This window comes from Phoxinus phoxinus (assembly GCF_949152265.1).
Source record: "Phoxinus phoxinus genome assembly, chromosome: 25".
Classification (NCBI taxonomy): Eukaryota; Metazoa; Chordata; class Actinopteri; order Cypriniformes; family Leuciscidae; genus Phoxinus; species Phoxinus phoxinus.
In genome coordinates, this window is record NC_136900.1 from 8,696,201 (window position 1) to 8,838,578 (window position 142,378).

Below are 142,378 nucleotides of genomic sequence, written 5' to 3' on the forward strand. Positions count from 1 at the left end.
GAATAATGGAAATCATTCAGGACAATGGTAGGGGGAGACTACTTGTCACACCTTTTCTCATTGAAATAGCCTATATGTTTATCATGATTTTTAAAGTTTTGACTGAATAATTAGTAAAATCCTAACCCTAACCCATTTCCTTTGAACACGTTGACTTATATACAAATCAGAAAATTGCCAAATGGAAAAGGCAATAACATATCAAAGCCTAATTTTGCTATCAGGAATAAAAAAATACATTATACAGTATGCATCTCTTGTGACAACCTACCCCAACCTGACTTTTATGATAACATGTAGTTCAACCGAGACTTTTGACAATTTGAATCAGGCTTTTGACTCAAGGCCCTTTAACTTTCCTATGTGACAACTAGCCCCGGTGTCCTCTAATAGCCTATAGTATCAAAGTACCATCACTTTATTTATCTTAAACCATCTTCTGCATTGTCTTGGATCTGTATAATATATAGTTTTGCACCTTTTTAGAGTGACGCTTTCAAATATAATTAAGTTAATGGATAAACAGACACCCCAGACAGAATTAGACTAAGTGGGTTGCTGGTTAATCCCGTTTTGACGAAAAATATGAGCTGATTATGTTGAGATTATTATCAGAGTTTGACCTTCTGGGAACAATTACATTGTTGTTATATAAAGGTACAAGGTCTCTCTCTCTCTCTCTCTCTCTCTCTCTCTCTCTCTCTCTCTCTCTCTCTCTCTCTCTCTCTCTCTCTCTCTCTCTCTCTCTCTCTCTCTCTCTCTCTCTCTCTCTCTCTCTCTCTCTCTCTCTCTCTCTATGTTGTGTTCCACATCTGTCATAATGTATCCAGCATTATCAGAGAGAACAGAATAGAGAAGAGGATATAATATTAAAATAATAACTCGGAGTGGAATAAACTGGAGACTTTAATATCAATGATAGTCAGGGCACAAAAAAAAACGTTCCAGTCCAGTCCTCTACAAACGTGTTCCTCTTTATACTGAATGTGAGGAGAAAATGTTAAGATAGATAGCATTGCTGCTACATTGAGCTAGAGTAAAAATGTGAAATATGATCATATGAAGTTTGTTAACTCTTACATGACTCTGATGTTGCTGCATTTGAGTGCATAAGCAAAGTGTGCAGCTCATATTTCCTTTCAGAGACAATGTTGTTATAGCTCAGGTGATTTAATAGAGATCTCATTTTCTTTTATTGAAGTATCAAATGCCTCCTGAATGTCTTGGGAGTCAATAGTTGACATACAGTGAGAGTATAGAGCTATACAATTAATACGGATAGCAGCACGGATCATTTGATTTTCTCTAGAGGAGACGTGAGATTTCTGGAGCCTTTTTCTCAGGAGATATATACAGAAAATTGAGCAAAAGCCTCCATTTGTTCTCATTCGTCTAAAAGCGAATCTATATATCACAGATAGACAGATATATAGATAGATATATCACAGAGATCTCATTTGTGATTTTTCTGTCCTGTGGTTTGAAACGTTCCTCATACTCTCACACAGTTGTGGAGGAGATTTGTATGGTTTTTTTTGTTGTCATTATTTTTATAATTATTTTAATATTATTATAAAAATATGAATTTTTAACTTAGCATAATGTTAAAGGAAGTATATAAAATACTACCATGATGTATACATCATTTTAAATATGTAGGCCTAAGTATTTTGATTATGCTACATTAATGATGTCACAATGCAAAAAATCTCACCAAAAGACAATTTTTTTATTTTTTTTTATTTTTTATATATATATATAGGCTATATAAGGAAGGGTATATAGCCATATCATAACTAAAACTTAAACCATAACTTAAACATATTTTATTTCTGCTAGTTGCCTGGACAACATTTTAGTTTAAGTTAAAAAAATATATGTAAATCATATAATTAAAAATGACAAAAATACACAACAAAATTACTAAAACTTTAACTAAAATTGAAGTGAAAAACAGAAAATATAAAAATTATATCTAGCCAAATTCTAAATATTAACAAAAATATGATATCACAAACATTAGCTATGTGATATAAAAGTCGACGAAACGCTATTGGCTATTTTTTAAAAGGGGAGGAGCTGTTAGATATGTTCCCGCCCTGTCTTGTTTCAAGGCACTTCAGTGTCTTTTATGTGTTTCCCTTTTGAAATATTGAAGTATGAAGTATTGAAGTATGAAGTATTGAAGTATGACGTATTGTTCTTGTCCATCACCATTGAACTTTGTTTTGTCTGATCTGACTTTTATCTCTTTTCTTTCTTTTTTATACATAATCATGTATTAACTGTTGTTATTCTGAAGACACCGATAAATAAACAATGAAAAGTGCAAAGCAACCAAAGCGTGTTTTCTACCTTGTCTGACGCTGTCGCCTCGTTGCTAAGAAACAAGGCTTCCGTTACCTGCGTGCTTGGTTACAGCTGCTCAACCAATCGTTTTTCACGGTTATTATGACTGACATGTCAAAGGGGCGGGTTCAAGATGAAGGAGGCGGGGCTAGGTGGAGGAAGACGCTCGAGCACATCAAGCAAAACAAAAGCGATCCAACGAAATATTTCGCGATTCGGTGAGTTAGCTAAAGTGGTTAAACACTTATTTATCTAATTTAAGAGCAGTTTAAACGTATTGTCTAAACGTGCAGCTGTGATTTAAACAGTTACTGAAAGTTAGTTTGTATCAGTTTAGTGCCCTTGAAACGTGCTCTTGCAAAATGTCTTCAGTCCAAAACGAAAACAACATGATATTGCTACGTTGTTTTTGAACATGGTATTGAGGTAATCGTATGTTTTTGTTATGCATCATGCACGTTGCAACGGGTTTTTCAATCTTTTAACGATTTAAATATATGATCATCCTGCCAAATGTTAAAAGGCACCTATGTATTTTTATGCATAAAGACTATATAATATATACTATACCAGTTTGAAGTATTATTTGGAAAATATTTGATATTTGCTAAGTTACATTGTTTTTTTCTGTACTCACGATAGCACTGTACTGTTAAATGTGTTCTTATTTATTTAAATAAAATGTTGTATTGTTTACTTATCTAATTTAATACCATTTGAACCTATTTATTTATTGTAATACAATTGTTTAATTATAATTTTTTATTTTTCAGATTAAGTTTGAAAACCCTTGCATTAGACTACAATAGTAGTACATAAATCGCAATGTACTTTGGTGTTACCATCGTTTGCACCATAGCACTTTCTTGTAGGGATCTCCTGGTTGCGTTCAACATGTATTTCTCTGTATCCTCAGGTTTGCTGATGATGTCGGGCTTTCCATCCTCTTCCTCCAAGAGTCTGACCTCGACGCCGCTGAAGTCCAGAGCCAGCGTCCCGCAGCGCAGCAGAAGTGTGGAGTCCACCGGAGACTCGACGTCCTCTCTGCTGTCCCCCATCTATCACGACAGCTTTGAGCTTTCAGACGAGGAACCAGAGCCAGATCAGCCTCAGCGCGTTCACAACATCACCGTCACGTTAGCTGAAGATGTCTCTCCCTCCAGGTGAGAGCTTGTTGAGTTGCACATCAAGGGAAGGAAATCCAAACCAGCACACCAGTTGTCATGTAAAATCATGTAAAATCAGACATGCTTTCAGGGATGAGGTGGACACAACAGGCCTGGGAGACAGATCTTCCAGTGGGAACTTCAGACTGAGTCCCTGGGAGCAGTGGATTGTGGAGAAAGCCAAAGAGGAGCGTGTCAGAAAACAACAGAAAGCGATGGAGGTACATGACAAAAAAACATTCTTTGTAGTTATGGGGATATTTTATGTTAGTACTACTGTTTTCAGCAGTGGTTTTTTAGTGACATGGACATTTTTATTTTATATACAGCACTGTTCAAAACTATGTGTTTGGGACGAAATTAATATGCAGGGACGCATTATATGATCCAAAGTGACACTAAAGACATTTATAATGTTACAAAACATTTATATTTCAAATAAACGCTGTTCTTTTGCAATTTCTATTTATCAAAGAATCCTGAAGAAAAAAAAAAAGTATAAAATATGAAGCAGCACAACTGTTTTTAACATTGATAATAATCAGAAATGTTTCTTGAGCAGCAAATCGTAATATTAGAGTGATTTCTGAAGGATCATGTGACATTGAAGACTGGAGTAATAATGCTGAAAATTCAGCTTTGATCACAGGAATAAATTACATTTGTACATATATTCACATAGAAAACGCTCATGTAATAATATTTCACAGTTTTTACTGTATTTTTGCAAATAAGGAACTCCCGCACACTATCGGTACTTGCAAATTAATATAAAAAAAACTTTTATTAGCATTTATTCACATCTCTGTAGGAGCAATTCAATGTCGCCCCCTCTAGGTGGCACACTCACTTTAAAAAAAACAACAACAAAAACAGCGTTGGTGAGCAGAATAGACATATTTTACGCAATTCAACTTTTTGTTGTTGTTGTATTATTCAGTTTGTGAATAGTTTTCATCAAAGCTATAGTAGTGTATGATAATAACCCTGGTCCGATAAGCATTCATTAAAGTTCATATTACAGGAGCTCACGCTGAAGGAAAAAGAGGAAGAGCAGAAGAAAGAACAGCAGAAGAAGAAAGTCGCCTGTGATTGCAAAATTCAGGAGTGGCTGCTAATGAAACGAGAGCAGGTAACGGTCTCTGTGAAACTCCAATCAGTGAGACTCAGGATCCATTTGAGTTTGTGTCATTGTGTTTCAGAATGGGGACTGGTCTCCTCCTCATGCTTTCTCTGTTTTTGTCCTCAGGAAAAGAAAGAGAGAGAGTCCAAAGAGTTTCAGAAAAGCAAAGAACAGCTTCAAGAGGAGAGAAGACGCGCTGAGATTGAAGAGAAAGCCCAGGAGAAATATAAGGAGTGGATGCGGAAGAAGAAGCAAGAAGAAACCGGGAGAAAGCTAAAAGAGAAGGTGTGATTTGTAGAAAGCATTATTCCCGTTGATCTTCACGAGGGTGTGTAGATGATGACAGGATGAACAATCTCTTTAAAAGGAAGAGGCAGCCAGAAGAGAGGCGGAAGAGAGAGAGCGCAAAGAAAAGGCGGAGGAAAGCTTTAAAGAATGGCTTGACGGCGTGAAAACGAAAGGAAAACTGAGCCGACGATCATCAGCATCCTCAGCCGGTGAGTGAACGGCACATTCGCGGTATTTTATAAGTTTGAACATGAAACATAGTCAGAAGAATATGCAAACTTTTTAAAGGAACACTCCACTTTTTTTGGAAATAGGTTGAGTTTTACCGTTTTCGAATCCATTCAGCCGATCTCCGCGTCTGGCGGTAGCACTTTTAGCATAGCTAGCATAGATCATTGAATCTGATTAGACCGTTAGCATCTCTCTCAAATAAATGACCAAAGAGTTTCGATATTTTTCCTATTTAAAACTTGACTCTTCTGTAGTTACATCGTGTACTAAGACCGACAGAAAATGAAAAGTTGTGATTTTCTAGGCCAATTTTCGGCTGAATGGATTTGAAAACGGTAAAACTGTTTTAACTCTATTTCCCAAAAAAAGTGGAGTGTTCCTTTAACTGGTACACACTGAAAAATATGTAAAAGTCCCTACATATCTAACATAAATATCCATAAAAAAGACCGAGATTCAAAGCCAAGCTTTAAAGTATTAACGTTATCACTTTCAGGAAACTATAACAATGTGAACTATCCAGCTCCGAGCTTCGTCAACCCCATTCCCTGGAAACCCATTCACGTTCCTCAGGAAGACCGAACGCCCAGGAAAAGTTCTGCGCGTAAGAGAACGGCTAAAGGCCAGTCGAGCCGCTGTCTCACACACACACCTAAAGACAAGAGACGGTGACACTGACATCTGCTGGTCTCAGTCCAGTATTAACTCTAATGAAGACTTGCTGCGTTTTTGTCTAGCAAGTGTTTTTTACATCTTTAAAAGACTCGTCCACTTTTCCTGTGATGGAATTATGAATTTGACTTGTATATTTTTGGTTGAATGTTAGCTAAATATGACCCAAATTAAAGATATTTTGGAAATACAGTAATTTTCCCAATATTATTCTGTACAAACATTTCAGCACATCCATCTGTTGAAAGAGCTCTTTGTCATTCACTAATGTTCAAAGGTTTGGGGCCAGTGAGATCTTTAATGTTTTTGGAAGATGTCTCTTCTCTATCAAAAATACAGAGAAATATTATTAAAGTAACAACAGGTAACTTTTGCTCTCGGGGTCCCCCTAGAGTTGGGAAACAGTATTGTCCTCTACTACTGTCGTAAACTCTGTCATACATGCACGTGCATTTGTTGACAACCATGATAGCCCAGAACACTGTAGGAGGAGTTCACATGCAGGTGTTCTGCTTGCGTCGCGTGTGAAATGTCTTCATCCAGGTACAGTGGCATATATTTCAGCAAGTCATATGAATATAATTTCATGGGTTTTATTTTTTTTCAAACGACAAATGATCGCGATGCTCACGTTTACAAGCCAGCGTCATTATAGTAGCCTAGTCTATTGGTTACCGTTTTACTGAATCTATATGATACTTCAATGCAATGTTTGAGTAGATATAATAACCATATATCGTCAATATTATAATATCAAGCTATCATAGATGAATCTGCAAATTTTACAAATCGATTTGCATTATAGCTTGAGGCAAGACAAATAAACAAATATCACAGACATGTTAGGTATCCTAAAATATGATTTTGTACATCTTCTATATTTACTTGCAAGAATGTAGCCCCTACCAAACTTGTACACACCCTTTAGACATAGGCTTTCATTTGATATTTGAAAGTCCGCATCGGTCGGTAGGGTTGCCACCTTTGATTTGTGAAAAACCGGGACACTCAGATTATTATTATTTTTGGGGGTCTGAGTTGTAGGTTGTAAATAGTATTTTCTTTGAGACTGGTGGCTCATCCGATTTTGTTGTGTTATCCTCCTCGTCCGTCTCTCCCCCCATTTCACACAATAGATGTAAATAGACAGTTTTTAAAAAGCTAGCTAGCAACTAAACTCATACTGCATCATCTTGGATGTGAGTTGATGCGCGCACGCGCGACCGACCTACCGACAGCTCAGGCAGTTGCTAGGCGATAAGTTGAGCTTCCAATCAAATAAAAGTAAACGCCTGGCATTGGCCAATCCACTGTTTTACCCGTTTTTACCATGGTTTTTACCCGTTTACGGACACAGGATTTGATGTACTGTACACAACTATGAAGAAAACACAGTAACAGTAGACGGAAACGGTTTAATTTGAAACCAGGAAATTCTACTTTAGAAGTAACGTTACATTTTCACAAAAAAACGTGTCCCGGGAAAGAATATGAATTTTCTGTGACTGTCGCTCAAAAAAGAGAACAATCCCTGGAAAACCGGGACGGGTGGCATCAGGCACCCCTCCTCCTCCTTCAGCTCAGGCCAGCGAGAAAACGCTATAGGCCGTGGGCCGGACCCCGAAATTGTGAATTTCACAGATCCCTGCCAAGGAACTAAGTGATTTGTTTACAGATGGCATGTAAAAATTCTTATAAGTAGTGTAATCATTGTTTCCAACGTTGATGTGTGCACATTTTATGAAGATATCGATTTAAACTCTTACATTTTTAAACGGGCAAATTTGTAGAACTACTAAATCGTAGCGCCAGAAAACGTAAACAAATCACCCGTCTCCTTGACAACCTGTCACGTCTCCCTGACAACCAACATATTTGATACAGTAACTTTGCTCTTTTTATAACGAAATCCTGCGATTTAAATAGTCTTTATATACTTTTTGTCTACACGAGCTATACTATACATTGTGCACTTACCGTCAGAAGACCTCTAACGTTATTGATCACCTGTGACATACATAGAAATTTACATAGACCGCATAACAACAAAGCGGGACGCGATTGACAGCCGGTGTGCGACAATCTGAAGTGCTGTAACGTTATACATGTTGCTTCTAGGGCAAAAAGCCCAATAACCTTATTTTCTCAAACAAGTTGGGCATCATTTGTTCAGTGTGCCCAGAAATGGGTTAACCTCAACACTGCTGAGAGTTTAATAGCTGAAAAAGCCATAGCAACATTCAATTTAACAGAAACCTGGAGAGCCCAAGATGTGCCAGTTAATGTGGGCTTCCATAGGGAATGCTACATGCTCATCACCAATAAAGAGAGAAATGGCAGCCAAAGATACTGAAGGTATGTATCAAATCCATAAATTCTGCAAATTTTCTATTAAAATAATTGTGTATTGATCGTGTAACTTTGGCTATGTGTGTATTGTAGTTAGTTTAAGAAAGTATGTTAAATAAACCTCACACTACCAGTGAATCTTAACTACACAAAGTGATTTTTTATTCATGTATATTTTTGAACACTATCTTAAAAATTGTATTGAAAAGCTGGAGATTTAACAAGGGCAAAAAGCATATTCAATATAAGATTACAGTGAATAGTGTAAGGTTGACAATGAATTGAACACAAGTCATTTTTTTAAAGGAATGTTTTATTTGAAACAAAGACATTACATGGTATTCTTACAAATCTAAACAGTGAGATTACTAGATTAAAAGTAACCACCTTTGATAAACACATTCTTTGTCATATTTGTCTACCTGACAATTCATCCTATTCATACTGGAATATATACCAAAATATTTTATATTCCTCTGTTCTACAGGAGAAGTTTGCAAAGCCTGCCAGACATACCTCCCCCAATGCAGCATGGATGGAGGATCGAGGGGGAATTCTATGCAGTTCATTGGATGACATTTCCACCAGCACCAAAAAGTGTCTTGGAGCTTGTGCATTGCCAGTGCAAAGCATTACAATGTGTGGGGGGGAACTGCACATGTAGAAAGCACCAGCTACCATGCACAGACATGTGTCTATTGGTGCTTTTCCACTGCATGGTACGGCTCGGTTCAGCTCGCTTCACTTTTCCACTGCGTGGTACGACTCGACTCGGTACGGCACGGTTCGGTTCGCTTTAGCTCGGTTGCTTTTCCACTGCAGTTAGTACCGCTTCAAAGTGGGTGGGACTGATCGTTAATCGTTGCCGCCTCTACTGGCTCGGTAGTCACTTTTTAGTTTTTTTAAAAATTTTAAGTTTGTAGGTCCGGTGGTAGCCGTGTGCGGCTAAGAGCTGTGCTACTTCTTGGAACACTTTTTCATTCCGTGTTGCCCCATCCAGCTCTCACTGGATCCACTCCTCGGCAACCAATGAGAGGAACGTCTGCACCTCGTCCACTGACCACGATTCAGCCATTTCTTGTTTGATTTTTTTTTTTACCTCTTTTGTCAAGTAAATACTCTAAAAACAGGTGCTACCGCGTTGGCTGTTGTCTGGCTATTTACATCTAGCGGGTTTAGTGTCTCGTGTCGCAAATACAATGACGCTGAAGTGACGATTTTGTCTGATCAATCAGTGATCTGCAGTGTTTTCACGTCACATTTAGTATCGGTACGGTACGCTTGGAACCTCAACAGAGGTGGTACCATTTAAAGCGAGCCGAAGCGAGCCATACCGTACCGTACCATGCAGTGGAAAAGCGCCAAAGCGTGCTGTGCCGTACCGAGCCGTACCATGCAGTGGAAAAGCACCAAAGCGTGCTGTGCCGTACCGAGCCGTACCATGCAGTGGAAAAGCACCAAAGCGTGCCGTGCCGTACCACGCAGTGGAAAAGCGCCATATGTAGGAACTGCACCAACGCTGTCTAAGGATGAAACACACAACATTGTGAACGTGCAGCCAAGGCCTGAGTACATCTTTAAATAACATGACACTAATAAAAGTTAATCTGGTTCAAGTTCGTTTTTGTCTGGTGTTGTAAATTCACTAAATAGCCCTAGTTAGCCGTTGATAATCTAACTCAGGGGTTTTCAAAGTGTGTGGCGGCCCTCCAAACAGTTTCAGGGGAGGATCAATGGAAGTGAAACTATTACATTACTTGCATTAGTTATCAAAAGGAGATCACACAGAATAGCCCACATGTGTGAGAGTTCAGATACAGTAGTTTTTGGGAACTGTTTTCCCCTCATCAGGCTGAAACTAATAAATGCCTTAGGACAGACCTTTGTTTATAACTGTTTGGTGCAGTAAGAAGTTATGTTCAGCAATATTAGGCTATTTTGGCTCAAATGTTGAGTGCCTATGGGATAAAAAATATATAATTATGATCCCAAAGGCATCCAGGAATTGAGCGAAACTTACCAAGTAAGCTAAAAATGTGGTGGGGGGCACGTCGTTTCCCACGCTTTGTTTGAAGGCACGCAGTCTCAGACTTTGAAAACCCCTTATCTAATGTTTGCCTTACTATAACATTAGCCAACTATACAAAATAAATCCAACGTGCACGTTGCCTCATGGAGATACCGTTAATACGTTGCCTACTTCACCAAAGTGAGGTGTTCCAAGAGCGTCTGCCTTCTGCCCTACAGATGTCGGCTTCACCATCAGGAGAGGAAACGCATGCAAAATATACAAAATACAATGTGCAATTAGACAGGAATCAGGAGATAACGTAAGCTAACTATATAACCGTGTGTGTTTTAGACATCTCCCTGCCCCAACATAGCTGATTCAAACTGTCAACTCATTATGAACTATGGAAGCTGTTCATCTGTGTTGGAGCAGGGAGTTGTCTAAAACAGGCAGGACAACGTGTAACTTACTCCTGGAGATGTTTGGGAAATACTCTCGCAGTACATAAGCTTCACTTCAAATAAGATAAATTCATATAACTGTTAGCTAGTTACACGGAAGGGGCTGAACGATGGAAAAAAACTTTAAAACTTTCTTCTTCTGGACGAAAAAAAAAAATAACTTCAGCGTCATAGTCAACATTTTAAGACAAATGCAAATAAGCCCTTGATAAACTCTTTACAACACACAGTTAAATAAATAATTAGCTTGCGGTATCCACAGAAAAAAAAGCTGATCCTACCATACAAAGTTACTTCAGGTGCTAACACTAGCCAACTTGCCGTATACTACATTTAAAACGACAAATAGCTTAGCATTACCCACGTGTGTAGCATTCGGCGAACATATGCCAAGACCAATGCATTCAGACTTTTTACAATGTTTCGGATAATGCTAGTGCTAATCAGTTACCTACCGTTTCCACGATGTGTGGTGCAGCCATACTGTAGCCAAAAAACGGAGGACTCGCCACTGACCGGCCGCCGCGCCCGCGAGTTCAGTTCACATCCGGGTCTTCGGGCACCGGTTCAAACAATGACGTGATTGGTCAACTCAAGTTGACAAGGTAACAACACGAGCTTTGATTGGTTCTTACTCCGGCTAACATTTTGTGGTTAGCTAGCGAGATTATATCTACGTTATATTTTTAATGTGCAACAATTGACGTTGGAAACAAGCAGTAATGTGCTCAACAACAATTTATAAAGCCAGTTATAAAAAATTAACCAGTTCCCTGGAGGAGATCTATCAAATCGAAAACTAAAGGAGAAAAACAGACTTGGCCCACTGCCTACTAGCCCAATGTTGATCCTCGTTCTGCCTTTAATGCGATCACTTTCTCGTTTCGTCTTTTTGCTTTCCTCCGACAAAACCGTTGCTTTCTTGCTTTTCTGTGCTGCTTCGGCCATGACTATAACATTTGGCAAACAAACGCTAGTTTGGCTCGCACGTCCGATTTTAAGGAAGTGGGAGTGGTGGTGGAAGTGACGTATATGCCGTAAAGCAGTCGAATTTTGTAGTTCTCTTTGTTCGCCGGTTACTACCCGAAACCCGAAGTTTAAAAGTACGATTAAAAACGCTACAGACCCCGTCAGGCTATGGCAGACGTGTCATTCAACCTATTGTAAGTCGATGTACCATCACAAGAGACTTGGAAATATATTATTAAGGTTGAAAAGTTACCTGGTGCTGCTTTAACATTTGAAATAACTGTTTTCTATGTGAATATACAGTTAAGTGTAATTTATTCCTGTGATCAAAGCTGTATTGTCAGCATCATTACTCCAGTCTTCAGTGTCACATGATCCTTCAGAAATCGTTATGATATGCTGATTTGATGCTCAATAAACTTTTCTGATTATTAATGTTAAAAATAGTTTTTCTTTGATGAATAGAAAGTTCACAACACCATTTATTTCAAATGGAAATTTTTTGTAACAATATAAATGCCTTTATTCAATTGAATGCATCCCTGATTAATTAACGCAGAACGTTTTAATTGGTATGGGGGGAAATGCCACAAACTTTTCCTTTAATAAATGTACAAAATACAATGTAAAAGTCTTTATTTTTCCACTTGATGATGTGCGTGATTTTCGAGACAATCGGCGCTTGTCCTCATGGTAGACTGCCGTGGTGTGTGATTTCACAAAAGACTTTTTCTGAGTTGAACAGGAGTCGTCATTAACTGGCTTATCTGCATTTCCCGAGTCAGCTTGTGACCAGACACAATGACCTCTGACCCCTGGACCGGGCCGAGAGCCAAACGCAGCCCTCGCACAGATGTGAGTATTGTCCAGCGCGCAGCGGTGCCTTGGAGATCTTTCAGCTAATGACGTGTGTGAGTGGGTGTGTGTGTGTGTGTGAGTGCATGTGTTCACAATACTGTAGATTTCATTCCTTCACATTCTCACAAACACGCGTTACTGGACCAGAGATACTGTAAGTACCACTAAATATTCTTTCTGTATTAAAACAAGTTGTAAGACTGATTTCCCTTTGATTAATTGCTAGATGGTCATACTAACTAAGACTATGTTTATGCAACTGACCCACATGTTGTTTGTTAGATATGGCAGGTAATTCTCAAAAGTATCACTAGCTGTGATAGTGTGCATTAGAGCAAGTGAGTTATGTGTTTATATCCTGTTCTGCTGAGCAAAGGTCACCTTTCAAGACAGCTGCGCTGCTTTGCATTTGTTTCGTTGCACTTTTTAAGACAGTCACACGTGTGTTCAAGTCAGTTTTTTTACATGGGAATCAGGTTAAGACGCTTCAGAAGAAATATTACAGGTTTTCTCGTATGCGCAGCTTGAATTATGCAGTTTCTCTCCCAATAGATTGCAATATTTGCCAGCAAACAGCAGAGATGCATTGGTGCAGGTGGGCAGGCGGCTGGACGTCTCACTTTCAGACACAGGTACACAGGGGTGTGTCTGTTTGCATTTGAGTCAGTGTTTCAAAGAAGGCAAAGGACGTGGCAGAGAACAGGAGTTAATGTTGTGTGACTGAGGTCAAAGCTGACTCGTTCGCTAACCTTGTTTTGACAGCATGGAGATTTCTTAAACATGTTATTTTCTGTGCTAGCTTAAAGAAATGTAAAAAAAAAAATATCTATGACAGACGTAGGTTAAAATTGCACTGAGCCTGTGACATTAGCACCCTGAATGAATCGTTTCAGGGGTCGGTGGGTCAAAATCCGCAAGTATTTATTGCAGAAATGCAGTCCACAGGGCAAGAGGATGAGGATCGCTGTGACTTTCTGTTCAAGATCATCCTGATCGGCGACAGCAACGTGGGGAAGACCTGCGTGATCCACAGCTTCAAGTCTGGGCTGTTCAGTGACAACCAGCACAACACTATTGGAGTGGACTTCACCGTTCGCAGCATGGACATCGACGGGAAGAAAGTAAAGGTCTGTGCACCGATTTATGATTTCAAATTTAAAAAGGGGTTTCCTTACATTCAGTATTAAGGCTGTATAGGTTGTATAGTATATCATTTAACATCAGGACAAAATCAATCAAATTGTTTAACAAGGCCAAAATCTTCTCCACCATTATACATACATACATATATATATATATATGTGTGTGTGTGTGTATATGTATATATGTATAATGGTGGAGAAGATTTATATAGACCCAGTAAATCTGTAGACTTTTACATTGTATTTTGTACATTTATTAAAGGAAAAGTTTGTGGCATTTTTCCCCCATACCAATGAAAACTTACTGATGGCGTTCTGTGTTTTTAGGTTTTTAATATATTTCTATACACTAAAAACAAACATTTTAGTAAAACCTTCATTTTAAACGGTTAATGAATTTTGTAAAAAAAAAAAAAACTTTAAAAGTTAATTTATTATTACCATTATTTTCTCATATTTTAAATATTTAAGAATGAAATATATATATATATTTTACATATTTGGAAAAAATAACTTAATTAATTGATAATTGATCACTTAATTTAAGTAGATCTACTCCATTTTGTTACTGAGAGTGCTGCGTGCTTCTCTCTCAGTAACAAAATAAACACAACTATGAAAGCTTGTTTCCGCTAATAAAACATTTTAAAAGGTAATTGCGACTTTTTATCTCACAATTGCAAGTTTAAATATTGAAATTCTGACTTTATTTTTCACAACTGCGAGATGTAAAGTCAGAATTGCATGATAAACTCACAATTGAGTGTTATAAAGTCAGAATCGTGTGATAAACTCACGATCAATCAAAACTGTTTTGATAGATTGATTATAAAGTATATTTGAGACTATAAATCTGGCTATGTGCGACTATAGTTTGAATTCATTACTTTTCTTTGCATGACACTTTGACATTACAGTACAGGATCTTTTGGCATTATCCTGAAAATTGTATAGGCATTCATATGTGTCGTAGAACGGAAGTGAGGCTCTCGGGAGCGCGTCAACGTCACGTCCTTTTGATTTTACTGGCAAAAACATCCCGATTCCTCCACATAAATATCAGGCTTTCATAGGCAACCCAGACAGCAAGATAGTGTCGGCCCAGATCCGGTACACGTGGAAATTTCCACACGCAGCAGATGTGGATCTGTTGCCTAAGCGATGTAAATTGGCACCACTACTAGTCAAAAAATACCATACCAGTACTTACATTGTTCACTAAACCAAAAATGGTTCTTCTGACATCATTTTTATTTATTTATAATTTTGCATGTCTAGGAGAGGCACTGATAAGCCATTTGTGATTGTGTCTGTCTGGAGTTCAGATGCAGGTCTGGGACACGGCGGGACAGGAGCGCTTCCGCACCATCACACAGAGTTACTACCGGAGCGCCCACGGCGCCATGATCGCGTACGACCTGACCCGACGACCCACCTTTGAGTCTCTGCCGCACTGGATACAAGGAGTGGAGCAGTACGGAGCCGCCAACGTCGTCTTCGTTCTGATAGGTCAGAAACACGGATTCACAAACTTTTTTTATCAACCAAACCCCCATATTTACTTGAGGTTTTAGAATCAATATTTCAATAATTCGACAACACATTTGCATGATCATGGTTATCTGATGTTGGTTAAAGTCGTCATGAAACTTAAAGGAGTAGTGCACTTTAAAATGAAAATCACCCCATGATTTGTTCATCCTCAAGCCATCATAGGTGTATATGACTTTCTTCTTTCAGACGAATACAATCAGAGTTATATAAAAAATAATAATGGCAGTGCATTGCAACCATCAGTTTGAAGCTCAAAAAAGTGTATCTATCCATCATAAACGGACTCCACACGGCTCCGGGGGTTAATAAAGGCCTTCTGAAGCATTTGTGTGAGAAAAATATTCATATTTAAAACTTTATAAAGTAAAATAACTTGCTTCCGGCCAAACAAACATACGGATTCCACTTAAGTCTAAGCGCAACTTATGCAAGTAATGCGACGCACTGCTGATATTTACGTTACGCCATGATGCAAGTTGCACTTTAGGTAGACTGCGTATGGCTGATAGCTAGAATTTTACTTTGTAGCGTGTTAAATATTAATATTTTTCTTACACAAACTCATCGGCCTTTATTAACCCCCCGGAGCCGTGGCGTGTGGAGTTCGTGTATGATTAATAGATGCACTTTTTTGAGCTTCAAACTGATGGTTGCAATTCACTGCCATTATAAAGCTAGGAAGCGTCAGGATATTTTTAATATAACTCTGATTGTGTTCGTCTGAAAGAATAAAGTCATATACACCTAAGATGGCTTGAGGGCGAGTAAATCATTTTAATTTTAAACTGAACTACTCCTTTAAGATGCGATAGTCTTTTCTTAGCTGTGACATTATTGTATTGATATTGTATATCCAAGTGAAACGCCTTCTCGAACAAGAACAAATGTGGGCGGGGCTTGATTTTATCCACTGGGAACTGATTGGATGGTTGTGGTTTGCTATTGGTCGATCTCATGTGAGTGACTGGTTGCCCCGCCCTCACGCCAGTGAAGAGAGAGGAAGTTATCCTGATTAAAGATTACGAGGCACATGAATTAAAGACAATTTCAGCTTGAGACATTAAACGGCAAATAAACTAGACATTCACGATGTGTTTTCCGTCCTGCAGGAAATAAGTGTGACCTGGAGGCGCAGCGTCAGGTGCTGTTTGAGGACGCGTGCACGCTGGCGGAGCGGACCGGTGCGCTGGCCGCGCTCGAGACCTCCGCAAAACAGTATCGGAACATCGAGGAAGCCTTCGAACTGATGGCCCGGGAACTCATAGTACGACACGGAGGAGTAGTCCATCAGGACAACCAATCAGATTTACCCACAGTTTTCTTGCACTTGGATTCTCATTCAATAGATGGAGAACATAAGAAGAGGTCATGTGACTGCTGACTTTATATATTAGGTGGACAAAGATGATAGATACAGTGGATATGACATAAAAAGAAATCAGACATCTCAGAAAATGTAGTTGCATTTAATGAACGAACTCTGTAAACGTATACAAGTATGATATTATGGTTTTCTTGTTCTGTGACATTTATTTAGCAGTAGGTTGTGTACGGTACAATAAAATGCAAAAACATTAAAAACAGTGAGTCAGTAAATGCATTATTTGTTCTTTCTAAACGCAAAACAATATATTTTTAAAGGACTCAATATTAATTGAGGGATTTGTGTGTTAAATGATGTGGCTTGATACCGCTCACTGCGAGCCGTTCAAAAATAACTAGACAGAACATAAAAAAAACGCCAAACACACTTTAACATGAAATGGTCAGAAAATACAGTACGACATGATGCCCAAAACGTCCAGCTCTTGTACATAAAAACAGCTGCAAAAACATCGCAAACCATGTGTGAACGGCTCTTAAGAGGTACAGTGTTACAGCCAACCAAAGTGTTCACATTTAAACAAACTAACTGAGGCGTACGTGTGTACTTATAAGGATATTTCAGAGAACACAAACTATTTACAACCTATTGGAGGAAGAAGAAAAAAACCTCCTCCTTTCAATGGCATTGTGTTGTTTTTTTCATGAACTAGTATGGCTTCACTAACAGTCTTTCCTGGCTGCAAGCGTTCAACCTCGTGCTTGTGAAAGTGCTAAAAATAAAGGTTTCACACCGATGCCATAGAAAGACATTTTTGGTTCCCCAAAAAACCTTTCAGTGAACATTCTAAAAAGAACCATTTTGATCCTCTAAAGAATCTTTTGTGGAATGGAAAGATTCCGTGGATGTTCTTCATGGAACCATCAAAGCCAATAAAGAACCTTCATTTTTAAGTGTAGCACTTCAACACTCAGTTTGAGCTCGTGACAATTATACTTGAGGATACGTCCTTTCCCAAATAGTGTCTAGATGCGAATGTCATTCAAACTTTTACTTCAGTCTTGCTTGAATTGCTGCATTTAATTCAAATTACACCAACCTTTGCTCAGCTCATGCGGCCTACAGTTTTTCTGCGGATTTTTGTGGGCGAAATCCAATATGAACATACACATGATTAGGAATTTTACGCGAGGGCGAAAGTTTTTCCCAAAGCAGATTTTGCAACAAGTTCAAACTGGTCACACGGATTCGCTGCATTGACCAACAGAAAGCTGCTTGGTTTGTCACACTTGACATATAAAGTTTCAAGTCGCAATTACGAGCAAAAGTGTAGCAATTGCAAAGTCGCAATTACCATTTTTTACTCTAAATTAAAATGCAGTTCCATAAAAAGTAAATTTTTATGCTAATAGAGTTCTGTTAAAAACCACAAACTGAGCAGTGCTTCAAACATCGCTACACTACTAGATAATTGCGACACCTTTACAATTACCTTATTTATGTTATAATGGGCTTCCATCGCAGACAGCAACATAGTGTCGGCCCAGATCCGGCCCACATCTGGGACATGTCTGGGATATTTGTTCAAAAGCAAAATATGATTTAAATTAAAGGGACAAGGCACGAAAAGAATGACATGCATAAGTATTTAACAAATAAAACTCATAGCAATCAAATAACATGATATTTGCGAATAAAATAGTCAGGCAAAATAAAATGTCTCAAATAGCATGTTAAAAATGAACACATCGCAACAGAATAAAAAAAAATTATAAGGCGCAAATAAGACTTCCTGTGTAGACAGCTTCAATGATTATAAAAGGACTGATTCTGTTCTGATGTGTCGTGACGCACCGCGTGTAGATGTGGCGGTTTACTGCAGTGGCCAACCCTCCACCTGGAAGACCAACTCCACTGCGTCCCGGACGTCATGGACGATGAAGGAAGGCTGAGTCAGGCTGGGGTCGAAGCGGAAGTCCCGGTGACCGTGGAAAATCCGCTGCTCCGTGACCGTCTGCTCGGGGTCGGAGGGCAAGTCCTGTTGGTCTCGGTTGTAGACGCCCGTGCAGACCAGGATTGAGCCGCAGCCTTCAGGAAGACGGTGCTCGAACGAGCCTCCCACCATCACCTGTCCGGAGCATTTGGCATCGTCGGACGCTTCACACGCCGGGTCTCCGGTCACCTGGCTGGCCGAGCCGCCCTGCGCCTGCACCTGGGACCGGCTGCGGTGCATCGCTTTGAGGTAGCGGTTGTACAGGTTTGCACCGTAAATATCAGCCATGGGGTTGTCACTATGAGAGAGACACATGTGCATCAAACGTTTTGACCCAATATTTCTCTGCAAGAAAACAAGACTTAAATTGACAGCAGCCTAATAAACCTGTGTCATTAATGTTAATCAAAGAAAAGCACTCACTGCTCTCGACTGAATCACTTCTGCAGCTTTAATAAGGATTCATTCATTCAATTTATAATGTGTGTTAAGGCAGCCTGGTGTGATTCACTTGCATTTGTGACTAAAAATAGATGTGTGTGAAAATGTCCTTAGGAGCACGTGTGCAAATAAAAGTCCCCACAGCTCATTTAAAAGTCTACAGAAATTCAGTTTTATGAAATGTAAGGTCATTAATATCTTAAATGGTAAAACAAATGTCTTGGTCATTTTAAGAGGTCTTACATTTGGGGATGGAAAACAATGTTTACTTTATAGTGTTTATATTGAAATATGTTGATAAATTATAATAATAATTCTTGCATTTTGCATACATTTTGTGCACACACACACACACACACACACACAGTTAATATTTTTAAATATTTACATAATTATTAAATACAGTTTGAAGCAGAAATATAAAAAAAAACTGTGTATTTTTGAATATATTTTAAATATTTTTGCTTATAAATATCTACTTGTATCCATTTTTTTTTTTAATCCATTTAAAAAATATATATAATAGCAAATATTGGATAGCACCACTAATGTTTTTACTGTGCTACAAGTATTCCTTGTGAAAAAGTGCGTGCCGCCACTGTTCAGACTGAGCGTCAGTTCAAGGTCAATGAAAAAATGTGCGCTAAAAAAATTGCTCATGCATATTAATGTGGTCCGAACTTTACCCAATGGCGTAAAGTCTCTCGACCGGCCGGGTCCAGCCCAGATTCTCGGCCTGTTGTCTAATGAGCAGTTCGGCGTAGTTGTAAGTCACGACGCTGGGCTTCCCAATCAGAGCCTCGTACTTCAGCTCACAGCCTGTTATCTTCTTATAGATGCTCTCCAGGCACACGAGGAACATGCCGTGACCGAATCTAGCAGCACATGAACACAATTTGGTTACATGATCGTTGTTAAAGTCAACATAAAATGGCATTTGCAACCCATTTTTTACTTCAGTATTCTGTTGAATTTCTGGATATTCAGGATATAACAGGATATTCGATAAAAAGGGATTGCCATTATTTTATCCATCAACAATTGATGTGATGGTGTAAAGCGGGCTGCATAAAACCGTTATTATGGCGATTGGTTAACATTACCAAAAGCCATCATGATAACATCAGTCAAAAAGGAAAGTTGTTCCAGACTTGGAGCGAGACAAATATATATATATTTATATAACATTCACTGATGAATAAAACCTGAAGCATGTGTTTAACTATGTGGATTCTACGAAATATATATATATATATATATAAGGTTGGGAATATTATTATTATTTTATTTTTTAAAGAAGTCTTTTGTGTTCACCAAGACTGCATTTATTTGATCAAAAACACAGTAAAAACAGTAACATTATGACATATTATTACAATTTAAAATAACTGTTTTCTATGTGAATATATGTTCAAATGTAATTTATTCCTGTGATCAAAGCTGAATTGTCAGCATCATTACTCCAGTCTTCAGTGTCACATGATCCTTCAGAAATCACTCTAAAATGATGATTTGCTGCTCAAGAAACATTTCTGATTATTATCAATGTTGAAAACAAGTTGTGCTGCTGCATATTTTTTATGATTTTTTCCCCCCAGGATTCTTTGAAGAATAGAAAGTTCAAAAGAACAGCATTAATTTGAAATAGAAATCTTTTGTAACATTATAAATGTATTTACTGTCACTTCTGATCCATTTAATGCCTCCTTGCTGAATAAAATCTTCCTGACACTAACCGAGGGTTTTTGGCTTCGGCCATCCACAGCAGATCCATGTTGCAGGCCAGCACAGGGATGTGTGGGTAATGCAGTGATGTCACCGCGTTTCCTGGCCTCCCATTGGTCAAGAGCACATCAACAATCAGCTGTAAGTTTGTCTCCCACCTGATAGGCTCACCGAACAGGATGACAGCTTTAAAGTGACAGTAAAAACAGAGGTGAGCGGACACGGATCTCAGCCAGAACAGAAAGTGAAACAGGTGGAATGAAACTTACCGTCTATTGGTGGCAAACCTTTAGATGGGGGAATCTTAGGAATATTAAGCACATTATACAGTCAATGCTCAATGCTTAGGATTAGGAATCTGTTCAATTAGTAAGGGTTAATGCCCGACGAGGTGTCCATTGTCAGGTTTTAATGGACGACGGCGAGGTGTGAACCGGCCGACGCGCAGCGGAGGACGGTTGCCTCCACCGAAGTCCATTAAAACCTGACAATGGACACCTCGTCGGGCATTAACCCGCTTATACCATGGTCACTTGCCAAATAACACATTTTTAAAACATTAGTTTATATTTTAATTCGTTTTACAATCGAAATCTAAAGTTACAAGTTACAAACAATAACTTGGTTTCCTTGGTTACGCCTGACGGTTTATTTAGGTGTCCTCTATCACTTTTTAACGGACACCCTGCAGCCAATCAGAATCGAGTATTCACCCAGACCATGGTATAAGTTGTAATGACACCTGCCTCACAAACACAGCTAATAGCAAATGCTAAATTCTCCTGATTTTTACATATTCAGATATTACTGCTTCTACTTACAATGTCTTTGGGTCTGCGATGGTGATCCACCATGTCCTGGAGAGGAAACGCCTCCCTTAGCATGTCAATGGTCACGACGTTCTTGAAACCTACACTGGAGTTTATTTGATCAAGGACAAATTTAGATATAAAAGCCATAACACACACACAGTTATATTTACACGTTTATACTACGGGGCTGTTGAATGCTTGATTATAAAACGGATAGTTGATTCTTGATTCTGATTGGTTGAGCCGCGTTCGAAGCCGTTGTAAATTACTCAACAAACACACACCTGTGACTGCATTAGATTAGTGTTACTGCGCAACTGCCGTTTGTGATTCTTTGCTTAGCAACTTATTTGGGACTACATTGCTTGGCGGAGGAATAAATGTGTTATAACGTTATATTTTTTGTTGCAGGTGTTTATTTTATGAATAAAATAAATATTAAAAATCTATATTTTTATGGACTAACCGTTTAAAAAAAGCTATAAGCCCCTTGAAGCCGTGTTTTACAGTGGATTTAGAACAGCTATAGAACAACTCGGCTCCGCGTCGGGCCTAACAACGCCCCTTAGCTGGTCTAAATCCACTGTAAAACACGGCTTCAAGGGGCTTATTGCTTTTTTATGCACTAACGAGGTAATAGCGGCGCTGTTCTTAACAGCAGTTAAACTTACAGTTTATCTATTAGTAGAGACGCTGCTGCCGAACACTGTTGAGAGAAGCACAGACGGAGGTAATTAATACACGCTTGATAACTCTCTCTCTCTCTCTCTAGTAACTGCACTAGACTGCTATCAGTGGCTTAAGTCTCTAAAATTACATTTTGGAATTAGCAATGGAGGCTTGGGATTAGATGTGTAAGTAATATATAACATCTGAACAATTTTTTGTTAAATTATTTGTTTTAAGGTATGGTCGTAACCTTAGTATAAGTGGAATAATTAATTCCAGTCTGTTGAATTAGTAAAAAATAATGCACATCCGAGATGTAACGGCCACAATGCGAAAGGGTGTGTAAAGTAGGGGTTGCACGGACTAGTCGAGTAGTCGAGAGATCGACTACTTTAACCACTACCCGGAGCTGTCGAAAACAATCGACTACTCGAGCGTGCAATATCCATAAATGAATTGAAAATAGCGAACGTCACCAACAGACACCACACATCAGATGTGTGGAAGTATTTCATCAAGGATGACAGAAATATTGTAATTTGCCAACTCTGTAAGGGGCCGTTCACATATGCGTCTAAAAATGAGTGGAAAGCGCGGCTGTGTCACTGTCTCCTCCTTCTTGCGCCCCCGTGGCGTCTTTCGTTGCTATGCAACCACCATGAACCGCGCTCTATGAAAACAAATTAATTTAAAATGGCGAACGTCACCAATAGACATCACACATCAGATGTGTGGAAGTATTTCATAAAGAATGACAAAAATATAGTAATTTGCCAACTCTGTAACACTACTTTAAAATACAGCAGCAGTACGACATCTATGCACAACCATCTACGACTGAAACATCCAACAACGAAGGCAAATGTTAGTGAGACGCACACCGTCACAAGGCAAAGATCAAGCCTGCATCCCTCTCACGTCGATGCGCTTGTATTTCTAAATGCAAACCAGCGATCCACGAGCTCGACCAAAGACTGCGTGTGGTGGCGAGAGGACAATAGTGACGATGACTTGTGTTAGTCTATAAACTTTCAAGACAATTGAAGTAAGATACTTCTTGTTATTACTGTTGATAATTTGGTAAATATAAAATGATTAAATGAAATGTACTCTGTGATTAAATGAACCGTTTTAACTGTTTTACTAATGTTTTAAAAATGAACCGTTTAAACTGTTTTACTGAAGTTTTAATTTGTTTTATCAAACAGTTTAGAATTTTTGAATGACGCGTAATTATTGCGTTAGCCGTTACTTTCTATGGATTTTTCTTTTAACGTACATTTCTCTGTTACATGTCATAATTATAATGTTTTTGCATTACTTTATTGTTGCATTAGGCTATGAAATTAATAAAAATTTATTGATAAGAACTATTTCATGTTTTTTCATTTACAGTAGCATGAACCACGAGTAGTCGAGTAACTCGAGTATTGTTTTGATAAGAAACCGACTAGCAGAAATCAGTAGTCGTGCAACCCCTACTGTAAAGTAATAGAAAAGAATGCACACCCTTTCAATTTATATACAGATACTGTATATTATATTATCTGTATAATAATAATTATTTATAACTATTTTATAATTATAGTCATTTAAATCAAGGTAAAGGATACTTGTGTGCAACTTCCACCACGGGCCCCTGTCCGGACACCAGCACGCACAGGTCATGGAACTGAGTGAAAACCCTCAGAGGACTGTGGGACAGCACCACCTGGTCTGGTGACACCTGTTCAGAGAAAGCAAACCGCCATGTCTTACTCTCAGACACTGTAAACAAATCAAATGTTGTGTTTAAACTGTCGACAGTGCAAACGGAGCAGCCTGGAAGGATGAAATATTTGTCGTCAGGTGTTGTCACCTCAACCTCCAGAAGGTGAGACAGCTGCTCGGCTTTGGTTTGCCGGAGAGAGTTCCCCGCGTTCGTCACAAACACCACAGGAACCTTGTATTTCCCGTCGCCGTCCACCAGGTCCCTAAAACACTGTTTAGCTGCAGGGATGGGCGTCCGTCCACGTACCAGCACTCCATCAATGTCAAACAGAAGCCCAAACAAGCTGCGGTCCGGTTCATCCTCAAAACAAATATCATAATTACATGGTTTGTTAGTACTCACTTTTTATCAAGTCAAGTCACCTTTATTTATATAGCGCTTTATACAAGACAGATTGTTTCAAAACATCTTTACAGTGATAAACCAGGAAAAACTGACCAACTGTACACATAACACATTCACAAGGTTAAAGGTCGTGATTAAAGTCACACTGGTGATAGTTTGTCTTAGTTGGGGATTTGAACCTACAACCTTCAGATCAAATTGAGGCTCAAATTGAACCATGAAAGCCACACCATCCCCCAATAACAAGGTGTCTCATACCGTAGACTGTTTTCACATTTCCTGCAAAAGGAAAGTGAAACCTTGAGTATATCATCCACTCACATTTGCTGCGCTATTTAGGGGAAAACATCCCACAGTAAAGAAATCCAGGTGAAAGTTCATGTAGATCAATTGCAAAAAGTTCCATTCACTTGCTGAATATTAATTACTCTCAAAATAACTATATATATATATATATACAGCATATATGTTAACTAGTTGCTTATTAGAATATTAATAGGATACTGGCTGTTTATTAGTAGGCTACTTATTATGCACATCAATGCATTATCCTGCATGACCCTATTCTACCTAAAATTAACAACTAAGTTACCTAACCTTACTAACTATTAATAAGCAGAAATTAGAAGTTTATTGGGGCAAAAGTCGTAGTTAATAGTTATTTAATAGTGAGAATTGTACCCTAAACTAAAGTGTGACCATATACCATAATTATTGGGCCGAATGTTGTCTAGATAGGCAGCTCACTACGAATTGAAATACAGCCCAACACTGACTAGAGACTCATAACAAAACAACAACAAAAGCCTTTTAACACATAACACCACTCGGTTTGTTGTGGTCATGCGTGTTAGTTTGGTCATGATTATTACATTTTGAAAACTAATAACAATAATACTGAGCATGAACTCACTGTGCTGTAGCGACGCTGCGTCTGCGCAAAAGCAGCCGATGCATTAGTGACTTTCCTGCTCAATTTCACGCCTGTCCACCCGATCCTAAACATATTCAAGCGGGGAAACATCTCTGAGGAAAAACAAACGAGGAAACGAGACAACGTTTCTACTTTGACCTGAGCATGACTCTGCACTGCTGCTAACCACAGCCCGCATGCTATCAGCAGCTGCCAAACATGTTTAGGCCACGTATTAGATGGCCCTTATCTATATCAATGCATGTGTGTTGTGTGTCAGTAGAAACGAGTGTAGAACTGACAGGCAGTCGCCAGTGCGCGCTCGTGTTCTTGCGCAGACTCAGAACGCGTTTCATTAAACACACACTTCCGGTTTGTAAGCGGTGTGTTTTGAAAACGAGGAGTGCCAGTGAACGCTGTGAACGCACACAGAAGGTAACGTTAACGTAACTAAATAAAAAAATGTACTTATATTTATTTATTTTTACCACGAGAATATGATTATAACAAATGTTTAATAGTTTGAGCATAGGTAAATATAAGAAATGGGGTACATGTAGCCAGCTAGTTTGACCATTAACAACCGTTAACGTTATATTTTATTGTTTTTTTAATTTTATTGTACTTTACAGTAAATATTTACTTAACATCTGACAGGTTGATTAATAAATAAAGTGACCATTTAATTATGTCGTTAATCTATTGGTCCAAATAAACCTGTATAACACTGTTTGTTTGTTCAAACTTCCCACCGCAAAGCGTCTTTGTTTACATGACAACCATAACGTGCTGATCATAAGAGTTTTTATTTAGCGAATATTTTATGAATCTTGATCTGGTGCATGTTGTCTTTGTTTACCTTATTTTAAGAGTATAGTTTGACCACCTACAGCTCATTATATTCAGGTGAAATTTACTTCAAAATGTAAAATGTAGCTTATTTTTTTTCCATTTTAATGTTATTTGAGTGCACCACATTATAGTATTTTTTATTATTATTTTAGGCCATACTCACTGTGATGATGGATTCTCCTCCTACAAAAGGGCATAAAAGGTAAATATAATTTATTAACACTGATTAAGAACCTGATTAAGAAATGTATTTTCTTTTTTATGACCATTAAGACTTTCTAACAAGAAAGTTCTTTACAAGTAATTTACTATTTTCATTATTTTTTACATCCCCATGATCCCCCAAATTCTCATTATCATAATCTAATTTTACAATTTCCAGTATTCTTGCTGATTACTTCCATCACATTCTCCTGTATAATTCCTTCATTTATAATACAATGGTTGAAATAAAGGCAGAAAAATGTGAACCACCATGCAAAATTTATAGATCATTCATAGAGAGAGAGAGAGAGATACCATTGTTGACCATATGCATGTATGAAGCATGTATGAAATCCCAAACGACACATTTTGAAGTGCTGAAGCTGCTCTCCTCCTCTTCCTCTCTCAGTCAGCTCGAGTCTCCGCTGCCCTCCATCCCAGAGCGTCTGGCGTTCCTGCGGCCGTCCCGCGAGCTGCTGGACTTCTACAGGCAGAAGGTGGCTCAGTTCGACGGAGAACATGAAGACCTGCTGCAGATGCTGGAGAAGTACAGGAGCACCGCAGAGGAGCAGGTCAGCCCTCTTCACCTGGATTAGCTTTCTTTCTTTCTTTTTATGTATAATTTTATTGAGCAGATTCTTAAGTGACAATATGCATGACATATATGAAAAACATCACAACCTGCTGTTTTTCTTTTTTTTTTTAACATCCGTAGAAATAAATAAAAGAAGAAAAATTATACAAATATACAGAACACTCTTAACCCTCACCCATCCCAAATTATCCCACAAAAAGAAGAAAAAAAAAGATGTTTAATTTTTTCCAGGTGTAGAAAGGACATTAAGTCCTGCAGCCAAGAAAAATGAGAAGGCTGGGCATGAGGATTACCAATGCAGCAATATTCGTCTTCTGGCTACCATTGAAGCAAAAGCAATAATATCAGCTTGACGATTATACAAGCCATCAACAGGTGTTACTCCAAAAATGACAATTATTGGGCAGGGTTTCACAGAGACATTAAAGGGATAGTTCACCTAAAAATGAAAATTTTGTCAGTAATTACTCTCCCTCATGTTGTTCCAACCCCGTAAGACACAAATGAAGATATTTTTGAGTAAATCTGAGAGCTGTCTCACTCCTCCATAGGCTTCTATTGTAATTGTAACTTGTCGGCCCATAAAGTTAGAAAAGACGATGTTTAAAATAGTCCAAGTGACTACAGTGACTCAACCTTAAGTTTATCAAGCGACGAGAATACTTTTTGTGCACAATTTTTTATTTCAACTATTCATGTTTTGTGAGTTCATGTAGTGTAACAGCGCAGCGCTTCTGGGTTGTACGTCAGAACGGAGGCTCACTATTGGCCAGCATCACACACATGACCAGCGTCGGCCAATAGTGAGCCTCCGTTCTGACGTACAACCCAGAAGCGCTGCGCTGTTACACTACGTGAACTCACTGCTGGGGATTGGATCATGTTTCTACTCTCTCCGTCGGTGTGTGTACATGTAACGCTGTGTGTTGTCGTGCAGCACAAGTTGCAGTGGGAGGTCCGTCAGCGCGAGGAGGAGATCGTGGAGCTCCAGAACGCTCTCAGCGATATGCAGGTGTATCTGTTCCAGGAGAGAGAGCAAGCGCTGCGACTGTACGCCGAGAACGACCGCCTCAAAATCAGGTCAGATGTCTGGTAGCACTCTAGATACGATAGCACAAGCATGATCAGTGAGATGAGCACAAGTCTGAAGGCTTCGTTTGCGGTCACAGAGAGCTGGAGGACCGGAAAAAGATCCAGCATCTTTTAGCGCTGGTGGGACCGGATCCAGGCGAGATCACGTACTTCCATCGAGAGCCTCCCAATAAGGTTCAGAAGAATACAAAGCAACCTTATTTTGCTATTTTATGGCCACCTGTGAAGTATTATGCTTTATTTCGGTCTGCAAAGTACTCATGAATTTTGTTTTATTTAGGTCACAATCCCTCAGAAGAAGGTCCAGCTGAGATCACATGAGGAGTCAAAGGTGGCAAAACCAAGACCTGTGTGTGCGAAAGGTTTGACACCACCTTTGCTTTTTTAAAGTTTTAGAGGTAAAATACTGATTAAATTGTAGCAGCTGTATGGGTGGATTGGTATTATTTTGTAATTAAGGACTCATCTTGTCTATGTAAGAGGAGAATAGCGGTACTTTAACAGCATGTGGTGTTTTTCAAACCACAGGAAGCAAGAAATCGTCCAAAGAAGAAGACAGCAGAAGTTCAGAGCAATACAAGAGAGACAACCAGACGTTACTGCTGCAGGTGTGTGTGTGTGTGTATGTGTGTGTGTGTGCAAAAGCTATTTCATGCATTCTTATGCTGATATGTGCGTACTGCGTATGAAACTAACCCTGAATGTATTACTGCTGTTTTCTGTAACTATGTTCATCAGAAGTCCTACAACGTTATGGTTTAATTAGTCAATATGTGAGGATAAATAGATGTGTTTTCATCCTGAAATGCGAGGCAAATGTTGGATCACAATAATTAGGAACCAGTTTCCACAAATCCCTTCACTCGATTGGGATGTTGTCTTTAATTCTGGAAGGCAATGGCAGTGACTTTAACATCGAGCGTATTAAACACATATTTATACCGATTTCATCAGGCGCCGAAAATTCTTCAAAAAGAACACATAGAATGGCCTTCTCAGCTGCCGTAGTTGTAACTCTTGGGTCATCAGAACAGGGTGCTCAACGCACCACCGTTTCTATTTAAAAAACGTTTTGCAACTTTTTGTCTGGGTTGAACGCAGCCCAGTTCTCAGAAGTAATTTATGGTTTTAATCAGTGTTGGGGAAAGTTACTTTGTAAAGTAATGCATTACAATATTGCGTTGCTCCCTTAAAAAGTAACTCATTGTGTTACTTAGTTATTTTTTTAATGCGGATAGGTAATGCGTTACGTTACTTTTGCATTACTTTTTCTGACCTGGGCTTGGGCTAGTTTTTTTATAACTAAAAAGTTATATTTTTGTGCAAATGTAAAGGCCCTTTCAGACCAAAGTTTAAATAATAAGGCTGAAGGAAATGCAAATTCACGCGTGTACAGTGGACTGCGCAGCTCAAACAAACCTTTCAGCTGCTGCCGTTCTGGATCACAGAAGAATCGGATGCAGGAGAAGAAATTTGAAAACTTACTTAAAAAAATTAAAATAAATCTATAGTAATTTTTGCTTATGGTTTAACTGAATCATCGAAGATCAGCAACAAGTAAATTTGTCAATAAAGTGAGATTAAATGCATACAAATATTTGTTTTATTTAACATATTTAATTATTGGAGGTTTGCGTATTATTCTGATTTTATATTTAACTGATTTTATTCATTTTGAGGAATACTAAATCTTTTTTGTGCAAGTGAGATTAGTAAATGCATGCTCACATTTAGATGACAATAACCATCATGTTCACACACAGCGTCTTTGCACTTACTCACAATTTTCCTCAACATCGGGACAGGCCAGCTGTCAGTCAATAAATGTGAAAAAGTAATTTTCATTACTTATTTGATATTTTCTTATCTCCGATATTTTGCTGTAAATTTAAAAGTAATGCGTTACTTTACTAGTTACTTGAAAAAAGTAATCTGATTACGTAACTCAAGTTACTTGTAATGACTGAGTTACCCCAACACTTAAAGGAGAACTCCGGTCAATTTTAACATTGAGCTCAATTTTTAGTAAATTTGGAGTGCTGTCAATACAGAGAACAACGACAAAAATCGGTGTTGCCTACACCGTGTTATCCTCTTTTTAAAATTTGCACCCTATTGACTTGAATGGGGCAAGTTTTAAACCTGCTTTTAGCCTCTTAACATCCTTAATGTTTCATTACAAGTGCCCAGCCATGTTGAGTGATTCCTTCAGAGTGAACACGAGTGAATCTGACTGCAGTAGATGTGAAAGATATGAATAAAAAGTTCCTGTTTTCGGTCGAAGTCCAAAGTAGTCGATTGTCGAGTTCACGCGCGTGATCTAAGTAACTAAACCTATGCGCTTCAACTCGACAATCGACTACTTTGGACTTCGACCGAAAACAGGAACTAAATACAGGTATGTGCGCTGGCTGATATAACATCATTTTTATTCATGTCTTTCACATCTACTGCAGTCAGATTCACTCGTGTTCACTCTGAAGGAATCACTCAACATGGCTGGGCACTTGTAATGAAACATTAAGGATGTTAAGAGGCTAAAAGCAGGTTTAAAACTTGCCCCATTCAAGTCAATAGGGTGCAAATTTTAAAAAGAGGATAACACGGTGTAGGCAACACCGATTTTTGTCGTTGTTCTCTGTATTGACAGCACTCCAAATTTACAAAAAATTGAGCTCAATGTTAAAATTGACCGGAGTTCTCCTTTAATGCTCAGTGTGCTCATGGATGCTGTTCCTCCATTGGTCCAGGTGGAGGCGCTGCAGGCTCAGATGGAGGAGCAGACGCGGCTGGCTAAAGAGCAGGTGGAGGCGCTGCTGGAGGACAGACGCATTCACCTGGAGGAGAGACAGGTTCAGCACCAGCGGGACCAGGAGAGAATCACGGCCCTCGCCGAAAAGTAAGTCCATCCCTCCTTCTGTTTCAACAAACCCTGAACCCGGAGCATCAAACTCTCTCTCATCTGGCGTTCTCAGACTCCAGCGCACGCAGAATCTGCTGTACGAGAGCACGAGGGATTTCCTGCAGCTGAAGTTCTCCAGTCGAGCTCACGAGAAGAGCTGGATGGTGGAGAAGGACCGTCTTCTGCGAGAGCTGGACTCCTGTCAGGAGCGACTGCGCGAGGACCACAGTTTCCACGAGCAGCGTCCGTCAGCAGACCCGCTGGTCATCACACACAACCCCGAGAGCAGCCACACACACCGGGACGAGATCAGGGTCAGAAAGATCATTTTGATCTAATAGTGTGATATTATGAACATGTTATTTAAGAATTAAAAAATCGTTCTAAATGTACTAAAGCCAGAGAAAAAGTATTGTTTTCTGGAAAATATTATTGTTAAAAACATTTTTTTTAATGTCTTTATAGTTTTCATACATTTTTTAATTATTAGTTTTAATTTTGTTCATCTAGCTAAACTAAGAAATGTGTATAAATATATATGTGTGTGTGTGTATATATATATATGTATATGTGTGTGTGTGTGTATATATATATATATATATATATTATATACATGTATGTGTGTGTGTGTGTATATATATATATATATATATAAATATATATATGTGTATATATATATATATATATATATATGTGTGTTAATATATAATATTTATTTAATATCACATTTATATAATCTTTAGGTATATATATATATATATAGTTGGCTTTAATTCATAATGTCTTTGTGCTAGATAGACAAACTGGTTTACAACTGTACTCCGCAAGTCTTTATCCAGCTCTCACAAGTGATTTTGTCTTTTTTTTTCCCCAGCAGGCTTTGCAAGAGGAACTGAAACAGGCTCATAGACTGTCTGACATGTACCGAGATCAGTGTGTGAATCTGGAGACGGACCTGTCGCAGATCAGAGAAGAGGGCGACGTGGGCCGAGAGATCTTCAAAGTACGCAAACTAACTCTTAGTTCACCAGAAGAAAACTAAGAAATGATTGCTCACCCTCCTTCATGTGTGCATGCAAAGACTTTAGAGCAGCCTAAACATCACACTAAATATCTCCTTTTTATGTTCTATTAAAAAAAAAAGAGAAGTAATATCTAGAGACATGAGAGTGAGACGCCTTTGACATTAAAACATTTTATTGAAGAGTTGGTCGTTTAAATGTCAAACTAGCTTCTGAATTTTGAGTTTGTGTGTGTGTGTGTGTTCAGGAGCGCTCTGACAAGATGGCCAATCGTCTGCAGCTAATGACTCAACGTTACGAAGCTCTGGAGAAAAGACGGGTCATGGAGGTGGAGGGATTCAAGACCGACATCAAGCACCTGCGGCAGAAAGTCAAAGATGTGGAGAAACATCTCTTTAAAGTCAGTCAGCGCTCTCATTTGTCTCTTCTATACTGTTTATACGCCTCTTGAAAAACATTTGTGCAAACTGTGGCTTATTTTCAGCTACACACAAACAACGAAATTGTCTGATATCATTATATATGAAATTGGAAACTATTTGTTAGACGTTCATATTATAATTAACTGTTTTCCCGCCAGCGTTTTTGAAAAAAGTTGCGAGCCACCGCCAGTATTTTTTTATCATTTTCACAAGTTTTATGGTCCAGAATATTTTGTTGTATGGATATCTGAATATGCAATATATCAAAACAAACAAAAAAGTTTTATTCTAGCTTAATGCATTTTTTTATAAACACTTGAATGCTGGTAAGATTCCTAAAAAAGCATTATTTTAATCAAAAAGCTGAGAAAAATCTAGTTTTTGTCCGATTACATCTGGATGAGATTCAGAACGGTGATTAAAACACAGATGTAAATCGAGTTCATCAACACCCCAAGCTTCACAGTCCTACATCTCGTCCTAGGCATTCAGAAACTTTAGGCAGTTTTGATTTGTATACCGTTTATGGCATTATTTAATATATGCATGTTTACTTTACATATGTGACCATATGTCACACAAAACCAGTCACATGTCGCACAGGTATATTTGTGGCAGTCAAAATTATAGATTTTTCTTTTATGCCAAAAATCATTAGGGTATTGAGTAAAGATCATGTTGCATGAAGATATTTTGTAAATTTTCTACCGTAAATATATAAAAAAAAAAAAATTGTGAGTGAATGCAGCACAATCGTGAACATAAATGCACAACTTTAAAGGAGATTTTCTAAATATTTTTATTTTTTTGCATCCTCAGATTCCAGATTTTCAAATAGTTGCATCTCGACCAAATATTCTCAATTTCAAAAAATGTACCCATGTGACTGGTTTTGTGGTCCAGGGTCACATATGCTATCGCTTTTTTCTGCTGGAAATTTCCATCAATGGCGTGGAAAGAGTTAATAGTGCAAAATCTGCAAATCTATTTCAAATGATGCAGATAATAATGATTAATGACTGTCTCTTCCACTAGTTGACGCTCAACGTGGGCCCTAACCAAGACCTGGCGATTCTCCACGAAGTGCGTCAGACCAACAGCCGCACGGTAAAGGTCCAGGATGAGCTGAAGAACCTGAAAGCCAAAATCTACAGAATGGAGAACGATCTGAGATTCTGCTGAAGACTCGTCATGTGGATTGATTTAGGCATTTGCATATGGAAATATGAACTCTATCCGCTATTGGATCATATTGTTGGTCTCGGATTATGTTGTTCACACTATTTTTACCAAGGATTTGGAGCATGAGGAACTCCTGAGACTTAAGACTGGATGAATGATTCAGAAGAAAGTCGGACGTGTGTTTATTTGTGCTGTTGCATTTTCTATTATTAGATAAATAAAGGTTGATTTTTGTATTCAATATGAAAGTGATCACGATTTTTAACTGGTCTGAGACAATGACGAACAACACAAGGCCAATGTTCATTTTATAGCTTTTAAACATATTTCTTAAGACAAAAACAATACTGAAATGCTTGGAAGAGACAAAAAACTAAAACATACAGATGACTGATGAAAAGAAAAAAAAAAAAAAAAACCTATTACTATATATATATATATATATATATATATATATATATTTACCCACATATACATGTTTTATAAATGTATGTGTGTGTAAAAAATGAATGAAAATATATATAACCGTAATGAGAATTTTAAATTTGAAGATAAAATAAATAGAAGTTTAGGGGTAAATATCACAATGCAAAAAAACTAAAACAAATTACGCATATTTTATTAACATGCAACATCTGAAATATGACCCCGTACATTAATTTGTGAGATTCGCTCGTACATTGAAACGATCCACACCTGAGCACAGACACCGTCACACTCCAGATCATTGTCTAGTTGCATCTCATTCAAGTATAGCATTCATTTCCCAAAAAACATCTCCAACTGAGAGTTTCGTCATTTGATATTAAAACGAGTATATTGCACGATAGTGTAGAACGTACCATTGTCATCACTTGGCAATAATATTAACGGTACAAATACTTTTTTAAGATATGCATCGACTTTAAAAACAGCCAAAGTATATACATAGTCAACAAAAACCCACATATGAAAAATATGAAAGCAACAAAGGTCTTCGTAAGGGGGACGCAACACTGAAAGCTGCACTTCACACGTACCTCGAGATCTCAGTGACGCCCATATGGCTTCAACAATGACAGAACGACTTAAACACAGTTTATTTGCTCCTGAGGCACAAAAGTGCGTTGTCACTTCACACTCGATTAAAGATCACAATCTGGTTGTAGTGTTGAAACTTTGGCCCTTTCAGTGGTTGTATTGTTTTTGCAGCACTAATGCACAAGTCTGAAAAAGGTTTCATTTTTACTTTAAAAATAGTGACGTATCTCAAGGCTGCATTATTCCCGACCAGCAGGAACCAGCCTGAGGACTGGGATTTTACAGGAATAAACATATTCTACTTTGATGAGCCATATAAGAGCATTTCCGATTATTAATGTTCATAACCGCCGTCAAACACCAGCTTTAGTAAACAAATGAATGTTTTGGCCTTTTAGGGAGGCATGTGGTTGTCCACCCTCATTAGTTTGTGTCTAGAGTGGGGGTCGCGACTGTGAGAGTTGATTGTGTTCACAGTGTGTCAGATCATGTAGTTTTTCTTGAGCACCTCCAGATATTGTTGAGTGGCCCTGCTCACGGGGTCCGTCTGCTCCTGGGTCACGTTCAGGTTCAGGTTTTGAGAGCCGGAGGCCGAACCTACGGGAGACAAGCGGGCAGAACCTCCTCCCAGCTCTCCTGTCACTGAGAGAGACAAAGAAGGACAGTTGAGTCGCTTTTGAGTCCACATCAAATGAATACAGAATAAATTTGCAGCTCATCTCTTCTCTGATGACGAGGGCGGGCGGAGCAACCTGTCACTCACATGAAATCCACCAATAGCAAACCACAACCATCCAATCAGTTCCTCATTAACAAAATCAAGCCCCACCCTACATTTGTTCTTGTTCCAGAAGCTGTTTAACTCGGATATACATCCCAATAGAGAAGAAAAGGCTATCGAAACGTCATGATATCACGGATATTTTGTTGTAATAATGACTCACCGTAGTCCAGCTCCTTCGATATGTTCTTCTCCAGCTCCGTCTGCATCTGTAACAGGAACAGACAAACCTGATTACACTTCTATCTTCATCTCATCCAACACACATGTCCTGAAACTAGCACTCAGCCACGTCACAGCGCTCACAATGAGGTAATCGGAATAGTCTAAGTCAAATCCAAATGCTAGTATAAGCCATTCAAAAGTTTGGGATTTTAAGCCTGCATTTATTTGACGAAAAATAATTGATGAGTAAAAACAGAAAACACTTATTTTAAATTGTAATAATATTTCTATGTGAATAAATGTTCAAATTAAATGTATTCCTGTGATCAAAGCTGAATTTTCAGCATCATTACTCCAGTGTCACATGAGCCTTCAGAAATCATTCTCATATGATTATTTTTTGTTCCATAATATAACCCCAGCTATATAATTATTATGAATTTGATTAGTATAATATTAAATAAAGAATGTAACAGATCTGATGTAAAACTGAATCATTCACATGGGTATTAGTAAAAGAATTGAGCATCAAATAAAGGGGTTCAAATTTTGACTAATACAGACCTGAGAATAGCAGAACATGTTAGGCGTCATAAACATTAGATCTAATTTAAATATTCATTAAATACAGACATATTGGATACTTCATTAGTATGAATATTGTATGCACATTATGTCAATTTTCTGTACGTACACATGATTACCTACATTTATCAAATTGTGCAGTATACAACAGAGCCCACTGCACAGAATACTGTATCCCACAATGCAACGCTCTTGACTTTACCTTCCATTCCCAGTGTGGTAAAACAACTGAAACTAATATCATCTGATCTAACCGTCAAAAGTTGCAATATTTTTACACAAAATATGTAAAATGTAAAATAAAATCCTTTTTATAACTATAATGAGGTCATTTGAAAACAATGTAGCATAAAACATTATTTTCAAAGTTGCACACTGCGAAAAAATAGTAGATAGCATACAATGTAAGCAGTGCACCAGTATTTAATTCTGAACAGTGTTATTTTCGCCCAAAAACAAGCCACAGAGAGACATTAAAGCAGGTGTGTGTGTGTGTGTGGTGTGTGTGTGTGTGTTCTGATAGTCAGAGATCTGCACACAGCTACACACCTGCTCAGGTATCAGGCTGTAGAGAGGACAGGTGAGAAACAGACTTTTGAGCTAGAAGCTGAAGATATCAGAGACACAAGAGGTCATGAGTCCAGACAGCAGGAGAAACAGGCCAGGAGGTTATTTGGTACGTTTAAGAAGGGAAAGATAGTGGAAGGAGAAAACATTGTGAATCATTGTTCGTTAGTTTTAGAATCACCACCACCATCTGATGGTTTTTGAAACGGTGGCTCATCTAAAGTTAACAGTAAGTATCAGATCATGGTTAGTGTTGAATGTTGAATCGATGACGTGTAGGATTTGGAAAACTGCTCGCAGTCTAAAGCCGGGTGCACACTGCATGATTTTGCCGTCTGAGACAAATTATGCAAATCCTAAAAGATTCCTCTGATCCTAGGCTCAAATCTGAAGTCTTTGACCGACAGCCTCGTCGATCAAATTTGACCTCAACGAAAGCCTCAACGAAATGATGTCAGTGTCAGAAGATTTGACTCGCAGTCCTGCAGTGATTCTCCTACGACCACAGCCAAAATGAACAGTGTGCACTCGGCTTAAAGGAGAATGAGATGACTTGATGAGCGCTCACCTTTGCCAGGTAGGCCTCGACGCGGTTGCTCTGGGATTCTCCTACCGTACCCAGCAGAGGGCTCCCCAGGCCCAGACTCCTGTTCAGGGGCCCCAGAGAGGCCCCATACGCCCCCATAGAGCCCAGAGACGCCACATCGAGAGCGGGGCCTCCCAGACTGCCGTTCACGATACTGCTGGTGAGCAGAGATTTACTGCGCTGCCTCTCGCTCAGGAGTTTAGTGTTGGCCTCCGCTAACCGCTCATTCGACCTGCACATTAGCATATCAAAAATACATTTAATGGCACATTATTTATTTCTGTGTTTTTATAAATCAACCGAATAAAAACAAAGAGCTGCCTATTCTAGGATTAAAAATATTTACTAGGGCTGATAAAAAATAATATAGGGTCATATTATTACTGCTTTTATTTTATTGAATTATTTGTTTTTAGTTTTAGTTTTAACTTGGTAAATGTATGATTTATGATATTTTTAACAATGTTTTATTATTTTATTAATTCATTTGTATTCATTTTTAGCTTCACTAATTATAATTTTCATAATTTTCTGCTCTTCCCTTGATATTGATATGCTTTGATATATACCGTATATATATATTTACATTTATTAATTTAGCAGACACTATATATTTAAATATATATATATACAGACAGTATATATATATATATATGTGCATTTATTATTTTAGTACTACTTTAATACAAAGTATTCTGCACCTCCCTTGATATGCTTTGAAATAATTAATATTTATTTATGCATTTGTTTGTTTATTTTTTATTTTACCGTTTATTTATTGTTTTAAGTTTTATGAGGTAAATAAAACATTTCTGAGCCTCCCTTGATATGCTTTGAAGTAATTAATTGCCATTAAACTCTTTTTTTGTGTGTGGTTAATGCAACTAAATTAAATCTTTGAATCTCACAATGTGATTGAGCTGCGATTATAATTAAGACAAACGCTTATAAATGGCAGGACAGACTCCCATCATGCCTCTCACCTCTCCAGTTTGGAGGCCAGACTCTTGCGTAGGCGCAGCTCTTCGCTGTACAGCTGTCTGTAGCGCTCCAGCTCGGTGCGACTGGAGTCTCTCTGCACCAGACTGTCCTGCTGAACGCTGCGTGTGCGGCTGAGCTCTCCCTCCAGATCCTTGATGCGCTGCTCCTGCTGAGCGCGCTGACTGGCCTCGTTCACAGCTTTCATCTGCTCCAGCGCTTCCTGGGACGCCGCCTGCGTCTGACGAGGCAAACACACAAACAGTGCCGAAAACTTTACAATAAAAATGATTCTTATTATCTTTAAAAATATATCATATTTTATATTCCAGAAATATATTAATTAATTAAATAGTAAATAATACAATTCTGCCTGCATCTGGCCTTTATAATACACTAAATTATTATAATTAACTTTATAAAATAATTAATAATAAAAAGAATATATATATAATAAATAATAAGAATTATAATAAACTAAATAAAATTCCATCTCTGTCTGAAGATTGAATTGCCATTTTAAGCTCTTTTTTTGTGGTTAATGCAACTAAATTAAATCTTTTTATTCAACATAAATCTAATTTATTAAGATTTTTCAATCTCACAAAGACAAACATTTATAAATGATAGGACAGACTCCCATCATGCCTCTCACCTCTCCGGGTTGGAGGCCAGACTACAATTATAATTAACTTTATACAATAATTAATAATAAAAACAATAAATAATATAATAAATAATAAATCTTATAATAAACTAAATAAAATTCCATTTATGTCTGAAGATTGAAAAATACAGTCTAAAACTTTTTATATTAAAGCTGCAGTCCGGCACTTTTTTGGGTTTAAAAATATAAAAAAAGACATTTTTGAAAAAAAACGTAACCAGCCAGTGTTCAAAACGATCTGCTTGCCTTACCTCGATTCAAAACGGTAAGCTTGTAATAATGATTTTAATTCCAGTGGTACTGGTGGATTTCCGCGGGAATTTCGAGCATGTCTTTGCGTCATTACGTCACTTCTGTACACATAGAGAAGGAGTCCCCGGCTAGCGTGTGTGGATGATGGAGGTGGAGGTTTAGCTTAGCACTTGGTATGGCGGATCCCGAAAGTTTAAAGCGACAATCACCAGTGACAACTGGAGATTCACTAGTTGTAAAACCCAAAGACTTAAAAAAATATATTTTTCACGTTTTGACGTGATATAAGCAATCGTTAGATTTAATCAGCATGATAGTCTACTGCAATGCTTCCCCCCACCCCCCGAATTTGGTCAGAACAAAAGTGAATGTTATTACTTGTTCAGATGACATTTTCCGATGAAAATTCTAATGTTGACACTTTCAAAAAGTATACTCTGAGATTGCTGATGACAGTAACGTTACAGTATCCACAGCGACGCGGCAGCCTCAATACATTGTGTTCATCCGCGCTGTTTCATGCCGATTTACTACCCACGCACAGTTAATAATTCCGCGAATAACTGCAATTGCAGATTTCTAACAGAGATGGCGACAAAGAGGAAAAACGACGGACTGCAGCTTTAAGATGTTTTTTTAAATACAATATATATTTTTTAAATACAATAACATTTTTTATGAACTTTTAAAATAAAACTTAAATAAAATAAAACCAAAACTTTGGACCTTGGATACAAATTGAAAGAAATGCATTATGGTGCAGATGATCATAACAAAAAGACATTTAATGGCACATTATAAAAACACCGAAATAAATAAATCAACTGAATAAAGGCAAAGAGCTGCCTATTCTATGATTGCAAATATGTATAGGCTAATAGGAAGTCCTGTAGTGTACCTGCAGGAAGAGGTTGACCTCCTCCAGCTTGTGTCGGATCTCGTGTCGGGCTCTCTCCTCGGTCTCCCTGCGGTACTGCTCGGCCTGGCTCTGGTCCATCACTCCGGCCTCCAGCTGCCTGCGCAGACCGGCCACCTCCTCCTCCAGCTGCCTCTTGCTGCGCTCCGTCTGCTCGTGGCTTCGGCTCAGGCCCTTCACAGACACCAGCTTCTCCTTCAGCTGTCGGTTCACCTCCTCCAGCCGGAAGCAGCGCGACGCCTCGCGCTCGTACTGAGACTGGAGCTCGTCCATCTGGCAGAAAAGGGAACGTAAAGGAGGAAATAAGAGACTCAATGGAGTTTGCATACTTTTGCTGTCTTAAAGGTGCAGTGTGTAATCTTTAGCGGCATCTAGTGGTGAGGTTGTGAATTGCAACCAACAGAAGTTACGGTGGCCGACAGGAAATGATGTCGTCGTCTGAGACAGCAGAGAGTAGCCAGTTCAGCAATGAGGTTTTTTTTACAGAGATAAATTAAGAAATTAGGTTTACTTAATTATTCAGTAAAGCGATATGTTATTGTGAATATTATTGTTACTTGTTCATCATTGTGTCAGTGTTTTATTCGCTGACTTTAGCTAAAGCGTCTTTGCACGAAGAACAACATAGTGACGAAACGCGTTTGTCCGTTCAGGGCCACCGTAGAAATATGTCGGCACATTTCAATGTAAGAGGACCTGCGGTGTATGTAGATAAAAATGGCTCATTCTAAGGTAATAAAGATATAACGTTTCATCAAGTAAGGTCTTTATACACCACTGAAAATATAGTTATGTATATGATATTGCATTTCTGTCAACAGATCCTCCTAAATATTACACAATGCACCTTTAAAATAACAAATAAGGCTGTAAAAGAAGCCAGAAGCTGAGACTGTACCCTAGTCTTCATTATAGTGGAGGCGCTCTCTGCATCCAGTCGGTGGCTCATGTCTCCTCTGAAGCTGACCAGAGGAGAGTCCAGCTGTGCAGAGCCCTGTTCACGCAGATGTTTCTTAGCCGTCTTCAATAGAGTCTTCAGCCTGACACATACAGTAAAATACAATGAATATCCAGACATTCTCTATCGATGTGTAAACTATTTTAAAAAAGGAGGAGTAAAAAAAAAGTTTTAGATATGCTGGCTTGGCAACTAACTGAAATAAAAAGTTGAAATTAAAAAATTATTAAAACTAAAATTAAAATAAAACTCAGTAGACATATTTTACTTTATATTTTAATATTTTATAAAATAAAAAAAACTGAAAGCTAATCATTATTATATAATAGAAAATACAAAATATGAATAAATACTATACAAATAATACTAAAATAACACTATTAAGCATTTATTGTAGTCAATAAAAGCTTGAGATGTCAGCCTAGCCATATAAATAATAATATATATATTAAAGTCAACATAAATTATTTCAATTGTTTGCTTACTTGTTTATTTATTTGTAGTTTTACGTAGTAAATTTAGCATAATTTTTTGTGCCTCCCTTGATATGCTTTGAAATAATGAAATTACCATTAAATTCTTTAATTATTATTTTTGGTTAATGCAACTAAATTCAATTTTTGAATCTCACAATGTTATTGAGTGAAGTTAAACAATTTGCTTTTTAAATGACATTACCAATTCCTTTTGCTCTTGAACTTATCTAATCCTACTATCCGCCATGTAAAGAATTTTTTTTCAAATTCCCCATGGATAATATCCCCAATTCCCCATGGATAATATGAACACTTGGAAATATGGAACCGCTGTGTGAATGTTTCAGCGCTACACATTGCTGTATATCAGTGAATTCAACAAATATAAGATGTGTCCTGGCATGTAAAAAGCATTGATCTCACACATTTGCAAGCAGGAGGATCCGCGTAGCCGGCTTCTCTATGTACTCAAACACGTCTACAGGTGTAGAGCTGCAGCGGTCGGGGTTAAAGGTTAAAGGGTCACCTGTACATTTCTTTCTGAAGGTCTGTGTTTCTCTGCATCTCCTGCTCCAAACGGGTGTCCACAGATTTCTTATGCTCAGCTAGTTTTTTGGCCTTTTTCTTCTCAAGCTCCATCTGAAAAACACAGTGTTAGACAAAGTGTGTCTAGTCCTTAAAATCTTAATAACAGGCAGAAATCTTAAATGTGGGGTCAACAATTTCAAAGCTTTTTAGTGTGTGTTCCCACAGTGTGACATGAAATACTTAATCTAATACTATTTCAAACAAGATTTTCCCAATTTATACACTCCTTTTCAAAAGTTTGGGGGTCAGTAATATCTTTTGAAAGTCTCTTCTGCTCACCAAGGCTGCATTTATTTGATCAAAAATACAGTAAAAACAGTAATATTGTGAAATATTATAAAACATTTAAAACATATAAAACATTTGAATATATGTTAAAATGTAATTTATTCCTGTGATCAGAGGTGAATTTTCAGATCCTTCAGATATCATTCTAATATGATGATTTGCTGCTCAACAAGCATTTCTGATTATTATCAATGTTGAAAACAGCTGTGCTGCTTCACATTTTTGTAGAAACATTTACTTTCAGGTTTTTTTTATGAAAAGCATTTAAATATTTTGTAACATTATAAATGTGTTTACTGTCACTTATAATCAATTCAATGCATCTTTGCTTAAAAGGTTAGTTCACCCAAAAATGAAAATAATGTCATTAATGACTCACCCTCATGTTGTTCTAAGCCCGTAAGACCTCCGTTCATCTTCGGAACACAGTTTAAGATATTTTAGATTTAGTCCGAGAGCTTTCTGTCCGTCCATTGAAACTGTATATACAGTATACTGGCCATGTCCATAAAGGTAATAAAAACATCATCAAAGTAGTCCATGTGACATCAGTGGGTTAGTTAGAAGTTTTTGAAGCATCGAAAATACTTTTTGGTCCAAAAATAACACAAAATAAGACTTTATTCAGCATTGTATTCTCTCCCGGGTCTGTTGTCAATCCTTCACAGTTACGCTGATGGCGTAAGACGCTGATGACGTGTTATCTGGTGCGCCCGAGCTTCATTTATAGACTGAGGGAAACGCACGCTGTAAAAGTGTCTCATCCGCGACATGCACATTTACGCACCATTAAAAAAATGATATCCACGCAAACAATGTAGAATAGCTTGAATATAGCGTGCGTCTTCCTCAGACTGTAAACGAAGCTCGGGCGCACCAGATAACACGTCATCAGCGTCTTACGTCAGCAGCGTCACTGTGAAGGATTGACAACAGACCCGGGAGAGAATACAATGCTGAATAAAGTCTTATTTTGTGTTATTTTTGGACCAAAAAGTATTTTCGATGCTTCAAAAACTTCTAACTAACCCACTGATGTCACATGGACTACTTTGATGATTTTTATATTACCTTTATGGACATGGACAGTAGACTGTATATACAGCTTCAATGGAGGGACAGAAATCTCTCGGACTAAATCTAAAATATCTTAAACTGTGTTCCGAAGATGAACGGAGGTCTTACGGGCTTAGAACGACATGAGGGTGAGTCATTAATGCCATTATTTTCATTTTTGGGTGAACTAACCCTTTAATATAATAAAATAAAAAAATCCTATATATATACATTTCAAACTAAAACAAACATTCAAGGGCGTGTTACATGTAAATCATCAATTTCCATGTGCTAACTGAGTCACTAAACATTAAGCAACTCGTAAACATGCAGACTTATTTGAATAAAAAATATCAGGTGTCAAGTAACACATTTTGGATGGACATTATTATGATTATTTGGATGGACCTGATTGGTCAGTTCTCCTTTCTCTCTCTCCAGCTCAGAGAGGCGGAGTCCCAGTCGCGAGCGGCCCTTTAGCTCCTCCTCCCACAGAGTTTGTGAGTCCTGGGCATTATGGGATAGCATACTCTGCTTCTGCACCTGGAGAGGAGGACCACAATTAAACAAACAGTTTTATGGTACAGGTGAAACTCGAAAAATTTGAATATCGTGCAAATGTTAATTTATTCCAGTAATTTAACTTAAAAGGTGAAACTAATATATTATATAGACTCATTACATGCAAAGTGAGATATTTCAAGCCTTTATTTGTTATAATTTTGATGATTATGGCTTACAGCTTATGAAAACCTTTTCACAATATTCTAATTTTGAATTTGGGGTTTTCATAAGCTGTAAGCCATAATCATCAAAATTATAACAAATAAAGGCTTGAAATATCTCACTTTGCATGTAATGAGTCTATATAATATATTAGTTTCACATTTTAAGTTAAATTACTGAAATAAATGAACTTTTGCACCATATTCTAATTTTTCGAGTTTCACCTGTAGCTTTGCTTTGTTCATCAAGATCAATGTGACACGTTTGTTATGAAGTGTACCTCTCGGTTGAGTTGTTCTTCTAGCGTCATCTTACTGCTCTGCAGGTTTGTGACGAGATCTTCCAAACGATTCCTGACCTGAGAACATCACAGATGTCAATACGCAACAGGATCTTACGGATTAGTTAACTACTTCATGCGGATCTAGATCTACTTTTAATCTAAGCACTTTAGATCCCAGAAACCAGAAATGGAAAAGGCAGAAAGGGAGTTTACAATCAAACGAAAGTCGAATCAAATCTGCAAAAAGACCACCACCAAAACAGAGAAAACACCCCGCTAACAACCCGACTAGATTAAAGGAATAAAGTATACAGACACTTGTTTCTTGTTCATTTCAAGTGTGTAAACAGTAAGATTTGAGGTCTAGATTAGAAGAGCTGTAATTCACAGTAGAGAAAAACAATCAATAAAGGGAATTGCTAGAATCACAGCTAGAAGTTTGATACCAACCCCTTCTCCAGGTGATGAGCCTGATAGCTGTGAAAACAGTGACTATACCATCAGTTTACATAAAATCTCCTCTCCGACTGACTCACATGTACAGTCGCCTCAGCCCTGCACTAACCAGGGTTCATCTAAAGTCAAATGTGAAGCTCAGATGACTTAAGAGGGTGAAACGAGGTTCTGACAGGATTAAAGTCTAAATCTACCATCATCAGTTAAGTCAGGACACTTGTGCTTCACAAACGACCCCTGACCTCTAACTGAGCGATATTTGAGAGAACTCACCACAGCCCCCTCCTGAACGCCCTTCTGTAGCGCTTCAATGCGGTTGCTCTGCTGTTTGGTCGTGGCCTCCAGTCTGGCATTCTCGATCTCTAACCTGAGGAGACGTCATAATCTCATCAACTATTTTCACCCATTAATGATCAGTTACATTAGCAGTTGTTTAGTTGATGAGGGGAAGATGAGGGGGAACAGAATTCTTCGTTTGAATGCATTATTACAATTCTTAATAATATGCTATACTATAAAATAATTATAAGAATATAAATATATTCATTTAATATTCTTATTTATATTTAATAACTTAATATTATGCAATTACTATTTAAATAAGTAAATATGAATATATATATATATACACACATAATCAATTTATATTAATTTCATTTACTATTCATATACAGTAACTTTATGCAATATATATATATATATATATATATATATATATATATATATATATATATATATATACACACACACACATATCTATGCATTTTATGCATATGCAATATATATAAACATTCATATAATATATAATATTTATATTATTTAATATAATATTCATATACAATAACTTCAAATTGTACAATAAATTACAATTTAAGTATGTAAATATGAACATAAATATATCCATATAATATGTATATAAATTGTATATAATATTCATAAATAATAACTTAACAGTATGATATAAATTACCTTATTGAAATACTTAAACATAAATATATTCATGTAATATCAATATTCATATCATATAATATTTATATTCCTACCTCTATTATAATGGTACTATTTTTTCCATTTATATTTTATTTGTATTATAAATATATATATATATATATATATACACACAATATTTGTTTTCTATAATAAACTGTTTGATTGTGATCCCTGACGTCACTTCCACAAGTAACATTATTTGAATTAAATGAAAATTATTAAACTTAAATCATGTATTATGTTGAAGTTCCAAATAAAGTGACAGGCTGAATCCGAAATCGCCCCCCATACCCTCAAATAAGGCACTATTTGAGGGGACAGTGTAGTGTACATTTGTAGTGGTGGTGTCCGAAACCATAGTGGACATATTGAGTGCACTCATTCTATCCCACACTGCACCGCAATAACGAGTGTACAGCCGATGTATGCTCAACGACTGTCTGAATTCGCTCACTCGTTTTCATTCACTCCTTCAAGTGAACAGTATCGGTGGACTAACGTAGGGAATAGTGAATGAGGGTTTAGGGGGTGATTTCAGCCAGAGTGTTCTTTGCAGACCCAGTTGACACTGATTAACTGCACCTCTGCACCGCCTCTTCCAGCTGTCGAATGGTTTGCTCTTTGCCTGTAGAAGCAGATAGCGCCTCCTCTAGTTTCTGAGCGGTACTGCAGGCTTCTCGCTCCTTATCGTCCAGAGAGCTCTTCAGCTGGCTGATGCGTCTTTCAGCCTGGACGTACACTTCTTCAGACTCATGCAGCTGGAATTCAACAAAGTATAAGAGCAAACGAATCAAACTAAATACATTTGAATGGCCGACTGCATGTATTTAATTAATGAATATGCATGCAGAAAATAATGAATGAGCATATATCGTTCCTGAGACTCCAGTTACATAGAGATTGTACTGTTAATGGTGACTGGACAGTTTTCAGGAAGTAATGGGTACCTTGGCCTTCAATCGGTCCATGTCCTTGAGTGTGCGCGCCTTCTCTTCCTCAAGGTCGTTGCGGTAGCGCGTGTTGACCTCCAGAGAGGCCTCACACATGGACAACTTCTTCAGACTGTCGGCCAGTTCCTGCTGCAGCTGTCGGAGAGAGGTCTGCAAAAACACAACATGGCTTCATTCTCTCATCGTTTCACATTATATCACACTGGGTCTACACCGGATGTGTGTAGTTGCTGTCTACATTTCAAGTGCCCATTCAGTTGACCAATGACATTTTATTTTGTGTCGCACTGGAGAGCTATTCTGGCCATTTTTTTTCTTTGTCTGTCTAAAATAAAACGAGTCATATGTTTCTTCTTGTAGTTTTTTTTTTAACAAAAGTTATTATTGTCTTTTATACTTTTATATACAGCGCACTACTGTTCAAAAGTTTAGGGTCAGTAGCATCTTCTGCTCACAAAGTCTGCATTTATTTGATCGAAAATACAGTAAAAACAGTGAAATATTATTACAATTTTAAATGCCTGTTTTCTATTTGAATATATTTTAAAAAAGTAATTTATTCCTGTGATGCAAAGCTGAGTTTTCAGCATCATTACTCCAGTCTTCAGTGTCACATGTTCTTGTGTTCAGTGTCACAAGCTGTTTTGCTGCTTAATAATTTTTTGGTGAATAGTAAATTCAAAAGAAGAGCATTTATTTGAAAGAGAAATCTTTTGTAACATTATACATGTTGTTCTTGTCATTTCAATTTAATGTGTCCTTGCTGAATAGAAGTATTTATTTTGAATACTTCAAATAACTTTTGAATGGTGTATATATTATATTATTAATAATTTAGAATATGTATATTTTAGTCATTTAGTTATGTGTAAAATTATTTTGCTATTGTAAATTAAACTATGCCAAATCAGTTTCAAACCAATGAATATCTGAAAATAAAGTTAATTTCAATGTTTTTTTGGTGTTTCTGTCACTCTTCATAAAGGAAATGAATATACATACTGAAATAGTATGCATATTAATTGGCTTATTTAAAAAAACAAGCCATTCTCTGTCTCTACCTCTCTCTCAGCTTTCTCCTGCTCTAGTTTGTAGTTTTGCTCTCTCAGCTCGCCGTTCGTCCTCGCTAGCTCTTTGCTTCTCTCCTCCACCAGTTGGACTCTCTCCTCTCCGTCTGCACGTAACTGGTTAAGCATTTCGGCAAAGTTTTGATGCACATCTGTTACAGCTTTGTCCTTGGCCGAGCCCTTGTTGAGTGCCTCCTCCAGCTGCTGTCGTAGCAGCGCGCCCTCGCTCTGAGCCTGGGCCAGACGCTCCTGCACGGCTTCCAGTTTGGCCCCGGCACGGCTTGCCAGCTCCCGTTCGCTCAGTACCGTGGCCTCCTGTTCTTTGAGTTTGGCCTGGGCCTGGTCTTTCTCCCGGGCCAGAGTCTCCAACAGCACGGCCTTCTCCGCGATGGTCAGAGAGTTGCGGTGACACTCGTTCTCCAGGCTGTTGGCGCGCGCCTCGGCCTTGCTGAGTTTCTGGGAGAGGGACTGGATGGTGTCCCGCTGGGTGCTGGACTCAAAGATGTGTTTTTCCTGCGTACGCTGATGCTCCTCACGGTCTCGCTGCAGTGTGCGCTCTGCGTCTGTGCGGGACGCCTGACATCTCTCGGCCTCCTGTAGCGCCGCCTGCAGTCGTGCCCTGCTCGCCTCCGCCTCGGCCTCCAGTTGCTGCCTCACCTGCCTCTCGTGCTCCAGTTTAGCTGTGATCACTGAGCATTCGGCCTTCAGCGCGCCGAGCTGCCCGTTGTACTGGAACACGGTCTGGGCCAAGGCCTCCTCGCTCAGTTTCATATCCCTGCGTGTGTCCTCCAGTCTCTCGCGTAGAGCGTCTCTCTCCTCCGCCAGTCGTGACTCTTCTTGCCGGCTGTGACACTGCGAGCGGTCCAGCTCGGCCCGAGAGCCGTTCAGCTCATCCTGAAGGGCTCGGTTTTGTTGCATCAACTCTCGCTCACGGTCCGATGCCTCTGTTAGCTGGGACATGGCCTGAGAACATCAGTAATTAACATGCGACAAACACATTTTAGCATTGCTTTAAAACGAATCCTTAAAACCGTGCGTGGCTTGATTGCACTGGAGTGATCAGCTCTATAACAGGATTAGAGCAGTTGGATTACAGAGAAGATCTGCCGAATGCTATAAATTCACTGCTTATATGTGGTAAACTTAATTCATATTAACATATTTTATTAAATAATGGAATAAGGGGTTTAGGTAGGCCTACATTGGTAATTTGTTCTCAATTATTTTCATATTCTTCATGGTTTCTTAGATGGGATGGGCTAAAAGATGCAAAGCTATGATGTCACTGCGTATTTGATTGTAAAGCTATGATGTCACTTGAGTATTTGATTGTAAAGCTATGACGTCACTACACATGTGGCTGTAAAGATATTACATCACTGCAAATGTGACTACATGCATTTGTTATTTGCAATGAATTTACTGATATTTCTAAATATTCCCTGCCAAACACAAATAAAGCTGGTAATATCTGAGGTGACAGCAGTACCTCATTGCTCTTGTTGAGGTTTCGGAGGTTCTCCTCCTCAATGTCCTGCTGCTTACGCAGGTGGTTGTTGAGCAACTCCTCGTGTAGGGCGCGAGCACTGCGCTCATGAGACAGGAGACGTTGAGACTCGTCTCTATCCTCCTCAAGCTAAACATACAAACACACAATACTGAGAAAACTGTTATGCGCTGGCCTTACCAGCAGGGGCCTGTCAAATCGAACAGTCTGCTGCTGTTGACCTGTTTGATGCTGTTCTTCAGGGCTCTGATCTCCAGTTCCAGACTCCGGACTTTCAGCTCGGCTTTGTGGCGCTCCTCGGCCTCTGCCCGTTGCTGCTCCTCTTTCCTCTGTAGCTGCTCACGGGTTTTATTATACAGCATGAGAGCGCTCTGATGTTTTTCCTGTTCCTGTCTCAAAAGGAACCTTTCATGAGAAGAGAGAGAGAGAGAGAGAGAGAGAGAGAGAGAGAGAGAGAGAGAGAGAGAGAGAGAGAGAGAGAGAGAGTCAATGGCACTGTGAGCATCTGACCTCCTTCCACATGCATGGAGTTGAGCTCACTTGAGATTGTTCATGTCCGTTTCCAGCTCCAGTCTGAGATGTTCTAGGCTGGACTTGCTGCCTCTGATCTCATCCAGCAGGATCTTGAGCTCGTTGCGTTCTTGCTCCAGTTGAGAGGTTTTATCCGCCAGACGACTGTGCCTGTCTCTCTCCCTCTGGATTGTGCGTTCATACTCATGAAACATGTTTTGTAGTTTCACTACGCTCACTGAGTCTGCAGGGTGGACATAAGACACAGGAGACTTAAGCAAACATCTTCATTTGCTGAACACCTGATTATAGGTAACTTAATAGTTTATTGGATCCGAGCGACTTACCCATATAGCTCGAGTCGAGCTGTTTGAAGAGCAGAGATGCGTTGCGGTATCCAGATACTGGAGTCTCCAGGTCTTCAGTGGCTGTGTCAGAAGACTGGGTGAGATCTTCAAAATCATCCGCCATCTCCAGCTCTCCAGTGCTCTGCATAGGAGACAATAAAAGTCAATAAAACAATGAGTATCCTGTGTTAAAGTCACCATAACACCAAATTTGTAAAAATAATTTATTATAAATGATTTATCAGTGCAAATAATTTTTTTAATTCATGTGCCCTTGTAATCTTTCATCAAAATCCCCTTCCTCTTGCAGCAACATCTCTTCTCTGATGGCATTTAATGTCAACAGGACACATGGCAACCTGTCATTCACATCAGATCGACCAATAGCAAACCACAACCATCCAATCAATTCCCCCCATGAACAAAATCAAGTCCCGCCCTACATTTGTTTTTGTCCCAGAAGTTGTTTCATTAAGATATGTAACAATAGGGAAGAAAAAACTATTGCAAATTCATGCTGACAAATATTTTCCTTCTTATTCTCAAAAGGTGCGTTTGGTAATCACTGTCAAAAACAAACACTACAGGGGTTACCTTATCAAGAAAGAAATTCACCTGCTCTTTCTTACGCCTGGAAGATGGAGACCTGTGAGAACAGAGGGGTAAGGAAGAGAAAACATGATTTTAGACACGTTTATCTTTAATCAGACAACAACAGTCCACCGGAGAGCAAGTTTGGTGCTCTAATATTAAGATATAATGCAGTATTCGTTTAAAACATTTAAATGTTATAACAAGGCCCAAATGGAATCTGAACTCTTTTGATTTGTTTTCTACACTGATTGTTGGGAAAAGTTGTGGAATTTTGTTGAACGATTTACACTTCATTTTTAGCATTAGCTAAAAAACGTATCAAATTATGGTAGAATTCTATGGGCACAGATTCTGTACAGGCCAAGTTATTCATCTAATGTTGCTGCTGTTATATTTTATAATGAAGCTGCATTAAAAAGCATGTAAATACTGCATGTATACCTCCTGTCCTCCTCCGACAGCTCACTTAAAGTACTATCATCAAAGACAGACTCGAGGTCTCCGTTATGGCGGGTCGCAGGCCGGGAGGGTTTTCCCTGCAGCGAGGGAGCTACACAGAGATTTCTCGCTTGGCTACCTACAGTTTTCTTTTCCTCCTCCTTTTCATCTTCCTCACCATGTGGTGGTGCCCTGTCAGTACTGGAGGTACACAGATCTCAACATGAAGTTGAAATTAAAGATTTAACTAAAATAAACAAATGCCAACTTCACAGCCTCCACATGGGAAACACCCAGAAAAGAAATAGAAATATCTGATGATACCAGAAGCAAATTCAGAGCGTCAGCAAAGACCTGATGGCTATTTTTGCTGCGTTTTCATTAGAATGAAACATAACAGACGGATAAATTAAAAATATAACACAATAGTTGAATACCATGGCTACAGACTTTGTTTTTGATTGCATGCATATTCATTAAAAATAGAATGAAAAAATAAATAAAAATCTATCAGGCTGTTAGCTGAAAGCTCTTTACTCTTTAAGTGTCCTAAGTAATTGTTTTTCCAGTAATGTTTGATGCTCTGTTTAAGCACACGGGATATAAGGAAAAAAATAAAATAACTTCAATAGCTATGTTTCCATCCAACTATTTTATGCAAATTTTGGGATAATGCATTTAAAAAAAACTGAATGGAAACATCAAAAAGCGAATCAATTCTAAAAATGTGCATAAAAATATATGTATGTGCTCAACAGGGGCACTTTTTTTATCTGATAAGAAGACAAAAACTACAATGGAAACACATTTACCCAATAAATCCCTCGATGCACAACAAAAAAACTCTAAGAGGTCATGATTGGATATCTGGACTAACCAGCGGACCAATCGCATCACAGCATCTCAAATGTTTGTTTGGTCATTCCGTTCCTAAACACTAGGCATCCGAACGGTCATTTATGATGTGCAAAAAAAGAGCAGCTTCCATTTTTATTACAGATATTTTCCATCCATTTCCCAGGAAGTGACTTTTTTTTTCTTGAACGCATGGGACTGAAAGGCTGCTTTATTTTATGCGATATTCCCATTTTGTGCATAAGTTAAACTTGCAACTTTGGATGATGAAAGCATAGTTTATGTGATCGGATGAAAAAAATTATTCTCCCTTCACATTAATTCCATCTACTGTAGTAATGTGACATATATACCTTCTTGGACTTCTTGACAGATGTCTCGGTGAAACACTACCCTCTCTTCCCAAAGACCTGCCGTCAGCCATCCCTTCCTGTTGAGGTTTTGGGTTCCCAGAGTTGGTGTCAGTTTTCTTCCCTTTTCCTTGGTCAAGTTCAGCTCGTCCTCTGGATCCTCCAGAATCCCATAAAGCACTGGGCTGATGTTCTCCCCTCATACCATCAGTCTGTTCCTTGCCACCCTAAACAGAAGATATTAAGGAAAGACAATTCTAGATTTAAACCCACTTCTGGGAAATGTTAATGCATTTATCGATTTAGCCAATTGATCATGCAAAACATTCATATACAGTCACATACAAGACAAAACTCAGCAAAAACACCACACAATACAGCATGTCTTCTTTTCTTATTTAAAAAGAAGCGCAAGCAACATGAAAACACTTCAAGCCAACATCAACGGAGAAGTTCCCGACCACAGAGGTTAAAAAACGGTGGTTGAAAACTCATCAGTTGAGACGCATCATAAAAACACACACTGACACTAGTATGACAGATCTTCAGGGAGATGAGGAGAGATCTTCAGACGGCTGAAGAAGGAAACCATCCTTGGCACACATGCACACGACAGATGAGGTGTGAACTGACGCCCATTTGTGGCTTCGAGTGAATCATTTGACACCAGTGCATTAAATTAACTGATAAATATTTAATAGAGTGACAGACTGAATTCAAGACAAGTGCTGGTCAGGTCACACTGACATCTTACAAACGTTAAGACCGATACAGGACAAGATGGAACAAGGGACCCCGTGAAATCAAGCTTTGTAGCCCGTGTCTTTTACCATTGTACTAACAGTTGAATCATTAATTGACTCATTTGCCAATGTAGCATCATACTACTGTCTAAAACGTTTATTGTTGCACAATGTGAACTCGAATTGTTGCACTACGTACATTACGAACACAGCCCAAATTTGCTAGGATGTGGTGTAAATTAAAAGGTGGCTTTTATAAATATAAAAAAAATGACAAAAAATGCACATAAAAAAATTACTAAAAATTAAAATAAAAAACTGAAAATAAAAATAAAAAGCCAATTCAAAATACTAACTCAACATTCAAAACACCATAAAGTTTTATTACAGATTTCATGGGGTCTTAAAATGCATGAAGAATGCAAATTATATGAAAACACTGGAATGAGTAGAAATGCTAGTATAAAAAACGCTGACAAGACAATAGGTCCGTTTCAAAAACTAGCGTGCTGCCTTCTAAAGCACAATGCTAACCATCATGAAACCTCACAAATGACTGATTTGAAGCATTTATATAGGCAGCTTGTTCAGTTCTGTATAAAATTGTGAATATTTACAAATTTACAATTACAATATTTAAATGTTTTTCTATGCGAATGCGTTAAATGCATCACGCTAAATTCAATGTATTGCAGGATTTGCACCATAATCACATATTTACAGATACAGTGTCAACTTAATGACAGATAAGCTTTTAAAATTACCCGTCTTTGGTAAAACAATGCGTCATTTCAAACAGCCATTATCTTTTTGATGCGTTAAAATGCTGTCTAGGTAGGCAGCTCACTAGATTTGGAACAGAGCTAATGATTAGCATAACCAGAGATAGGGAAGAGTTGTGTAATTTGGATGGTCAGCGTCTGGTCAGTATTATAAGATGACAGAATAGACGGTTCTGTTTTTTAAGCTGGAGCTGGAGCCGGACCTCATATTTTGAGTTTACATGAACGAAGAACAAGAAGACAGAGGCAAACCTGAAAGTCTTCATTTGTTTAAAAAAGTTTATCTGAGACTCCTCCCCGGGGTCCTACCTCAAGTCTGGACTTCCACAGGCCCTCGTCAACCTCATCGGAGTCAGAAGAAACCACTTCTCGAATTTGAGGTGGGACTTTCAGCTCATTCTCAGCAAGTAATGGGGGTCTGTAAAATTCTTCAGGTTCTTCTTCATCAATTCCAGATTCTTGTTGATAGTTTTCTTTGCTTTCACTATTAGCTCCCTCATTATCATCAGTGGGATCTGCTCGGTTCTCTGGCTGCTGGGCCTCATCCGTAAGGGATTCTGGGATGATTTGAGGGTTGTGTTGATCACTGGGAAGCTCTACATCGCTGACCTCAACACTAACCGTGCGGTGGACACTTTCGGACTGCGAGTCCTCCAGACCTGACTCTCTCTGCTCAGGGATGGGCAAAAGTATGGCACTTCTCGCCCGGGCGGCGGGCCGCACTATTGGCTCTCCATCTTCCTCACTGGAATCATCCTCATCCACTTCCTTTTCCACCTCTTTTATTTCCTCTTCATCTTTCTGTTGTGCTTGTTTCCATTCCTGCTCCAAAAGGTCACCCGGTTCCTTGTGCTCCAGTTCTCCAAACTTCTCTTTTAGTTCAGCCGCCACATTTTTGTATTGGGACTTGGTCTCCTTTTTTTCTGTCTCCACCCAGATTTTCTCATAGCGTTCCTCCCAGGGAATCTCATCAGTTTTCTCATCTTGTTCGTCCTCTCTAGGAGAGGTTGGGAGCTTCAACGGTTCATTAGATGGTTTATTTATGTTTACAGAAGACGTTTGTAATGCCTCTCTTGCCTTTATTTGCATAATTGGACAAAAGAATAGAATTAACAATGAAAAACTAAAACAAGTCTGGTTGATAAGGACTTCAGACCAAACTTAGGACACAAGCACGTGACTCGTGCCAACATTTAAAACTGTATCACTGTCACAAACACCACTTTTTAAAGACCAAATCCACAGAAGACAAACAACATATCACTGTAGTTTCCAATTATAGCTAAGGCAAAAAACTGTGCTTTCAACAATTACAGGAGAGTTTTCCAATTTTAAATAATTTATAAAAATTATAAAAATGAAAACCAGATTAAGCTTTTATTTTCATTCTTGAAAAGTGTCTGCAAAGTAACATTTATTATTATATTTTAATTTGCAGAGTACTTTGCAGACACGTTTCCCTGTGAAAATTAAAATAATTAAAAAAATATATATATATTGGCACATAGTTTGCAGACATTTTCAATAATGCAATGCTTAACCAGGTTTTCAGTTTTATTTATTCATTTATTTAAAATTGGCAGAAATTCTTCCATAGAGTTTGTTAAATGAATTACGCCCACCTGATCTGCATTTTCACTTGCGTCAGAACTGTTTTCACTCTCTTCATCTTCAGCTTTGGGTTCCTGCTGATGAACTGAAGAGAAATTCAGACACATATACAATATAAAACAGTGAACAGTGTATTGAAACCTGAATGTTAATCTTTACATTAAAGAGATTTACCTGCGTTGGGCTCAGTGACGTTTGGCAGTGAATTTGTTGTCTTGGCTGGACTGGAGGTGTCTGTATCCCAGTCTGATTCTGTGTATCAATAAACCATTTACTCAGAAATTCACCAGAAATGTTGATAATATGTTTCATTATCATAAAGATTTCTAGTTTTTCACCTTCACTCTCTGGCCTCTGGTTCGAGTCCAAGCGCAGTCGTGGCAGTGGTCGTGGCTTTGAGCTGCCGTTTGGATTGAGAGATCGTGGACTAGGAAGAGGTTGTGTGCTTGAGGTTGTGGGTTTGTTTCTCTCTGGACTGGCTTCTTCATGTTCCCTGGTGTCCACTTCCTGCTGCTGGGGTGTTATGGGTAATGCAGAAGCTGCCGGGCTTTCAAAGACCGTTTCCTCCTCCAGCTTATGAACTGGGAAGTTCTTACTGGCCTTACTGGTGGTGCTGGCGGAGTCCCAGTCTGACGCATCTATGAGAGGAAGTGAAAACAAATAAAAAATGCAAATTGCAAACCCAAAAGAGACCATCCTCACTGGCAGTGAAGACTTTTCATTGACATTCTCACTGGAGATCTTTCAAAATAAGCAGATTCACAAAAAGGTTTTTTTTTTGTATAAATTTTTTAGCAATTTTGCCATTTGACAGAAGGTGGAAAAGACCAGGGAAATGGGAAAATGGCAAGCTGAACTGAAACTTTTGCTGCCCACAGTATATGCACTAACTGCTAGGCCACGGCTCTGATATTAGCAAGCATCAGCAGAACTATAAATGTCCAACGAAGGTACATAGAGCACAAGTGCTTGAGTATCTGACCTGGAGGGCATTGGCGATTTGCTTTTGTGTAAAATAAGACAAAAACATGAACACATCAGACATACATTCAGCGCAAAGTTTAAAGATTGATTCAAGAGTGTTTTAGTGAAGCAAAAACATCAAGATTACCTTCAAGATCATCAGCATCCCCCAAACCAAGTTCTTCCATTAGGTCTGCAAGAACAGAGAATTTTATTCAAAAAGCCAAACTTGTTACAATATAGTTTATATACAATATAAAAATTAAATGATGAGATTACCTGTTTTCTTATTGGCTTCTTTTGAATCCATCAGCTTACTAAGAACAGACACTGGCTCTCGTTTGATCACTTTGGGCTGTGAAGAAAATGTTTACATTTGTTATTAAATTCAAAAGTTCAAAAAAATATTATTTACTTATATTTATACATTTACATTAACATTTATGCATTTGGCAGATGCCTTTATCCAGAGCGACTTGCATTAAGGGCATAAACATTTTTTTTTATCAATGTATTCCTGTAAATGAAATGATCTACTATTTTAACTACAGGAGTACATACATATTTTAATATAATATATTGTTTTATTACATCATATAATACAAATAATATTAACATATCAATATTAATATAACTATAATATTAATATATTTAACATTGCAGGAAAGTATTGAAATCCTTTGCATTTCCACCCTTTTTCTTAAATTAATTCAGCTGACTCTACTTAACATTGAGAATCCATTCAAACTTTGTTTTGTAGAAAATTTCAGTCTTAGGTGCGCTGTGTTGTATTCTATATTTCAAAACAAAATGTATGATTAAACTTTAAATATCCCCTACTGACTTGACAATATTTATCCTTCACAATCCAATCTTTAATGCATTTAACCCAAAAAACTGCATTGCAAACATCGGTTCTTCATTCATGAATACAAATCAACTTCAATAATTGAACTTATTTTAAAATGATGCTTACTGGTATTTCAGTTTCCTTCTCTTCTACATCATCCTCATCATTTCTTAAAACTGAAAGGCAAAAAAACAAAAAAATCAACTCCCCTAAAAACATATCAACGAACAAAGACAAGCCTACAAGTGGCGAGTGCAGGCATGCACATGCAGCGATGGAGGTCTCCCATGATGCCTGTAAACTGGGGTTTGAGTTCACAAGCATTTAAAGGAAATAATTCTGCACCATTTAGCTACAATGTTAATTTGAATGAACTCATCTTGAAAATATGAGCAACAATAATGAACCCACTTTAAGCAAATATTAGTTGAGCATCATGCCATGTCTTATCACATGCCATGAATGCACAGATGACAACAGACGCATAAGACAAGAGATCAAGATCCGAGGACAAGATGCTAATGTGACGGCTGGAGACACAGCAGGGGGTTATGGGTGATGATTAATCCAGCAGGACAACAGCAAATCATGAGGCAGATCAGAATGCCTACCCATCGGCCTGCAGCCTCCTGGCTGGCCTATACTTCTCAATAAATTAACCTCCCTCCCTCCTCTTACGAAGGAGGGAACGTATAAGAAGTCTACAAAAGAATTCAATGAGATTATGAAATGCAAATCTACAAATAACCTACATTATTTAGCATAGCATTCAAAAACATCTGTTAAGCAGAAGCAATGGAAAATGTCAATATTCTCTGCATATCTTTAAGCATGAAATGGCTGCAGAAGGCTACACAGACAAAGCTATTATGGTAGTACAATCTAAAATGCAATCATATTTTTATATAGTAAAATTTTCTTTCAAAAAATAAAAGCGACTGCCAATGCCATACATACCTTCAGTGTTCTCCTCACAAATACTGGACATGGATTTATGTGATTTGGCAGGAGTTTGTAGACCACTTGGCTGTTTTTTCCGTGGGCTCTCAGAACCAGACTGTTAAGTGAAAAAAGAGAGAATATACCAGAATGAAATGCAGTCACATGACCTTAGGACAGGGTTTTCCAACCGTTTTTTCTTAACATTAATAAAACAACTATATGTGCATCGATTAAATTAATTCCTAATTTACATATATTTAAATACTAATTATGTATTTTAAATACAATTTATCAAATAAATATAAATTCATTTTTATGTATTATGAATTACATTAATTTCATAATTAAATTAAATATACTTGTTAAATAATATAAGTAATAATTAAATATAACTACAATTTATTTAACTTATTTAATTTAAAGCCTTTTTGGCTAACTAAGTTGCATTGATATCACAAATCCACAACCCTTGCAATTCCATCACAAACCTGTAGGGGTTTTCTAACCACTGGTTGGGATGTGATGCTGTATGCATAAAATGGATTAATGTATGGAGAGTTCACCAGCTTTACTTTGTTTAAAATGCCTTGCGACTGACCTCTGAATCCCAGGGAGAGTCGTCATTTTCATCTTTTTCAAGCCCCAATTCGGAAAGGAAATCTGAAAAAACATGCACATCTAGTCAAATGTATTACTTATATATATATATATATATATATATATATAGTCACAGAATAAATGCTAAAATTCTTAAAGCAAAAATCCTTCAAACCATAAACTATGAAAATGTACCTCTTCGCTTGTCTTTGCTAGTGCCACCATTTTGAGCAACATTAGACTTTTCACACATTTCCTCCAGTTCTTCCCTCTCATCCTCCTCTTCTTCTACATCCTCCTCTTCCTCATCCTCTGTGGATGCCTCTTCCTGTTCAGAGATGAGTTGAAAGCCAACATAAACAGAGCATTTTGTACTCAAGGCACTCAATTTTTTTTACAATTCAATGAGATTAGATACATAAAAGAACAAAAGACGCAAAACAATTGGGATGAGCAAGAACAGATTTGTCAGGATTGCATCTTGAGTGCCTCCTACCCATAGCTATCACAGCTAGAAGCTATAACTACAAACGACAAGTCACCACCTCCTATCCACAAGCTACAGGTATCATCTAGAGTACCTGTAATGATCCATGCTTTGACCGTCTTTCTTCCATTACAGATTCGTTAACGGAGTTCTTCTCAAGATCTTCCTCATTACCATCTTCTCCATCAGAATCAGAAGTGAGATCAACTTCATCTATGACGGTATAGGGGATTTCTTCTTGAAGAGCTGTTTCTGGTTCTGGTTCAGTCACCTCTGTTAAACGTTCATCTGCAAACTCTACCGAAAGGTCACCCTCAAGATGAGAATTGGGGCTTGAACATTGAGATTCTGGATTCATAACTGCTTCCTGTGACTTTTGATCCAAATCCTGCGATATAAAAGGGATAAATGTTGAAGGTGAGGGACTGCAGTGTTGGGGACTTGGTGAGTGGCTTGAGAAACTTGAGTTTTGTGGACTAGTTGCAGCTGAATGTTGAAGGCTAGGACCAGCAGATTGCCTTGGACTTGACAGTTGCTTGGGACTAGGGTTCGTTGGGGATTTTGGACTTGTTAGAACTGGGCTCATTGCTTTTGAAGGATTTGGGCTACATGAATGAGATCTCATCAGGAATGTTTTTTCCAATTGTGCTGGACTAGATGTGGTGGAACAGTTTGGCCTAATGTTGGAGAGATTTGGAGACTGTGGTTGACTTGCATCATCATCATCATCATCATCATCAATACATCCATCATCATCTTCCACCATAGATTCATCGTCAGACACATCAGAGATCTGATCTATGTCAGAAGCTTTGACCAAGCCACTTGCAAAATCATACTGCATTTGCTTCACTTGGCTGTCGTCGTTTTGACTTATACTGTGGTCTTCATCACTTTGACCAACAATCATGGACACTGGTATAGTTTCACTGTCATCACTGTGTTCCATGCACTCAGGTTCTTCATGTAAACGACTCTGGGAAAGGTGCTCAACAGGTTCTAACAATGACCTTTTTGAAGTGTTGTCATCCTGAACCTGATGTTGATCTTTTTCTGCACTTGGCATCTCCATAGCATCTTTATCTGCTTCAGGTGTCCCAACACTTTTGTCTGAGCCAGACTCCCAAGAAACCTCAGGGCTCTCTGGTTCCTTCTGTCCCAGCAAGGTCAAAAATAAGTTCAGAGGCTTTTTCGTTTGGGCTTCTTCCTCCTCCCCAACATCATCCCAATCATCTTCATTATCATCTGCAGTAGTTATGGCTTTTGACTTAGGTGATGTTGAAGGAACATCCAGATTGCTGGTGTCAAGATCAGCTATTCCTTCATTTGGTCTCAGTTGAATTTCATCGGTTTCATCTTGAAATTGTGCATCTTCACATGCAAGGGTTGTCCCTTGAGAGGCCTCCACTTTTAAACTGTTCTTCCCAGTTCTCAACAGCTCCTCATCTTGATCATCATCATAATCATCATCCTCCCAATCATCATCACTATGGTTTTCATTCTTGCTCTCTATTGGATTTCTGTGTGATGTTCTGTCCACACTTGGTAAAGAAGTTGGACTTGGACTGTCATTGGGCCCCTCTTTGTCCTCCTCATCTGAGAATCTTGCCTCAACCCTGACGGCTGACACAAGACATCCATCCTCTAAATCGAGAATCCCTGGAATTGGACCTTCAAAAAGTGGCTTTTCAGGAATAGTTTCTTTCACATCCATTTTCTCTGGTGCCTCCTGTTCTTGATCTGTCCTTACCTCCAGAGGATTGTCCCCTGAGACACTGTCCTCCATCCTTTCCCGTCCAGGTTGGTTGACATTTTCAACAGCCTTATCTGATTGTTCTGCTGTACTGAGAGCAATGGTTTTCGGCAACCCAGGAATGTTTGTTGTCTCACAAGCCACAGCAGGATCCTCTTCTTCATCTTCCTCTTCATCATCTTCTTCACCATCCTCATTTTCATCTTCATCATCATCTTCTTCGTCATCATCATCATCGTCTTCTTCTTCCTCCTCCTCCTCACCTTCTTCTTCTTCTTCACCATCATCGTCATCCTCATCTTCATCATCTTCACCTTCTTCAGATTCGTCCTCTTGACTTTCGTTGCCTTCAATGTCTAGTTTACTACCAGAGGGCTGCTCTGTTAACTCGCTCTGCCCACCTGACACAGCAGGGTGGAATGGGTTGAATAAAAACAATATAGAAGGAAATAGTTAGACAGGGTACCACACAGAGACACTGTGAAGGTTACCTTATGGGTGCTGCTGAAGGGGGTGGAGCTCATCTGGGGTGTGTGGGGTAAAGAGGCAGGTGGGGTTGCTACAGGGGGTTGGAGGGAGGTGCTGCTGGAGGGGAGTGGTCTGGACAGAGGTGGGTGGTTTAAACCCTTATCCTCACTGTCCAGTTCTGACTCTGACCCACTCCAGGATTTGTCTGCATCCCGATCTGCTATGACTACAGACAGAGACAGCATATCACTGCACATTGTGGTGGCTGCTGGATAAGAAATACCACCTTTTTCTTTTACTTTTTGATAAAGACATCACCTCGTCTTATTTCTCTCAAATGCAACATGAACTATACAGTTTTTTTAGACTAAGTTGATTTTAAGCAGCAAAAAATATGATACCATTTTTGTCAGATTTAAATTGGGATATGAAATATGTTACTGAAACTAGTTTGGCCAATTTAATCTTTCCGCATTCAAATTGGATGAGATATATATATATATATATATAAATCTGCCAAGGAGCCTTGCCAAGATGGCTGCCAAGTGGTCTGTGTTGCCCTAAAATGACTTTGCTACAGGGCAGGGGCTTCAAATTACAGCACAGCCAAAATTCTTACAAAAACATTCAAAATTAAAACTTACCTTCTATTTTTTCCCTTTTCGAGGTGCTTATGAGTTTCTTTAAATTTACTTTCGGTTTCTGTAAAAAATACAGAGATTACAAGAAACTGATATAACAGTATTTTCAATCAATATCACGTTATTCAGAACTGTTTTCATGCACAGTACAACAGAGCTCAGAATACCTTAGGGCTCAAATCTAACTCGTCATCATCATCTGATGAAGGCCAGGAATCAGCAGCACCACTTTTTGATGCTCTGCAAATTAACACATTTTAGTGCTTGATAAACTTATTGAATCATTTGTAGCTGCTGTTATCACCCATTCCTGTCTGATATATCAATGACATCTCACCTGCTAATGGAGTCTGTGTGGGAAATATCCTCCGTATCTGAGGAGAGAAATATGAAAGAGTTTACCTGCACTTAGGACAAAATAGAGCCTAGTCAATAAATAATCCATAGCAGGTACAAGCATTTTCTTCCAATACAGCTATAGATCAATTTATCAAGATCAATTCACAATTATTCATTTGTGGTGAACTGATGCATTCCTAGAGACCTATTCACACCAATAAAGTATGTTTTTGTCCAGTTTCCCCCCTTTGTTTGACCAATCGCCACCTTGGAATTATAAGGTTCTATCTGCATTCTGACTGGTTTTGAGATATTGAGCTTTAAAGTTTTTGCATTCCATTCGACTGTGTAGAAAGAACCTTTTTTTATTCTAAATAAAAAGTTCCAAAATGTACACAACTTAAAAAAAACATCACATAATGTAAATAAGTTGTCACAGAATAAGAATATGTGAATAACTCAATTTTGACAAAAATGTCAGATAGAACCTTATAATTGCAAGGGGACGCAATGGGTTACGACCATTAAGCCTTTAGGTCACGTATCTAATAATCTATTAAATGTTCTATATACAGTAAATGCAGCACAAAATAAGTGGCATGACAAGTGATTACTGATAAAGTGGGACTTTATTTTATATATTTATACTACAACAAGAAATCTGTTGTTGTCAAATGTGTTTTATTGTACACTGAAGAATGCTAATGACTGGATTTTTTCATTAAGTCTCGCCTTTTCATTTCGATCTTGGTGCGAATAGGTCTTTAACCAAGTATGCAAGCGTACAACACACAAAGAAGGATAGCTCCTATGTCATGACACACCATGGTTTACCATTCAGCAACATGAATGCACTCATACTACTCTTATATTGTGTTTTAAACTCTGAGATGGTAAAGAATGATGCGTCTGATCTACAGCACATCAGTTGGCACACATTGGCAATACCTTTCCCTGCTACTGCAGAGCTGCTTCCTGCTGCTACAACAGATGAGTGTGAAGTGGGAAAACAGAACTAAATCAAAACACCGCACTCAACAATGCAGGAATACAAACGTACATATTTATGAGCACAGACGACACTGAAAACCATTTTGCAAATGGTCTTACCATCTTTATCCAGAGCTGGCCCTCCCAAAGGCAAACCGGCCACAATACCGCCTGGGCTGCCGAGGACGGACGTCTGTTTCTTTTTGCTTGCGGTAAAATGGGAAGGTGACTGAAGGGATCTCCTCTTCGTCCCATGCTCAATGATCAGATGTGAACATCTGGAACAGATTGAAATGAGCTCCAACATGCTTCAAACAAAGCTGTCAATGTCTGCAGTGCATTTCCATTATAATATCAAAACATTGCCAATTTAACATATTACCATCACCTTTTTAATATTCCTAAAAATCTTTACAGTGCATCAAAATTAGATAATAGCAACACAAATCACCAACATTCATTGTTAAAGCAACATACAAACTTTGTATTTAACGTCAAATGGTGAGAAAGCCCTTACGCGTGGTGTCCATTCATGACGGCATAATCATCAGAAGACCATCCCTTATCATCTTTCACCATGATGTCGGCATCATATTGCAGGAGCAAACGCACCATGCTGATTTGTCCATTGCACGCCACTATCATCAACGCAGACCTTAACAATGGCAGAAAGAATGTAAATCAGTTTTGTGATAGCTAACTAAAACCAAAAATGCTAAAAAAAAAAAAACACTTATTAAACTTTTAGCTTTTTTACATGTTCTTGAGCATGAAAAAGCTCTGCAAAGATACAAAGCACAAAGTCCCTCCAGCGGGAGTTATTCTCTATATCAGTGTCAGTGTTTCTGAACTCCCTGAACACGCCTCCATTGTAGTCTTGAGTTTCTTCCGGGAACAAACACGTCACAATATTCATAATTAAAATTATTCATACAGAGAATAAAGGGACGGGGCCTGGTTGAGTTAGTTAGAAGTGTGTTGAAACTGGAGGTTATGGTAAGCGGCGGGGCATTTCCCAAACACGCTTGAAGCTGTTGACCAATCACAACACACTGCTCCAGCCGACCAATCAGAGCACATTGTGCTTTTCTGAAAGAGGGGCTTCATAGAGACAGGAACTAAACAGAGCGTTACTGACAGGCTGGGAAGAGAGGAGCTGCAACAATGTCAAATATGGAAAGAATAATGTGTTTTTAGAACATTCAAGCATGAACACCTATTCTAGTAGAGCCAAAAAAAGGGCATCTTTCTTACCGTTGCTCCTGGTTCTTGACATTAACATCTGCTCCCTCTTTCAGTAAAAACTCTGTCATGTCTGTGTGGTTTTCCATCACAGCCAGCATCAGTGGAGTGTTGCCATCCTGTCAATCAAAACAACAAAACATCTCAAGACTGGATTGCATGAACTAACCTTTCAATGTGCAAAACAATTATTTTTGGTGCATCCTGCCAGAAGTTGTTTGACCCCCTTCTGTCCCAACCAACGTTGTGAGTAGGCATGTATAGTGTATACTACGCAGTGCACACTATGTAGCAAGTTAGTATTTCTCCATTCTGGTGCCGCATAAATGACACTCTTCACATTTATGTGAATGTACACCTTTGTGTGTGTACTGTTAATACTGTTGAAGTTTCACCTTGTTCTGTGCATTGATGTTGGCTGAGTGCTCCAGGAGCTGCAGTGCCACAGGTAAGGAGGGGATGCGGGCGGCCAGGTGCAGTGCCGTGTTTCCATTGATGTCCACCAGATTGGGGTCAGCCTCGTGTTCCAGGAGCAAAGACACAGAGCGGTCTTGCTCACACTGAACCGCCTACAAAGCCAAAAGACACATGCATGACCACATACAGTACATAGCTGTCAGCATTCATTATATTCATACGATTCACATAATTCCACAAGAACAAACCTTCATCAAGGCGGAGCGATTCTGATTGTCACATAAGTTTAGCTTCACTTTGCTCTCCACCAAAAACTGAACGACATCTGTGTGTCCGCAGGAACAAGCGATGTGCAGCGCAGTTCTGTGGGCAAATAAGTTCAAGTAAGATTTTTTTTTTTTTTTTTTACAAATTAACTTTTGTTCAGCAAGGATGCATGAAATTGATCAAAAGTGACAGTAAAGACATGTATAAAGTTAGTTACAAAATATTTCTATTTCAAATAAACACTGTTGTTTTAAACTTTCTATTCATCTAAGAATCCTGTAAAAAATGCATCACATTTCCCACATATAATAAACAGTTTCCAACATTGATAATAACTGAGCATCAAATCATCATATTAGAAGGATTTCTGAAGGATCATGTGACAATGGAGTAATAATGCTGAAAATTCAGCTTCGATCACAGGAATAAATTACATTTTAACATATATTCAAACAGAAAACACATATTATTTCACAATATTACTGTTTATTTTTGGTCAAATACATGGAGCTCATGAAACAACAAATTCATTAAAGTAATCGTGCTCTTGTGAATGCGCGATGGAGATAAAGTGGTAAATTATGTTTTTTTGCAGTACTCAAGTACTCGCATCGCTTCATAAAATTAAAGTTAAACCACTGGAGTCACATGGATTACTTTAATGATGTCTTTACTACTGTTCTGGGCCTTGAAAGTGGTAGTTGCGTAACTGTCAATGGAGGGACAGAAATCTCAGATTTGATTTAAAAGATCTTCATTTGTGTTCCGAGGATGAACGAAAGTCTTACGGGTTTGGAACAACATGTGGTGAGTAATTAATGACAGAAATTTTCATTTTTAAGTGAACTATCCCTTTAAGTCTAATCACTGTGGTTGGTTGGAAAGATTCTGTATTTTCTATAATACATTTTGCTTCGTCCACTACAAAGTATATCAATGATTACCTGTTTTCCTTATCCAGCTGATTCAAATCATTCTTCTTGGCCAGCTGTCTGAGCTTGACCACATCTCCGCTGAACGCAGCCTTGTGGACCTTCCCGAGGTCTTTCTCCTTGACGTCGTAGCTGGCCGACAGCACGCTCGCCGTCTCAGAGGGACTCGGGGAGCCCTTCTTCTTCTTGAAGTTGAATATTTTCTTCATTGTCGGTGACGGCACATCTCCATCAGCGGATTGTCGTTCACCTGACGTTCAGGCACTGGTCACCTTGCATGTCTCGCCCATCCTCCAAAAATAAACCCTGCAAAGAGGATTAGAGTTATTTAATAATGACAGAGGCACAGGTCAGTCTGTCATCTGCACGTTCAGTCTAAGTATACTCATTCAAAATAGACTGTACAAATAAATGCTACCTTCTTTAAAGTTTATTATAAAGCCCACACCTCCCTTTTACAAAAAGTAACACTCTGGTAATATCAGACAGATGGTAATATCATGGTATTTTGGTACTGCCATATTCATATAGCATGGGGCTGGCAAGGCACTTTAAAAGACCCTTTTTAAAAACGTGGTATTACCATGGTACTTGTTAGTAACGTTATATCATTGCTTTTATTTTAAATAAGCTATAAACCAGCAAACTATATAAAGTATCATATTAGAAGCAAATGCGACACACATAACATACAAAACACGGTTGTTTAGATAGAAAAGCAATACATTTATATGCGTTTAGAAAATCTTATAACGTTAATCACCTCAACATGTTAACTTAATCTGCAATTACAGGCAGGCAAACAACCTGGCGAGCTTACAAACTCACCTTCATTTTCGTTTCATTGTAGGGCGTCTGCCAAGTATATTTTAAACGAGAAACAACACGAAAAAGTGTTTAAAATTATGTTTGCTATCGAGTAAGACACATCGGGTTTGCTCAAACGATGAGCCGTTTACGACGTTAGCAAGCTAGCTGCTTCTGTTACCATGGTAACAGTGTGGATATCGTATTTAATCTTAATAATTCATTATACATTTGTGTACTGCGTAATTACGGTTGAGGAATTTGGAGGACTGTTCTAAATGCATTTTAAACCCGACCTAGTGTTATGTTTAATAATATGAATGATATTATTATCAAAGCACGGAACTCGTTATGTTTTGCTCTGTTTTTACACGGAATGTCAATCACGGGAACGTCACAAAGGAGGCGGGACTTCAATGCTCTCATCCTGCATTGGACGGTTTGAATCAATGACAGACAATTGTATCCTCCAATTAGATCACAGCTCGTCCTTTTCTACGCCTTCTTGATTGTGATTGGTCAAATTCGTCGTGACAGGCAGCCGTATTGTTCAATCACACACACGGAATCTTTAAACCCACCCAGAATTGACGGTTCGTAGCTTATTATTCGTCAGAGCAGAATTTTAAACTATTTAAACCGTTTTGAGCGGGTGCCTGAAAAACAAGAGGCAGTCGTGTCGAAGAGAGAATAAAATAACTTACATTTAGCATCTAATATTTATAAACCAAATAGAAGGAAGGATCATAACTTTGGATCATCGGGTCTTTGTTTTTGCAGTGCGACCGTTCGTAAAGTCGAAAGAGGTAGATGACGTTTTATATCCTATTATTATACAACTGTTTTTAAGTTAGCGGGGTTGGCTAGCGATTTTCGATGTAACGTTAGTCATACTTAAATCCTTGTTTTAGGTAAATCGAATTTTATTACGTGTAATTGTGTTATTCTCACGCCATAGATGTAGCAGCCAAAATGTAATATCTATTAACGTTAGTGTTTATCATATTGAAGCATGTTCATCTGCGTCTGTGTTGTATGACCTGAGATCGGTATAACGTTAAATATTTAGTTTATGAAAACCAAATGAGGTAGTTTGTGTTTACATTTGTTAATCTGAGAAATAATATACCATGTTACGCTTTTACATTTGATTTAATTTGATAATCTATTTATCATTTAATTATCTATCTTACCGGCGTCAAACGAATTGGTGAAATTACTTGTACCATTTTCTTGAGAAAAACCGTCTAAATGCTTAATTCCACGGTTGTAAAATGACAGATGTCAAATAAGGCAGGTTTTATGTCAACCTTTGCAGACCTGGATGCAGATGAAATTCATATGAATGATTAACTGGACCTTTTGCTCTTTGTTGTCAGGCTTTCAGATTTTCCACGGAAAAGAAAATGCATGTTTTTCCATTTTCGTCGAAACTCATCACAATAGTGTATATGTAGTGTAATTGAATGCATTTTTAATATGACAGCATGATCAAGCACAGCAAAAGTGCCAGTCGGATCATAGTGCAAAGATGGTTTCTGATCAGTTGCACGCAATTTTTGTCCCCCCCAAATGCTATTGTTTACGCTTTTTTTTTTTAACCTTCCTTCTGTACTTCCAGGGGCGCCACCATGAGTTCCTTGCCGGATGCCACGCGCTCCCTCATGCAGCTTTTTAATGGAAAGCTGCAGGATTTTTCCAATGAGATTGATACTGTCCACATAGTGTGGCTGGAGGAGATCCAGCAGGAAGCGTATCGCATGTTTTCAAGGTGAGAGAGGCAGTTGATGTGAGGTGGAGTGTGTTGCTTTACACTTTTGTGTTCTGCACCCATATAATCAGTCACTAGAGAGGTGGACAAAGTACACAACTTCCTTACTTGAGTAAAAGTACAGATACTACTGGTCAAATATTACTCTGTTACAAGTAAAAGTTGTAAAGACCGGTGTTTACTTAAGTAAAAGTACAGAAGTACTCATTTTTAAAAGTACTTAAGTATAAAAGTAAATGTCAATGCATTTTTTTATTATTGTTGCATGTAATAGCCTATTAATGGCGCTTTTCCATTACCACAGTACCGACTCCCCTCGTCTCGGCTCGCTTTTCGCTCCGTTTTCCATTGCAGACAGTACCTCCACAATAGGACCTGGTCGTCATAGCGACGCGACACACACCCGCTACCCACACACACAGGACAATGGAGGAAATCGAGTGTATGCTGTTTTACATAATATTAGTAATGGGTATATCACGCAATCTCTGGCAAAACTATTTAAAAATGCCGGGGTTATTCAGGATACTCCGTCTGGCGCGTGCAATGATGACGCAGTGAATAGTGACGATTATCTCTGACCAATCAGCAGTCTGCCGTGTTTCACGTCATATTTTAGTATCGCCTTGGCTCGCTTAGAACCTCGCCGGAGGTGATACGGAAAAAAGTACCTGGAAGCAGGTACCGGTACAACTTTTACACAGTGGAAAACCAAACAAAGGCGAGGCGAGCTGGTACTGTGTAGTGGAAAAGCGCCATTACAGTACCTTATGCCTCTGAATCTATGCCTGCTTACCTATCAATATCACATTTATTTCTAGAACACAGTTCCAGTCGTGGGATTGAATAAGTGTACTCAATAACGTCCACAATGGTTTCGGACACCCAAATGGCTCTTCCCAGTTTTCTGGCTTTTAGTGTGAATATGTTAGCCTTACTGTAATCTATAAGCTAGTGTGCTCCAAACCAATGACAAAATTTGCATTTAGAAGTCCAGACCAAACCCAACGTTGAAAATTAAAATCATATTGATGTCAGAATCCAATGTCAGATTGACTTTAATATCCAGAAGTTGTATTGAGGTTGAAAATCGGTGGACGTCAGAAACCAACATCAGTCGAGTTCTGACGTCAACCAGACTTTCATTTCCAACGAAAATGCAACCCCTGCAACCAAAATCATCCCTGACGTTATACTTTCTACTCAAGCCCCTTGACAGAAATGTAGTGGAGTAAAAAGTACGATATTTGTCTTTCAAATGTAGTGAAGTTAAAGTCAAAGTTTCCAGAAAACATAATATTTAAGTAAAGTACAGATACTCAAAAAGTGTACTTAAAGGTATAGCGTATAATTTTAGAAAAGACCCGCCCTCTCCAATTTTTAAAAAAATGCACATGCGCAACACTCTATTTGCTCCCGAGAGGGAACGCTTACATTAACTTATACTAGCAGTGATTTTAAATGGATTTCTCCAAATAGCATGACAAACTTTATGTCTGGTAGAATCTTCGCGACTGCGGCATCAGTGGGAAGCCCAACCTGTGCTTTTAGCGCACGCCAGCGTGCGTGAAATATTCACCCAAAATCACTCTGGTCTTGTTTCTATATTCTGCGGCCTTTCTCTTCTTATCATACACTTCGTATACATTTTTTCTCTTTCGACCCTCAGCCATTTTCAAAGGAATGGCTGAAACCGTAACTCATCACACATAATACACCAGAAAGCGAAAACTACATAGGGACGAGCACGTACGACGGCCTTACGTAAACATATCACCAGAATGATTGACACTTAGGTGGACCAATAGTATAGGCTACCTACCCGGAAAAAGAAAATCCTCCGCTATACCTTTAAGTACAGTACTCAAGTAAATGTACTTTGTTACTGTCCACCTCTGTGTTTATGTGAGATTCACTGTTACCATCCAGGTCATCAGACATGTTAATAAAAAAGACGTTTTGTTGTACAGTGACTTCAGCACTGAGCCGGAGCTCATGCCGAAGACTCCATCACAGAAAAAGACAAACCGCAGGAAACGAGTGTCGATGGATCTCAATGAGTCTCGCAGCAAAAGACGGTGAGGGCTTTGACCATGCTGGTTTTCTAATGTCTTAATATTTTAGTTTATTTGCTTAGTCAAAAACATTTTATGTCTATAGAAACATCTTTAGATGTAGTTTAAAGGTATAGTTCACCCAAAAAATTAAAATTGTCATTGATCACACTCATGTCGTTCCAAACCCTTTAGTTTCTCCAAGGGGAAACGCAGCAACTTGCGTTGCTCCTCGGTCCAGATGACCCTGAACAGCATCTCTGAGCTTGTTACGGCACACGCCCCGAACAACAGCTCAGAAAGCCTTATAGAGGAACCTGCTCGCCGCACACGTCGCAACAAAACCACCACTCCGGCTGAAACCGAACCTGTCAAGCGCAGCACCCGTACCAGAGGTGGCGCCAAAACCAAAGAGGTGGAAGAAGTGGCAGAGAACGTTCCCGAAGTGAAAGAACCCGTTGAGGTGCAGGATTCGGGCTCCAATCAGGATCAGATCCTGGTGTCTGAAGCCGTGGTGAAGATTCCCTCCTCGGAGCGTCTGAGCGCAGAATTGATGCTGAATGCTGGTTTGTCTCCAGGCCGATCCGCCAATAAAATCCCCATCGCTGCATCCGGGTCGCAGACGACACCTCAGGGCTCGTCTCGGACGTCGGTTCGGCGCTCGCTGGTTGTGCGGCGCTCGCTGGTGGGACTCAGGCATAGCATGACCCAGGAAGCTGTTCGCAGGGCGTCCCGGCGCTCTTTCCTGAAGAAGAAAGCAAGACTGGGAAACTCGACCTGCAGCAGCTCCGTCAGCGGTGAGATTCCCATTTACATTCACAGTTGAAACTGAACTTCAAATCGCCAACTCTAATTAGAAATGAATAACTTGAGGTCTGGGATTTATCACTTTGTTCGGACAGCCATGCATGTTGTTTGAAGTGATTTAAGTTTGTTTGTTAACTGAATGATGATGTTTATGTCTGCACTGCTTTTTCCAGAGGACATGTGTATGGACATTGAACCTGAGGACATGGAGAACAAAGAGGAACAGTGAGTTTGCTCTTTCTGGGATTCAAACCCACAACTTTTCGGGTTATCAGTCGAGATCTATTAAACGCCGTTTCTCGCTTCTTTTTAGGGTTGATGCACCACAAAAGCTGTTTGAACCGCCCACTGAAACCAACCCTGAACCTGAAATCGTCCAATCTGAGGTGAGAAGAACTCTGCTGTGATTTTTCATTTACCCTCTCAAATAAGAGTCACAGAACACGACCATTTCTGTTATGATGATAGTATTTTATTGCATGGTGCAATTTGTAAATGACTCACGGCTGTGTGATATCATAGGAACCTGAACCTGAGAAGACTGATGAAAAGGAAACTGAGAAAAAAGCCAAACTACCAGAAGAGATTTCTGAATCTCCCAGCACCGTTGAGAACTGTCGCTTCACACGATCCATGGCCCGTACTTCAGAAACAGGTACAAATCTAACAGAGTAAATATAGACTGTGTATATGGGATGACTAGTAAGGTTTGATTTACTGTATTTCTTTATCTTCCTGTAATAGATGACAGTAGCAGGTCAAAGTCCAGAGGAGATGTCCAGTAAGCACACCATTTCGGATTCTTCATTATAGTTAGTGGATGTATGTTGTATATGTTTTCTAATGGTCTTTCTGGGTTTCCGTCAGGCCTACGCGTTCAGCCTCCAAGCGTCGGGCAGCTGAGTCAACAATTCAGGAAATCATCAACACACCCAAGAAGAAGCAATCTCCTCCAAAGAAATGCGTCACGGTATGAGTGTCTCTGACCATCATAATGCCAGCAATCCACCTTAAATGAACCCATTATGAAGTCAAACTATTCTCTGACTCTTGTAAAGAAATGCTTTCTGCAGAGGTCCACATTTTTTCTCTGTGGTTGTTTGTGTTCGTAAAAAGGATTTGTATTGATTTGTGGCCTGTTTCTTGAGGATTGCATTAGCCAATCTTTGATCAGTGCAGACCATCCATTATGTGTCTGTTTGTTGTGTGCATGTAGAGTATTGCTCCACACATGCGCTCGTTCATGCACACGGTGCAGAAGAACCAGATGCTGATGATGACTCCTGGATCTCTGGGCCGCAGCAACATCATGAAGTCTTTCATCAAACAATCTGCCACCAAAACCGATGTCAAGGTGGGCACACCTTTTTCAGGCTGTTCCTCTGTGCATATTTTAAGGCTCTATGGAATCAGTTTTATAAAAAAAAATTAAATAAAAAACATTAATCGATTAATTAAATTTGTCGTTTTGCACTTTAACATTCAGACACTAGTCCATATTGCGATTTGATGAAAGGGGGGGTTCACCCAAAAATTTAAATTGTAATTTTTTACCCTCATGTTGTTCCAAATCTGTATGAGTTTTTCTTCTGTTGAACACAAATGAATATTGAAGAATGTTCGTAATCAAACCGTTGAAGGCACCCATTGATTTCCATAGTAGGAAAAAAAAATACTATGGATGGAAGTCACATACTATGGTTACCAACACTGTTTAAAATACCTTTTGTGTTCTTCAACAGAAGAAAGAAACTTGTACAGGTTTGTAACAACTGAGAAGCTGAGTTTTTAGGTGAACTATCCCTTTACGTCTAGAGCCCTACTTTTGATTTATTCATCTGAAATTTGCCAAATTCTGTGACAATCTGTGTTATACAGTAAATTTCACTATTCCTTCCACGTTGTGAATCATAGGGCCTTAATTTTTGTATTTCAGAGTAGTCTAATTTATTAGGTTACTTCAATGGTAAATGCGTGCTAATATACTTCTCCAAGTAGAAGTGGTTTTAGTTGGTAATTGTACTTCCTGTCTTTCCCCCTCAGTTGGGCTCTGAGTAGTCTAATTGATTAGGTTACTTCGATGGTAAATGCGTTCTAATTTGCTTCTCCAAGTAGAAGTGGTTTTAATTGGTAATTGTACTTCCTGTCTTTCCCCCTCAGTTGGGCTCTGGCTCTGTGGTGAGTATAAACAATGAATCCAGACCGGTGTCATTTCCATGTCAGTCAACTATTAGAACTCCCTTTTGTTTGACACTTCCTGTTTTCTTACATTATGAATGGGCTTCTTTTTTTTTCTTTTTTTTTGCTTAATCCTTACCTCATTAGCCCCTTTCACACAGTGCGGTGATCCCATAAAATTGCTAGAGTGCCTTCTGTGTGAATGCAAACACATCCCGGGATTGATTCTGGGATCGATTCCGGAATGGTGACCTAGTAATATTGCCCGGAATGCGCTCTGTGTGAACAAAAGCCGCAATCAATGCCGTAAGAGGTGTGTCATAGTGATGACGCTGAAGCTGAGATCGTTCGCCAGATTAGTGAAATGGTACACAATAGGGCTGAACGATACATCGAATTTTCATCGTCATCGCGATATGAACTCCCGCGATGAACACATCGCAACAGACAGCCTGACACGATGAATAATGCCTGGTTCAGATTAGCACTAACTTACACGTTTTTGACTCCTAAAATCTTGTCGTGGACAAGAAACATGTCAGACTACACGTTGCTTTCCGACCAGTCATCGCGTGCCGTGACACACACACATTACTCGCAAACATTCACTCGCACGCACAGACACACAAACACACACACTCACTGACCCTCGCTCACTCACGCACGCGCACACACACACATACGCTCACTGGCGCACACACACACTCACTCACGTCTTGCCTCGCTCACATATTCAACCCGTCGTGGCGGCCCGTTAAAGAATTAAACATGCTATAGTCTTTCTGCCGTGAAGCATCGCAGACGCTACGTAGGTTGTCGCCCACTATGACACACTATACGAGATGAACCGATCGAATCTTGCGTCCCGACACCCGTTGTCGTTATTACGAATATCCATGACACCATACGTCAAACGGATCGTGCCAAAACCGCGCTAAAATCGTGTATTCTGAACCAGGCAGGTAATAAACGTTTGACCTATCACGCAAAGAACCTATTAAAGCACTAAGACATGGGAACAGTATAGTTAACAATCACATTTATCGCAAGTCATATCGTCATCGCAATATTAAACAATGTTATCGCACATCGCAGCTTTTCCTCATATCGTGCAGCCCTAGTACACAATGCACTAGTTAATGATCGAATCAGGGAAAAGATGCACTAGCGTGGTTTCTCTAGAGAGAAAGCGCAAACTTAAGACACTGCGGATACATTACTCGTCACATTGATGTTATGTGTGTGAACGCACTCACAGATTCCAGAAAATCACTGGCGGTGTGAATTATAGATGTGACAGTGATAATATTCTCCCACCGGTTAACCGACTTGTGACAACACCGGTAATATCGGTTTAATCGGGTGGGAGGAGCGATGTAAAAAAAAAATATATACATATAGGCCTATATATGAATAAAACGAAATAAAAAATGTAAATAACCCTCCAGGTCTCCGCACCAGTCACGTAACTGAAAGCCGTGTGAAGCCGGTAAAAAAATTATAATAATAATACATTAGCCTACAGAAATGATTCCCTCAGATTTTCTGTTTCCTTAATAAAGTTTGACTACTCGCAGCAGTCTCGCATGCGCTTAGAGCTCGTGTGAATTGCACGTATAAAATGAAGTTATCGAACAACCTCGATGCTCGATCCATCAGGAAACATAGGCCTATAGGTCGCTGAATTTCACTGCGCTTCATGAAGAGTTTTTCTTTTGCGTGAAGTCAAGAAGCCGTTCGCCGGAGACGTGTTAAAAGATAGCGGAGTGCATTCCTGATTATTAGGCTATACCGGTATCATAATCCTCCTGGCGCCGGGTCTGAGTGAGTCATTTATACTCTCTTAACTTTGTTCTTTGATTAGCATTATGACACTTTAAGAGCCGCTGCTGACAGACGTGATCTGACACGCGTCCCATTTTCTCACAAATATCTACGTTCATTTTATACTTATTTAAATCATGTAAGACTTATGAGGACACAAGACAAAACGGACATTTTGGCATAATTTGTGTGTGTTATGGTTTGTTCAAGACCGAAAGAGAACTCGATAGGCGACTGACGCGCGTCTTTACTGTGGGTCGTGTGTGTGTGTGTAATAGGCAGGACTTACAGCGCGGTCTCTTTAGTCTTGTCGCGCTTGAATGGTTTAAAAGCATTCACATTAATAAGAGCGGGATAATACAACGCTAGTCAATTGTTAAATATTTTTAACGCTTTAAACGTTCTTTTTTTTTTTTGCGGTGGTCAAGTGATGAAACCGGTGTTGTGACTGAACACCGGTAACACCGACTATCGTAGCAAGCCTAGTGTGAATGAACCAAAATCAAACGATCCCAGGAATCTCTGTGAAAGGGGCTATACTACACTTCCTTCGGGCAGTGAAGGCACTTTGTGTCTAAACTGAAACAGAACTTACCATCCCATTCAGACTTTGTCGGATTAACCTCATCACTCACGTGGTGTATAAATGTGTGTGTTTGTGGCTTGGGAAGTTCACCTTCACCCATTTGTGTATCTGAGATGTTAGCAAGAACTGTTTTTATTCACTTTTATTCCACACAAAGCAAAAGCAGCCACCCTTGTACTTGGTTTAGCTTTCATCGTCTTTGCTTAAAACCTCAGTCATTCTTCACTTAATTCCTGTAATTGTGGTAACTCTAAAATTAACACTTTTCCTCCAGGAGCGAGAACGACAGAAGTGGGACGCCTTGAACAAGAAGATTGAACAAGAGAATGAACGAAAGATAAAGATTGAGGAGGAGAGACGAAAGAAACAGGAAGAAATGAAAAGGTGGGGGTGTGCTTTTGATTGATCGACTAATTCCAATTGAATTATTAATCTAGTTTAAGTGTGAATGCAAATCGGGACTCACTGTGAATTCTGTCCACTTTAGAAAGCGCGACGAGCGTTTGAAACGGGTTGTTGAGGCTCGAGTGAAAGGTGAAAAGGAGAAGGAGCAGGAAAAGAAAAAGAAGATTGAAGAGAAAATGGCCCAGCTGGAGAAGAAAAATGATATGGTTGGTAGTGAAGTTCTCAAGACTGAATGGAAACCCAGTATTTGATTAAGTTTTTTTTTTATCTTGTGGTGTTTCTCTCTCGCTCTCTCCCTCTCTCTCTCAGCTGCGAGTTGAGCGAAAGGCAGAGGAGAAAGCCAAGAGGAAGGTGGCCACTAAACGACAGGAAGAACTGGAGCTGCGCAAGAGACAGGAAGAGGCAGCCAGACAAAAGAAACTTCAGCAAGTTGTAAGTCAACACCAGCATTTCACGTGGCGAGACCATGTTGAAAAAAGCTTTGCAAGCATGTTAATAGGACAGCCTTCAATATTGAAAGTGTACTTCAAACAAAATGTGAATTATTTATTCTTTTTGCACTTTTTCAAACCAATGGCAAATATCAAGGCTATATATAATAAAAATTTGTGTTTCTTTTTTAAAAATATATAATAACATATACACTACGGTTTAAAGTTTGGGGTTTGTAAGATTTCTAAAAAAAAATTGGCAAGGATACATTTGATCAGACATACAGTAAAAACGGTAGTATATCACAATTTTCTACTTCTATTTGAATATAGTGTAAAATGTAGTTTATTCCAGTGATAAAACAAGCTGAACTTTCGGCATCATTAATCCAGTGTCACATGATCCTTCAGAAATCATTCTAATATGATGATTTGATGCTCAAAAAAACATTTCTTATCATTCATGTTGAAAAACGGTTTTGCTCCTCAATATTTTTGTGTAAACCATGATCATTTTTTTTTAGGATTCTTTGATGAATAGAAAGTGTGCAAGAACAGCATTTATTTGAAATAAGAATCTTTTGTCACATTATAAATGTCTTTACTGTCACGTTTGATCGATTTAATGCATCTTTGCTGAATAACAGTTAATTTATTACTGACTACAAAATAAATGTATTATTTTTATTTAAAATAATTGTAGCTACAATAGCCAATTTCTATATTTGTCTTTTGCTTTAGGAGGAAGAGGAGCGGCGGCACCAGGAAATGCTGGCTAAACGCAAGGCTGAAGAGGAGCGGGAGAAGGCCCGCAAACTGGCCGAGGCCACACGCGCTCTGGAACTGAAGAAGGAACAAGAGCGGGAGAAAGAGGAGCGCGAACGTGAGCGAGAGAAAGAGAAGGAGCGTGAGCGGGAAAGAGAACGCGAGCGGGAGCGAGAAAGACAGGCTGCAGCTGAGAAGTTAGTGGTGCTTTATTGTGCATGTGTTTGAAATGAAAGCATGACTTTCAAAGATATTAAATATGCATGTTTGTGTCTTGCAGAGAAAGACTCGAGCGAGAGAAGGCTGTCGCTCTTCAGAAGGAACTGGAGAGAGCAGCCAGAGAGAAAGAGAGGAGAGAGATGGAGGAGAAGAGGAAGATGGTGAGGATTTTATTGTAGTATGCCATTAGCGGTGTTTGCATTTTGCTATGTGCATTTTGGGATATCGCATAAACATGCTGGATGGAAATGGCAAAATTTGAACAAATTGTACATAAACTTATGTGCCCAATTGAGACTGATTTTTTTTTTTTTTTTTAATCCGATAAAGTGACATGCGCATAAATTGCACTGGAAACACATTTACTGAATAAATCCCTCGATGTGCAACAAAAAAAACTTGTGACTGTCTCAAGTAGGGCTAGGCGATATGGCAAATTTAATCTCAATATTTTTTTTCCCCATATTGATGGATATTTCGATATACAAATGAATGCTGCCAGCTTTAACAGAGTATCTCAACAATGACCGAAGCCACAACAATTAGAGGGTTCGATAATTACATTTTAAAGTATAGTTTATTAACAAAAACAACTACACATTTGGCATTCAAATATTAAGACAACTTCCTAAAATAAATTTAAAAAAAACAAAAGTTGTGACGATGTAAATGAGATTAAATGTGCAAAATGTAAACATACAACTATTGTAAACAACATTTGTTACACTTACAGTTTTTTTTGTTTGTTTGTTTTTAGAGGTAGCTTAAATGTGCAAAATGTAAAAATAACACTATACAACTAGAAGTGCAAAAAAAAAAAAAAAAACTAAATAAGTCTATTGTAATTGTCAAAACATTTTAGTTAACTAAACAGAACTTTATTAGTTTTAGTGACAACATGTTACAATGTTTACATAATACAATTTCTGGTAAGCTATGGTTTTCTATTATTGCTTGACACAAATTTCACGCGTTCCAATTCTTGTGATTTAATTCAATATTGACTCATTTGAATAATATTAGGTACACAAGATAGGTGTTCATTTTTCTCAAAATAAAAAAAAATCACCTAATGCTGTAAACGTACAAATCAGCTGGTAGTAGTATTATTTAAGGTTAAAAATAACTTTAAATATAATGTGTGTTTTTTTTATTATAATAACAACTTATTTAATGATAGAAGTAAAAAATAAATATGTAATATAGTACACGTATTTAGCGAAATACTCTATAGCTCTTTTTTTCTAGCCAACTAATGTGCTAGGCTATATTATGGTCATTAACGGGGTTTCCTGAGGTAAATGTTATGTGACATAATTGTTCTCCAGCAGTTTTATTGACCTCTTTCTACGGTTGAAAAACACTGATTGCTCAGTTGAAATGTATCTTTCAACATTGTTCATTCGTGTTTATTTGCTATGATGATTGGTTCACGTGCCGCTAGGGATCTATCACATTACAAGCGGCAAAACGTTCAAATGTTGGTTTGGTCATTCTGAAATGCCTGAGCCAAAGTCCGTCACCAGAATGAGACATGTTTAATTCCCTCCCTGAACAGTCTCGTTCCCAAACACCAGGCATCCGAGCATTTGTGTGCTCTGGGTCATTTATGATGTATGAAAAAAGAGCCACACTGGCTTTCCAGATTGCAGCAACTTCCATTTTCTTATTAAATATTTTGCAACAATTTCCCAGGAAGTGAGGATTTTTGTTCTCTTGAACGCATGGAATGGAAATGGTGCTTTATTCGCGAATGTTTTATGCGATATTCCAATTTCGCGCATAAGTTATATTCGCAACTGGATGGAAACATAGCCAGTGGTCTAAAATCCAGCTCCACATAACTTAATATTAAACATCTGAAGTGTTCTGCTTGACTGATGTTTGCTTTCAAAAAGGACAGGGCAATTCTCAACTCTGAAATTGTGTAGCACCTGCGTTACATAACGATCTCATTAAATCTGAGTGCTCCTTTAACAGGAGGAGCAGAGGAGGGCCGAACAGGAGAGGGAAGCCCAACAGAAACAAGCCGCTGCAGCCTCTGCCTCCCATACAGCCACAGCTCAGGTAATGACTTAAGTCTTGTGCGACATTACTTTAGTATTATTTCTTAATCATTTTTATATTTTTGGGGGGGGGGGGGGGGCTTCCTTGTTTTTGTTCAGTTGCCAAAAACGATTAAATTAATGATTCTCGATAATGCCAATTAAAAAATCGATTTATTTATCGGTTTATTAATGGCTATTACAAAATATACATTATATTTATTTTGTTGTTGTTAGTGATTTTTCTTTTTTTTGCTTTTTTTTTTAAGCTGCAGTAAGTGATTTCTGAGAAACTGAGATGAAAACACCAAAACAAACCCAATAGGTTCACACGCTCCTTATCTTGATAGCTCCACCTCCAAATTCACAAACAATCTTTGCAACACGGCCCCTCCCCATCATGAGTAGACACGCCCCTTAATGCTGTATGCTACAAGTGTTTTGGTGCTCTATCCAATCCACTTTCAACCTCGTTTCTCAGAACTTGCTTACTGCACCTTTAATACATTTTAATGTGTTAAATTTTAATATATACATCGTACACTGAATCCTTTTTTTATTTTTTATTAACAGGTCTCAAAAACACAAGGAGTTAATATGCTCAACTCCACTATAACTAAGAGTTCAGCTCTAAACATGACTGTAGATATTGAGGTAAATGTCTTTTCCTTTCTTGTTCTTTCGATGCCTGTTCATTTTTGCTGCACTGAGTTACTTACTACTAATAAATATTTTGAAATATACTGAAGCTATATTATTCCATCTCCACAGAACTCTGGCCTGAAAACTCCAGTTGGGAAAGGAGCCGCTCATAATAAGACCATAGATCACGGAGCTGGACTCAACGTGACCGTTGACATTGAGGTGAGGTCAAGGCAACTGTGATGCATATTTTTCCCCGCTAAAGGATAGAACGTGTCAGATAATATTAGTAAGCACAGAATAGTTCCCAGAGAAGGAAAAGTTATGGACTTGAATTTTTAGTTGGACATATTTTTTTTTATTTTCCCCCATTCTAATTTAGGTTGAGTTCTAGTTTGGTTTTGGGTTTCGAGGGTTGTTTTTTGTGTGTAAAAGCATATAAAACAATCTCAGGTGACTATACAGCTGGTTTCTGACCCCATCCCTTATTTTATATCTTGCAGCAATCTCCACAGTCCTACCAGATCACTCCTAAGGGCCAGAAGGTGACCGCTTTAGTGAATCCAGAAGATTACGGCATGGACCAGAACAGCGATGACTCAACCGATGATGAATCTGCACCCAGAAAACCCATCCCGTCCTGGGCTGAGGGTATGGTGCTTTTTTGGCAAATTCTGGAAATGTTTATTTGTAGTTAATTTTGACTTGTGACTTAAATCAGTTATAAGTAAGTGATAATCTATGGGAATATTTGGATGTCTTGGACCCGTCGTGAAGCGAAGTGCATTCAAATGGTTTAATGCACAGCTAGCCGTGGATTATCCCACTTATACCGTGGTCATGTGGCAGCACTGACAAGTTAAAGCTTTTATTGATGTTTGCAGGAATTTTTGACTGTAAGGGTAAAAATAATGGTTATTTTTTTACTATTACAGCTAGTTAGATCTTGCATTCTGCCTTTGAATCAGACACCGAGATAAAGTAGTGCGTAAGATAACATTTATTTTAATGAATGAATAATAGCATTAATTTAAATTATCGAGAGATGTGAGTCTGCGCCAAGGTTATTTTCATAAACGAAGACAAACTATTGATCAAAAAACTGAAATAAAATAGAAAATTCAACATAAATGAAAAACTAAATGAAACTAACAACAGTTACTGAAATAAAGTAATAATTAGCAAACATAAATTATCGTATTCGTAATTAAGCTCTCATTCTGTTCTGGAAAATCAAGTTTTTCCATTCTTTATTTTTCAATATAGAGCCGTTGCGCTCGAGTCTCGCGTGTTTTGCAGTGTCTCGCGCATGACACGACGTTCAAAGAACGTGACACTCAAGTTAAAATAAGTTCACCTTTTAAAAAGATGTGTCTCAAGACCTTGTGCTTTTCCCCATTGCATTTTTCAAAGCAAAACCGCTTTCTGTGTGAACCAGCCTTAAGAGGCTGAAATGGCCAAATGCGTATTTCCATCATGTCTAGTCCTTATGCAAATACAGTTGTACCTTAATTCCAAGTAAGATAACCATCTAATGTGAAATTTAACTAGATCCCACACATATTAGACAAGATGGCACACTGCGCAGAAATGAGAAAAACAAATATCCTAGCATGTCTACCTCCACAAATACACATACATTCGTCAGTGTAAAAATAAACTAAATGTCTGGTCTGAATAGAACACATTAATATGAGAATAAATATGAGTATATGATATTAAAAGATGCAGTAGACAAAAAGCATAAGTTGATCAATACAAGAATAATGTTTGACCGGATTAATGCTAGAAATAACCATAAAAGACCAATCATACGCAATTTCTTTTTTTTTTACTCCACGTTTAACAAGATTTGATTTTTAATATGAATAATAATAATTTTTACTTTTTAGTTGCATTAGTTTGGTTCTTTGTTCAGTCTCAAGCAGTTATTTTATTTTTATTAAGAGGTTTGCACCAGAGTTAACTTAACTGCAAACAATAAACTTTGCTGAAATGAAATGTCTTTAACTGGAAGTGTTAACTGCTAAACTATAATTACTAAATGTATAAAAACTAAATAGAAATGTGTTAACAAAATAAAAACTAACAAAACCATTTATGAAACTAAATAAAAAATAAACTCAAATTTATGGGAAATTTGAAAATTATATTAAAATAAAAACGCAAAACTGTAATAACCTTGGTCTGAGCAGCATCCTTCTAATATTAGTAGAGTTGTGAGTTTCAAAAACAGCAATGTTATAGCGATAATGTAGCGATTCGCTATTAAGTAAGGTTGGGTATCGTTTAAATTTGAACAATTCTGCTTATCAGCCGACACAAAGTGCATGATTATTTTGCTGTATCTACAGCATGTTACTGTATTATTTTAACACTATGTGGTGTTTTGTGCAGGTATGCAGTTGCAGCAGACTATAATGAAGCACTATTACAACCCACTGGATCTCAACTCATATTTTGGAAAGGCCGAACCACCCAAGCTGGAGGCGATCTTCAGGCGGACCAAACCTCGCTTCTTTAAACGCACTAGCTCGGCTGTCTGGCATTCTCCACCACGTTTGGGAAATTTGGGCAATTAATAAGCAAATGTACTTTTTTTTTTCTTCTACTTTTAGTTTGTCGTCTTTTTTATGTTGTTGCCTTTTATACTTTAAACTCACTTTAATAAAGCCTTTTTTTAAATATATATGTGAGTAGATTAGACTGGGGGAGAAAAAAGAGCAGAATGTGTAATTTAGATTACACAAAAGATGGAGTTTGATTACTGGGATGGACTGTCTCTGTTTCATTACCTGCTTTGTTTTTAAGTGGGATTACATTATTACCCATGTATTTAAATCTAGTGTCACGTGTAATACATTTGGAAGTGTATACAGGAGCTGCTACAAATGGGATGGTAAAGTAAAAGTTGACAATATGGGTGTGATGTTTTCCCACAAAATTCACGTCACATGAAAAGTGTCAGATTTTACTCTGGACTGTCAATAAAATATATAATTTCCAAATGTTTGCAGTGTATTATTATGATTGGTGTGATTTGAATATGATTTGTAATATATGATGGAGATGTGGTTTGTGGTTTATTTAAATGGTTGTTTATGATTGGAGTGATTTGAATATGATTTGTAATATATGATGGAGATGTGGTTTGTGGTTTATTTAAATGGTTGTTTATGATTGGTGTGATTTGATAAGGCAATCTGGATACAAATCTGAAAACAATGTACTACTGCTGTTTTCTTGAACATTAATAAGGTCGTTCATGCTAAATGCACAAATATATTACGTTAACATGATTAAGTCTGCCCAGCCCCAGAATACCCCAGGGCAGTTCTGGTAAATCGTGTCAGAGGAAGGATCACGACCAGTACGCATGCGCAGATAGTGGCAGTTACTCATCTCGTGAGCGCGCACAGCAGTGGAAAGTTTCATCGTCATTTACGGCATCGCGCATCCCAGTGGAAACGCTCACCCAAGAGGACAGCGCTCTGAAAACAACACGAAGGTACGTTAGCTATTAAAACGGTTTGTTATTAGTGAAAACAGCTATTGTGTTATGATTAGGCACTGGTTTATTGCAGCTAAGTTACTCGTTTTGCTTTATAATAACAGGTGCAGTTGACGGTCACATGGCTAACGTTAAAGGTCCGCTATTTAAAGCACAAATTACGCGCGACCAGAGGCCTGATTTTTGTTTACATTTATTATAAATTGGCATATCGACTTCAAATATTTACATATTATATTCAACACATTCATCACCCGTGAACGATTATATAATATGTTGTATAAAAGGGAAATCAAATATACTGCGCGTTGTTGTTGTTGTTGTTATTGGTGATATGATATTAGCTGATAATATAGTTTGATCTATTCCGATAAGTTATATCAAATATGAGTATTTAGATGGATTTTGTAAAGCCGCGATTAGGTGTCGGAAATGGCCTCCATACAATGAGACGCACACACCCATGGAGATTCACAGACCGATACACACTAACCGTTGTCATACATACTTTTGTCTTCAGGCATGTAACGTTACAAAGATACGTTAATAAGATGATAGTTAGATAATACATTGTGTCGTCATACATTTGTGGACAAATCTGATTCTTGAGCACATTAGGAGGCAAGTCACGTTTTTTACTCCAGTGACTAACGTTATTTTGTCAGAATTGCCACATGTTGTACAGACACAAACTACGACGTCTTTACTCCCAAAAAACTATTGACCATTTCCACCGTTATTGATATGGAAATATATATATATATATATATATATATATATATATATATATTCATGTTGACCCTATTAATTAAGGGTGTCACATCGAAATCGAACGAAATTAAGACAATCTCGAACTTCGAATTAAAAAATGGAATCGTCGATGCCGCCACGCCCCCATGTCACGTCCGGTCAAAAACACGCGTGTTGAACATAGACTGGACACAGCGACCCCATAGGTTTCAACGGAGAAAAGTAAAGTAAATTGACCCTTCGCTAAGCCACGCCCGAAAACCGCCACTGGCCAATCGTGGCTTAGCAACCGTAACTAGCCGCGGGATGTCTGGCAAGCAAGTTTTAGAGCAATGGAAACATGGTTGTGCGTTTGGATTGTGCAAATCTGATACCCGGTATCCTAAAAGTTTGGACATGGTGGAATTTTTTTAACCTAAAAGCCAAGGGCAGAAATGCTGGTGTGGATCAAGCAGTGTGGGACGCGGACGCCCCATTCACAACTAAATGTCGACAGGATTAACAAAAGCACCTATTGCTTGGAAATAATAACGGTGCTTTGTTCATAATGCATTTATTTGAACATAAAATAAGAGGATTAAAGGCAAGACGGAGACATACTTTAAAATATATTTCAGCATTTTGTTAATCGACGGCCTAACGTTACCCCTGAGTAACTTGACCCCAATCCGATCACGGCTCTTAGTGTTATTAAACACAATTTATGGATAAGCTGATTGATTTATAATTATTCGATTATTTTCACATTTCACTTACTCTGCTGTGCATGAACATAGCTTATCCTCAATTTGTGTTTCCCATTTGAATGGTCAGCGTATGAGGCGCTGCTGCTTGCGCTGGGACTAAGCCTATAGGCTTTAGCTTAAATTTTGATGAAATCATTCTCTAATCAGTTGCATATTATGTCGCGGATATATCCCTCGAATGCATAGTGTAGTCCCTTTTGTCTCGCTCTCTCAGAAATTTCACCTGTTCGCCAAATAATACTAATTATCTCCTTGGGAATGTCCGACACTGGTGCATACACACTGTAGTAGACGTGCCAGGCACGAAAGCTTGTCAGGTGTAGCAACAGTAACTAAGGAGGGCGGGGCTTAGCGAAGGGTCAATTAGAAGCACTCACTTCCTGATGGCTGAGCGTACTGCGCTGGCTCAAACTGAGCTTGACGACGTAGATGTGACGTGAGCAACCTGTCTGACAGCTGTCAGTCTTCTAGTAGCTGTGCCGAGAGAAATCTGAATCATTCCCTTCCGAATCTCACAGAGACGGAGAGCGTGAGCATTAGCTGTCCATGATCTAGCAGCGGGAGCAACTTCATCACTCTCTATGGGCTTCTCCCTTGACTTTATGCCTCCACGTCCCCCCGATTGCTTGTGAGCTTCTCCGCCGGTCTATGTGCAATGGAATGCTAACAGCAGGTGATGGCTTGATAGCCAATGTTTTTTTTTTTTGTTTTTTAATTAAAAACGTTTATGACTCATATTGCTTTTATTTGTCACATTTAATTAAACTTATCTTTCAAATAAAAGGCCAATATATTTTTTTACTTATATGATGCAAAGAATATCACCCATCTATTGGGTGATGTAGGTGCTGCATTAGTTATAAAGTAGCTTTCTAATGACCTGTATAAACTACAAATGATTATTGATTATGGTCGTGGAGACTGGGGTGTAGGTCTAGCCAGAAGCTGGAACTGAAAGTTGTTTGGGGTTGTATGTTGGGACCTTGTAGGAGTGTTAACTGAGCTGTGTGTCCTGAAACCATGTTTATGTCCTGAACTAATGCCAGACATAGAGACCCTGGGGGTGTTGTCATGCCGAGTCTGGAATGTGTAAACCTCTCCAAAGTGTTCCCCGAACTGACCGCTCTAGAGCGAGTTGTGGAAGAATCATTCTTGGGGTTCCTCCATTAATCGGAAACCTCCCAGGAGATGTCCTCCTCTGAGAAAGCGGCTTCTTTAGTTCTTCGTTCTCTAGTTTCAGTTCAGGGACAGAAGTTATTTTTTCAGGAGAACTTGGCGTAAATTAACACGCAATCGCAAGGTTATGTAAGTCAATGGAGGCCAAACATGCTAAAAAGCGATTATGCATCTTGATAGCACGCCAAATTGGCATATGAATCTCACGCCATTTCATGAGATCATGAGACTTGCCTGTAGCACTGATCACAAACTTCTTTCAGCTTTTGTTCCAGTTTCCGCAGAACTGGTTCTTAGGAAAGCAATGACTCGCTCCTTCTGCCTTTTCTGAAAATTAGCTATCCGTCCAATATGTTCCAGACGAGTCTGAACGAGTTTCGCTGGATCTTTGAAAAACATATTTTCCTGAGGCTTTTTTGGACAGACTTGATCGTCACGCCAGAAATAACAGTCTGGTTGTTGTTGGACAGGAGCTGCAGGTTCGGGGAAATATGATGCCTATTGTTGTTGTTGTTTTTACCGTTGTGTTTGCGAGATGGCTTGCCATGCAGAGAAATCCCATTTTTGCGCTCCGACGTCTTATCTCCATGTCAGCTACACAGCCTGCTTTTACAGTTCTATATTTTGATATCATTAGACAATACAGATACATCATGCTTATTTAAATGATGTATACAGTTGTACATAATGTTCCATTTGAGCTAAGATTACAATTTTAACACATAATGAAAATGTGCGTTTCAGATTAATTTACAGGTTTCAATATTCATACTATGTTTACATATGACTCAGTCAAGCCCTGACATTCGGTTATTTATTTAATGAATCATAATGCGATTGTATTACTCAACGCGCTATTATTATGTTTGAGACATCAACCACTGGTCGATGACCATAATGTTTGTATAAACTGTAGGTAACAACTGGTAAAATGTACACCTAGGTCATAAAGACCGTAATGATAGTACTTGCACTTAAATATTTTCTTCTCAGCCATGTTAACAATTGTCCGTGAGCGAAATCTCTTTCAGTTACCTTCTGCAGATTATTACAAAGCTTTAAATAGTGTCTTACATGCATACATTTCTTGCTATTTAGTGAGTGTGTATTAGGGCTGCACGATTTGGGGGAAATGTTATTGCGATCATTGAGGTCAATATTGCGATTGAGATAATAATAAACAAATGGTATTATGAGTCAATTTGCTTGGTTCTCAAGGAAAATGCACACACAGATTACAGATAATGCTGAAATGTGTTGGCCTATTTCTCAACTCAAATTAGCAACAACAACAACTAATGCACAGTTTTTTCAAATAAATATAAATAACATCTTTTCATTACTGCAAACTTGTTATTGTCTCAATAGTACAGCTAAATAAAATAAATCGAACAATAAATAAGAACATTTGTATGTTCATGAAAATGAGATAATTTGAACATTCTGTCCAAACAAACAGGAACATTTAAGCAGGATGTAACATCCTTTGTATAAACTCTTTAAAAAAGGAAACTGAATATTAATGTGTGGTTCACTCAATCAAACCATTAAAACTGTGATTGGTCATTAAAAAAAAACAGTTACGTTCCTCCTGATGGTAAATCCAGGGGGAGGAGGAGCAACAATATTTTAAATAAACCAGGGCAAAAGAAGACAGGAAGTCAGATTAATGTGCAAACTGAAAAGTGTATTTATTACAATATGGGCCAAAGAAAACCAATAAAAACTACTTTCTCAGAAGAAGTCAACGAGCACACAATGGCAACAATATACTTAGCCTGTAGTAAGTAATTAAAGGAGCAAGGCACATCTCACAAACACATCTAAGTCAATGTTCAACCCACTGGTTGACTGGGCTGTCTCTGTTCTGCTGGGCTGACTGGTTGGCAGTGGTATGCTCACGGATGTTCTGATCCTGCAGTGTGAGAATCAAGCCTTCTTATCCTCCAGGCACTGAGTGTTGATTAGACACACCTGCTGCCACTCATTCATGCAAGGCTACTACCTGAGAAAGAAAAGAAAAGAGCAAAAACACACCCCAAACCAAACACATGTCCCAACAACTGGGGCCTCATGTACAAAGACTTGCGTTGAATTCATACTAAAACATTGCGTACGGACAAAGCTGTAAATCTGCGTACGCACAAAAAAACCAGATGTATGAATCTCTGCGTACGAAGGATCCCACGCATATTCTCTTTGTACATCCCAATTAACGTAAAATTGAGTGCACATGCACGAGCACAACGCCCCACCCAGTCTCCTCCCTTAATTAAATAAATTTAAATATGGTAATGAGTCCACTTTGGCAAAAAAAAGCAGTAAGAAAATGGATAAAGCAAGCGGCAAGAAACGAAACTTTACAGAAAGTGAATTGGAGGTGCTACTATCGGAGGTAGAAACGAGCAAATATATTTTATTTGGAACTTTGTCCTCCGGAATTAATAACAAACGGAAAAAATATGAGTGGGAGAGTTTGGCTGATGCCGTCAATGCGGTGGGATCTGAAAGTCGCACTGTAAATGGCCAGAAAATCATTGTGGTCCCTAAAAACTCGTTCTCTTCGGATTCTGCCATTAGCAATGTCCTCTAATAAGGCCAAAGCTGCCATTGCCATAGATTAAGGGTTGTATCAATTTCCATGCTTTTATATGTTCCTACTTAATTGCATAATTGATAGAATATTCCCATAAGGCTCGTGTGACAATATATGTCAATTGTTTTATAAATTGCAAATGAATAGCAATGATTCCCACAGGTGGTGGAGCGATAGACTTGTAGCAGTGATGCGCGGGTCAATCAATGTATAAACAACCCGCACCCGACCGACGTTTCCAACTAACCCGCCCGCAACACGGACCGCAAAAAAAGAAAAATAGAAAATATTGTACCCGACCCGCTTCCTTTTTTAAAGTAGCTAGTAAATGCTCATCGTAGCGTCATTGTGCCATAGACGTAGGAACTAGGGGTGCACATTTTTCTGAATGCATGTATGATATAGCCTAGTGTTATGTAATAAAGGCTTGATTTATTCATTTATTTCGTTTCATTTGTGTGTGTCTCTCCCCGGACTTTCCCAACAAAAATCCCCCCCCCCGCCCCCTCTCAGAAAATACATAAAACGGACATTACTGAGCTATATGCGTTTAAAAGTAGCCTATTAAAATGGCACAATGGCATTGCTCAGTTCAACGTGTTGAGAAATAGGGCATTTTGTCCCGCGTCAGTTTTTATTCAAAAGTTAATAACGCGCTCAACATTCAAAAGGTAAATAAGGATTTCCCACTTTCATCTCTGCCTGCAGACTGAGCTCGTGCGTCATCTTCACGCCAGTTATTCAGACAATAAAGTGGCCTATGTATTTCATAGACAACTGTGTCTAGTACTATATAAATTACAAAGGTTTTTGGCATCTTTATTTCAAACGACCCGACCGACCGCGACCCGAATATCATTACAAATATTTTTTGGATGACTCGTAACCGCGGGTGACCGCAGGCACCCATTCATTTTGAATCAACCCGCGCATCACTGACTTTTAGAACAATTCGTTGTGTAATGTTTGCAACTTCACTTCATTGCCTGTAAGAGTCGCCAACGGACAAAAACAATGAGAAATGTACGTACGCCAGACATGAAATAGGCGTGGAGGAACGCACATTCTCGCGTTAATTTCACTGTTAGCGTGAAAGCTGGCGTACGCAACGTTTTTGTGCGTACGCTGTGTTGATACATGAGGCCCCTGGTACTTCCAAATCCTCTTTCGGTAACACTTTATTTTACAGTGTCCTTGTTGTATATGTTACATGTACTTACCATAGTAATAACAGTAAATTATGCATAATTACATGCAACTAACCCTCAACCAAATCCTAATCCTACACTTTCCCTATAGTAAGTATATGTATTGCTTAATATTACTCCATACTTAAAGTCCCTGTAAAGGCAATTCTAAAAAAAAAATCTAAACATTATAAATGTTAGAAATGTATTGCTAAAACATATTACAAAGACTGTGAACTATGAAGTTCTGGAGTTAGGCCGTTTTTCACCATTGCTGTGTTGCAGATTTTTTTGGGCGGGGCTAAATACTGGTGCTGATATAAATTTGTTGTGTTGCTATGTGATTAAATTTTAATTAAATTTTACAAATCCTGCACAGTACTTCTCTCTGCTCATTGTTGGTTATCTTATAGCCAAAATATCACCATATAACAGAGGTAACCTTTTTTTCTGGCTACCAGTTCAGTGTCCGTCTGCTCGGCATTCATCTTCAATTGTTCACTGCGCTGCACACTGAAAAAAGTCACAACATAACCATACGCGCCACATGTGTCACTGCCTAAACTGAAACTGACTGGTCTTCTTTTTATTAGTGGTTTAGAAAATGAGCAAACAGCTCTCAGAGAGAATGGGTTGTCATGTCCACACATGCATTTATTTATTTCATAAAATCACAGCATTTTGCGTCAGACTTGACATTGTGATTGCGATATGATAAATCGTGCAGCACTAGTGTGTATATACTTACTACAAGATGTTGATATCCATCGTAGGAACAAGCCAATCCTCTTTACAAGTATGACGCAGTTTGAAATCGCTAGTTCATAGATACACTCATTTGAGATTCCATTTGAAAGCAAAAGAAAAAATTTTTTGTCATGAATAAAGTTTGGTCATAAGCATTGTTGTGTGGTCAATGAAGGCCTTGTTTCTGTTCACATTTTCTCTCCTGAATTTCTGTTATTGACTCTGTATCAAGTGCAACTTGAATATTAATAATTACATTATCAGACTATTAAGCATAACCAGCCATGTATGTAAATGTGACATACCAAAATTGACAACTTTGAAAATAATCTCTGATTCTTTTTATTGAACCTCTCTCTCTTTTTTCCACAGAGATGGGTCGTTTAACAGTACTGTTTCTCTGCCTGGCTCTTGTGGTGTCCGTTCTGGCCAAACGAGGCGGGGGCGGTAAAGGAGGATTTAGCTTGGGCAAAATTGGCTCAAACAAAGGTGGAAGCAGCACAGGAAGCAAAGGTGGCAGCAGCAAAGGTGGCAGCAGCAGCAGCAATAAAGGCACCTCACATGGGACACACTCGGCACCTGGAAACTATCCTCGCCAACCTCAAGTACCAAACCAGAATCCACCCCCCTATCCCGGTACTGGAGGCGGGTACCCTAATCAAGGAAACCCTGCCCGAGGTGGCTACCCTGCCCAAGGTGGCTACCCTGCCCAAGGTGGCTACCCTGCCCAAGGTGGTTATCCAGCGCAAGGTGGTTACCCAGCCCAAGGTGGTTACCCAGCCCAAGGGGGTTACCCTCCCCGAGGTGGCTACCCTGCCCAAGGTGGTTACCCAGCGCAAGGTGGTTATCCAGCGCAAGGTGGTTATCCAGCCCAAGGTGGTTACCCAGCCCAAGGTAGAAACCCTGCCCAAGGTGGCTACCCAGCGCAAGGTGGGTACCCAGCCCAAGGTGGTTACCCAGCACAGGGTGGCTACCCAGGGGGAGCAGGTTCCAACAGGTATCCTGGACAAGCCGGAGGAAACCCCTATCCAGCTGGAGGCTCTTATCCAGGTTATCCAGTCCGAGGAGGTTCCAGCCCTAACCAGTTTGGTGGAGGTGTTGCAGGTGCAGGGGCAGGTGGATATCCAGGAGCGGCACAGCATCCTTACTGGAACCCTAACAACAAAATCATGAGCCCAGGCTATGGGGCGGGCAGTTATGGTGGCTATGGGCAAGGGGGCAGATCACCTTTTGCCCAGTCAGTGCAGGGCATGGGAATGGCCCCTAATAGCAATTCAAGGGGGTTTGGCAAGCAGGCGATTATGGCTGCTGGGGTAGGGGCGGTGGCCGGTATGGCTCTGGGATATGGCCTCGGAAGTTTCCCTCGTCCCCGCTTCAATTTCCACAATCCACAGGAGGAATACTACTACAATAACTACATGTACAAACGTTATGGCCAAACTCCCCCCGGAAGTAACGTGAATGGAAACCCTAACTCCCAAGGCGGCAAGCCAGGTGAAGCAGGATCTATCTCTGCGGGACAAGGGAATGGTAACCCTTATGAGATCTTCCAGAATCCTCCACCAGAGTCCTATGAGAAGTACATGGATAAGTGTATTAAGAGGACTGACTTGTTTAGAGAGAAACCAGAAGAAAGACCAAGGAGATCCATTGACTTCTTTGAGGTTCAAGCAGCAGAAGTAGAAGATGATCCTAATGGCGCTCAAGAAAATGCCACAAGCAACAACAGCACTGCTGAAAGAGCCGGTACAGATGCCCCTTCAATTATAATCTCAAACCCACCCGAAATATCCAGTCAACCTGAAAAGCAGATCCAGGAAGGAGAAGCAGAAGCCAGTGATGATGACGACGACACTGTTAGCATCATGGAGATTGGCTATCCGGTACTAATTGAGCAAATGAAAGCACGACGATGTGTGGAGATGTACATGGTCTATGCGGAACAAAATGCAGAAAAACAGGTGCAGGATCGCAGTGGTGTGGATACTAAAGCCAACGGCAATAGTGCTGATTTACCTGGACCCCTTGGCCATGGAGTCATGCTACTCTTTACTAGCATTCTGTCTCTTATCTTCAGTTGCCTGTTACACTAACATTCTAGAAAAGGATAAACCCCATAAAGCCATTGAGTCAGACTGAGAAATGGACCGCTCACACCTATCAAATATAATCTGAGGAATTTGTCTTGGGTGTTGTAGAGACTTAAGACAAGGTATTCTCAAAAGACTACTTCGATAGTTACTCCACTAAATTGCAACATGAGCCACCTAACAATTTGACATGAGCCTACATTTTTTAGTAGTTTCCAAAAGTTTAAAACACAGGTAGTTTTTCTACACCATTCACCTTCCATCACTGCCTCCTTCTCGCATGTGGTACAATGAACACTAACTTCTCTTCCAAGACAGCATACTGCATGAACACTTTATCATCTCCAGTTTAAACGTTGTGCACGGCATTGGCATTTGAGTCATTGCTTTCTTCTAGCAACAGCTATTACAACAAGCCATGATTATTTTTACGACATGAAATGGTGACTTCCAGTTCTGTCCTTATGATGGCACTTCTACTTGCGTAGTTGAAATTTAAATTTGTTGTATTTTGATTTTGATTGTTTAGACTGTTAACTTACGGATTAACATTCTACTGATATTTATTTTAAAGTTAAACTAATATTAATATTTATTTTTACTTCTCCGGGCCGTTCATACAGAGCATTATTTTGCCTTCTACTCAATTGTTTCTATATAAACATGCACCACACAAACATCTTTGACCAATGAATCTTTTGCAGTAAAAACAGTTTTTTATATTGCCGTATCAAGCTGAAAGACATTAAGCTTTTAAACACTGTGTGAATGGCTCCTTACTGAATGTTTATGTAATCATAGCTGTTTGGCTTCAACTAGAAATGTACGATAATACTCCTGCGTGTCAGTTTCATTCATATCAGTTGTACTATGACAGAAACACTCATGCAGCTCATACACTGCTCACTGAGATAAAAAAGTATTTTATATCAAGTTGGATCTTTATCAGTAGCTTGGTGCTGTGGTTTCTCTGAACATTACTGTTGAACATTCAATTAGATTATCAACCCAGCTTGGCACTTGCATTTATCTAGAGCAGGGGTTCTCAACCACGTTCTTGATTACACCCCCCCACACACACACAAAAGCGCACACACATTTTGAATCTCTACTTTGTCTGACACCTATTTCAGATCTTGAAGTTCATACAAATGAGCTGATGATCTGATTTGGGTGTGTCTGATTAAGGAGACAATGCAAAATGTGCAGTGTTTTGGTGGCTGGGAATCTAGAGGGACTGTGGCAACCACTGGATAATCAGAAGGCAATGCTTATTGTTACTCAGCTGCATATGAAATGTTATGCTTTTGAGATGTTGTGAATGTTGAAAGTGTGTATAATGTGACATTCACTGGAATTAAAGTGATTAAATGCACCTTAGTTGCGTGTCTGCCTATTTTCATTTGATATTTTTAGAAAAAGTAATCTAAAAGGATCTAATAGCTTCTTTGAAAACCCTGAACAAAACTATGCCAAGTAAAATAAAAAATAACCCACTAAGAACGAGGCTAAACATTGTTTTAACATTTAGTTAGTGTTTTAACTAAAGTGTTTGTTCTGTGTCAGTTCATGATAATGTTTTGTTTACAGACATCACTTGATGTCAAATGTAGAATCTGGTCCCTGAAGCTAACCCCGTTGAGAACAAAATGTCTATTATGGTTCCAGGTAAGCTAAATCTTCACCTGTGTTCAGTGTGTTGTGATAGTTGGTCTTGGAGGAGTCCTTTTGTTGTTGTTGTTTTTCCCCCTTTGATATTTGTATAAGTGTACCTGATTTCCTCAAGTTGACATATGCACCCATTCATAAAGAGACTGGCTAACTAATTAAAAGCTTAAACGTACGGACAGTGGAAAACCATAAGCCCTGTGTGGTTATAAGACTATTAGGAGTGACAAAATCCAAATACAGGGCTAATTGTGACATGCAAAGGCATACCTATCAGAACCATTTATTTTCACCTGTGTTTTTTAGAATACAAATGAACCCTAAGGGAATCTTTAGCCCAACAGAGGATCACAGGAGATAAAAATCCCCCGTTTGGAGATCATTACTGTGTTTAATCAGGCAGATTCACACATACACAAATATAGATCACAATATGTTTTTGTTAATGATGCAATTTGAGAGCAGATAAACAATTTAGGAACATCTCTTGACAGGCTTTTCCTTCTGCAAGATGCCATTGAGATGATCGCTCAGAAGGGGTCAAAGTGCATTTTGAGTTTTTATGTAGTGTGCCGAACTGGATATATTTGGTTACTGCAACATGCCTTCTCAGCAAAGAAGGTATTAGCAATGCATGCATATAATACAAAACCACATGCCAAAAAGAGGACACTGGCAGTGAAAGAAAATTAAAGACTCAAAGATTCTCACACCTAACAAGAGATTGTGTATACGCACATTTTTCCAACTCAAATGAAAATTATCATGTGAAATCAAAGGATTAGGTGACCATTGTTGGTTCGAATTCGTTCTAAAGGTCATAATATCCATGATAAAGTATTCATGTTGTAATCTTGATCGTGAGGTCCTCGTCTTGTGATCTCATAAAACTGCATAAATGGATGACAACGTAATTTCCACATCTGGAGTTCTACAACTGGTCCACTGCGCTGCCATAATCGACTTGAATCATCCATCCATCCATTTTCCAAACCACTGGTCCAATGTGGCTACAGCACAATATCATACAGGTATAATTACTTTTTAATTGATTATAAAATTGTTTAATTAAATTTTGTACATGCTAGTTTCCATGACAGAGCTCAAGATAAATCTTTTCATCTTACTACTAGAGCTGCCAGTTTCAAATGATTATTAAAAAGCAAGTACAAACTATGCAAAAGCGGCAGCAGTTTCGGCACAGTCGGTGTCTGAATTCACTCTTTTGTTTTCATTCCCTCCTTCAAGTGGACTATATTAGAGGAGTAATGTAGGGAATAGTTAATGAGGGTATAGTTAACGAGCTGATGAGTTGAATCAGGTGTGCTTCCAGTATAAGGTTGGAAAACTCTAGATGGCTGCATCCTTCGAAGGACAGTCTGGCCTGCTATGGAGGATTGTTGTTGTCACCTAGAAACTGTGACAGCTGCTGTTGACGAGTTTTTTTACTGGACTTTTTGGAACTTATATTCAATTGACCCTTCGCAGGGAGCTTGATTGACAGGTGATCTGACCAATCTTCGCAATCCGTCATTTTGTCCGACAAAGCAGTCAGGAGAGTAAGTAGATTAACATGGGAGGATTTGAACTTGAAAAGCGAAGTATATTGATGCCTTTCCGTGGTTAAAACAACATTCCTTCTGATGTTCATTCATGTTTATTTGATGCTATAAATAAACTAGAAGGAAGAGATGATTGGTTCACGAGCAGCTTTAACTGAGAATCTACAGCTATCTGACAGACACATTAAAGAGCCAGAAAACGGTTATGCTACGGTTACAATAACGTACCCTATCTCCTTATCTAACCCAATAAACAGGAGAAACGGCCTTTTGGCCTACAAAGAAAACAAGGCACTCACCCCCTATGGCTTCTCAAATAATTACACACTTACAGATGCGATCATTAGGGCACTGATGTTTTTAGGAACAAATCACTGTATCAAAAGTGGCTAACAACACTGTTAACACAACGAAGAGCACAGAAATCACAATTTACATTTTCACCACGCAGTACAACAGCAAGTGCAGTCAAAGAGGCAGAGAGCTTCCTCCAGAAGATTTCTGGGGAACTTATAGTCCAGGCCTCTTCTCTGGTCCAACCACCAATAGCTTCACATTAAGTCCAGGACCAATCCTAAAGGAGGAGAAGGAGATAGCAGAAACAATGTAGCTGCATTGCGTCACAAACGCGTAATCCAATTTGTCGTCATCCAGGCAAGGTTCAAAATCCATGTTAGCAATCCGAAATACAAAACAACAAAAGACAAGAACAGACTAGAAAGTAGAAACAGACCTCAGAAGTGTGGTGACAATATATGACGACTCCGTGACATGGATTGAAGCAGACAGGGTATTTATACACAGAACCAAACAATGTAATGGGAAACAGCTGCGTGCAATGATGAGTGATGAGAACAGACAAAGGACCGTGGGAAATGCAGTTCCAGAACGAATGGTGCCAGTAAGGGAGAGAGACCTCTAGTGGACACCCGGGGAACACAAACCAGACACTGTGACAAGTTCCTGCGGTGGAAACACGGTTTCTGTAAGAAATAAGAACACATTTGAACCGCTTTAAAACTAAAAAATGTATTACATTTGTATCATTAGATATTCTAGTAATTTAAAACCCAATACTTATATTTAAAAGGGTAATCCAGCAATTTCTCTCAAAAAATCCTGTCATCACCGGCATGCAATGAATTCTGGGGTAAGCAAGGCTGCAAAGGATCCATCTGTTGTTTCCTTTATTGCCCAGAAAACGAAGGACGCATTTTGAGGACGTATTTGAGGGAGCCTTCATATTGGGACAGCCTTCGTAATGTCGAACTTGAACTTGCACTGCGTCAAAAGTGCGACCTATATTTTCGCGATTCTGATTGGCTAACGTGGGCTTGACCTTCTCGTTACACTGCCACCTATAGGTTTGGCATGCTCTTGACGGCATGTACACGGGTTCGTGTAAACGAACACTTTTCTGAAAACGGAGAGGGTGAAATGTCCGTTTATGAAAATAACCGGCCACGTGTAAACGTAGCCTTAGGTTCAGATGATTGGCTCAAAATAAAAAAAGCAGAATTGAGCAAAGATGAAGTACATTTTACATACTCAAATAGCATACTTCCAGATAAAGTTGTAGCAAAATGTAAACTGCTGCCAACATTAGGGTTAATGTTGCTGAACATTAATGTTGCTGAAGATTTGAGAAAAACAGCAGTGCAATTTAGATGCATTTCATTCCGCATTACAATAAGTTCTTACCATCCGATTCTTACGCTCCAATTAACATTTTAAAGTAAAATCTTATTAGCATGTTGTTTTGATGATGCTCATCTGTCCCAAAAGAGACCTAATGAGATCACCTTCGCGCGTTTTTAAAAGCCCGCATGCATTCGTCTACAAGTCATCATTGCAATGGGTCTATTTCTCTTATAGCTGTATTTACAAATACTCTCACTCATGAATATTTCTCAGAGCAATGCGGGTCTTGGCACCGTGCTGCCTCTTACTAGTTTCGAGAACGTGCTTTTGTTTCTCTTCAATGTAATTCTCGCCACCACCATCATTTTCCTCAACGTGTCCGTGTTTCTCTCCATCATGATGAACAGATCCCTGCGCAGAGAGAACCGCTTCATGTACATGCTCAGCACGAGTCTCAGTGACTTCTGCTCGGGCGTCTCCTATTATTATGCTGGAGTTCTGGACGTACGCGATTATTTTGAATCCCCGACACGCACTTTCTATATAGTTCCCACTTTCCTGGGTCTGTCCTATATGGCGATTCTGGCCGCTCAGGCGGACCGGTACCACGCGGTCTCCGCGCCTTTCAAATACTCGCAGCGCATGACCCGAAACAGAACATTACTGGTGATTCTGGCCTACTGGCTTTATGCTTTTTTGATTGTGGCTGTTAATAATCTGGTGACTTTGGGGGTCGCTAGGAGAGTGACGAGTTTTGGTACTTTTGTGGCGAACATTTTCACCGTCGTTATCATGATTGGCTTGAACGTCAGGCTGTTTTTCATCGCCAAATTTCAGCTAGAACGCGAACCGGCGAGCGCGGAACGGGACAACAAGCGCGCGTCCATTTACCTCATTATAATAGTGGCTGTATGTTTTTTGATCGCATGGTTGCCAATTTTTCTTCATGTTATTGTGTGTAACTTCGCGGGGTCTACGTGCTACGCGTTCAGAAATGAGGGTTCAGACCCTTTGCGCATTCTGCCCCGGGTGAATGCAGTTCTGACTCCCTTGTTGTATATCAGGGGCTGTTCTGCACTAAGGAGCACCCTATTACGTAAAGTCTGGAGAACAGCCAGCTGCAAGAGAAAAGGGTAAACTCTCCCAACCCAAGTTCACTCCGTCTCTCTTACACTGGTGAAATATGAATAATTAACCAGTCTATCTGAGACATTATTTTTTAATCAACTCACGTATTGATGGTTTATTTCTTAAATTCAAAACAAACATAGGCTAATTATGTCAAATTGTTTTTTTTCTTCTTATTAAAATTATGTATTTTATATATTAACTCTAATAGGCTGTATTTTCCAAGTGCCTTCATGAATTGATAATTTTAAGTATTCTATAGCCTATAAGCCTATGTGTATAACATTTATAAATTTTAACATTATTAATAGCTATTGCCTTTCTGGTAGAGCTGTGGCTAGCTATAGGCATAGCCTGCATGCAGGCCTTTGACACACATTAAAAGGACACTGAATATCTTTGAAGCACTTTGGCCTTTAAAGCTTTTCTTTCCCTTTTTCTTTCTCAGTGTGAACCCTCTGTCAGTGAATTAAGCTGTCGTCTTCAAGATGTGATCTTACAAGCCAAAGCAAGAATGGAAAAGTTTAAAAGAAGTGCCACGTGAAAATCAAATCTCACTTTATATTTGCTTCTGTTATCTGGTTTCTGAAAACCCAAAAAGTCACGTTTGTAATATCACAAGATATCTCAAATATCACAGATGCTGGCAGGGATGTGGTTGCGGCTGTTTATGGAAAACTTGAAATTGTCAATAACTTTATCAATATTCCTTGAGCCTATTTGTTATACCTCCTCCTCGAGGCATGGACATGCAATATTCTACATGAGATAGAAATAAAAAAATATTTTACATGCATCTTTGCTAGATTTAGCCTAATTGTCTGAAAATTGAACTCTTAATGCTATCAGAATAATTTCAATAAATTCCACATGGCCTTGTGGTTCATACATCATATGACTTGAATGTTTCAAAGTTTATTCCAGTCATGTTGACTTTAAAGAAAGAAAATTAACCCAAAACACAATTCAGAGATACTGTGTACAATGTGTAGGTCTTTTTTATTGTGTGTTGGATTTTTAGTATCAGTGAATGTTTTAATGATAAGGCGCCTACAGAGAAAATATTAACAAATGCTAACCCTATCGTGTATAATTTATTATGAATAACTAACTGGCCAGTTAAATAAAGTATGTTTGTCATTTAATCAGATGATTCCGTATAAATATAAACCATATGGGAAAAAATAGTATAATCTCATATAGCTATATATTTATTTTTTTACTACTTCCGCTCCGCAGAACGCGCGTTTCGTCTCGAGCAGCGCACGCACAGGAGATGACAGGGACCGCGCGAAATTTCTGAGGTAGGCTAATGTTTATATGACGACAAATTATATCACCGTTTTATGAAAAGAATATATTTGTGATAGTATTGGTCATTAAAGTAAAGGTTAGGCCTATCTAAAATTAGTTTGAAAGAAAAACAACATAGAGAGCTAGGCCTAATTTTAAAATCCCGTTCTTGAATCACGTCGACCAGTCTATGATCACGACGCTTAAATTATTAAGAAACTATGTTTGGATTTGCTTATTTTTTTACATTTCGATTCAAATGTATATTATTTAAGCATTTTTTGTAGCTAAATGTGTTAGAGGTAGTATATTATAGGGTTAATTTTCAATATTTAGCATCAGGCTTTAGGTGAAGCTTATTTTTCAAAACAAACAAAAAAGGCCTACCACCTGTCTCCCTTTTTTACCCAGCCCATTTGCATTCTTGGGATAGCCTATTTACATGGCAAACATCACATATGAAACACAAAAACTATACAAACATTCAATCATCTCCATTGTTGTTTTTAGACTTTTTCCTGGTACAACCAAATACGAAAAAGCAATCACCTGTGCTTAATGTAAAGTGATGGTCTTATTCTCGTAGGGTGGAGTGTTTTCTGCCACCTGTTTTTCACCTTGCTATCTATTCAGTGCACTTGATTTCCCCTTCACCCATTCATAAGAGATTGGATAACTAATTAGCAGCTTAATTATACCTACAGCGGAGTCCAAAGCTGTTAGGATTGTCAATCGATGATTAAACATGTCAAAACACACACACAAAGTCGATCCTGTCAGAAGCATTTATTTTCACCCGGGTGTTTTGGGACATAAATAAACACCTGGGAAGGTGACTTTTGTTTAACAGATTATCAAGGGACATATACACATCTTTATCATTACTACGGTTAACCAGGCAGAGCAAATGCACAGTGACTGATCATAACATTGCTCTGTTTTTAAAGTTCATAGCAAATCTATTGGGGACTTATTATGACCGTGATGATGATGATCGTGGTAATTGCAGCAGCTGAGCTAATGAATAATGACCCAGAACACAGTCATGGAGTTAAAGTGGACAAAAACACATGAATTTGAAAGCAGGAACTACTTTTGAGTATATTGATGGGCTTTATGCTAATACACAAAGCCACTCATGTGTACTTATTTATACTTAATATACTAATAAGTGCATTTTGGAAACATTGCACTATTATGAGTTATATTAAATACAGGGGTTGGACAATGAAACTGAAACACTGGCCAGTATTGTATTGGAGGATTCACGCCTGTATATGCGCGGACTTGTGGCCAATCTTCTCTGATTTTACATTACATGTTGAATTAGCAGAGCAATAGCACAGCTGCACATAAAACATTACAATCCACACAACATAACGGGAGACACATAAGAGGTAATAAGAGGACATATTGTTGGTGTGAGTCTCGCTGGCTCATCTGTGACCAGGACAGTCTTTGTAGTGTATCGAGAGCTATGCTATACAGGGTAATGTTGGCAAACCACCATGTAGGACAAACCACATCCAACAGGAGTAACTGGCGACACAAGAGGAAGCTGAGAGGGATGTAACCCTGTATCCAAAAAACATAAAACCACAACTGAAATAAATACACAGCTCGACTCTCTTGTTTCCACCAAAACTGTTCGTCCGAGTGTCACAGAGTCAGTATTCATGGTCGAGCTGCTACAGCCACATTTTTGGTCACTCGTGCCAATGCCAAATGTCGGTTTCAATGAACATGTATTGTACATGAACATATATTGTTCTCTGATGAGTCCACCTTCACATTCATGAGAGTTATGGTGTAGAGATGAACCAGAGAGGCTGAACCCAGACTCTTGCTGTCCAGAGTGAACCACTGGGTGGATCAGTGATGGTTTGGGCTTCAGTATCATGGCTTTCTCTACTGTACTTGATGGATGCGTCACTGCCAAGGACTAGCGAACCATTCTGGAGGACCGTGTGCATTTAATGATTCAAACATTGTACCCTGAAGATGAGGTTGTGTATCAGCATGATAATGCACCAATACACACAGCAAGACTGGTGACTGAATGGTTTGATGAACATCACCAGACCTAAATATTTTTGAGCAACGTTGGGGTATTTTGGAGCGAGTCAAAAACGGACAGTTTTCTGGAAGAGGAACGGCTCAAAATCCCTCTGGCCGCCGTGAAGGACTTGTATCTGTCATTCCCAAGATGAACTGATGCTGTAAAGGCTGCCAAACGAGACCCTACACCATACCAATACATTATTGTGGTCTAAAACCAGGTTATATTTTCATCGTCCAACCCCTGTGTGTGATTTCAGAAAGAAGTAAATAATCTGAGGCAAACGCAGAGTGCTGGTTAACAGGTTTGTGAAAGGTTTTGGAGGAACAGGAATATTATGGATATAGAGAAAGATGCAATTTAATAGCATCTAAAATAAATACTTGTAAGGGAAAAAGATTTGAAACACTGCTCAATTTTGATCTTAAAATGTCTGTGACTCTTTATTCCTGACACGGCCATGTTTTACATTTCTTACAAAAGCCAATAGAATAAAAACAGTGCAATTTGGGGTAACACTTTCTATAATTAATTATAGCCCCATTTATACTTATTTATAAGTATTAGCCTACTATTTTATAAATATATTATTAAAGACTCATTAAGACCTATTCTGCATTATAAGAACAGTTATAGTTACATTTATATATATATATATATATATATATATATATTATAATTGTAAGTCATACATTTGCTTTTTCATGTACTCGCTCATAATCCATTATTATACACTGATTTATAGATGATGACATTGTTTGCTGTACCAATTAGTTATCAATTATGTCTTTAATGGCTAATGTTTGCATTAGAGGTCATAAATGGTCATTTTGATTTGTTAAAATCTATATCTTCTCAACCATATGCATGGTATTGCTCATAGCAGTTTGAAATTACACTTTAATAATAAACTATTAAAATGTATAATGAGCACATCTTTATGATTTCTTAATATTTACTTTAAGAAAATTGCATCCTATGTTATCACTTTACTTAAAGCCATGAATGATGCATTTATAGAAGTTATTATTGTCTCCATAGTTAACGTCATTATTAGTTAACTTTTTTCATCTGTGCTCTATTAATTATCCTCATGTTTGTTGATCCCTCACATTCATTCTCTGGTCGGTGTACTTAAGTGTTACATTAAGTGTGTGTTGCCCTGCCTGTCTAAGTATTGTTTGTATTCCCCTCATTAAACTTCGCATCGGAACTTTATTCTTCATCTTCGTCTGCCTTCCTGCAACGACCTGTGACAATTATCACTCACAATAAGTACTTATAAGAGCAAAACACGGCTACTAATAACAGTATATTCCCTTATTTGAAATAAATAAATCTGAATCACTAAAAAGTCATTGTAACAATAATGTAATAACATTTTAGCAATGCATGTTGCATCTTTATAAATAACCATACGACTGACTAATTAATACTTATAAATCTGTGTATAAAGGATTATGAGTACGCGGATTAAATAAGCAAATGCATGACTTATGTAATTATAAAAAATAATATAAATGTAACTATAACTGTGCTTATAATGCAGTATATATAGGTCTTAATGAGTCTCTATAAATATATAGAATAGTAATACTTATAATTCATTATAAGCAGGGTCTTCATCGAAAGTTTTACTAATTTAGCAGTATGCTGGCGATATCAATTTTAGAGCTACTGTTCAAACTCTTACATCGTCTCCAAATTACCCCGTTACGCAGACAATAGGTTTAACCCAAATTATTCTCAATGTCTGAAGTGCAAAGTCGAAGGGGTGACTACATATTAAAGCCTAACACAATTATAGAAGACTTATATTTAATACACAATGTGATCTCAGTCCACTTGACTTTTTGTTGGGTGCTGCTGATAATAATAATAAAAATGCTTCAAATAGGAAATTGTTTAATCTCCTTACTTATGCTGCCCGAGAGCATTTTTCTAAACTGGATCTCTGATAAGCCATGAAGTTATTTGATTTTCTTTCACTGGAATATATCACTTACTGGTCAAAAGGGGAAATGGATATGTTTTATCAGACTCCTTTCTTTTAAGTGTCTCAAGATGTCACATATCTTTTTGCAAAACCTTGGCAGGTCAACATGAACCTATTTGTTGTTGTTGCGGTTCTTTGTTTGTTTTTGACGATGCATGTATCTGGATTTTGTCGGAATACTTGTGATCTTGTGATGTTAAAGAATTAATAAAACATTGGATAAAAAATGAAAATTGGATGTTTGGATATATAAATGAATTCATAGAAAACTGGATGCAAATCACTCTTATACAAAGTTACAAACAGATTTCACACACACAATGTCATCCTGGCACTTTATTTATCTGCCTTAAGTTAGTTGAATGTAAAATTTAAATGCCAAGGCAATCATATATTTGCTCTAATATTATGCTACTATTTCAAGATACAAGACGTGTCAAGCGGAAAAAAAGGAGATGGCCATGAAACTGCTCATACTTGTGTTTTAGATTCACAAATGTTTATTGAATATTTAAAAATAAAGCATTTTTAAAAGTCAATTTCTTAAGAAGTGATCTCGAAGATCTGTGCTACATCCTGTCTTCAGTTTTCTCTACATTCTGTGGTTTCACTCTGAGAAGAGATAAGAGAGCGTTTTCCATTATACAAACACATGAGTGAAACAGTCTTATGTAGAAAGGTTCAATCACAAAGAGCAAGATTATGGAAAGAAATAAGGCAATGCGTGATATTATCTTTCATGTGCATCAAAAATAAGCTACATTTTAAATAGAAAAAAACATACAGAACTGCTGTGTATCATGTTTGTTATCTAATGGACAGTAGTCTGTAATTGTAGTCTGGATCTAATGGACTAACAAAAGTGCAGACCTTTTGACCCTGGATTTTCCATGATTTTTCCACTCATTTGTCATTGTTTTAATTTATAGTCTGATTCAACATGACTCAGAATGCAATGACTTTTCTTATTTACAGGCCTACACAAAAAAATCCGTAATAGGGCATATTCCATAGCCTATTACTTTTTGTACAGGTTTTCGCCATATATTTTGCCCTTCGTTGTGTTGTGTTTTAGGGTTAAAGGAAATTTCTGTAATATATAGGCCTAACTGGATTATATCTGGACTCCGGGTAATAAACTGCCAGTAGCCTACTGTTTTTTTTTTTTTTTTTTACAGTTTATCCTTATTTTCAGATGTCCCATGCAAGTGCGTGTGCATGTGTGATATTGGATTACCCTTTGATCCTGCAGCATGGTGTTCTCCAGACGAATATACATATAGTGCTCCTGAGAGCAGAACAGCCCCTGATGTACAACACGGGTGTGATGATCGCATTGAGACGGGACAAAATGCGCAGAGGGTCTGTGCCATTATTTTTAAACAGATAGCACGGAGTCCCCCTAAAAGTACACACAGTTGAATGAAGAAACAATGGCAACCACGCGATCAGAAAACACATGGCCACTATTATAATGAGGTAAATGGACGCGCGCTTGTTGTCCCGTTCCGCGCTCGCCGGTTCGCGTTCTAGCTGAAATCTGGCGATGAAAAACAGCTTGAAGTTCAAGCCAATCATGATAACGACAGAGAAAATGTTCGCCACAAAAGTACCAAAGCCCGTCACTTTTTCAGCGACCCCAATAGTCACCAGATTATTAACAGCCACCATCAAAAAAGCATAAAGCCAGTAGGCCAGAATCACCAGTAATGTTCTGTTTCGGGTCATGCGCTGCGAGTATTTGAAAGGCGCGGAGACCGCGTGGTACCGGTCCGCCTGAGCGGCCAGAATCGCCATATAGGACAGACCCAGGAAAGTGGGAACTATATAGAAAGTGCGTGTCGGGGAGCCATAATAATCGCGTACATCCAGAACTCCAGCATAATAATAGGAGACGCCCGAGCAGAAGTCACTGAGACTCGTGCTGAGCATGTACATGAAGCGGTTCTCTCTGCGCAGGGATCTGTTCATCATGATGGAGAGAAACACGGACACGTTGAGGAAAATGATGGTGGTGGCGAGAATTACATTGAAGAGAAACAAAAGCACGTTCTCGAAACTAGTAAGAGGCAGCACGGTGCCAAGACCCGCATTGCTCTGAGAAATATTCATGAGTGAAGAGTATCAGTGAACGCAGGTGTAATGGAGCTCAGACATCGCGGATTAATGATTAGCGCGCGACTGAATCAGACGCTCGCGTGGGGCGTTTTTAAAATGAAGTGTAGGACTCACCGGGATTCACGTGGCACGTTCATGGAAGTTTCAGGGCCTGTTTTAATTAACTGTCTGCATATAGAAATGAGCGCACATAACATTAGGGACAATAAAGTAGCCTATTTTCCATTCCATATCTATTTTTCTTTTTTTAGTTACCAATTTATGGGCCAATATTAACTCTTCGGATACATGAATTATGACCTCAGCCAGGGATTTTTTTACTTATGTGTTGATCTTAGGGCATGAAAAACAAGATTAGATTTTTTTAAGCATATTTTTTCAAAGAGATTTTCAGATGTCCACTTGGGACAGTGTACGTTTTTGGTTTTAACTGAACTGAAGAGATAAAACGTACTGTAATGAAATGATATAAAATCATGAAATTCAGATTACTTTTTTATGTAACAAGTAATACATTACAAGTAACATGCATAATGTAATCAGAATGCTTTTTGATGTAACAAATAAAGTAACGCATTACAAGTAACGTGCATTATTTAATCAGATTACTTTTTATGTTACAAGTACAAGTAGCCTAACGCAATCAAATTACTTTTTTGATGTAACAAGTAATAATTTACAACTATTGTACATTACATAATCAGATTACTTTTGTTGATGTAACAAATAAAGCATTACAAGTTGTGCATTACATTGAAGTGGATTCTGGAAACCAATGCCGCTTCAATATCCTTTTGAGTGATTTGTGATGATGAGTGATTTATAATCAAGGTATTAATCAATATTTATCCTTCTACATATTAAATTATTTGAATGACTTCTTCAAGCTTATGAGATTTACTTAGAATTAGATGACTGTTTACTGTAATGTGCTTTCTCCATATTTTTGAGAGAGGCATACATGTTGAAACATATATTTACTCCTCTAGTCTAGCTGACCAAGACACTCACTCCAGCCTGTCTTCTATGTGACCAATTGTTAGTTAAAGCATTTACTGTATTTTTCATCTTCAGTCACTAGAGAATAATGACGAATATTGTCTGAACCTCTTACTAAGAGGAAGTATCTAATCATATGTTTTGGAAAATTTCTGTGGTCAGAGCTAGAGCTCGACAAAATCCAACCTAAGAAGCTGTGTGTGTGTGTGTGTGTGTGTGTGTGTGTGTGTGTGCGTGTGTGTGAGTGTGAGTGTGTGTGTGTGTGTGTGCTCTTTTGTTACGGGACACCCTGATATTCTTGAGGTGAACAATTGGCACGCAGGGGAGGTGAAATAACAATGTGTCATCCTGATAATCAATGGAGATATTCTTCTGACGAACAGCCATGTGACCCTAGACCACAAAACCAGTCACATGGGCCAGTCACATGAGATTTACACATCACATGAAATGTGAATAAATAAGCTTTCCATTGATGTGTGGTTTGTTATGATAGGACGATATTTGGCCGAGATACAACTATTTGAAAAGCTGGAATCTGAGGGTGCAAAAAAATCAAAACATTGAGAAAATCTCTTTTAAAGTTGTGCATTTATGTTCACGATTGTGCTGCATTCACTCACAAAAATACATGTTTTATATATTTACGGTAGGAAATTTACTAAATATCTGCATGAAACATGATCTTTCATTAATATCCTAATGATTTTTGGCTTAAAAGATCATTTTGACCCATACAATGTATTGTTGGCTATTGCCACAAATATACCAATTTTTTATAGATTTTGTGGTCCAGGGTCACATTTTCAGCTGCCCACTGACCTCTATGCACGAAAGGGTTAAAGTGTTTGCCATTTTTTTGGGGCCCACACTGTCGCTTTTTAATATTTTGACCGTTTTATAAAAAGGCTCATAAGAATAGGCTACTTAGACTATTATGTATCAAAATATCATGCATGATTGATCCACAAATCTCTTATTGCAGGCCCAACATCTCTCCCATCAATCACAGCGCAAGGGTCTCTGACACCAACCAAGCAAATAAAAATGTAAAAAATTCCCATGTGATATTATCTGAATCATTCATCAGTCGAATTTCAGTCTCATGGGATTGAGCCTCATCTACTTAAACACCCTTTAACCAGCACCAGTGTCTCCCATCTACTAAAGCCTCATTGCAATGCTCACCTTTAACCTAACCGTTCCACTCTCTGTTGACTTTTCGCGTCCTGAAGATTATTTGATATTTATGTTTCATATCCTGTTCGCCACATGTTCGTCTCTTCTGGCAGGGTCAGTGGTCATCGGCATCATGAGCACCAAAGCCCTTCGCTCCCAGAACCGCTTCATCTTCATGTTAAACACCAGCATCAGTGACACGTTAACCGGCGGCTCCGTCTTCTACCTCGGCCTGTTTGACGTCCAGGAGGGTTACCCGTCCCGAAACGGCACTTATTACATTTTACCGTCATTTCTAGGAGTGAACGTGTTGACATTTGTGTTTGCTCAGTTTGACAGATACCTGGCTGTGTGTCACCCCTTCTTCTACAAGCGTTACATCACGCGCGGGGTTGTGATCGGCGTTTGCGCGCTCTGTTGGATTTACACATATTCAATTCTTACTGTTCAAAGTGTCGTGCCTGTTGCGTTTGCCGCGCAAATGAACGCGTTTGGGGTCATTGTCCTGCAGGTGATCGTGGCCATCAAAGTGTTAATGACCGTCAAACTGTACATGATCGCGAGGCATCAGCTCAGCCGAGAGATGCCCAGCAGCGACAAGGAGAGCAAGAAAGAATCGCTGCGCATCATCGTTTATGTGGTCATTTGTTTTCTAATCTTGTGGGCTCCGTCTTTTGTGAACATCTCGGTAAAATATGTGACTAAAACCGGGCTGAGGTTCAAAAATGAAGCCACGAATCTGTTCGCGATCATGGCGCGATTGAACGCGCTCAGCACGCCCGCGCTGTATATTTGGGGCAGTCCGTCTTTGCGCGCGGCCGTCTGGAAATCAGTGTGGAGTAAAATATTCAAGAGAAGAACGACAAGGTTTCTTTTTTTGTTACTGAATGTAAAATCTTCAAATCCATGCACACACATCTGTAAAAAAATATTGTAGCCTAATATGTGTAGTAGGGCTATAGCCTACTATTTTACAATCTAAAATCCTTGATAACTTAAAAAAAAAAAGATATGTATCCTAATGAAAAACAGATCAGAAGTTAATGTACTAAAAACACACTGAAAGAATCCTTATATTATTCATATTATGGATTAAGACTTTTACAAGAGGAAAAAAACGAGAGCTTAATACAACATTTCGTATACATCTTAATGGAACAAGGGAATGGACCATTTCAGTTTGATTCGTATTCATAATAATAGCCTAGTAATAAAACAAAGAAAATGTTTAAATGTATCAATACTAATAACAAACTAAATGGTCCATCCGTTGTTCCATTTAATTAAGCTTATTTTCTTTACTCATTTAAAATGATTAATCCATATGAATAATATGTAGCTTTAGAATTATTCAATTCAATTTGATGGCATTTTACTATAGCTACAATTTAAATGGGTAAATCTAAAAAAAAAAGAAGAAAAAAAAAAGACTTGAGTGTAAGGACGTTCCAGACCATTACATTATTTTAAGAACGTTGGTCCTAACATTTAGAGAACTTTTAAAAACATAAAATTGCGGGAACGTTCTGTGTTGGCTGAGTAGGGTCCAAAAATCTGAGACTAGGCTACTAATGAAAATACTTTAAGCACTTTTTTTCCCCCAAATCAAGTTTCCCCCCAAAATCTTTATTTTCAGGTTGAAATGAAGGGGGAAAAGTTTTTCAATATGGTCTCAGACTTTTTAACCCCGCTGTATGAATCAACCGTCCACAGCTGAAGGCACATGACACATTAACGAATCCATTAAACATTTCCTTTGTCAGTGTTATTAATAATTGAATCATCAAGCTGTGTGCATCCTTCATCAGTGCTTTTGTGCGTGTGTTTTGAAACAGGGTGGACTCTGGCCATGTGAAACCCAAGAAGGGAGGAGAGAGAATTCTCAGCATCACACAGAGTTCCAGAGACACGTGAACACTGAAGATTATCTTAAATGGCCAATTGTACCTGAAATAAAGGAGATTCAGTTTAGAATCATCAATGTTTATCCTGCTGCTGAAATCTTACGGAAAAGATTTCGTTTTGAAGTAGATTTATGCTCAAAAGAGCCTGAAAGAAACCATTGAACATCTATTTATTTCTTGTCCGGTCACATTGCAGTTCTGGCAGGATCTTTACAGCTGGCTAATTATTGATATTCCTTCACTAAATGTATTTCAGGTTTTGATTTACGTAGATGGTCTCTAAAAAAAGATGTCATTGATGTTAAACGTTATTATTTGTTTGGGTAAATATCATATTCATAAAAGCAAGTGGAACAACAGTAAACCCTCTTTAACTTGTTTTAAAAATGATCTAGCATCCATAAAATACCTATCCAAAGATAACCAGTCCCTTTGTGAACTGTATAAAAACTTGTATGAATCCCTTTCTTTCTAAGATCTTGTCCTTTATTTTTTCTTGCCAGTTGTAACCCCCTTAAATATTTGAATTATGCTTTTGTTTATTGTACTAAATATGCAGTTTTGTTTTGTTTTATACACATGAACCTATGTAAGCATAGGCGTATATGCAAAGATATAAGACTGGAGATATTTTCATATGCATATACTATTGTTCCCTTTTTGGAGTTTGTAAATTGACTGTTCAATAAAAAAATTAAACTCTATTCTATAAAAACTCTAAAACTCTATTAATTTTTCAATTGAACGGTGAATAATTGACCTCTTGTTTACAGTAAGGACTTTTTTCTCCATATATATCAAATAATAGACGTCATCACATTTAATTTCAACATTTATGTTCACTATATTTACACTGTACTAGCAGTTATGCAAAATGAAACCGTTACATCTTAAAGCCAAGCATGTATATTTAACATACTTTTTCGTTTAATTTAAATGAATTATTGAATGTATTCATCAAATTAATAAACTAAATTGAGGTTAAGACCATAAAGTTGTTTTTTTCCCCCCAAACAAACAAGCATTAGACCAAATGTGCATCCTAAACTTTATTGGACTGTTTTAATAAAACTTTTTAAAAAATATTCTCAGATATAAAGATGAAGACTAAATACTGTAACTGAAGAGGTTAACAGCGTCATATCAGTGTTTATTCCAAAAAACGGAAACTGGAAGGTTAAAAATAAAACAACACAAACTGAATATTACATCCAAATAATTGGAAACCGAATCAGGAAGTAACTCAAACTTGAGACAATACGGATCACAAAGCAGCAAGTTAAAGCCCATTTTCAGACTCAAAATGTCGAACTGTTTTGAAAGGAGTCAATGCGAGCTGTGAGAACAGCTGAGGACTCTTCCATAAAACTGGGTTGAGAATGAAGCTTTTCAAGACTGGGACCCTAAAAAACAGCCAACATGAACTCAAAACCTCAATGTAGATTTAAATCAAACAAAGTTGTGCAGCTGAGCTGATGGCCTGAGTGGCGTTTCGAACCGAAAATTGCGTTGAAGTTGGCCATGAGGCTTTTGCTGCATTACAGAGTTCTGTCACAGTATATAGGGATGAATATGTGGCCGACCAGCAATCATCTCCAGTCTTCCGCTAGAACTCTTAGTATGCATGAAACACAAATGCAGAGTGACAATGAAGGTAAAACAGGAGATGCAGGGTTTCACTCTCCCTTTGTGACCAAATCTTCAATGTAGGCGTCCAGCTCATCGTCACTGCTGATCTCAATGTCCTGCGGGACAAAGTACACACAAGAACAAAGGAATTTCCAAACATTCTTTTCCCATTGATAATTCTGCTCAGTATTCTCATTTCCTTGACAACAGTCAACAAAATCAAAACAAATAGCTAAATCAAAACAATGCAGTAATGTGAGAGTGTGTGTGTGTGTGTTTCAGACCTCCTGGACTTTCTGCAGAAGAGCGACGATGTTGGTTCTGAGTTTGCGGAGTTTCTCTTCAGATTCGCGTAGTTTGGTTTCTGCCCCGCTGCTCTTCTCCTCCACGGCTCGTGCCCGAGACTCGGCCCGCGTCTGGTAGGAATTACACAGACTCTGGAGTCCGGCCTCATACTGCTGGAAATACTCTTTCTGCAATGCACAAGACACTAAGTTAAGCCTCTAAGCACTCAAATCATCTAGCCTTGTTATAAATATCTCAACTATGGTCTGTACTCACGATGGGAAAGGCCACAAGGTCCTCAGCACTCATAGTGTTCACAGAATCTTTCGGGATTCGGAAATCCGGCGGGAAAAAATACCGTATAAACGTCCTGTGGAAAACAAACCATGAATGTAGGGATGAAACGCACAGATCATTAACAGAAACACACTAGAAACACACCTCATCATGGTCACCAGGCCTTCTGTGGTCTCTCGGCTCGGCCCGCTCTGAGTCGTGTCGGGCTCAGCAGCGGTGGGCGGAGTTACAGACCGTGCTGGACCCTGATTGGTGTCTGGACTTCGTGACTCTGGAGAGGCTGGACGCATGAGACGGACATCATCGCTGCCCTTAAACACCCTGAAAACAAACATAAAAACTCAAATGAACATTCATTTGATGTGCAAAAGCATTTTGAATTTTAAAATTAAAGACAAAGTTTATGGGAGGAGACTATTTAACATGCTTTTTGCAACATGGTTTGCTGTAGTATATTAACTGGCATTTGCGCCATTATTTAACACTCGAAAAAGCATGTCTTCTCCCTTTTTGGGATTGCTTTCTCACATTAATTTGCCCTGTTTAGTAAATCTGGCCCTTCGTGTAGTATGTCATAAATATGGATTAGTGTATGATTGTGCATGTACCAGCGGTCTCTTGGAGTGTTCATGGGAACGTAGTCGAACTTGACTTTCCAGCGTACGTTGTCCTTTCCCGTCTCTACTGCGGTCACGCGACCCGTGAACCACTCGCCGTTCACCTTTGCCTCTACCTGCATGCCTTTATCTACAACACACACCGTTGATTAGATCTCGACCACACAATTCCACGCATCTCTCTACTATCCGAAATGATATACATGCATTACCTTTCTGTGCATTATTTTTGGTCACATCTTTCTTCAGATCTTCATTAGTGCTATTCGTGATAACCTGAGAGAGAAATTAAGTTGAATTAAAACTGTATTGAGTGTGAATTAAGCGGTGTGAATGTGATTCTGTACCTCAGTGTTGGTCTGTTTGACTGGTGCTTCTGCTGCTGCTGCTACTGGTACTGGTACTGGTTTTTTTTCCACTGCAGTTTTCCCTCGAGCCTGAACAGACGCCGCCATCTTAGATTTTTTGGGTTGAGGTTCATCCTCTTCTGACGCACTGTCTTCTTCATCCTCTTCTTCCTCCTCTTCCTCTTCACTTTCTTCTTCCTCGTCATCCTCCTCTTCTTGGACTCTTCCCTTCTTTATGTTTCCTTTCTTGCTGGGTGGAGTTTGTTTGCCAGCAGTCTTGGCGGACGGTGGCTAGCATAAAATAGTTATGATATTTTAAAGCACAGTCGGTGTGAAAACACAAGATATTTAAAGTTTGAGTTTATATATGTGTTTTTGAGCATGTATGCAAGACGACTTACTGTAGCAGTGCGGCTCTGCATGGCACTTCTGCGAGCCTGTGTCTTTGTGGGTGGAGTTGGGGGCGGGGCCACAGGTTTGGGGCCGGGTTTTGTTGCCTTCGCTGCAGGTGACGGCTTCGCTTTGGGTGGAGGTGCCGGTGGGGTCCGCGTGGGTCGTGATGGAGGCGTAGGTTTAGGGGGAGGAGTTTTTGTTATCTGTGGTTGACTGACAGCTTTTCTGACCACTGCAGGGAGAGGCGGTGAACGTGGGCGGGGTGCTGCTCGCTGGGATGAGCGGGTCGGCTATAAGGGGTAAACAAAAACAACAAAAAAAAGAGAACAATAAATAGCTTGAAACCTATCAAAAACATACCCAGGTCCAATTAACCATTTCAAAAAAGAAAGAAAAAAAAAGCCTATTTTTAGGATATTTAAGTTATATGGAAGCTTGTTTGCGCCACAGAATAAAAAAAAAAGGTAATTGCGACTTTCTCACAATTCTGATTTTACACCTTGTAGACAGTTTTTATCAGAATTGAGTGATATAAAATTGTAATTGTGTTATAAAGTCAGAATTGTGAGACACAAATTCGCAATTACGAGAAAAAAAAGGGTCAGAATTGCACGTTTATATCTCACTTTATAACTTACAATTCTGACTTTATTTCTCAGAATTGTGAGATGTAAACTTGCCATTGTGAGATAAAAAGTAGCAATTATCTTTTGAAAAGGTTTTATTCTGTGGCCGGAAACAAGCTTCCATACAGTTATCATACTACACATAATGCGAACACAAATATATTATTTAAAATGAGTAAATCAAGTATTTATACATCATTGTAAAAACAAAAATCAGTAAGTACTATGAAAAATGTCCAGTTGCATTTGGCCAGAAAAAGTGCAGATTTAAAAAATGTACCTGAGGCGTGCGCTCTTCTGTAGGTTTTGTACTGACATCTAGAGGCAGCCGTTTTATATCTGTTGCTGATTTTATTGTTGTGGTTTTCTGAATTAGGAGAAATAAAGCATCAATTTTACAAAAACAGACAGAGAAAAGCTCAGATGAGAGCTGAGGTGACAGACAGACCTGCAGGGACTCCAGTTTCTCTTGCTGCTGACGGATTTTATCAGACAGATCTTTCTGTTTGTCCTCTGTCGACTTGATGTCTTTTTTCAAAACGCCGACGGGCAAATTCTGCTTCTGCTCAGACGCATCACACCTAACGGAACAGAACAACAAACAAAACAATAAGAAAGAGACAGTCTTAAATGGTTAGACTGCTTCTGGTGTCTAGTTTCCCAACCTGTCCTGGGTTCCGTCCGGGTTCATGAGACACACCCAGCTGTCTGGGTACCGTTTGTCCACAGCGTCCATCTGAAACGGCAACGTCCGCCATTTCAAACACTTGTCTTCAGGAAGATAAAAACAATTAAGATATTAGATTCATACAGGGGTATATCGAATATGAATATTGTGCAAAAGTTCATTTCTTTCAGTAATTCAACTTAAAAGGTGCAAACTAATATATTATATAGACTCATTACATGCAAAGTGAGATTTTCAAGCCTTTATTTGTTATAATTTTGATTATTGTCCTAAGTTAGGATCAAATCAGTAACCCTGAGTAAGAGCATAATATGTTTTTAGGATATAAATGTGTTTCTGGCATGTTAAAGGAAGTTTGTGAAGTGCGGACAGTGAGTTTATGTTCGTACCACACTGGATGGTGACCGGTATCTCCATGGCTCTCCGTCGGCGAAACCGAAGTTCATTTGATGGGACGGCGTTCCAGTTGGCAGACAAATAGCCAAATTCATCCCAGAATTTCACTATACCCTTCTGAGCTGTTGAGGGAAACATTTAATTCATGTTAAATTTATTACAAACATTATAAAAAATAATATGTCTGCGCATGTTAGTCATCAACAAAAAGAAGACAAACACATAGACTGACCTATACCGATGTCCTTCCAGTACTGGGCGAGATATTCTCCCATGGCTCTCAGTAAGTGTCTGTATTCTTTAGCATCTGCAAAGTCCTGCTTGTTGTGCGTTGGCTCAAGCACTAGATAGGGAACATCCACCACTCCTACAACACCTCCACAGGCCCTGATACACACACACACACACACAAACAGTTAATGCTATTGTTACTAGAGATGCACCGATGTATATTTCATGCAGTGCTGCTATCTGCGTTTTAATGTTAATCGGACAACAAATAACTAAATAACTTTTGTAACTTTCATAAGGATTAATATGTATAGGGCTCTATGATTTCCACAATGCGGAAAACGCGGACAGAATCCAGTCATCAGTTTTACTTAAAGTTACAGAAATATATTACTGTTGTACAGTGAAGAATATGCAGTGTTTTATTTTACATTTGTTTACTTTATTTCTGTACCTAAAAATACTGTTAAGCAAGCCTACCTAAAAGCACTGTTTACTTCATATCTACAGCACTTCGGTCTGCAGGTGCAGTTGTAAAGAGCTTTATAAAGAAAATGTGAGTGAAGTATGTATCTCTGTTCTCTTGTATTTATGTTGGCAGCTGAATGTTAAATGGATCCAATCCATGTTTAGAAATTATTTGATGATGCAGCAATAAACTAGTATAACTTAATACATGTTTTATTTTATAACTTTGCTGATTTAAAACATGATCAAAACACTATCTATTTTAAATGACAAAAGTTCAAACAAGAGACAAATCGGCCAATAATTGGTTTGTTAAAATCGGTCTCGGCCCCAAAAATTCCCTAACTGTTACACATCAGCTTGTATAATGCAATATCTGTGTGATTTTCACTCACATTCCTCCCTCCAGCTGTGGTCCCGTCTTCTCATACATCTTAATAAGACGGCTGCAGTTATAGACGAACATACCATCCTGGTCTCGCCTCTCGATGTTCACGCCAAATATAAAGTTCAGCTCCTTGGGTTCTTTCAAAGCTCTGAAACGACAAAATGCTGATTTGAAACCGTGTTCTGTGAGCGTTATACAAATAAATCTTGACAAATAGTGTGTTTCAAGGATATGAGGCTATATTAGACTAAAGTCAAATGTGATAACTATAAAACATCTCATAGGGTCATAATGTATTTGTAGGAGTGGATGGGTGTGTGTTACTTTTGTTTGGATGCATGGATGGCTTGTTTTCTAGTAGCTTCGGCACGTAGCGCCACAGCCGAATCCTGCGCCTTTCTCAGTGCGGCCTGAAATCACATGATGAGAATATGAAATATTAAAAACCTGCATATCCGACAAACTCATAAGTGCTATTTATGAGCATTTATTTAATAAATAGATAAAAATGGATAAATAGTCCAGAGTTCTGTTCTGGGTCTGAATTGTGTGTGTCTTACTCTGGCTTCTTTGGATAAGTCATCACCAAGCTTTAACTCCAGGGCACGAGCTTTACTCTCGGATTCCCGTGCCTTCTCCTCAGCTAGAGAGGAAGCCAAACATACGCACAAGTCAAATGCCATTTACTTATACAGTGTTTTTCCTACATTTAAATATTATTTGCTGGCTGCCAAAACAATTTTTTGGCCCGCCAAAGCCTTATTTGATCAGTTATTGTGATTTATGATTGATGTTGATGACAGCTGGACTTGTAACAGGGCGCATGTTAACTGAGAGAGAACGAGCAAAAGTCAGCGGTAGTTTTTTTTCTGACACCGCATGAAACGCATAGATCAGCGGCCCATTGGTTATTTTCTTGATTGACACTGGGCTGGCCCAATCACATCTTTAATGTGAAGTACAAAAATGTGATCGAGTGATGACTGATTAACAGTAATGTAAATGATAAATGTCCTAATACCTGTTGATACTACAACAATGCAAAGTATATGCTCTTCACCTTGCAGTTTTTCACATATCATGTAAGACTCAATTTCTCCATTTCTTTGGACAAAACTCTCCAGAAAGTGCCATTTAATGGTTTATTTTTCAAAAAAAAATTCCCTAGGGAGTGGGGGCCCCACATAATAAATCCCAATTTAATCCCTGTATATATACACATGCCGGTAAATATAAATATATATATATATATACACTACATAAATCATTATACAAGAAAAGACAAAAGAAGAAATATTTAAGTGATTTGATTGTAAATGTCTAATTCACTCACTTCACTAAGAATCTAGTCTAAAACCATTTATATATACCTCATCTGTTCGAATCTTTATCAAAGGAAGGCTGAGATGATGCCTTTACAAAAATGCCCATTTCCTGTGTGCTTTTAAAGCAAGCTACATCTGTCAACACTTATCGTTCAGTAGGCTATTTGTGGAGCTTAAAAGCAGAAACGGTCAGATAGAGGAAATGCCATCATAACCCACAAAGCCCGAAGTCAACTTCCCGTAAAGGGGCGGTATAATGCCCTTTTCACAAGATATAAAATAAGTCTCTGATGTCCCCAGAGTGTGTGTGTGAAGTTTTAGCTCAAAATACCCACAGATATTTTTATATAACATGTTAAAGTTGTCCCTTTTTGAGGGTGAGCAAAAAATGCACCGTTTTTGTCTGTCCCTTTAAATGCAAATAAGCTGCTGCTCCCGGCACAGGGGGCGGAGCTTCAAGAGCTTGTGTCCTTTTACCTCACACACACATGCACTAAAAATGTCAATGTTTATGTTCAAACCGGAGTCAGAAAGATGGAGAGACTCAAGAAGAAGTGACAACATGTAGAAGCAACATTTCTGAATGGTTAGTTGATGAATTTATGTAGTTTATGTGTAGTTATCTTCTAGTCATTGATTAGCATATTCTATCATGATAATCTATAAATCGTGTTCAGGGGGCGGGGTTTATGTAAATTCTAGGGTTGTGATGTCACTAACCCAGGAGGAATGTTGTGTAGTCTCTACCAGCCGTTTGTTGTAGTCCTTAAAAAACTATTTCTTTAAAAGCAAATATCTCCCTTTGCTTTGAACTGAGTGTTGTAACTATGCAGATGTTGTTTATGATCAAACAGCAACATTACACACTAACTAAAGTAAGAAAAGTGAAATCATAATCAACCCCCCCTTTAAACACCCACCTGCGATACTAGTCCAGTTTGAGCTGTTTGTGTGGGCTGGGGTTAAACTCACCGAGTTTCGAGAGGTGATCTGCCTTCTTGACCTCCTGCTCCGCACGGGTTTTAAAGCGAGTCGACGTGTATTTGTACATCCTAGAAGTCAAAAGAACAGGCTGATCGGTATTTGGGATTATTTTTGCCACTAACTCTGAGGGAGTTACAAGAATGCTCCACTATAAAACTAGTACTTTTCACAACATTAAGAGGTTTGATTTGAAACCCTGAGGCAGTGTAGATGTGTGAAGCTGGTATTTATTCATGTTTACCTAGGGTTATACAAGCAACAGGACAATCGCTTGGTTCGAACTTTGTGACTCTGAATGAAGATCCTCATCCTGGGGTCGATGTACAGGACAGCAGCATACGCACGGAAGGACCTCCTCTCTGGCTTTCTGTTTATGACAACAAACGTACATTCAGCATCATCAAAAAACATCCAACATTACATTAACATGTTAAAAACCCACACTGTATGCCAGCTCAAGAGAAACACTGCCAATCGGCAGTTAGCATCACGCTGGTTCCCTCGACAAAAACCCAATAGGATTTTGCCGTAGGCTTTTGGATTATCGCTAAAAACCAGCTCTGTGATCAACTGAAGTTTATGATACTTGCATGTTTTGTCCATCAAGATAATTATCACATATGAACTTTCATTCATTTTAAAGCCTAAATGCAGTCGCCAGAAGTAAAAAGCTAAAGGAAAGCTGTAAACGAACTACATCACGGTCCCATAGTTTCACCGTCACCATCACTAATCCTCCGACAACTCTTACAGTTTTTATCTAAAAACATTTTCCCAGAACATTCGGGTTATAATAGTTTGTAAGAACTATAGAACTATAGTTTGTAAGAACTATAAGAACCTGTTCGGCGTTTATTCTCCTCGACAGACTCTGTAGTCTCATTTAGCCACTTGTTAGCAAGCGCCTTTTTCAAGACACGTAACAGCTTAAAAAAAACATGAGTGGGGTAATACTGATGTATTTTATGCCGTAGAATAAAACGTGAAAGTGTCTTGAGCTTGTTCACCACAGACATTATTTCAGCCGTTTAATCAAAATCCCATTAAAAAAAACACATTGATTTCGGGACGATGGAACCGGCAGTGTTAAAATGCAACTCGCTTCTGCGTTTTGGCCTACAAAGTGATGTCATGCCTACACTACTCTATATCAGTCGGTTTATGACAATCCTGCTGTCTTTCTGTAGAGTTTAGCTGAGCCTGTCTGGATGTTTCTAGAAATCCTGAAGACCTTGACTAGCTGGTTTAATTTAGGGTGACCAAACGACATGGATCTAATAAACTTGGGTACGACGTGTACAGTATGTAGACTGTATGATGATGACGTCTATTGAATCTTAGGCTACGACACAAGTTAGTATAGAAGAATAAAGCAGCATCAGCATTTGCTAGTGGTAAACAAATAGAGCAAGATGAATCGCACTTTGGCAACTGTTTTTTTTATATACGCTGAAAAAAAGAGGAAGAGAAAGAGGAGAATATATGGACGCGATCATGGCGAGGGAAAAGAGGACAATCTCGCAAATGGCAAAAGTAGTTTTAAGCTTTAGCGCCATGTCGCGTTAATCAATATGCCATTTCATGTTGCATTTCTATTGGCTAGTCAGTAGACGCAGTAGGTCGTAGCAGCAAACACATTGTGAGATGATTTATGAATTTATGACAGTGTCAGAAAATAATCGCAGGCTATCTTTGGTCGCAAGACCGTGACAACGGCCGTCTTTGAACCTCTCTGACTGAACGACGGAGGACCACCGTTTAGGAGCCACGACTACAGAAATCGCCACGATTGGTCATCTTTAATCTGGGACAGCCCAAAAATCATACAATGTGTACCGTGCATAAGGCTGCTGTCACTTTAAGAGCTAATGCACGGATCCAATAAACTGTTCTCGTATACTTAAGACAATCTTTAATATCAAACACGTCCCGCAGTTTAGCAACAGTAGACTGCATTTTACAACACTCACTTGTTATTTGGCTGATTTGGATGTTAAAGTCCCCCTGTAGTCAATCATTGTATCTCTAAAAACTCATCTTTCATCACCAAAATGACATATTTAAAAGTTTTTTCCTTGATGCCTTAAAATAGCTGGAATGTAACTTTACACCCTTGCCTCATTTAGTATACGCAGTTCTATGAATATGCAAATTAGCCCCGCCTCCACTCTCTGAGATCCACTCGTTGACGATCACACGTTGATCTGATTGGTTACAAGGTAGTTTGTGACGTCAGAAACACCGGCGATTTCAAACCGTGTTTTTGAGTGTCTTTGGTTCACTGCAGTTTTAAGGAGAAAATACTCAGCAATGGTGTTGACTTATGAATTTGCACATGGTTTGTGCAAATATATAACATATAAACAACATTAAAAGTGTGATTTTACACTACAGGGGGACTTTAAGTTTAATCTCACAGCCCTACATAAGAGTTATTGCTAAGATCTGCAGAAATTGGACAGGATTAGACAACCCTGGTTATGATAATTAGCGAATGGACTCACACTCCCTCTACGGGCGTCCCGGCCATCATAATGTCCTGGTGGTCCGTCTCCACATCCAGCTCCGGCTCTCGGTTATCCATCAACTTCAAATTATAAACTACAACCAGTGTACCTACAAACACACAATACTCAGATTTAACGGCCTCACCAGACACAATCTGATTAACCTCAATGATTTAATTTCAGACAAAGTACTGTAAAAACCAACCGCTGGGTCCTTCGATCTTCTTGAACTGCCGAAATAGCTGCTCTTCGTTCTTAAAAGGAGAATACTTGAAGATGAGTTCAGTCTCGGTAGCGTACTTCTCAGTGTCTTGAGTCAGAGGCTGCTGGGTTTTCACGTCCCAACTGGGTAATGGGACAATCACCTACGAGAGCAGGCCACAAGCATTTAGAGATCTGCTCTTCGCTCAGACTGAGCGTTTGTGTATGATGCTTCGCCATCAGCATCTTACCTCATCCAGACCCTCTTCTTCATGAAACGTTCGCGACAAAAACAAACACGTTAATTTGTCGTCTTTTTTGGTGAAAAGAATGAAGTCCTTCCCTATACGCATGGACCCCCTAAAAGAGACCAGAATTTTTTAAGTATAAAGACACACACATATAACAAGATAATGGCAGTTCATCGGTTTCCAAGAAAAGTGTAACGATACTTACGACTTTAATCCGTTTCCATACTGGCCGATGTGAGTAGACTCTGGGAAGCGCTTGCTCGACTTGCCGAACTGGATGACGTGAGTGGCTTCACCTATTCAAAACAGTTCTGTTGTTATCACTGTTGTGTATGAGATCTTGAGTGAAAATGTATGCATTTTGTGGTATGAAGGGTTTGGTTTATCTTTGCTTTACTCACTGGGGTCCATTCCAGTGCCATCGTCAAGAAAACACAGCATAAACCCGCCTCTCAGATCTGGTCTCTTCTCTGATTGGCGGTAACAAATGAATATTAACAATCTATTTGTTATACTACAGATTTTAGCAAATGTTGACATTTATTTCTACAACTTAGTTAAAACCATTGTATGTAACCTAACCTGTGTAGATGTCTATCCGTGTGGCATTGGCGTCTCTGTAGAAAATAAATGGGAGTCTATCATGCAAATCTTTTTGATGATAGAAGCCCTTTTTACAGCTGGTATTAAGATGCCAGTAAGTTTTGGTTGATCAGATCACAAGTAGACGAGAGAGACAAATTCCCGTTTACACCTGGTGTTATAATCCGTCTCTTTTGTCCACTTTTGTCCGGATTTCTTCGAGGGGAGGGTCTAAGGGTGAGTAAATGTATGGGCTTTTTCAGATCTTTCGATCTAATGGATGAAATAAGCTTGTGTAATTTACATATGAAGGCGACGGAAACACACACAGTGAACATCAGCTTTAGTTTCTGCTCTGACAAACACAAGACCAGCCGAACGCTGTGAGTGTGTGTTAGAAATCAGGAATGGAGAGAGAACATTGAGCTTGGTGTGTTTTTCATCTTCAAACCAAACTTGGGTCTTCAGCCGATAAAGTTTAAACCCCGTCTGGCTCGAGCTCTTCCTATAATGTCACTCATTAGATCAGTAGACAGATAGAAGACGGTCTTTTGTGGCAGTTTGAACACATTCGATCACATGAGCGTTTACACTACGAAAGCAATCCGGTCGAATGTGTTTTCAACTCCCTGTGGAAGTGTGGAAAGTGGACAAGCTCAAAACGTTAACATCTGTATTTAGTGTCGTTCACTTTTGATCCGATCAACCAAAACACATCTTAACACCAGGAGTAAACAGCGCCTTAGTGTCAGAAATATTTATTTTTAAAAACAAAATTGTGTTTGTACCTTGAGTTGTCCACGAGTTCAGCCAAAGCTCCAAAAAGAAACTCATGGGTTGTCCTGTTGGCAATAATAGAATTGATAAACAACAAAAGAAATGACCTTTTTCATGGCCACTGTTAGTTTTGTCCTTTATGGCAATAAATACCCAAGTACTTGTCAAAATATATTCATACATTATTAGAACATTGTAATACATTGTCTAAACAGGGCAACATCCCCATTCAAAATTGTTCTTTGGTCTCCGATTCACAAAAACATACATCGTTTGCAATCCCAGTAACAGTAATTTCATTGAAACAATAAATTACTTCTGGGTATGTTGTCATTGCAAACTGCTTTACGGAAAGTAGAAGCAGGATCCTACTGACTGTTCACGGACCATGCAATGCATGTCGGCACACAAAATTGACCGCTTTTAAAAATCACAAGTTTCAATCTGATTGGCTGATTGATTGAGTCAGGGCGCACCTTTTGTTTTTTTTGCTTGCATGAAAATTTGTAACAGTAACTCAAATTGATACTTACGAGTTTGTGTGCAGATATTCAAAGGTGAGCTGAGCTCGGTTTAGTGAACTATAATTTGTGTAGGCCATCGTCACAAAATAAAACAAATTAAAAAAGAAAACTAGCTGATTGTATTCACGCCTCGTCTCTACATTCTTCCCATTTCATGAGAATCATGTGTGATTGTTCATCACCTAGAAAACAAACAAAAAAAGCATGTCAGTACAAACTAGCCATAGATACAATGCAAAATTGGGATATCACCTGTTTGCATTGGAAAAGACTGTTAAAAAAGGAATATTAACACCGTGTACTGGGATCTAAACTTTTTTTAAATAGTGACAACAATGGGCAATATATTTCAAACAGTAGTGTGCTTCTTTACTGTTATGTCGCATCCAGTGACCTTATTTTTTTGGAAATGAATAATGTTAGATTGCATTTTTAGTTCAATTGAAATGGCTTGAATATGGGATGAAAATATATTTGCAATGCATTTGTATGGGATTCAAGTGCATTGCATTGTGGGATTCCATACAGTGTTATGTTGTATACTGCATTCTGGCAAATGTATCTGCATACTGTGCACAGTATGCATATTACATACTGCAAAAATAGTTAAGTAGCATGTTATTGCGAGAATAACCTACAATTTGAGAGAAGTATTAGTATTGGTTGAAAACATACACAACTATAGCATTTACCATTCTGTGTGCTTTTACCATCTAGTCATATTAAAGGTTTAGTCATACACTTCACATTTTTTTTGGCCAATTAATACGACCAGCAAATGATGGAGCAAACCAAAATGATACCCTTCCCTTTAGCATGCATGATGCATTTATTGAACCTTTACAGACTTTTGCTATTTAAAATGATATAATAATGCACATTTTTCCCTCCTGGGCTAAATAATGACCCAGACAGGTGAGCTCATGAGTGGGGTTTTAACTGTCTGTCCTTGATCTGATTAAATTCACACAGAAACACACGCGAGGCCATCCCATGCTGCCAAGGCCCTTGAGATCCATGCAACAGCAGAGACTGAACTGCTAACACTTTCATTCGCCAAACACTCAAATCATCATCTAAATCTATCACATTTAACTCCTGGCTCACACAATAAAGCATGCACAGAAGAACTGCGGCCTGCCCAGAAACAACCGTCTACATTTACAAAACCAACAGCCTTTGTACAGTAACACAAGCAGTAAATGTGATTTCAATAATGCAAACCATTTAATCACTCCTCGAACTCCGTTTGTATTTATCCAACGATTTCTGCCTGCTGCATGAGGAAAACTACGAAACAAAACGTGTTTATTCCTTTTTCGTTCATAGAAAGTAGATGCAAGGCCTCGAATCGCTCCAGCAAGCGTTTTCCCTCGAACAACACACACGAGAACCGAGACAGCTTGCCCCGCCCTCATCACCACGCTCAGCCAATCACATTACCCGCTGGCTCATTAGGCGCGTCTGATTAGTCGAAGTCGCCGTCATTCAACGTAAAGCAGGAAGTAACGTTGCTGGTCCATGAAGGAATGTGGTGTGGAAAAACGCGGGGACTGGGAGGGAATCGTGCTAAAGCACAACACGACTAATCGATAAGGTGGTCTGCTGCGATTTGTTTAAAAATCATATAAAAGGTAATAATGATAAGACAACTTGTATGTGATATTAAAATACAGGTTAGCATGAATTCAGTCGCGTTTGGTTAGATAAGGTGATTTTACTAATGTATATTTTATTCTGTTTTAAGGTGTAAAACGTGTAGGCTTTTTAGCCAATCGTTTCTGCTAAAAAGGGGATGCTGATGATGATGAAAGTTGTATGTAATGGACGAAGGGGACAAAATGTCTGCCGTGTTTTCTGAACAAGCTGTTTGATCTCCTCAAACATATATTGATTTGTAAGCGCTGTATGCATTGCTTTTTAATGTGTTTTACGCATAAATGGGTAAGAAATCACACCTGACTGTTTCTGACAGCGCTAGTCTCTGTAAACCGCAGAAAGGAGAAAAAAAAAGAAGTTGAGGTAGCGGTCCCCTAACCTTTTAATATTATATTTAAAAGCACAATTTTTAACATTTAATATGCCTATGATCAGACTTAATGATTCATATTTTATGTCTGTTTTTACAAACAAGGTTTAAACTAGTCCAGACTTAAAATGCATGTTTGAGCGGTTTTAACTGAAAGCAATTTGCACTGACATATCTGAAAATATGTCAGTGCCTTTGTTTTGTCTCAAGATGCCCACCAAAGTAATGTTTCCCCCCAAAGCTTGTTTATAAAGCTACCTAAATGTCCTAGTAGTTGAACTAAGGCCTAATCCTGGTTTAATCCATTGGTTTAATCTAAACCCTGTCTGTGGAACCAGACCGTTATGTCACTTTACCGGTAGCTCAATTGTGATATAACTCCAGAGATGATGTTTTGCTGTCATGCATTGCTTTCTTTGTGAATCAGTGTTAACTTCAAGATCATTTCAACAATTTCTAGCTAATGAGTGGTTTTTGTGAAGTGTTGTTCACAACCGGTAAGTGCGTTTTGTGTGCAGTTTTTGAATCTGAATTAAAAGTCCAGAACACTGAATGCACCACCACTGAATAAGGTTCAGACACCATTACACAAGCAGAAAGGACACAGTGAAATATTTTAATACATTTTGTATTTAGAAAAATTAACAAATGATGTGTATTTAATGCATTTAAATAAAATTAATATAATGTGACTCCAAAAGATAGCATCCAATCATCTAACTTCCTCTTTGAGTATAGTTATATTATAATCATACGACTCTCAGGTTATGTTCTTTGGACTGTGATTGTTAACACTTGTCTAATCATAATAACATAGTGTTGGAACGAAACATGAAATAAAGTCACGTGTAGACCAGATCTGTTCTGATGGCACTGCAAGCAACCTGCATAACTGGTTGCAATTTCTTAGTTGCACAAGACCAACATGTTGGCAATGGGAAATTGTTGAATACCCAAACGCTCATTTCTTTCTGCAGAAAGTGTCTTCATGCGTTCTGACAACCAGTGCAGTCTCAAACGAGTCTGTTCTGCAGATGTTTCTCATGGCCTCAGCAGTGATTCCTATGAATAATTGAAAATGTTTGAACACTTTTCAAACCAACTGTATAACATGTTAATTCATGCAATAAAAATCCTGACAAAATGCAAATCAGAGAGAGTTTAATACTAAAGATTAGAGAGCTCTTTAGTAAACCAGAGCGCTACAGTAGGTACTACCTTTTGAAGATCGTTCCCCTGGTAAGAACGTGGTGAACGTGAAGAGAAACTTCCACACAGACTCATGAGGATGCAGACAACCAGCAGTGCAACACTGACCAGCAACAGGTGATACCGGCACAAGGCTTTTTCATCCTATAGTCAAACAATAAAGTGGAGAGGTTAGCTATGCTGCTTATACGATGATGGTACACATCGATACAGTTATTGAACTGAATTAACTAACTAAATTAAGCTGAATAATGACACTATTGTCTTCTGTAGAGCTGCATCACAGTTTAAATAGAATTTGTTTAATAACAGATTCATTTTACAACATTATTTTCCTGTTTAAAAGCTATAAAGAAGGGTTTTTGGGTTGCACTTTATTTTACAGTACCTGTACTTACCTAAGAAAGTACTGGGTAATATAAGGTAACTACAGGGGTAGGTTCAGGGTGAGTAACTAGTTATTGTAATAACTATAATAAGTACATAGTATGTGCATGGGGGAAAGGACTATAATAAAGTGCTACCAGGTTTATTTATTTTTTGCAGCAATTCCAAAGAGAAACAATTTTTTGGTTCCCCAAAGACCCATTTAGTGGATATTTTTAAAAGAATCACCACCTTTTGTTAGTGTGAATAACATTTGAATAATCTAAGGAACCTTATTCCACAAAAGAACCTTTTATGGAACAGAAATATTCTATGGATTTTAAAGGTTCTTCGATGCCAATAAAGAACCTTTATTTTTTAAGTGCTGTATAAAAGTGACTTGACTTGATATGGACACGTAGAGCTCCAACAGAAATAATCCCCTGCTGCCAATTACATGTTCATTAATTAAATATTTAGCTGATTCTATCTGAACGACTACCTTAGTGAGCAGGACCGTCAGGTGTGGATCTGATTTGAACTCCAGACCAAAGCAGTGTGGGGACTTGTGCTTGTTTGACTCTACAGCAACCGTCCTGACAGGTGAAGCGCTCTTATCCACGTTCTCTGCAACTGGGCATTCTGGAGGCGACCTGAAAGATCAGGAAATTAGCTTGCAGGATGTTTATTCACAACAAAAACTGGCTGTGTATATGTATAAGCTTCTCACGGAGTGTGAGGGAGAACGTGGGTCAGGGCGGTGAAATGAAGACAGCTCAGCGGTCGACTGGTCCTCGTCCCAGCAGGAGTTTGATAGTTGGGAACATCAGTGTGGAGGAACAGAGAAATGTTCACGGATGCTTTTGCTGCAGCCCCTGTGATGCGAAAGGTTATGTTGGCATTAGTAGAAAGCATTATAAAACAAACAACAGCCAAAGCAACTGTTATTCAATACATTTCCATGTCTCCTCTCCTTTAAATATGTCTTAATATATTATATTACAGTCACAACATTTAAAGAACATGAAAGTCTAATGCTGCCTTCACATGCTATCGGAATTATCGTAAATATGAGTTTCCTAGTTTTAAAATGGACATGAATGCCCTCTAAAGTTGTATTTACCACTAGGAAGCGCAGGGATACTTCCGATACCCAAGTTTCAGAGTTGGGCGGGCCATAAATATTAAACATGGGGGATGGGAGAACGATTGCTACTGTGACTGCTATTCTTTGTTCCTTTTACTACAACAGCAACATCGCCTTGTCTTGTCATTAAAGTAGTGCATATTTACATATATGAATAATCACGAAGCGTATGTTTAATACACGGCGAAAATAGCCTGCATTTGACTGAAATTCTAGAATTGTCAGCTAATATATATATATATTAGTCCTGTCAAATCGATTAATCGTTATTAAAGCACAACTAACATAAAAGTTTGTTAATATTTATATATAGTATATATACTGTATATATATATATATATATATATATATGTGTGTGTGTGTGTGCACATATATACATTGTATATGTATATTTATACATACACACACACACATATATTTACAAACTTTTGTTATATGCGATTTATTTGACAGCACTATATATATATATATAAATGCCAAAACCACATAACAGAATTACTAAAAATGACACGAAAAGTTACATTGAAAATATAAAAAAAATTTAAAATATGCTTATAAAAACTGTAATATTATGTAAATAATACTAAAATATCATACACACAAACCTTTGATGCCCAGCTGGCTGCCCAGCATTGTGGCACTAATGACAGTATCATCTGGGACGTCCCCTATAAACACCAGCGGCACCAGTAAGGAAACATGAGAAGTGCTCATGGAAATATTTGTCGTATCTGCATGCTCCACCATCCGGGGAGAGTCTTCCTCCAGCGGTGCATCTGTGTCGTTCACATGTGTGCAGAACTGAAAACCAGCAATAGAACCCAGAACCCCATTCCAGTCCTAGAAAACAAGCGTACGAGTATGAGTTAGTCAGTAAAGAAGAACCCAACTGCACAACCCAAACATTACAGCAGTGATCGTCATACTCACCACGCTTATGTCAGGGTTCTTGATGTCGTGATTCTGAGAGTAAAGTCCAGTGCAGACGAAAGTTATGGAGATGATCAGCAGACTGAGGAAGAACACAACCACAGGAGGGTGTCGAGAGACCTGATCTCTCAGGTTAGACACAGGCCTCCACTGACCCATAATGCACCAGGAGGGAAGACACCACCTGTGAGGTTTAAACCATGCAAAATATTTAATGCCTGTATTCAGAATGCTAGCTTACTACTTACTGAAAACTGTCTTTTCCCACTTTTTCCTTTATTAAACAAAAGCTTAAAAAATATATAGTCAAAACAATAGGTAATTTATTTTTACAGAGCCTCTGGTTTTTAAATAACAGTAAGTATAAGCTAAAAGTATAAAATAATATAAGTATTTGGCAATTGACTGAAATAAGTTTAAGTTGAAGCACTAAAATTACTAACGGGAAATAAATTAAAACTAAAACTGAAATAGAAATAAATCAAACTTAAATAGTAATCCGTTCATTTATTTTTTCAAGGGACAAGTAATTAAATAACAGTAATTAGAATAGTAATTCATTACACCAACACTGCTTTGTGCTTTGCATTATGAGATACAGTCCCATTCAGTGTGCTCTAGTTGTATACTAAACATTGTACCATATGTAGTGTGTAGTATGCATCTGAGTTCTATAATTTTCTGAGTTCTTCATGTTTGTACATTGAAAAAGGCTCATATCTTACTTAATGCGACAAAACAATAACATAATTATTATAATAATAGTATGTTAGTATGCTATTGATAACATAGCCCACTTCTATACTGCATAAAATAGGCTAAACACTATATTTGACACATGAACTAAATTGTATAATCATAATTTGATCATATTATAAAGTTTACCGACCACTTACCTTTAATTACGTTCATTTAATTAGCGCGTAGGGACGTTGAACGTTGACCAGGTTGAAATGTAGTAATGTAAATATTGATTGATAGCAACGCAAGCAACTTCCTCACAGGTGGCTTTCCTTCAAGACAGCTTTAATTCCAAATTAAAAGTCCAGTGGCGAAGAAGCAGGAATTGTAACTCTTACATGTTAGATTTTATCTAAATAAAGATAACACTGTGTTTTGTGTTACATTAAATTAAAATAGTATTAAACGCATTATGTGTTTGTTATGTAATATAATCAATATGAGAAAAGAAAAAAACACCAGTCAGCATTAATAAAATCTAAATTAATTAAATGTAAATCTTCCGTTTAAATTAAATGTGAAATGTTTTCTGGGTTTCTGTCATTCATTTGTAGCCCGAGTGCCAGCCCGAACCCCGCCTACAAATTTTTTTGGTCGGGAAGATATATGCCTAGAATATGAGTATGACGAAGCCAGGCTAATTCATTTGATGAGGGATGGATATTTCGCTCGGACATTTTGGTCTTAAATAGAGATCTTTTATTATGTAATCGAGCAGCGGAAGTGCTGTCCGTCGTTTCCTCCCGCATCCAGCCTGCGCATTCTTGCTGTTTGAATGACACAAGTTAATAATTAGATTCATTTTTACATACTTAAATTGGATAAAATCAGTTGAAAGGTGAGATTTTATGCTTCCAAATTGCTCGGTGAGTCTAATTTAAACACAACATGATACATTTCGGGTGTTTTAATTGATCTGCTGTTAACGTTACTTCATCAAGAAGCTAACCTGATAGCATAGTTTACTGAACTAGCTATCAATATAGGATATCATTTTCTAAACTTAATACATAATAAAGAAGCGTACGATACATATAACGTATGTGATGTTTAAAAGACATTTGACGTCTTACTCAAAGCAGATGAGTTATTTTAGTATTATTTATATACATTTATAATATTTAAATTATTAAAGGTTTACTAATTTTGCTATGTGCTTTTGTCATTTTTATTAGTTTTAGTTTTCATATGGTTCTATTTAGCTTTAATTTATTGCAATTTTTGTTTAATCCTTTTTTTTCAGTTACTGAACTATTTAATAGTTATATTAACGACACTGAAGTAGATTATATATAAAGAACACTACATAAAATAGTCTGTGTGACAATAATAAGTGATTTAGAAGTGAACTCTTAATTTCCTCTTCATAATCTTTTAAAATGTCCTCGGCTTTATTATGAAATATTGTGGTAGTAATAATATATGAAAGCATATTTTATTCCAGGAGATTGTAGTTTCTGTTTGGAGGCAGTTTGACAACTGACACAAATTATTATTATTTTTTTAAATCATTGCTTGTGATTTGATTTCTGCTCATTCTGATCTCTTTAATTTTTCAGTCATGTCCTCAGACGCTGTGAAGAAGAGAAAGCCGAAGGTCATCCGGAGTGAAGGAGGAACTCCAGAAGCCAAGCGCGGTCGAGGAGAGAGCGATCAGGTGAGCGGCTGTGAAATGCATTCGAGATGACTTCAGCAGAGCAGTCCACTAACCCTCTACTCATTCTTTTTCTCTAATAACTCTCATGGGCAGCTGAGTGCAGTCAGTTCACATGTCAAGTTCAGGAAGGTCAGGTTGAGGCAGGTGAAGGTACAATCCAGCATGTTCCACTCATTTAGGCTTCAGATGTGTTTCTTTCATGAGTTGTGTTCAGATGAGCTCCAGTGAGCAGATATGTTGATGCGAGACTCATGTGGCGTGTGTATGTAGGTCAAGATTCCCGCCGGACCTCATCTTATCGGACAGAGGAAGCTGTTTACAGCAAAGACTCAGGTTCCTATGAGATCTGTCTCTCTCTCCCCCTCCTTCATTTTTATCTGACAGCTGCAGGGTCCAAAATTAACACTTATTGAGCATCAAATGTCAATTAATTTTGTAATTTGGCCATTTTATATTACAAATGGCAAAGAATAAAGTAGGAGATACAAATTATATTCTGTATGAATAACAAACAATATTAATGTTATAAATAAACTGACAGTATATTTCTGAGGAACATAATCTTGATATATATATATATATATATATAGCAATTACAACCCGAATTCCGGAAAAGTTGGGACGTTTTTTAAATTTGAATAAAATGAAAACTAAAAGACTTTCAAATCACATGAGCCAATATTTTATTCACAATAGAACATAGATAACATAACAAATGTTTAAACTGAGAAATTTTACACTTTTATCCACTAAATGAGCTCATTTCAAATTTGATGCCTGCTACAGGTCTCAAAAAAGTTGGGACGGGGGCAACAAATGGCTGAAAAAGCAAGAAATTTGGAAAAGATTCAGCTGGGAGAACATCTAGCAACTAATTAAGTTAATTGATATCAGGTCTGTAACATGATTAGCTATAAAAGGGATGTCTTAGAGAGGCAGAGTCTCTCAGAAGTAAAGATGGGCAGAGGCTCTCCAATCTGTGAAAGAGTGCGTAAAAAGATTATGGAATACTTTAAAAACAATGTTCGTCAACGTCAAATTGCAAAGGCTTTGCAAATCTCATCATCTACAGTGCATAACATCATCAAAAGATTCAGAGAAACTGGAGAAATCACTGTGCGTAAGGGACAAGGCCGAAGACCTTTATTGGATGCCCGTGGTCTTCGGGCCCTCAGACGACACTGCATCACTCATCGGCATGATTGTGTCAATGACATTACTAAATGGGCCCAGGAATACTTCCAGAAACCACTGTCGGTAAACACAATCCGCCGTGCCATCTGCAGATGCCAACTAAAGCTCTATCATGCAAAAAGGAAGCCATATGTGAACATGGTCCAGAAGCGCCGTCGTGTCCTGTGGGCCAAGGCTCATTTAAAATGGACTATTTCAAAGTGGAAAAGTGTTCTATGGTCCGACGAGTCCAAATTTGACATTCTTTTTGGAAATCACGGACGCCATGTCCTCCGGGCAAAAGAGGAGGGAGACCTTTCATCGTGTTATCAGCGTTCAGTTCAAAAGCCAGCATCTCTGATGGTATGGGGGTGCATAAGTGCATACGGTATGGGCAGCTTGCATGTTTTGGAAGGCACTATGAATGCTGAAAGGTAGTGTTGTCACGATACTAGAATTTCTAACTTCGATACGATATCTTGAAAAATATCGATATTCGATACCATTTTCGATACCACAGAGAAAAAAACTGCCACAATATTAAGGGGGTATTTTTTTTATTTAAAGCTAAATATAACAAGTCTAGAACATGACAATGAGGTATATTTTACATGAACACAAATGTCCTGAGTTCTATCTGTTAATATGTTTTAATTGGACCAGGGCTAACATGACCCGTTGTATTTGTATATAACCTACTGTTATCAAAGATTAAAATATAGCCTACTGTAACAAAAAAGCACTTAACAGTATCAAATTGGAGGATAGAGTGTCAGTAATGTATAATAATAAGATTAAACATTCAATTTTCAGTTAAAGGCATTTCATTATTGAATTCAGAGATGCCATTGTCTAGCTGTTTAGTTGTTTAGTTAATAACTGTGTAATCAAATTGATGATAATCGCTAATGAAGGCAAATTGCAGAATTAAATAATAATTTTCTGAATAAAGTTAAATAGGCACAAGTTAATTTACATTTGACCACAGTTAAAATATTTACTTGTCTAAGATTCCTCAGTCAGATTATGTTAACTTTAAGAATTACGGTGAAAAAACGAGACAACACAGACTCATATCAACAACAATACTAGGCCATCTTGGTTACTGTTTCAGAAAAGTTAAAATGAGAAGAGTTACAGTGTTTCCTTTAGGATTTTTTTAGCAGTGGGGAAAGGTCTGTCCAAACAACAAACAAACACCCCTGATGCTGAGCGTAGCCTATGCTTGCTAAATGGTAGGCTACCCCTGGAGCCTGTTCCTTAAGTCTGTTTTCACCTATAAAATAATTTTTAAAAATGAGTGATGTGAGGGATTATTGATAGTCAAACAATCTTTTGGGTGCCCGGAGCCCGCTCGCAGTATGAAGCGCGTGTCCGCGCTATTCTCCGACATGCCCGCTCGCGGTGTGTAGCGCGTGTCCACGCTATTCTCCGACATGCCCGCTCGCGATGTTCTTTATCAATCAACCAAAGCCGGTCGCGGGGGCGCCGCCCTCGCCATCTTTCCATTCACTTCACTTTTGCTATAGAGCTGGTAAGTCCCGCCCCTTCCGTAAAACCCCGCTGGACCTCAAAGTTGAAAAAGCGTCAATGCAAGTGGATGGGAGAAAATAATTATTTTCTGGTCCCGTTTGAATTGTGCCATGAATGTGAACATATGTTGTCTGTGAATTTTTTATATAATCTTTCATGTGACAAGTTTGACAGTATATGGTATGATTCACTCTCATCGCAATCTGAATTCATGCCATTTAGGTCAATACTACTGTCTGACACACACATATCATCAGACAAACACACATAACACACATCATCAGACGAAAACACACATAACACACATCATCAGACGAACACACATATAACACACATCATCAGACGAACACATGTCGTTATGTCTCGTTATGTCTTTTCCATCAGTTGTGGAAAAGACATAACGAGAAAGACTACATGTCGCCTATGTGACGTCACCCCATAAAGTTGACTTACCCGTGATTTTCGCCAACCTCAACGATTTTGTCCTCTCCCTGAAAGAAGGCGGTGAAGTGCACCAAAGACACAGCCATGTCTAGCGGGATCCGTGAGCTAGAGCCGTGAGCTAGTGGTGTTGACGTTTCAAACGCGTCGAAAGCAGCGAAGAGTTGTAGTCCACAAAGTGCTCTCACACAAAGTCTACCCGTATCAAACTTCTACCCGCTAAATTGTAGCATTCTTCACACGAAAGATTATATAAAAAATTCACAGACAACATATGTTCACATTCATGGCACAATTCAAACGGGACCAGAAAATAATTATTTTCTCCCATTGACTTGCATTGACGCTTTTTCAACTTTGAGGTCCAGCGGGGTTTTACGGAGGGGGCGGGACTTACCAGCTCTATATAACCAGAGCGAATGAGACGAGTGCGTCACGTGTGGTGTTTTTTTTCAACGCGCCTTTGGAGAGAAGTGAAAGTGACCGCTCGGCTAGTATCGATACTTCGGGAAATTAGTATTGGTACCGTTCAGATATTTCAGTATCGATATTTATTGAAATATCGATATTTTTGACAACACTACTGAAAGGTATATAAAGGTTTTAGAGCAACATATGCTCCCCTCCAGACGACGTCTATTTCAGGGAAGGCCTTGTGTATTTCAGCAGGACAATGCAAAACCACATACTGCAGCTATTACAACAGCATGGCTACGTCGTAGAAGAGTCCGGCTGCTGAATTGGCCTGCCTGCAGTCCAGATCTTTCACCTATAGAGAACATTTGGCGCATCATTAAACGAAAAATACGTCAAAGACGACCACGAACACTTCAGCAGCTGGAAACCTATATAAGGCAAGAAAGGGACCAAATTCCAACACCAAAACTCCAGACACTCATAAACTTGATGCCCAGACGTCTTCAAACTGTTTTGAAAAAAAGAGGAGATGTTACACCATGGTAAACATGCCCCCGTCCCAACTATTTTGAGACCTGTAGCAGGAATCAAATTTGAAATGAGCTCATTTTGTGCATAAAATTGTAAAATTTCTCCGTTTAAACATTTGTTATGTTATCTATGTTCTATTGTGAATAAAATATTGGCTCATGTGATTTGAAAGTCTTTTAGTTTTCATTTTATTCAAATTTAAAAAACGTCCCAACTTTTCCGGAATTCGGGTTGTATATAGAATTTAACATCAACAGAAATATTTAATATAACAATAAGTGTTTGTGTGTATATATACATTTAATTAAAAGCAATAATTAAAATAAATATTTTAACTTCTAATATTAATTTTAATTAATTTGTCTTATTATTATTATACATTATAAATAGGTCATTGTCAACAATAATTTGTTTTGTTTTATTCTGTTATTTTACTTTTGTGCAGAACTTTGGTCTGTCGTTATTAAATGTTCTATATAAATCAATGAAACTAAACTAACAATCAATTATGCAGTTTAGCCTCATTATAACAAAAACACTTAGTATAACAATACATTTTGTATTATTATTATCAATATTATTATTAGCAATGATACTATTAGAATACACGTTTTTAAATGTATAAAGATAGGTATAATAATAATAATAATGTTTACGTTTTTGAATATTACACATTAAAATTAATTATTATAATTATTCAAATGAATTAATATTATACATTAAAATATTCAGTTACTGTGCTCGACCAAGAATCAAATATTCCAGAGAGCTGTAATAATTACTGCCAATGAAACTTTCTTAATTTACCCGCCATCAGCATGTAATTTTGGATCCTGCTCAGCTGTCGACACCTTTTCTGTTGCACTTTCGGGTGAGGAGGGTCACATATGATCTCACGGTTTTGTAGTTTCATTGTTGGCTCACAGATCATGTTCAGCTGGTAGGCAGGGCTGTGTGTGTGTGTGTTCTCTGGTCACTCTGTGTGTGTGTGTGTGTGTGTGTACCTCAGGAGGTCCGTGTGTATAATGAGGAGGTGGAGCTTGAGGGCAGAGACCCGCAGCATGACTACATGCTGTATAAGGACACGTGTGCCGCTCTGGCCAAACTCATGGCGGAAATCCAGGAGCTGAAAGCCGGCGGCGTGAAAGACGGAGTGAGTTTCACTGTTGCCACGTGTCTAAAACTGACAATGGAATGAAATGGAACTGATCTTTTGCTTTATGCGTCCTATAGAGTGTAGAGATCGAGGAGAGACGCAGACAGAGCAGCGTTCATTTCATTACCCTGAAGAAACTCAACCGCCTGGCACACATGCGACTGAAGAAAGGCCGAGACCAGACACATGAGGTGAACACAGTTACCACTTACAACACTGATCTGATTTAGCATATACCGGTACTCGCTCACATGCTTGCTATATTCTAGTTTTAGTCCAGTTTTTTTATGTTTAACATAAATTGCTTGATAAATGATTGTTTCAGCCAACAGTATTTCTCTGTCCGCAGGCGAAGCAGCGAGTGGATGTTCTTCACCTGCAGCTGCAGAATCTGCTCTATGAGGTCATGCACCTGCAGAAAGAGATCGGAAAGTGTCTTGAGTTCAAGTGAGTGCCAGAAATTACAAAAACACAATTAATATAACGAAAAAAACATTTCTAGAGTGAATAAACATTTTTCTATGGCTGGAACAACATGTTGACGTACTCGATTACGTGGATTGCGCACTGTTTATGTTCATCCCTAATCCCCTGTCATGTTTCGCACGAAACAAAACTCTAGAGCAGATGCTAATGGCTAGTATGGCACCTGTGTGAAGCAGATGTTAACGTCTCTGTGTTCCAGGTCTCAACATGAGGAGATCGAGCTGGTGAGTGAGGAGGAGTTCTTCCAGGAGGCTCCGGCGGAGATCTCACGCCCTAACGTCACACGCGACGATCAGCACCAGCTCACGCTCGCACGCCTGGACTGGGAACTAGAGCAGAGGAAGAGGTAACACACATCAGCGACCCTCCATAGCCCTCAAATACCTCTGAATCTTCAACAACATCATTAAACATCCATGGCATGGTCCATAATGCAGGTTGGCGGAGCAGTATAAGACGTCTTTGACCAGTAAGGAGAAGATTCAGAAAGCCATTGAGCAGAAGAGAGAATACCTGAGCAGCCTACAACCTGGACTGCAGAACATCATGCAGGTGAAACCTTAGACTGACATGTATAATATATATTTGAAATGGCTTTCGCCAGGGCTTAATTTGAGCCGGAACACGCAGGAACATGTTCCGTCACCTCCGACATTGGATCCGGAACCTTTTTTATTGGATCCGCCACCTCCTGTGTCACAAAAAATTAATTGTTAATTTTAATAATTTTTTTTTACTGTTTGTGTAGCCTAGTGTTCAATGTTTGTGACACATGACTTGCGCGCTTGTTGTACGAGTTGAGATTGCTGTTAGCCTCGATCGTTTCACTCAGGGGAAAAATGTCAAAAAGACAGGAAAGTTTGCTTAACTTTTTCAAATACGCTGGACAGTCAGATCCCAAACAAGCAATAATCGTTTCCGCTGATCAGGAGACCACGGTGGACACAGTAGCCTAGTATCGATATCTCGTTATTTCGACATAAATAAGGGGACATCCTAATCTGCATTAAGCCACATTAAGCGTTATTATAGCCTAATGGTTTTCTATGGGAGGAAAATGCTTAACCGTTCATATGCACTCATCTGATTTTTTGTACATAGCCTATTTGTTAGGATTTTAGTATCATAATGATTAGGCTAATAAATGCACGCACAATTATCCGTGAACTTTTTTTTTTGAACAAATGCCTTTCAACTTGTGTGTGCAAAATTCTGAATTAAATTACTGTGCAGAAATTTGTACAAATAGAGAGTAGGCTATAAGCCTACTATACTGTTCTAGCCATTAAAAAAAAGCGCGTTTCATATTTGTTAAAATATTATAATGTTATTTTTTTTCCCCATTTATGTTGATTTATGAAAAGTGAACAGCACGACGAGTAAGATAGGATGCGCAATAGCCTATGAGACATGGAGCGGGAGACATGATTTTGACTGTTGAAGTTGAAGTTGTTATAGAAAGCCTTTCTTTAAAGTGAATTTTGTTTTGTATAAATTGTATCTTAATTTTAATACATTTTTCATCAACCAATTGCCTGTATTTAATGAATAGGCCGACGAAACAAATATAACGGAGGCGCCCGCGCGCTCACTTGCATTGCACGTGAACTAGAGCACATCCTAACTTAACGAAACTCAGTGTATGCCTCACACAGACATGACAAATACATCAAATACACAACGCTTGAAATGTCTTTAAACTAAATAATTCAAAAAGAAAAAAGAAAAAGGCTAGCCTACTCTCTGATTATGTAATCCATTATTAGGCTTATTTATGTGCATTTCTCTCTATAAGCGCGTTCACACGGAGATGGCGATCGTCAACTTCATCTTTGCAGCCGGGTCGACACTTTTAGAGAAAACACTTGTTTATTAATAAAAATCAATAGCCTACACGCGTCACCGGTTTTACAGATGCACGCACACATATTATTTCGAAATAACGAGATATTGTGTTGAAATAACATTATTATTAATAATAGCCTACATCTTTTAGAATAGGCCTATTTGATTGAATGCTGAATGTTGCGCTTGTTCAATTTAATAAAATTAAAACTTGAATTGTGATCATTAACATAACTGAATATTAAATATTTAGTGACCAAGTTTTGCGCAGCTCCCCGTCAATGATCTAGCAGCGCCCACTCAGCACATGCTGTCCGTGCAGAGAAGCTACGTAGGCAGTGCAATTTTTTATTTATTTTTTTTGTTCCGTGACCTCCAACCCCCGTTTTGAGTCGCCGGATCCCCCCCCCCTCTGCGCTCCGGGACCTCCCACTTTACAAATTAAGCACTGGCTTTCGCACTGAGTAGTTCTAGGAACAAGCCACCAGGGTGGTTCCCCGAGAGCTAATGGTTCCCATAGGAACATTTTCTTGTTTGCATTCGCACCGCCAGTAGGAACTCTGAAGTTAATTTGTTGTTGTTGTGACCATTATTTTGACGGCGCTGAGAACGCCAGAGCCTAACATAGTGCTCACATTCTCCTTGTTCATTGGTTGTGTCCGGTTAACGTAACACATTAACAGTTATTCAGCTCCACAATAGCATAAAGAACATATACCTGGGAGGCTGAATAGGCTAAATTAACAGAAGCGAGTCCAACAAGTTACCGGTAAGCAAGTTCACCAAGCTCCCGATCTCATTCCACAACACTGAATCCATTGAGTTCTTCCTCGGTGTCGCTTCTGAACAACTCCGCCAACTAGAGCGCCCTCTCTCGGCTGTAGACGGTAATGTTTTCTCTTGGTTCATCTCGGTCAGTATGAATAAATTTTGATATATAAGTCGCACCTGACTATAAGTCGCAGGACCAGCCAAACTATGAAAAAATTGCGACTTATAGTCCGGAAAATATGGTACACAGCTTTTTTTTTTAAATGGCGTTTTGCGTGTTTCGCGTGCTTTCGGGCCAATCAGTGAACACTAACATCACTGTAGTTCCTATAGTGCTGGTTTAGACCCGACTCTGAAGTAGGAGCTAAATTAGTTCCTCCAAAATCATTCCTAGTTCCTGCGGTGCTAACACGCCAAAATCAGGTACTTCCGCCAATAGTTCTAGTAACTATGAAAAAGTTCCTCCGGTCCGAAAGCCTCTATTGTCACAGTGCATCTTATTAGACAGGAAGAGACTGACGGATCTCTCTCTGTCTCTCACAGGCGTCTGTCCCAGTGCAGGAGTATCTGAAGATGCCGTTCGAGCACATGCAGAAGCAGGCCGAGGTCGCCCGTCACCTGCCGCCGCCTCTGTATGTGCTGCTGGTCCAGGCCGGTGCGTACGGACAGGCCTGCGGTAAGATTCCCAGCGGCACCTGCAAGACCTTTTGTTTCTGATGAATCCTAGTTCATGAGATCATGCAATTGTGTGTTTCAGACAAACATCTGTCTGTGAGCATCAGTGGAGACGTGGATGAGGCCAAAGCTCTGTCCAGACCCCCGGAGGACTCGCAAGGTACCTGTTGTAACGGTCACTTAGTGCATTTACGGTAATTCGAGGTACAATGAGAACGGCGCATGTGTGTAGAGAGTGTGTCCGTAATAGATGTGAAAGGTGAGGAGAAGAGATAACCGCTCTACCGACTTTTGTACACTTTCTTTTATTTCCATTTCTATTTGTGATTTCCACTCAATCCCCATGTATGCAGATGAGTGTGATGTTTAAGTAATTTTATTAAACCCGGGGAAAATACGCCATCTCTCGTGGATCTTTTCTTCCGACACCACATATTGTTTTTCTCTCTGGGCA

The 142,378-nt window shown here is 38.6% G+C and overlaps 13 protein-coding genes and 1 pseudogene across 35 annotated transcripts in view; 8 read left to right on the forward strand and 6 right to left on the reverse strand.

Moving 5' to 3' along the window:
- The first annotated feature begins 2,466 nt into the window (after positions 1–2,466).
- Positions 2,467–12,501, forward strand: ccdc34 (coiled-coil domain containing 34). Of its 5 annotated transcripts, XM_079603493.1 has the most exons (8): positions 2,467–2,567; positions 3,266–3,512; positions 3,607–3,736; positions 4,540–4,647; positions 4,765–4,923; positions 5,006–5,135; positions 5,654–5,761; positions 12,365–12,501. In XM_079603493.1, exons 1-8 carry the CDS (start codon positions 2,483–2,485, stop codon positions 12,409–12,411), a joined length of 1,014 nt encoding a protein of 337 aa, XP_079459619.1. In that variant the 5' UTR covers positions 2,467–2,482; the 3' UTR covers positions 12,412–12,501. The 5 variants fall into 5 exon arrangements, with proteins under 5 accessions (XP_079459619.1, XP_079459618.1, XP_079459621.1 ...); XM_079603492.1 differs by lacking the exon at positions 12,365–12,501 and having other exon boundaries at positions 5,654–6,021; XM_079603495.1 differs by lacking the exon at positions 12,365–12,501 and having other exon boundaries at positions 2,485–2,775; positions 3,595–3,736; positions 5,654–6,021.
- Positions 12,365–16,554, forward strand: rab19 (RAB19, member RAS oncogene family; the record flags this gene model as incomplete). Of its 8 annotated transcripts, XM_079603498.1 has the most annotated exons (6): positions 12,365–12,474; positions 12,536–12,631; positions 13,030–13,109; positions 13,416–13,604; positions 14,945–15,128; positions 16,283–16,554. In XM_079603498.1, exons 3-6 carry the CDS (start codon positions 13,059–13,061, stop codon positions 16,552–16,554), a joined length of 696 nt encoding a protein of 231 aa, XP_079459624.1. In that variant the 5' UTR covers positions 12,365–12,474; positions 12,536–12,631; positions 13,030–13,058. The 8 variants fall into 8 exon arrangements, with proteins under 8 accessions (XP_079459624.1, XP_079459625.1, XP_079459629.1 ...); XM_079603499.1 differs by lacking the exon at positions 12,536–12,631; XM_079603503.1 differs by lacking the exon at positions 12,536–12,631 and having other exon boundaries at positions 13,461–13,604.
- A 71-nt stretch (positions 16,555–16,625) lies between these two features.
- Positions 16,626–25,301, reverse strand: hdhd5 (haloacid dehalogenase like hydrolase domain containing 5). The gene is made up of 8 exons (XM_079603491.1): positions 25,167–25,301; positions 23,996–24,208; positions 23,751–23,863; positions 21,478–21,571; positions 20,926–20,959; positions 20,668–20,842; positions 19,618–19,806; positions 16,626–18,788 (listed from the first exon to the last, which is right to left on the reverse strand). Exons 1-8 carry the CDS (start codon positions 25,275–25,277, stop codon positions 18,371–18,373), a joined length of 1,347 nt encoding a protein of 448 aa, XP_079459617.1. The 5' UTR covers positions 25,278–25,301; the 3' UTR covers positions 16,626–18,370.
- Positions 24,970–33,735, forward strand: ccdc77 (coiled-coil domain containing 77). The gene is made up of 12 exons (XM_079603490.1): positions 24,970–25,601; positions 26,171–26,220; positions 26,632–26,794; positions 27,755–27,897; positions 27,987–28,083; positions 28,190–28,271; positions 28,438–28,517; positions 30,660–30,808; positions 30,885–31,125; positions 31,689–31,814; positions 32,081–32,233; positions 33,291–33,735. The coding sequence occupies exons 1-12, from the start codon at positions 25,386–25,388 to the stop codon at positions 33,435–33,437; spliced, it is 1,647 nt and encodes a 548-aa protein (XP_079459616.1). The 5' UTR covers positions 24,970–25,385; the 3' UTR covers positions 33,438–33,735.
- Positions 33,736–34,035: 300 nt separating this feature from the next.
- ankrd26 (ankyrin repeat domain containing 26) lies at positions 34,036–67,631 on the reverse strand. Of its 5 annotated transcripts, none has more exons than XM_079603873.1 (44): positions 67,246–67,622; positions 66,430–66,723; positions 65,467–65,581; positions 65,197–65,370; positions 64,814–64,920; positions 64,077–64,214; positions 63,680–63,837; positions 63,518–63,550; positions 62,568–62,604; positions 62,398–62,470; positions 62,234–62,291; positions 59,463–61,522; positions 59,077–59,209; positions 58,883–58,944; positions 58,300–58,399; positions 57,469–57,518; positions 56,772–56,847; positions 56,641–56,685; positions 56,512–56,532; positions 55,868–56,167; positions 55,704–55,781; positions 55,541–55,614; positions 54,228–54,995; positions 52,397–52,620; positions 51,192–51,389; positions 50,751–50,802; positions 50,157–50,298; positions 49,840–50,053; positions 49,521–49,704; positions 49,282–49,428; positions 47,787–48,755; positions 46,723–46,875; positions 46,358–46,533; positions 45,059–45,152; positions 44,780–44,806; positions 44,327–44,404; positions 43,729–43,863; positions 41,915–42,027; positions 40,853–40,994; positions 39,937–40,227; positions 38,125–38,360; positions 37,124–37,373; positions 35,402–35,447; positions 34,036–35,099 (listed from the first exon to the last, which is right to left on the reverse strand). In XM_079603873.1, exons 2-44 carry the CDS (start codon positions 66,624–66,626, stop codon positions 34,939–34,941), a joined length of 8,889 nt encoding a protein of 2,962 aa, XP_079459999.1. In that variant the 5' UTR covers positions 66,627–66,723; positions 67,246–67,622; the 3' UTR covers positions 34,036–34,938. The 5 variants fall into 5 exon arrangements, with proteins under 5 accessions (XP_079459999.1, XP_079460000.1, XP_079460002.1 ...); XM_079603874.1 differs by lacking the exon at positions 59,463–61,522 and adding an exon at positions 61,613–61,815; XM_079603876.1 differs by lacking the exons at positions 59,463–61,522; positions 63,518–63,550 and adding an exon at positions 61,613–61,815 and having other exon boundaries at positions 67,246–67,631.
- Positions 67,632–67,821: 190 nt separating this feature from the next.
- On the forward strand, positions 67,822–84,297 carry incenp (inner centromere protein). Of its 2 annotated transcripts, XM_079603358.1 has the most exons (21): positions 67,822–68,030; positions 68,846–68,995; positions 70,966–71,073; positions 71,245–71,846; positions 72,030–72,081; positions 72,170–72,242; positions 72,379–72,511; positions 72,601–72,637; positions 72,724–72,826; positions 73,073–73,210; positions 74,017–74,034; positions 76,719–76,828; positions 76,932–77,055; positions 77,159–77,281; positions 78,022–78,242; positions 78,326–78,425; positions 80,245–80,331; positions 80,883–80,963; positions 81,081–81,173; positions 81,455–81,602; positions 83,349–84,297. In XM_079603358.1, exons 2-21 carry the CDS (start codon positions 68,856–68,858, stop codon positions 83,531–83,533), a joined length of 2,676 nt encoding a protein of 891 aa, XP_079459484.1. In that variant the 5' UTR covers positions 67,822–68,030; positions 68,846–68,855; the 3' UTR covers positions 83,534–84,297. The 2 variants fall into 2 exon arrangements, with proteins under 2 accessions (XP_079459484.1, XP_079459485.1); XM_079603359.1 differs by lacking the exon at positions 74,017–74,034.
- A 27-nt stretch (positions 84,298–84,324) lies between these two features.
- prnprs3 (prion protein, related sequence 3) lies at positions 84,325–95,134 on the forward strand. The gene is made up of 2 exons (XM_079602788.1): positions 84,325–84,459; positions 92,037–95,134. Exon 2 carries the CDS (start codon positions 92,039–92,041, stop codon positions 93,755–93,757), a length of 1,719 nt encoding a protein of 572 aa, XP_079458914.1. The 5' UTR covers positions 84,325–84,459; positions 92,037–92,038; the 3' UTR covers positions 93,758–95,134.
- Positions 86,805–91,685, reverse strand: LOC306993736 (annotated as a pseudogene). The gene is made up of 4 exons: positions 91,666–91,685; positions 91,376–91,430; positions 87,365–87,632; positions 86,805–87,207 (listed from the first exon to the last, which is right to left on the reverse strand). The product of its transcript is annotated as an uncharacterized misc_RNA (transcript).
- Positions 95,135–98,883: 3,749 nt separating the features above from the next.
- LOC306993737 (uncharacterized protein) lies at positions 98,884–100,467 on the forward strand (the record flags this gene model as incomplete). Its single annotated transcript, XM_079603736.1, has 2 exons — positions 98,884–99,758; positions 100,202–100,467. The coding sequence occupies 2 exons, from the start codon at positions 98,884–98,886 to the stop codon at positions 100,224–100,226; spliced, it is 900 nt and encodes a 299-aa protein (XP_079459862.1). The 3' UTR covers positions 100,227–100,467.
- A 5,119-nt stretch (positions 100,468–105,586) lies between these two features.
- LOC306993950 (adenosine receptor A3-like) lies at positions 105,587–107,213 on the reverse strand (the record flags this gene model as incomplete). Its single annotated transcript, XM_079604165.1, has 2 exons — positions 105,587–105,713; positions 106,339–107,213. The coding sequence occupies 2 exons, from the start codon at positions 107,211–107,213 to the stop codon at positions 105,671–105,673; spliced, it is 918 nt and encodes a 305-aa protein (XP_079460291.1). The 3' UTR covers positions 105,587–105,670.
- A 2,185-nt stretch (positions 107,214–109,398) lies between these two features.
- LOC306993738 (uncharacterized protein) lies at positions 109,399–111,311 on the forward strand (the record flags this gene model as incomplete). The annotated part of the gene is made up of 2 exons (XM_079603737.1): positions 109,399–110,264; positions 111,233–111,311. 2 exons carry the CDS (start codon positions 109,399–109,401, stop codon positions 111,309–111,311), a joined length of 945 nt encoding a protein of 314 aa, XP_079459863.1.
- Positions 111,312–111,772: 461 nt separating this feature from the next.
- Positions 111,773–126,312, reverse strand: morc2 (MORC family CW-type zinc finger 2). Its single transcript, XM_079603878.1, has 27 exons — positions 126,042–126,312; positions 124,827–124,999; positions 124,305–124,358; positions 123,517–123,551; positions 123,336–123,404; positions 123,140–123,230; positions 122,935–123,043; positions 122,688–122,847; positions 122,480–122,591; positions 120,217–120,342; positions 119,964–120,043; positions 118,227–118,309; positions 117,991–118,076; positions 117,674–117,814; positions 116,812–116,966; positions 116,573–116,701; positions 116,161–116,266; positions 115,944–116,076; positions 115,776–115,862; positions 114,878–115,159; positions 114,477–114,767; positions 114,342–114,405; positions 114,121–114,259; positions 113,657–113,833; positions 113,492–113,585; positions 113,215–113,403; positions 111,773–113,046 (listed from the first exon to the last, which is right to left on the reverse strand). Exons 2-27 carry the CDS (start codon positions 124,892–124,894, stop codon positions 112,978–112,980), a joined length of 3,129 nt encoding a protein of 1,042 aa, XP_079460004.1. The 5' UTR covers positions 124,895–124,999; positions 126,042–126,312; the 3' UTR covers positions 111,773–112,977.
- A 1,458-nt stretch (positions 126,313–127,770) lies between these two features.
- LOC306993801 (transmembrane protein 248) lies at positions 127,771–131,819 on the reverse strand. Its single transcript, XM_079603885.1, has 7 exons — positions 131,395–131,819; positions 130,499–130,682; positions 130,174–130,408; positions 129,152–129,296; positions 128,924–129,074; positions 128,065–128,199; positions 127,771–127,908 (listed from the first exon to the last, which is right to left on the reverse strand). The coding sequence occupies exons 2-7, from the start codon at positions 130,655–130,657 to the stop codon at positions 127,888–127,890; spliced, it is 846 nt and encodes a 281-aa protein (XP_079460011.1). The 5' UTR covers positions 130,658–130,682; positions 131,395–131,819; the 3' UTR covers positions 127,771–127,887.
- thoc5 (THO complex 5) overlaps positions 131,776–142,378 on the forward strand; it is a 15,990-nt gene continuing 5,387 nt past the window's right edge. Inside the window, exons 1-11 of one of the 6 annotated variants that reach the window (XM_079603881.1) lie at positions 131,776–132,077; positions 132,799–132,896; positions 132,990–133,040; positions 133,167–133,229; positions 138,001–138,144; positions 138,225–138,338; positions 138,497–138,594; positions 138,833–138,979; positions 139,071–139,185; positions 141,793–141,925; positions 142,007–142,084. In XM_079603881.1, the coding sequence (XP_079460007.1) occupies positions 132,801–132,896; positions 132,990–133,040; positions 133,167–133,229; positions 138,001–138,144; positions 138,225–138,338; positions 138,497–138,594; positions 138,833–138,979; positions 139,071–139,185; positions 141,793–141,925; positions 142,007–142,084 (1,039 nt within the window). In that variant the 5' untranslated portion in view covers positions 131,776–132,077; positions 132,799–132,800. Of the gene's footprint in view, positions 132,106–132,798; positions 132,897–132,989; positions 133,047–133,166; positions 133,230–138,000; positions 138,145–138,224; positions 138,339–138,496; positions 138,595–138,832; positions 138,980–139,070; positions 139,186–141,792; positions 141,926–142,006; positions 142,085–142,378 lie in introns of all 6 variants that reach the window. The other 5 variants (XM_079603879.1, XM_079603880.1, XM_079603882.1 and 2 more) reach the window with 5 other exon arrangements.

Coding starts and splice junctions, on each gene's coding strand:
- hdhd5 (XM_079603491.1), bottom strand. CDS start 25,277: ATGTTTCCCCGCTTGAATATGTTTAGGATCGGGTGGACAGGCGTGAAA. Junction 24,209..25,166: donor CGCAGCGTCGCTACAGCACA/GTGAGTTCATGC, acceptor ATTTGTTTTGAG/GATGAACCGGACCGCAGCTT. Junction 20,843..20,925: donor AGGTTTGCCACCAATAGACG/GTAAGTTTCATT, acceptor GTCACTTTAAAG/CTGTCATCCTGTTCGGTGAG.
- prnprs3 (XM_079602788.1), top strand. CDS start 92,039: ATGGGTCGTTTAACAGTACTGTTTCTCTGCCTGGCTCTTGTGGTGTCC.
- ccdc34 (XM_079603492.1), top strand. CDS start 2,483: ATGAAGGAGGCGGGGCTAGGTGGAGGAAGACGCTCGAGCACATCAAGC. Junction 4,924..5,005: donor GGAGAAAGCTAAAAGAGAAG/GTGTGATTTGTA, acceptor TCTCTTTAAAAG/GAAGAGGCAGCCAGAAGAGA. Junction 5,136..5,653: donor ATCATCAGCATCCTCAGCCG/GTGAGTGAACGG, acceptor TATCACTTTCAG/GAAACTATAACAATGTGAAC.
- morc2 (XM_079603878.1), bottom strand. CDS start 124,894: ATGGCCTACACAAATTATAGTTCACTAAACCGAGCTCAGCTCACCTTT. Junction 116,077..116,160: donor CCGGACGGAACCCAGGACAG/GTTGGGAAACTA, acceptor CTGTTCCGTTAG/GTGTGATGCGTCTGAGCAGA. Junction 115,160..115,775: donor CAGAAGAGCGCACGCCTCAG/GTACATTTTTTA, acceptor TACCCCTTATAG/CCGACCCGCTCATCCCAGCG.
- LOC306993801 (XM_079603885.1), bottom strand. CDS start 130,657: ATGGGTCAGTGGAGGCCTGTGTCTAACCTGAGAGATCAGGTCTCTCGA. Junction 130,409..130,498: donor AGAACCCTGACATAAGCGTG/GTGAGTATGACG, acceptor CTTGTTTTCTAG/GACTGGAATGGGGTTCTGGG. Junction 129,297..130,173: donor CAGCCAGCTGGGCATCAAAG/GTTTGTGTGTAT, acceptor TTCGCATCACAG/GGGCTGCAGCAAAAGCATCC.
- ankrd26 (XM_079603873.1), bottom strand. CDS start 66,626: ATGAAGAAAATATTCAACTTCAAGAAGAAGAAGGGCTCCCCGAGTCCC. Junction 62,605..63,517: donor CTCTGCAGTAGCAGGGAAAG/GTATTGCCAATG, acceptor TTCTCTCCTCAG/ATACGGAGGATATTTCCCAC. Junction 59,210..59,462: donor CAAAGCATGGATCATTACAG/GTACTCTAGATG, acceptor ATCTCTGAACAG/GAAGAGGCATCCACAGAGGA.
- incenp (XM_079603358.1), top strand. CDS start 68,856: ATGAGTTCCTTGCCGGATGCCACGCGCTCCCTCATGCAGCTTTTTAAT. Junction 80,332..80,882: donor CCCATACAGCCACAGCTCAG/GTAATGACTTAA, acceptor TTTTATTAACAG/GTCTCAAAAACACAAGGAGT. Junction 80,964..81,080: donor ACATGACTGTAGATATTGAG/GTAAATGTCTTT, acceptor CCATCTCCACAG/AACTCTGGCCTGAAAACTCC.
- ccdc77 (XM_079603490.1), top strand. CDS start 25,386: ATGTTTAGGCCACGTATTAGATGGCCCTTATCTATATCAATGCATGTG. Junction 27,898..27,986: donor AACGACCGCCTCAAAATCAG/GTCAGATGTCTG, acceptor TTGCGGTCACAG/AGAGCTGGAGGACCGGAAAA. Junction 30,809..30,884: donor ATCACGGCCCTCGCCGAAAA/GTAAGTCCATCC, acceptor TGGCGTTCTCAG/ACTCCAGCGCACGCAGAATC.